Raw genomic sequence first — 122,744 nt, forward strand, 5'->3', positions numbered from 1 at the left:
TGAGTACACCGTCAGCTGACCCAGTACTCCAGTCCTCCCCAAGGCAAGGAAATGGATGCTGACTGCTGCTTCCCTCAAGGGTATAGTAAGGAATTTCAGACCCAGGGCTGGAAATGCAGTCTCTGTCCACCTTTTCTCAGTCTCTTTGTCCCTCACTGACCTGGTCCTAGAAATGTCCTCCCCTGACCCTGAGTCTTCAAACAGTGGAGGTATGACTCAGTGCTGTGAGAGATTTTAAAATCCTTGTCCCTGGTGGGAGGGTTCCTGTCTGCTGATTCTGTGACTTTCCCACACAGAGACCAAAAGAAGGGGAGGGGAGAGGGCTGGCTGGTTTGGGACAGAAGACACTGACCTGATATTTCTTCTCTTTCTTCAATTCAGCAGCTGCAGGGTACTTCTCCAGTCTATAACCTCCTCTAGAGTTTCAAACAAATCAGAATTGTCCTATTTCTCATAAAGTCTCTGGAGAGGAGTTTTCAATAGTTGTTTACAATACCAAGTTGATGACATCACTCATCACTTGCTTTTAATTTAAGAAAAAAATAGGCTAATGTACTTTCCACTACCATGAATCCCTATTCTTTTATTGCATATGGGCCAGGGATTCAGTTCTGATCTATGTCATACTCTATTTGAAGAGGTAAAGTTCATGATGCTATAAATTAGAAGCCAATCAGTTGTTCAGAGAAGGAAAGGTGTTCCTGATGTGAAAAACAGAAAGAGATCTTTTCAGAGATGCTTTTAAAAATGGCACTGAATGATGTAATTAACCATGTTTTTATAGACTATATATTGTTATGGGATTCTTGAGTCCCTTATGCCTCAGCTTAAACCAGGGGAAACCCCTACATTTCTGTTCAATAAAAACAAAACATTCTATTGGGGAAGCCAATAAGATGCTAATCTCTTCAAGTCTGCTTTCACCCTAGTGTTCAGAGTACTGAGTGAAATCCAGCAATATAATCATTCATTATTCAACAATGGTTACCAAATACTTGACAGACATTTTTTGCATCCTAAACATTGTGGTAAGTACTCTCTGTTCCATGGGGAACAAAACAGACATGGCCCTTTCCCTCATGGAGTTTTAGTCTAGTGAGGGAGGTGGCAGGGAAGGAGGCAGGTGGAATCATGAAAAGATGTAAATGAACATGTAACTACAGATTGTGTTATATTTATGACAGACATACAGACAAGTGAGATAAACAAACAAAACAAACAAATTGCTCTCGGGGGAATCCATCAGAGGAAATTAGGTGTGCCTTCCTGAAAGAAATTACTTTTTCTTTAAGAGGCGAGTCATTGAAGGGAGTGGGGAGGCCATGATCTAGGAAAAGAAACAGTGTTTTTAAAAAACACTCCATGCATTAAAGGAATTGGAGGACGTGCTGTTGCAGAGAGAGTTTATGTAGGGGGAAGAGCAAACTGTGAGCTTTCAGAAGGCTGAAGATTCTAGATCATATCATAGAGTTTGTTTAATATTCTAAGAAACATGAGAAACCAGGAAGGAATTTTCTTACCTCCTGATGTTCTATCCATTGTGAAAGGGGTGTATTGAAGACTCCAATAATTAGTTTAGAGGGGTTTGTTTCTCTCTTTCTTTTTGCCAATGTTTGCCCCATGTGCTTTGGGCCGCAGCAATCCAGTGTAGAGATTTTAAGTGCGGATTCTGGGGCCCCACTCTGAAAGAGATTATTACAATGCTTTGGAACAGGCCACATACCTTTGTTTTAGTAGGTCCTCTAGGCTGTTATGCTTTAAGTGGAAATGGATTACACATGGAAAATATGAACTAAACTATGATCAAGATTTTTACAGGCACCCTCTAACTTAACTTGTCAATTCTTAAGATATTACTGAGAAGCAGGTAAAAATATCATCACATTTTTATGGACATTAGGTAATTTGCCCAAAGTTGTTTATCTAGTTAGTGAGGGTATGGGTTTTGCCTAATTGTTCTGATAGGTGTGTCCATATGGATACACAGAGATTTGTACAAACACTCACAGGAACATCAGGACACATATAAATGAACCACTTACATGGGCATGGGAAGGGTTAATAGAAACTACTTCTTCCCTTGAGGGTGAAGAGACAGGCCCTCAGGGACCCCCAGGGCTCTAACTACCCACCTCTTGCTCACCTTGAGCAAAGACCTGAAAATATAAATGGGGACACAGAATCACCCTCTCTGACAGTCCCTTCCTTTCCCCTCCTTTCTTTGGTTGGTGTGTCTGTCCCTTTTACAAATGTGCTGTTTGTCAATCAACACGATCTGACTTCCTTCCCTTTAGATGTATCCTGAATTGTAGGTAAGTACCATCAGGTGTAGTGTAGGTGAGTTTTATTAGGAAGAGGATTTGGAGAGAAACAGGTACTGATTGGAAAGATTAGTACCTCATTTCCTAGTTGCAGTGGCCTAGGCAGAATAACTTCCTTTCTTGAGCAACTGCATTTTCTTTGATGAAGTCATGGTCTCCAGTACTTGGGTATATGCTCCTTTGAATGGACACCAAAAGAACAGAAGAGATGGACAGTTACACAACTGGGTCAAGAATGACCAGGGCTAGTGTTTAACAGTAGGAATAAATAGGTGTATATGTATATATGCCCAGCGGTGCTTTTGTTTGTTTTCATTCATCTATGCCTGCCTGTGTGTTCTCTTCTTCACCGTGTCATCTCACTACTAATGATTATAGTGATGATATAAAATATAATCTAATAACAAGAAGTAGCAGTTATTACATCTTGCTATGTTCCAGGCACTGCACTAAAGATTAATTTTGGTTTTCTCTTATTTTGTACTAATAACAGCTATAAGAACCTTGGGGTAATGTGCCCTTTTCATCAATGAAGAAGCTGAGGGTCCGATAGGTCAAGAATTTGTCCGGGTTTTCACAGCCAGTACATCGTGGAGCTAGAATTAAGGTGCCTGTATTTCTGGCTCCAGAGGAGGCCCTCTGCATTCATAAATTATTCTTTCACTCCATGGATAACCTGTGTGTGTCTGAATGTGTGTATATGTGTATATCTGCCATAATACTTCATCACATCCCATAAAATTAACACTAATTCCTTCATATCTTCTATTGCTAAGTTAATCTTTAAATCTCCCCAGTTATTTTGTAATTCTCTTCTATACTTGTTTTTTTGTAAACAAAATCCAATCAAGAACCATATTTCATTTGGTTTTGTGTTCTTTTTGGTTTATTTTAATCTAGAAAGGTATTTCCTTTCCTGACACTCTCCTATATTTTAATGTCTTTTTAGAACGATCAGACTGAGTGTCTTGTAGTTTGTCCCACATTGTGGATTTGTTGATTGCAGAAGGACAGAGCTGGGAGTGAACTGTCTGCATGCATGCCAAAGTGTGTGGTTGTGAATGCTTTTGGATAATGTATAAACATCTGTTTTGCATGGAAATATAAATCCCAGAGAAGGACTCCCCCCTTCACTGCATGTATGAATAAAGGATCTCCTCATACAAGCCTGGAAGTTGTGACTTAAAACATATTTTAAAGGAAACTGACACCATGTATTGTTGAGTGTGACTAGCACAGGAAGGGGCTTTCAGATGAAGGCTGAGCAGCCTAAGCAGGTCTCTAAGCCTGGGCTCCTCACTGGAGAAGAGAATTGTGGTGACGGTGCCTGGGCTGGAGAAGACGAACATCTAGCAGATGTGGAGGCTGGTCTACAAAAAGCTGTCTGAACTGTTGACTGTGTCCCCAGAACCTCAAAGATGTGATCTATGAAGACATTCTAGAGGAGGGCTTCTGTCAGTAGAAGAAAATTGCTTTTAATTATAGATATGGGAAGATTGCAAAAGAAAAATATCTTGTTTTTTTCATATGTCACATGGAAGAAAGAGGAGAAACTCAGCCTTTGTCTTAAAGATAGAAGGCATTTTGAGCTGGATTCTTACCTACGAAAGAAGTAAATAGGGGTTAGGTGCATGTTTGAAGATGATTGCTGGCCTTGTAAAGTTAAGAATCTGAAGGATATAGCTATCAACGCCTCATCTTAGAATGAAGCTAGGACTTCCTTTCCTTACTGTATGGCTATATGTAGAGTAAAAATAACTTTCTGTGTATGCACCATAAGGAATTACTAGAAAATAGATTATAGGAACTATTATTTAAAGGAGAAAATTCCAAGTAAGGTTATGGGAATTTACACAGCATGTGACACTTCCCGAATCCATCATGAAATCTTTTATATCCTCCTTGTGTTCTTTGCCTACTGCGCATGCCGTGTCTATATGTGTGTTTATGCATGTATGCATGTGCTGTGTGCATGTGAGGGAGTAAAATCAGTGTGGTGAGTTTAGTTTCATGTAAGATTATATTTAGGTAAAATATCTGAGCATAAAATGTACAAGAGAATGGAAGCATGAATCAGAATATGTCTAATTTGTAATTGTTAAATTTGTTGGTATTTGAGAGAGATATGTATCTTGGAATACAATGGCTTTCTAGGATATTTGTTCAGGAAAACTAAGGTATTTTGGACAGAAATATTGACCAGTAATGGTACTAAATCAAAGGTGTTAGGATGTTACAAACCTCTAATATAGGCTGCGGGAAGTTGTCTCCTTGAAAGAAGGACACATGATGCTCAGCTATTGAAGACTTTTGTAATTTGTGTTTGAGTTAAAAGTGGTACCAAAAGTAGTATAGGAATTCAGTAAGGGTTTGTTGAATGGAATTCAATTTTGGGTGGTAAAAGGAGCATTGAGCTCACAACTATAAAGCCACAGTCATCTAGTAGCCTTGAAAGGAAGGAGTAGTTGCCCTGGGTCAGAGATGCATATTCCACAACAGCAGAGTAAGCCAGTCTTCAAGAATGATGATCATAAAGGCACACAAATTATAATCAATCAACCCATGCAAAAACATGTCCAGTAATCCGTTACGTTGTATCAGGGGAGACTGTAATGGAAAGGTAATTGTAGACAGTCTGGAAGGCTTCCTGACGTTTCAGTGAAGACCAGGGGGTTGGTCAGAAGAGAGAAGAGGTTCTCTTTATGTAGAGTAACCATTCATCATGATCCTGCTTTACATCTGTTGCCTGCTGTCATTATTCATCTCAATTTTTTTTCACTCTCAGATGTATCCTGCTTTAATTAATTGTATCATAACCCTGTTTTAGGTGTCAATAATGTTGAGTGGTTGGAATTAAGTCTCTCATCACATGACCCTAACTACCTTTTATCACTCTCTGTCCTCAGGGCCTGGACCTTGTGCCTTCCCTGTTTGCAATGATCATTTTCAACCTGAGCAGTTACAACTCAGGTTCTTTCATTCTGGTGGGGATCCCAGGCTTGGAGCAGTTCCATATGTGGATTGGGATTCCCTTCTGTGCCATCTACATTGTGGCTCTTGTGGGAAACTGCATCCTTCTCTACCTCATTGCAGTGGAGCACAGCCTGCACGAACCCATGTTCTTCTTTCTCTCCATGCTGGCCATGACTGATCTCATCTTGTCCACAGCCGGGATGCCAAAAGCACTCAGTATCTTTTGGCTTGGGGCTCGAGAAATCTCCTTTGCTGGGTGTCTTACACAAATGTTCTTTCTCCATTTCACTTTTGTTCTGGACTCAGCCATCATGATGTCCATGGCATTTGATCGCTATGTGGCAATCTGTTCTCCCTTGAGATATACAACCATCTTGACCCCCAAGACCATCATCAAGATTATTGTGGCCATCTCCTTCCGAAGCTTTTGCATCATCCTCCCAGATGTATTCCTGGTGACTCGCCTGCCTTTCTGCAGGACACACATCATCCCCCACACATACTGTGAGCATATAGGTGTTGCCAGACTGGCCTGTGCCGATATCTCCATCAACATCTGGTATGGCTTTTGTGTTCCTGTTATGACAGTCCTCTCAGATGTCATTCTGATTGTCATTTCCTATATCATCATCCTTTGTGCTGTCTTTCGTCTCTCCTCTCGAGAGGCCCGCCAGAAAGCCCTTGGCACCTGTGGCTCCCATGTCTGTGTCATCCTCATGTTCTATATCCCAGGATTTTTCACCATCCTTGCCCATAGGTTTGGACACAATGTCTCCCACAGTTTCCATATTATTTTTGCTGACATTTGCATTGTTATCCCACCTGCACTCAACCCCATTGTCTATGGAGTAAAGACCAAGCAGATTAGGGATAAGGTCATATATTTGTTTTCTATGAAGAATCCAGGTTGATATTCCACTGGGCTATGGAAAGAGTAGATTGAGTTCATAGTGTTATAAATGTTGCAAAAAAAATAAAATGCTATTTAAAGCAAGAATTGCCTATAGCTACTATTTTGTCCAAGGAAATTGGTATATTCTATATGAGATGGTTTTACCGATAAAAATAAAATCCTTCATAACTTCTTCACTTGTGGAATATTCAATTGTACTCGATATAATACAGAAAAAGGAAGTGAAAGCAGAGAGCCAAATTATTCTAAATGGAAAAAAGGAATGGGAGAATTATTACTAAGCGGTGAGAAAACATTTTTGAGTTGAGACTGAGAGCTGCTGAAAAGAGAGGCTAAAAATAAACAGATTGGCGAGAATGTTCTCATTTGGGGGTCAATGGAAAATTAAGGCATTAATCATAATTTTCAATTCAAAGTATTGCCCATTTTATGCTTCACTGTAATATCCTTTAATGTCTCAACTCTATACAAATTGTCAATGCAATTCTGCTCTAATCCATGAATTCTAAGAGAATTAGGATGAGAGAAGTAGGATATTGGATATTGATCTATGCCAGGTTTGGTGGCAGCAAGCTGGGAAAGGAGAACAGCTGCTAGACTCCAGGTTGCATTAGGGAGGTAAACTACGGAGTTAATATCCAGGACATCATCACCCCTGAAAATAGTTGGAGATCTGGGAAAAGAGCTGGACTTCCCACAGTTCATAGTTGAGAGTCCAAGCCAGTTCCTTTGTATAGTAAGGTAAAAAAATTTAACCCCATTGATTGGAGCACATGGGGAACTCTTGTGTATAGACTATATTTACTTGATTGTAAGAGGGAATCCATTAGTAGACACATTTTGGCAGTTGGGGTAGGGGTTGAGGAGGGGTATACTACAATAAAATAACACATCCATTTTAAGATGTATCCAAATTTCAAAAGCATTAAAGTTGAGAAAATACAATATGTTGTGAATAATGAAGGATCCTCAAGCAAAATCAAAAAACCCTATGAATTTTTTAGTTAATCTAGTCCAGCTGGGTTTTAACCCTAAGCTAAGGAGGCAGTCTTTCAGAATTTGCTTTGAGTTACATCTCACAGTGTGTGTGTTCCTTGATGTTTTCTCTATAACACAGCAGATCAATATCTAGTTTATATATCAAGTGTCCAAGGAAGGTTTTATTTGAAAAATAATATTCTGACAGTAAATATGTTTTTGAAAATCATCCATTTACTGGGAAACTATATATTTATTATCTGTTATATTCCAAATATCTTTTTAAACATTCATGATATCAGATTGTTTTCTAGGAGTTTATGTTCTAGGGATAGTGACTAATAAGAAAGCAGAAAACAAATAAAGTAATTACCTCAAAATAGTGGTACAACTGTTGAAAAATAAAGCTGAATGATGTGATGGGTCACAAGCTGGTGAGGAACATAATGGCACAAAGGCCAAAAAATGGAAATATCCTAGGGCTTGAATCAGTTGGACACAAATTGAAGACTGAAAATAGGGCAGTGTAATTAGAGCAAACTAAGTAAAGTAGGCTCAGAGAAATAAGGGAGATAGGGGAGGAATGTTAGATTCTATGAATCTCATCTTATCCAAATCTCCTTTTTTTTTCTTTATCTTCATTTTATTGAGATATATTCACATACCATGCAGTCATACAAAACAAATCGTACATTTGATTGTTCACAGTACCATTACATAGTTGTACATTCATCACCTAAATCAATCCCTGACACCTTCATTAGCACACACACAAAAATAATAAGAATAATAATTAAAGTGAAAAAGAGCAATTGAAGTAAAAAAGAACACTGGGTACCTTTGTATGTTTGTTTGTTTGTTTCCTTCCCCTATTTTTCTACTCATCCATCCATAAACTAGACAAAGTGGAGTGTGGTCCTTATGGTTTTCCCAATCCCATTGTCACCCCTCATAAGCTACATTTTTATGCAATTGTCTTCGAGATTCATGGGTTCTGGGTTGTAATTTGATAGTTTCAGGTATCCACCAGCTACCCCAATTTTTTTTTTTTTTTTTTTGTCTTTTATTTTTTTTTTATCATCATTTTATTGAGATATATTCACATACCACGCAGTCATACAAAACAAATTGTACTTTCGATTGTTTACAGTACCATTACATAGTTGTACATTCATCACCTAAATCAATCCCTGACACCTTCATTAGCACACACACCAAAATAACAAGAATAATAATTAGAGTGAAAAAGAGCAATTGAAGTAAAAAAGAACACTGGGTACCTTTGTCTGTTTGTTTCCTTCCCCTACTTTTCTACACATCCGTCCATAAACTAGACAAAGTGGAGTTTGGTCCTTATGGCTTTCCCAATCCCACTGTCACCCCTCATAAGCTACATTTTTATACAACTGTCTTCGAGATTCATGGGTTCTGGGTTGTAGTTTAATAGTTTCAGGTATCCACCACCAGCTACCCCAATTCTTTAGAACCTAAAAAAGGTTGTCTAAATTGTGCGTAAGAGTGCCCACCAGAGTGACCTCTCGGCTCCTTTTGGAATCTCTCTGCTACTGAAGCTTATTTCATTTCCTTTCACATCCCCCTTTTGGTCAAGAAGATGTTCTCCGTCCCACGATGCCAGGTCTACATTCCTCCCCGGGAGTCATATTCCACGTTGCCAGGGAGATTCACTCCCCTGGGTGTCTGATCCCACATAGCGGGGAGGGCAGTGATTTCACCTTTCAAGTTGCCTTAGCTAGAGAGAGAGGGCCACATCTGAGCAACAAAGAGGCATTCGGGAGGAGGCTCTTAGGCACAATTATAGGGAGGCCTAGCCTCTCCTTTGCAGCAACCGTCTTCCCAAGGGTACAACCTACAGTAGAGGACTCAACCCATCAAACCACCAGTTCCCTATGTCTGTGGTCATGTTAGCAACCATTGAGGTGGGGTAGGCCAATACCCCTGCATTCTCCACAGGCTCCTCAAGGGGGCACTACATATTTTTTTCCTTGTTTTTTCCTTTTTTTTTTTTTAACCTTTCCTTCCTTTTTAAATCAACTGCATGGAAAAAAAAAATTAAAAAAAAAAAAAAAAAAAAAAGAAAAACATACAATAAAAGAACATTTCAAAGAGACCGTAACAAGGGAGTAAGTAAAAGACAACTAACCTACGACAACTGCTTTACTTCCAAACTGTTCCTACTTTACCCCGAGAAAGTTACATAATATAGCAACATTTCTGTGAACTTGCTCCTACTATATCCATCAGAAATTAACAGACCATAGTCATTCCTGGGCATCCCCAGAACGTTAAACAGCATATCTGTTCTTCTTGGATTACTGTTCCCCCTTCCTTAATTGTTCTCTATTGCTAGTTCCCCTACATTCGACATTATAAACCATTCGTTTTACATTTTTCAAAGTTCACATTAGTGGTAGCATATAATATTTCTCTTTCTGTGCCTGGCTTATTTTGCTCAGTATTATGTCTTCAAGGTTCATCCATGTTGTCATATGTTTCACGAGGTCGTTCCTTCTTACTGCCGTGTAGTATTCCATCGTGTGTATATGCCACATTTTATTTATCCACTCAACTGTTGAAGGACATTTGGGTTGTTTCCATCTCTTGGCAATTGTGAATAATGCTGCTATGAATATTGGCGTGCAGATATCTGTTTGTGTCACTGCTTTCCGATCTTCCGGGTATATACTGAGAAGTGCAATCGCTGGATCAAATGGTAACTCTATTTCTAGTTTTCTAAGGAACTGCCAGACTGACTTCCAGAGTGGCTGAACCATTATACAGTCCCACCAACAATGAATAAGAGTAACAATTTCTCCACATTCCCTCCAGCATTTGTAGTTTCCTGTTTATTTAATGGCAGCCATTCTAATCGGTGTGAGATGGTATCTCATTGTGGTCTTAATTTGTATCTCTCTAATAGCTAGTGAAGCTGAACATTTTTTCATGTGTTTCTTGGCCATTTGTATTTCCTCTTCAGAGAACTGTCTTTTCATACCTTTTGCCCATTTTATAATTGGGCTGTCTGTACTATTGTCATTGAGTTGTAAGATTTCTTTATATATGCAAGATATCAGTCTTTTGTCAGATACATGGTTTCCAAAAATTTTTTCCCATTGAGTTGGCTGCCTCTTTACCTTTTTGAGAAATTCCTTTGAGGTGCAGAAACTTCTAAGCTTGAGGAGTTCCCATTCATCTATTTTTTCTTTTGTTGCTTGTGCTTTGGGTGTAAAGTCTAGGAAGTGGCCGCCTAATACAAGGTCTTGAAGATGTTTTCCTACATTATCTTCTAGGAGTTTTATGGTACTTTCTTTTATATTGAGATCTTTGGTCCATTTTGGGTTAATTTTTGTGTAGGGGGTGAGGTAGGGGTCCTCTTTCATTCTTTTGGATATGGATATCCAACTCTCCCAGCCCCATTTGTTGAAAAGACCATTATAACTCAGTTCAGTGACTTTGGGGGCCTTATCAAAGATCAGTCGGCCATAGATCTGAGGGTCTATCTCTGAATTCTCAATTCGATTCCATTGATCTATATGTCTATCTTTGTGCCAGTACCATGCTGTTTTGGCAACTGTGGCTTTATAATAAGCTTCAAAGTCAGGGAGTGTAAGTCCTCCCACTTCGTTTTTCTTTTTTAGAGTGTCTTTAGCAATTCGAGGCATCTTCCCTTTCCAAATAAATTTGATAATTAGCTTTTCCAAGTCTGCAAAGTAGGTTGTTGGAATTTTGATTGGGATTGCATTGAATCTGTAGATGAGTTTGGGTAGAATTGACATCTTAATGACATTTAGCCTTCCTATCCATGAACATGGAATATTTTTCCATCTTTTAAGGTCCCCTTCTATTTCTTTTAGTAGAGTTATGTAGTTTTCCTTATATAGGTCTTTTACATCTTTGGTTAAGTTTACTCCTAGGTACTTGATTTTTTTAGTTGCTATTGAAAATGGTATCTTTTTCTTGAGTGTCTCTTCAGTTTGTTCATTTCTAGCATATAGAAACATTACTGACTTATGTGCATTAATCTTGTATCCCGCTACTTTGCTAAATTTGTTGATTAGCTCTAGTAGCCGTATCGTCGATTTGTCAGGGTTTTCTAGATATAAGATCATATCATCTGCAAACAATGACAGTTTTACTTCTTCTTTTCCAATTTGGATGCCTTTTATTTCTTTGTCTTGCCGGATTGCCCTGGCTAGCACTTCCAGCACAATGTTGAATAACAGTGAGTGGTGACAGCGGGCATCCTTGTCTTGTTCCTGATCTTAGAGGGAAGGCTTTCAGTCTCTCACCGTTGAGTACTATGCTGGCTGTGGGTTTTTCATATATGCTCTTTATCATGTTGAGGAAGTTTCCTTCAATTCCTACCTTTTGAAGTGTTTTTATCAAAAACGGATGTTGGATTTTGTCAAATGCTTTTTCCGCATCTATTGAGATGATCAATTGATTTTTCCCTTTTGACTTGTTAATGTGTTGTAATACATTGATTGATTTTCTTATGTTGAAGCATCCTTGCATGCCTGGAATGAACCCCACTTGGTCATGGTGTATGATTTTTTTAATGTGTCTTTGGATTCGATTTGCAAGTATTTTGTTGACGATTTTTGCATCTATATTCATTAGGGAGATTGGCCGGTAGTTTTCCTTTTTTGTAGCATCTTTGCCTGGTTTTGGTATTAGATTGATGTTAGCTTCATAAAATAAGTTCGGTAGTGTTCCATTTTCTTCAATGTTTTGAAAGAGTTTGAGTAAGATTGGTGTCAGTTCTTTCTGGAAAGTTTGGTAGAATTCCCCTGTGAAGCCATCTGGCCCTGGGCATTTATTTGTGGGAAGATTTTTGATGACTGATTGGATCTCTTTGCTTGTGATGGGTTGGTTGAGGTCTTCTATTTCTTCTCTGGTCAGTCTAGGTTGTTCATATGTTTCCAGGAAATTGTCCATTTCTTCTACATTATCCAGTTTGTTGCCATACAGTTGTTCGTAGTATCCTCTTATAATTTTTTTAATTTCTTCAGGATCTGCAGTTATGTCACCTTTTTCATTCATTATTTTGTTTATATGGGTCTTCTCTCTTTTTGATTTTGTCAGTCTAGCTAGGGGCTTGTCAATCTTGTTGATCTTCTCAAAGAACCAACTTTTGGTGATATTTATCCTCTCTATTGTTTTTTTGTTCTCTATGTCATTTATTTCTGCTTTAATCCTTGTTATCTCTTTTCTTCTACTTGGTTTAGGATTGGTTTGCTGTTCATTTTCTAGCTTCTTCAGTTGATCCATTAGTTCTTTGATTTTGGCTCTTTCTTCCTTTTTAATATATGAATTTAGTGCTATAAATTTCCCCCTCAGCACTGCTTTTGCTGCATCCCACAGGTTTTTGTATGTTGTGTTCTCATTTTCATTCATCTCTATATATTTAGCAATTTCTCTTGCTATTTCTTTGTTAACCCACTGATTGTTTAGGAGTGTGTTGTTTAACCTCCAGGTATTTGTGAATTTTCTAAATCTCTGATGGTTATTGACTTCTAATTGTATTCCATTGTGGTCAGAGAATGTGCTTTGAATAATTTCAATCTTTTTAAATTTATTGAGGCTTGTTTTATGTCCCAGCATATGATCTATTCTGGAGAAAGTTCCGTGAGCACTAGAAAAGTATGTGTATCCTGGTGATTTGGGATGTAATGTCCTATATATGTCTGTTAAATCTAATTCATTTATCAGATTGTTTAGGTTTTCAGTTTCGTTATTGGTCTTCTGTCTGGTTGATCTATCTATAGGAGAGAGTGATGTATTGAAGTCTCCCACAATTATTGTGGAAACATCAATTGCTTCCTTTACTTTTGACAGTGTTTCTCTCATGTATTTTGTGGCACCTTGATTGGGGGCATAGACATTTACGATTGTTATTTCTTCTTGTTGAATTACCCCTTTTATTAGTATGTAGTGGCCTTCTTTGTCTCTCAAAACATCCCTGCATTTAAAGTCTATTTTATCTGAGATTAATATTGGTACACCTGCTTTCTTTTGGCTGTAGCTTGCATGAAATATTTTTTTCCATCCTTTCACTTTCAGTTTCTTTGTGTCCCTGTGTCTAAGATGAGTCTCTTGTTTGCAACATATTGATGGTTCATTTTTTTTGATCCATTCTGTGAATCTATATCTTTTAATTGGAGAGTTTAATCCATTTACATTCAACGTTATAACCGTGAAGGCATTTCTTGAATCGGCCATCTTATCCTTTGGTTTATGTTTGTCATATTTTTCCCCTCTGTCTATTAATATCCTTTATTGTACCCATACCGAATCTCTTTAGTACTGAACCTTTCTCCAAGTCTCTCTGTCCTTTCTTTGTTTGTCTGTCTGTAGGGCTCCCTTTAGTATCTCCAGTAGGGCAGGTCTCTTGTTAGCAAATTCTCTCAGCATTTGTTTGTCTGTGAAAAATTTAAGCTCTCCCTCAAATTTGAAGGAGAGGTTTGCTGGATAAAGTATTCTTGGTTGGAAATTTTTCTCCCTCAGAATTTTAAATATATCGTGCCACTGCCTTCTCGCCTCCATGTTGGCTGCTGAGTAGTCACTACTTAGTCTTATGCTGTTTCCTTTGTATGTGGTGAATTGCTTTTCTCTTGCTGCTTTCAGAACTTGCTCCTTCTCTTCTGTGTTTGACAGTGTAATCAGAATATGTCTCGGAGTGGGTTTACTTGGATTTATTCTATTTGGAGTTCGCTGAGCATTTATGATTTGTGTATTTATGTTGTTTAGAAGATTTGGGAAGTTTTCCCCAACAATTTCTTTGAATACTCTTCCTGGACCTTTACCCTTTTCTTCCCCTTCTGGAACACCAATGAGTCGTATATTCAGACGTTTCATATTATCTATCATATCCCTGAGGTCCATTTCGATTTTTTCAATTTTTTTCCCCATTCTATCTTTTATGCTTTCATTTTCCATTCTGTCATCTTCCAGGTCACTGATTCGTTGTTCAGCTTCCTCTAGTCTTGTACTATGAGTGTCCAGAATCTTTTTAATTTGGTCAACAGTTTCTTTAATTTCCATAAGATCATCCAGTTTTTTATTTAGTCTTGCAATGTCTTCTTTATGCTCTTCTAGGGTCTTCTTGATATCCTTTGTATCCCGTACTATGGTCTCATTGTTCATCTTTAGTTCTTTGAGTAGCTGCTCTAGGTGCTGTGTCTCTTCTGGTCTTTTGATTTGGGTGCTTGGGTTTTGGTTATCCATATCGTCTGGTTTTTTCATATGCTTTAGAATTTTCTGTTGTTTTTGGCCTCTTGGCATTTGCTGAACTTGATAGGGTTCTTTGAGGATTTGTAGACCAATTGAAGTCCTTATCTCTAATTTATCAGATCTACAGCTTCGTGGAGTACACTTTCTCTAACTAACCAGCAGGTGGCGTCCACGAGCCACCTGTTCTCCACAAGCCAGGTCTCCCCTGCTTAGCCTTTTTGGTGAGTGGGGGAGTGAGTCTTGTGGGGTCCAAGTTGTGTACCAAGCTTGCGTGTGTAGTTGGTGTTGCCTGCCCTGTATATGGGGCGTGTTTCTGGGCAGTCAGAGAGTGGGGGTGGCTCTAACAATCATATCTCCCTGGTGATCCTAGAGTTTTAAAGCTGCTGCAATCGTCTAATCCTTCAGTTCAGTCCTGCCACAGTTTGTCTCTGCCACTGACCCACAAGTCCTTGGTATTGGCGTATGGCTCCTGAGACTTGCAAGTGGGCCCCTCTTCCAGGCTGTGCACCCCGGGTCCTCTGTTGAGGGATGACTGTGCTATGTCACAGGTGAGTGCCATCCCCCCAGGGCAGTTCTGGGCTGCTGGGCTGTGTAGGGAGGCTCCCAGTCTGCTGAAATGATGGCTGAATGGGGCTTTGTTAATTCACACTGCTCCACCTTCCCAACTCTGGGACAATCAGCTGAGGTTGCAGGGAAGGCTATCGTCCACCCCCAGTTTTGTGGTGTGTGCCTGTTATTTGAAGCGCTTCCGTCACACTGGGTTGTCTGGGGCAGCTCTGGACTATGGGGCTGTTGATGGGCAGGAGTGTTTCCTGTCCACCAGGATAATGGCTGTGAGCGGACACCCCCCTTTTCTTGGGAAGTTGTGGTGTTTAGTGAATTTTCTCAGCCACTGGATTATTGCCTTTTGTCTCAGAGCCCTCTTAGTTCTGCTCTTGTCTTGACCTGCCCAAATTGCAAGTCTTTGAAGCTTTCTGTATTGGGCTTCTTAGAGTAATTGTTTTAGAAAAAGAAAAAAGGATTTAAAAAAAGGGCCCTCCTCAGAGATCTAATGGGTTATTGAAATGCTAAGAGACAAAGCAATTAGGGCCATTAAGGAAAGGTCCACAGGGCAGAGAGATCAGCTTTTCTTTGGGATTTGCGTATGAGCCTCAGGGCCTGAGCTCTGCTCTTCCCCTTTCTATGTTCACCAGAACTCCAAAAATCCTCCGCTTTTATTTTGGAGTTTTTTGTGTTGTTCTTTTCTATGCCTGTCTCCTCTCTGCTGGGCTGGCTGCTCTCAGATTCTCTGGTGTCTGGTCTCAGTCTATCTATGGTTGGAGTTTGGATCAGTAGAATGAGTTTCTGATAAGGGCTGCCACTGCAGTTCTCCCTTCTCCTTCCCGGAGCTGACAGTCCCTCCTCCCACGGGACTGAGCCTGGCAGGGAGGGGTGCGGGTCCCCTGGCCACAAAAACTTACAGATTTCGCTTATCTCAGCAGTTCGATGTTTTCATGAGTGTTGTATGAAGTATGCCCAAAGTCAGATTGCTCTGTGGTGTCCAGTCCACGCAGTTCCTGGCTTTCTACCTACTTTCCTGGAGGAGTAACTAAAACATACAGCTCACCAGTCCGCCATCTTGCCCCGCCTCCCAGTTAGATGGGTTTTGATTCAAATTCCATCTCTTGCTTTTACCATTGTGTGTCCTGGAGTGAGTCTGTTTTCTCTCAAAACTGTGTTCCTTGATCCATCATATGGGAATGCTCACAAACCCACAAGTCTTTTAGGAAATCCATGGACCAATGTGGAAGGATCTGAAATGTAGCTTTTTAAAAATTTTTTCTTTTAAAAAATTTGCTTACCATGTAATTAGCCACTTTCTCATACTTTTTGGGGCCATAATCTTCTTGGAGTTCCAGCACATTATGGAGAAGAAAAGATACGGATATACAGTACTGAAGTCCTGAAAATTAAAATACAGGACATTAGCCTATAATGACATCAAAAGCCTAGATCAAAGCAGAATAATTTGACAAAAAAATACCACAGATTAAAACTCTTTCTTTGCTACCTTTCACGGTCTGCCCCAAGTAAAGAAAACCCATCTCTGCCCCAATTCCATTACCAGAAGAATCTACATCTGATAACAGGCATGATTAATAAAGAAGGGAAAATAGAATTAGCACATCTAAGTGTTGCAACCATTTGCTAAGGCAGCAGTAAACACAGTGGTGACGGAGGCATCACTTTCCAAATGAGTGGCTCCTGGGCCTTAGCTGAATGAGGTAGAAAGGGGCAAGGAAGGATATTCCTGTAAGTGGGAGCAACATATGTGTGAGGGTAATGCTTGAGAAACTAAAATGTGTATTTGAAACTCCAAAATATTGCTTAGTCTGAAATTTAGGGTGGACTTTGGGGGGAGGATGAGCAGCAAGAGATGGAAATGAAGTGAAAGGCCTGAAATTGGTGGATATTTTATGATGTGTTAATAGACATTTATTTAATCCTAAAGGCTTTAAAAAAATCTTGGAAGAAATGACATCATCATATTCATAGTTTAGAAAATCATTGTGGCTTCAGAGTAAAGGATGGATTTGCAGGATGAAATTGAAATTTGTCAACTAACAGAGGCCTGATAGCAGAAGTGACTAAGAATACACTATTGTGACTGAAGGGTGAAGATGTTTTGAAGGACTGGCATGTGTCTGTGTAAGGAGATATGCAAGAAAGTCCCAAAGTTTGATCAGTGTTCCTTATTTTTGGTATCCATGCTCCTCTCCATGTCTTTTCTGGCTTGATCAGAAAGAAGAATCTGTTGTATCCTCTCCCATCTACCTTTTGCATTCTTATAATAAAATAAATATTGTAAATACTAAAAAATGATTGAATATTTATAGCATAGACAAAACAACTCATAAAGTCCCTTAAACACATATAGACAAACACATTTTTCTTTGTAGATTGCTGAAACAGCAGTTGAGAGTGCACTTGCCATTTCACAAGTCCCCAGGGATGCTGCTTCCTCAGGATACAGCCCATCCTGGATGACCTGAGTGCCCCAGGGACTCAGCCCATCCAAACTTTTGACATAAGAACCTCAGGAGCTGGACCCTTGAGAATGCCTCCCGGTGCCACCCACAGCTCACTCACTGGGTTTATTTCTGTGCCCTCTCAGGGGCCCACGAGCCCTGAGGCCTCTCCCTATGTGCCCAGGAAGAGGAATAATGGGACTGGCTGCTGGAGGATGTTGCTTTTGTCCAGCCCTTGGTCCCCATCAGGGGACAAGGGTTTGGTGAGTGTCTGCTGTTGGGCAAGGCAGACAGGGTTGGGAAGCAGAAAAGCCAAAGGCAGAGCTCAGAGCCAGATCTGGGGGGAAGTTAATACGCAGGGTGTGATCCTATGGACATGAGAACAAGGAGAGGCTAAGAGCATCCAGGATGGGGCTAAGTCCAGTTTTCTCCATCTATTAGTTTCTGCTGGCCTTGGGACCAGACTTTTAAATAATCTTAGGTTGAAATAAGAATGGATGAATGGGGCAAAAGGGACCAAGTAGGGCAGGAGCTGTGTTGAAGATGCTGATCAGCAGCCCAAACCAAATAATCCTTGAGCTTGGCTCCAGATGGATGGACTCTGGCTCTGAGGTTTTGATGTCTGGTCTGGCAACTTCCTGTCATTGTGTGGGTGTCTACCAGGTGTGTGTCTTTTCATGTGTTTGTAATAATAATGATATTGCATAAAAGTTGCTATTTCTTCGAGAGCTTAGCATTTTCCAGGCACTGAGCTAAGGACTTTATCTGACTTTTCTCATGTAATCTGAAAAAAAAAAATTATGAGGAAATGGGTATCTTAAGAGCGCAACTAATTTGTTTGATATAACACAAAAAGAAGCACAGCTCAAATATGCACATCCAGGACACCTAAGTCTTAAATTAGAGTTCTTAAGCAATTAGTTTGTTTTAAAGTGTCTCTGTGTGAACTCAGTCTCTAAATCCACAGGGGTCTGGGCATACATGTAAATGTGTTAATTTTTGTTTTTATTCAGCCGTTCACTGATTCTTTCAGTTACTCATTCATTAACCTGCATTTTCCTGGAACAGATTGCAAACAGAAGGGAGTTTAGCCTGGAGGTGATCTGGGGAGGGATGCGGCTAAAGATTTAGAGAAGTTCCACTTCAAACAAGAGTTTGGGTTCCACGCTAAGGATTTAAAGATTATTATTTATTTCATAAAATTGATTAATTGTTTTACAGAAGTTGAACTAGAATAATGAGATAAAACTATGAATAGGAAAATGTTTTTAACCTCAAGAAGGATAGAAATTAGCCAAATGAATGCAATGAACCATGTTAATTACAGCAATGGGTTATGTGTTTGTGATTCTGGGATGTAGCCAGGAAGGACACTTGAATCTTAGAGGTTAACAAAAATATGTTGGGAGGATTTTCACCTAAGTTAAGATAAAGGAAAAGACAAAAGAAAACATCCCTAAAAATGATTTATCCCACTGGTTAAAACTTCTTGAGAATAAAGAAAATGATAATTGTGATCATATTTTTAACTTTAATGTAAATTCCTTTAGTATTCTCCTTATTTGGCATGTTATTGACTGCCAGTTTGTGTAGGTTTGTTTTGCTTTGCTTAGGCCATAATTGGTACTTAATGATTTTCAATGTATTTTCAGGGTTTATTGACACAATGAGACTATTCTTTGCCTTGCCTCATTAATGATACTAAATACCAGAAATATTTTTTGGCCAATTTTAAGTGACATCATTGTGCAGATCTTATGCAAAACATAAAAAGGATTGATATGATCTTTGCCTTTTTAGAGATTACATTGTAGCAGGGAAAGTGCCTTTTTGACAAATACTTTCAAGTATAATCAATTTCAGAAAAGGGGGAATAATATTAGGAAATAAAATTTTCTAAGATCAAGTGATCAGGAAGACCACTAAGCAAAGTAATGTTTACCTCCACAGGCTTATCGAGACTTGAATGATAAGTAGAAGCTCACTTTGTTAGGAGAAAGAGGAGGGATGGGAATAATTGTCTTCAATAAAGGGAGAAGTATGTTCATAATCTCATAGTCAGGAAACTTTGGCACCAAAGGAACATGTGTTACTTTACCTGTGTTTAGAATATTGCATATTGTCTTTATAGGAAATCATTTATCTAAACAAACATTGTTTAGAGAAGCAAAGTTCTCAAAACATGGCAAAGTCACCATGAATTGAGCCCTTCAGAACACCTTGCAGTGTGATGGCCGCAGCGAACTCAGTTTCCTTCACCGCATTGGTTTTCACTGTCTCTGGCTTCATTTCTGTTTATCTTCAGAGAAAAGAGACGACTCTTCGTTGATGTAAGTTTAACATGAGCAGGAAATTATTAGACACTACAGACAGAACTCAGGAAATAAAATGATAGAGAAGTTAACCATGATCATGGAAATTACTTTTAACATGTACACTTTTAGAATGGGCAGTTTTTTTTTTTTTTTCTTTCAGCCAACTTCTTGGACTTTATCAGGAAGGCAGAAGAAGTATCAAGACCAGATTTTTGAAATATTTTTAGCTGTGTTAAGGCTTTTTACTTTCTTTCAAAAAAGATTGGATCAATATAATTGATTTTGTGTGGGGGCTTTAAAGAGAGGTAGGCATAAATGATGAACTAACTTCAAGTTCCTGTTTGGAGTCATTGAGTGGATGACCCTGATATTCTCTGAAATGCTCGATACAGTAGGGGGCAGCAAGTTTGTGTGGACATATTATGAGTTTTAAATTTGATTTTTCAAAAATTCATTTTGAGGTGCCTATGTGATATCCAGAAAAGTTATATCCTTGGATATGTGTGTCTTGACAGATCTGGATGAAAGAATTGGGAGGTATCCATGTGTAGCTATTGGCTTGAATCATAGGAATTGATGATAAAGATCAGGGAAGAGGTAGAGTGAATAAAAGGGGTTTCAGGCACAGCCCTGAGGAATGCCAGGCTTTAAGAGACATGGACTAGGAGAAGTGGGCAAAGGATGAAATGAGATGCCGGTGATACCACATTAAGAATAGAGAATGTTTAAAAAATGAGGGGGTGATCAACAGTGTCAAATGTTTTTGACAAGTCAAGGACTAAAAGGTGGGACATGGATGTCATTGGTGACTTTAATGAAAGCTGCTTCAGTGGAGTGGTGGGAAGAGAATTAGAGAAACATGGGTTAAAGGATAAATGGAAGATGAGGAATAAAAATAAGAAGGGTAGGCTGCATATTTAGCTATGAATGAAAAACTGTAATAATTTCTTCATCACTCAGGGAAACAGTTGAACACATTTACATTGCCTAAATGCTGATGGAGCAAAGTTTTAACAAGGCTAGTTCGAAGACATTGAAGAGAAAGAGAGTGAAATATAAAGACACCTGAGAAGGCGGGAGAATTGAATATATCATATGGGTTTGTTTTTGTTCCCAGATATGAAAGGCACATTTTTCCAATTATAACAAGAAAAAGGGTAAAGAACAGGTATAGAGATACGTAAGTTTGCAGTGTGATGTCTTAGTATTATATAAGTTCACATCAAATGGTTTCTAATTTTTCTGTGAAGTAAGATGAAAGGTTGAGGAAGAAGGATTTACAATGAGAGATAAATGTGGTTTGAAGAAAGTAGAAAAAGTTAGAACTTGGAGGGAGATTGAGCTGTTCAAGATCATGTTATTGAAACATTGGGCAGTCTTGAAGGCAAGGTGAAGGTTGACAATCATGAATTTATGGAAACACCAACATCCTCAGTTAAGAAGTTTTTTCCATTTTTTTTTCTGTCATGACTTAGAATATTAACTAGGTTGATTAATCCAGGGATTGTGTTTAATCTAATATGCAGATAGTATGGGCATTTTGCCATACACCTTATAGACCTGATACAGATTTTGGTTATGTACATGGAAATCTAGGAAAATACTCCTTGGATTTGATCCCCAGGAATACCATTTCCTGGTTCTGTGACCTTTGGCAAGTTACTTAACTTCTCTGCCTCAATTCCTATATCTTTACAATGTGGATAATACTATCTATCTTATGGAGTTGTTCAGAGAATAACAATGGTTATCATAATGTAAAGAGCTTTAGATTTGTAATGTATGTAGAAGGTTTTCATTAAAACATTAACTCTTATTATAGAGAGGATAGAGTTATTTGCTTTTAGGTTGATCAAGTTATTAGAATATATAAATTCTATTATTGGTACACTAGAGGTAATCTTTGGATTTATGAAAAATACAATTGTGGCAATTTCTCTATCTTAAGCAGGATTTCCTCAGGAAATCCAAAGTGTGGGCTAGTGGATCAGCCCCTCATCCTTCCAATGTGGTTCTCCATGGTGAGTGATCAAACACCAGTGTCTCCGCATTCTGGTCTGCAAGTTCCAGGACTCTAGAGTGTCAGGGATATGAAGTCAGAGATTGCAATAGGGGTAAGGTTAGGGTGGTGCTGAACAAACTGCAGTTACATTGATACATCATTGTTTCCACCCTTTTCTGTACACTCTGCTCTTTCTGCATTCATGGAATCCAGTAATTTGTTGAGGCAGCCACCAGGTGTGGGACAACAGTATAAAAGAGAATTAGCTGTGGAATCTTAAGATCTTGCCTGGACACTTACTAAAGGTGAGAATTTATATAAGATTACCTCTGAAAGCTTCAGTTTCTGCTAAAATGAAAAAGAGGATAAAAATACATGCCTCCTAAAATTGTTTGAGATAAGGCAATACATTTTCAGAAGCTGACCCTTCGTAGTACTCTCTAATTGTCAATTACCTCCTAATTTTTCCAATTTTATCCCACTTTTCTTAGGTTCAACCTCTATATGTGTGTTGATTAGTTTGCCCTACACTCACATATATACAGCAACAAATGGCATTGACTTGGGAAGACCTCAGTCATTAAAATGGGAATAACATTTTATATATTTTGGGAAAGATTCCATAGTGACTTGGTGATTAGTACTGGAGTATCAGGTCTAGTAAAGCTTTCTTGAAGACACAGGCATTGCTAATAATAGCAATGAGAGCTTCTTTCCTGGGAGAAAAAAGGGAAGAACCTTCCCTGCAAAGGGGGTATTGGGGTTGAGGGGTTGGAAGAAGAATTACAATACGCTTTTCTGATGTTCATTATATACAATGTGCTTTTAGGACCAAGCAGCTATTATACCAGGACTCAATGGCCATCTGTAACCTGAGCAGCTACTACACAGGGCCCTTCACCCTTCTGGGCATCCCTGGATTAGAGCAGTATCACGCCTGGATCAGCATCCCCTTCTGCTTTATCTATCTCGTGGCCATTGTGGGCAACAGTATCCTTCTCTACCTCATTACCGTGGAGCGCACTCTTCATACACCCATGTTTTTTTCCTTTCCATGCTGGCCACTACTGACCTCATATTGTCTACCATATGTGTCCCCAAAACCCTTAGCATCTTCTGGCTTGGTCCCCAGGAAATCAGTTTCCCTGGGTGTCTTACTCAGTTATTCTTCCTGCACTACAGCTTTGTCCTGGACTCGGCTATACTGATGGCCATGGCTTTCGACGGCTATGTGGCCATCTGCTCCCCCTTAAGGTATAGCACTATACTGACCCCCAGGAACATGTTCAAAATTGCTGTGGGAATCTGTTTCCGAAGTTTCTGTGTTTTTGTGCCATGTGTTTTCCTTGTGACTCGTCTCCCATTCTGCAGGACACATCTTATCCCCCACACATATTGTGAGCACATAGGAGTTGCCCAGCTTGCGTGTGCTGATATCTCCATCAATATCTGGTATGGTTTTTGTGTTCCCATCATGACAGTCATTGTAGATGTGATCTTAATTGCTGTCTCCTACATTCTCATCCTCCATGCTGTCTTTCACCTCCCCTCTCGAGAAGCCCGCCAGAAGGCTCTTGGCACCTGTGGTTCCCATGTCTGTGTTATCCTCATGTTCTATATCCCAGCATTCTTCTCCATTCTTGCGCATCGCTTTGGGCATAATGTCCCACGCACCTTTCACATTGTGTTTGCGAACCTCTATGTAGTTATACCACCTGCGCTTAACTCTATTGTCTATGGAGTCAAGACTAAACAAATCCGGGACAAAGTCATTCTTCTGTTCTTTCCCAAGGGGGCCCGGTGACAGAGGCCTGAGATTTGGTGTTTGTGGACAAGCTCCTAGTATATGTTAGGCCAGAGACTGAACCTGTACCCAGAGACTGAACCTGTACCCAGTGGCCCTAGAATAGGGGAGAACAAAATTTCCTAATTCAGCAGAAATGTGGTTTTGTTCTGTTTGTAATTTTATGCAGACATCTATGCAGCCATACCAGTTATAAGAAAGTAAATTCAGAGCTTACAATATACAAATGCTTTTAATTCTAGAAGCTAAATATTTTGCAATTCTTCATGATTGCTTTAAGGCCATTACAAGAGTTTCAATAAAAACAATGAAAAAAATCAACATTTTATTTCAAAATAAAGTTATCTCTAAGGAAACTAATTCTTTTGTAAAATTATACATCATACTCATTTGTTTATGTATCAGAGTAACTCATGTAATCACTGCCATGATTACACTGTGAGGCTCTGGCCATTTAGTTTGTTTTTTTCCCATCGATTTCTAGGCGACAAAGTATGGGATCTGGCTTATACTAGTGCATAAACATTTACAAAATAAAGGAATGGGGTATAATCATGCATGTATTCAATTAAGAGTTCAGGTGCTTATTTTGGACAAAGAAAGAAATCAATGGAGAAACACAAAACTCATTTTTTACTCCCTCTTGAGAAAGCCAAATTAGATGTGATTGGTAGAAGTCCCCTACAAATTCAAAAAAAGAAGTAAGGCTAAGTTCCTTTGGCCAGTGAGAAGATGGGAAAGGATATGCAGACTAAGAACTATATTTAAGATTCAACCAAGTAAAGCACTCATGGTCCCAAATTTTTCCTTCATGTACATCTCAATAAAGATTAAGTCCTATGCTAAAAATCTTTCCATTGGCATGTGTCACAATAATTTGAAATCCAATATGTCCAACTTGGATAGAGTGAATCATTCTCTCATTCAAACAGTGAATAACTAGTTTTAGGTATTTTCCAGGTGTCAATGTTATTTGCTATCTAATTTCACCTCATATCTAATATGTCCTCAAAGCCTATTGCTTCTTGTTAAAGAGCCTCTTGGATTTACAAATCCAGTGTACTCCACTCCTCATGTCTCACCACATTAGTCCAAACACCCATTTCTTTCCACTTCAGTCAAAATATCAGAGTTCTACATGGTCTCTCTACCTCTAGTCTGCTCTCCCACCCCATGCACATGTCCCTACATTTATATTTCTACAGTAACTCTTCATATATAATGTTCATAGGAAAGATATGTCCTTGGACACAGAGGCTCAAGGCTGAATCTTTATGCCTCTTTCTGAGCGACAGTAGGCAGATAATAAATTTCCAAAATTATTTAATGTATTTTCCATATCATAAATGAAAATACTATAAGCAAGAGACAAAGTAGAGAGAAAGGTAAATCGGGGTGATTTTTTTTAGTTCAAATTAAGACACGAAAAAGGCTTATTTCTTCACCTACCATGAATCCCTGTTCTTTTATTACATGTGGGTCGGGAATTAGGTTCCGACCTTTGTAGCAGTCTACTTGAAGAGGTAAGCAACATCCAGTTCACGATGCCTGTGAATTAGAAGCCAGTCAATTGTTCAGAGAAGGAAAAGTATTCCTGATACAAAGAACAGAAAGAGAAATTTTCAGAGAGTGCTTAGAAAAATGAGGCTGAATGATGTAATTAACCGCTTTGTTACAGAGTATAGAGTGTCATGGGACCCTTCCATACCTTTTGCCTCAGTATAAACCAGGGGATCCCCTTAAACTTCCATTAAATAAAAGTTAAAATTTCTGTGGGGTGAGCCAATAAGATGCTAATCTCTCCAAGTCTGCTGTCACCCAAGTGTTCAGAGTACAGGGTGGGCTGCAGGCAATCTTCATTCATTCATTTTCAATGCTGGTTACCAACCACTCCACAAACATTTTCAAACACTGTGTTAAGTACTCTCTGTTCCACATGGAACAAAATAGACATGGCTCTTTTCCTCATGGAGTTTTTATTCTAGTGACGGAGACAGGCAGGGAAGGAGGCAGGTGGAATCATGAAAAGATGTGAATGAACATGTAACTGCAGATTGTGTTATGTTTGTGACAGACATACAGAGAAGTGCAATAAACAAACAGAACAAACTAACTGCTCTCGGGAGAGTCCATCAGGGTAATATAACTTTAAATTAGTTATGCCTCCCTGAAAGAAATTACTATTTCTCTAAGAGACATGTCAGTCAAGGTTGTAGGGAGGGCGTGATCTAGGTGAAGAAACAGCATTTTTGAAAAAGGCTCAGTGCATTAGAGGAATTGGAAGACAGTGCTGTCATAGGGGAAGTTTAAGGAGAGGGAACAGCAAAAAGCGACCTTTCAGAAGGCTGAAGAATCCAGATCATTTCAAGGAGTTTGTTTAATATTCTAAGATCAATGGGAAGCTGTGAAGGAATTTTCTTCCATCTAGATGTTCTATCCATTGTGAAAGTGGTGTGTTGAAGACTCCAACTGTATCTGTTGAGGTGTTTGTTTCTTCCTTTCGTTTTGCCAATGTTTGCCTCATGTACTTTGGGGCATAACAATCCCATGTGGAGATTGAAATGCAAATTTTGGGGATCCACTCTGAAATAAAGTAGTATTATGCCTTGGGGCATGCATATCATCTTTGTTTTTATAGGCATCCTGGGTTGTTGTGATTTATGTAGAAATGGATTACATATGGAAAATCATGATGTACACTATGATCAGGATTTTCACATGCACCGTACTATTTAATTTGCCAATTCTTATGATATTCTTGACAAGCAGGTACAAATATTATCAACTTTTCATGGATATTAGGTAACTTGCCAAAAGTCCATCATCTGGTATATTAGTCAGGGTCTCTAATAAAACAGAACTGACAGGAGATATCCATAAATATTATGAGGTTTTATAAATTTTTCTTATGCAATTGTGGAGATGCGTAAATCCAAATTCCATAGCAAGGCTGCAAGCTGGGAACTCCCATGAAAGTTTTCAGGAATTCCCCAGGAGGAGCTGGCCTGCTGAAATAGAGATGAAAATTCTCCATTCTGCCTGCAGAAGTCATCACTTCTCCTTTTAAAGCATTCAACTGATTGAATAAAATGTCTCTTATTGCTGAAAGTAGTCTCTCAGTTGATTGTAGTTGTAAGCAGATATAGATATAGTGGTAGTTTAAAGCTATATGTACTCCAGAAAAGAGCATGCTGTTTTCATCCATTCCTGTATTGTGTAGACCTTTTGTAGGTGGGAAATTTTGATTAGGGTTTTTCAGTTGAGGCCTGCCCCAGAGTGGATGTTAATCCTTGTACTGGAGTCCTTTATTAGTGGATAAAAGAGAGAGAACAGCTCATAGGGAAAAGCCCCAGAGAAGTGAAACAAAGATCACAGAAAACAGAGAAGCAGCCACTGAAGCCAGAAGCAAAAGGAATGAAATCTGGGATAAAAGAACCAACAGATACTGGCCATGTGGCTTCCCATGTGCCAGAGGTGTCCCAGATGCCAAAGCCTGTTTCCAGAGTCCAGGTATCATCCTGTTGATGCCTCGTGTTGGACATTTTCATGGCCTAAGAAGTATGAACTCTAAGTCAATAAATCCCCATTGTAAAAGCCAATGCATTTTGGTATATTGCATTCTGGCAGGTTTACCAAACCAAAACTTCTGGTAAGTGAGGACATGAATTTTGCGTGATTGTTCTGATAGGTGTATACATATGGCTACACAAAGATTTTATGAACACTTTCAGGAACATCAGTTTACATGTATCAGTTAATGCACAGGCACGGGAAAGGTTAATAGAAACTACCTCCACTTCTTCCCTTGAGGGTGAGAAGAGAGCCCCTCAGGGTCCCCCAGGGTGCTAACTTCCCACCTTTTCCTCAGTTTGAGCAGAATCCTGAAAATATAAATCAGAACTTAGTGTCAACTGATCAGTCCCATCCTTTCCTCTCCATTCATTTCTTTGGTTGGTGTGTCTGCCACTTTTACTGATGTGCTGTGTCTCTGTCAGCACAATCTTCCTTTTTTTCCTTTGGACATATCTTCAACTGTAGGTGAGTACTGGCTGCTTAAAGGAGTTTCATTAGGAAGAGGATTTGGAGAGAAATAGGGAGTGAATGAGAAGATCAGTACCCATCATTTACTTACCATGGACTTGGCACTATAACTTCCTTTCTTGAGCAACTGCCATTTATATGATGAAGACATGGTCTCCAGTACTTGGCTTCAAGCTCCTTTGTATGGACTGCAAAAGAATAGAAGAGATTGGCAGTTATACCACTGGGTCAAGAATGACCATGGCTAGTGTTTTATAGTTAACATTTTTGACCTGCATGTGACAATGCACATAACCCTAACCTCTGTGGTAGAATAAATGGGTATATATGTATATATGCCCAGGGGTGCTTTTCTTAGTTTTCATTCATCTAAAACTGCCTGTATGTTCTGTCCTTCCCATGTGGTCTGACGGCTAATGAATATAGTGATGATGTAAAATATAATCTAATAACATGCAGTAGTACTTATTCCATCTTGCTATGTGCCAGGCACTGCCCTAAAGATTAATTTTGGGTGTGTCTTATTTTGTCCTTGTAACAGCTATAAGAACCAGCAGTAATATGCCCTTTTCATCAACGAAGAACCTGAGGGTCTGATTCATCAAATATCTTGCCCAGGTTTTCACACCCAGTACATCGCGGACCTAGAATTAAAGTGCCTGCATTTCTGGCTCCAAAGGGCCCTCTGCACTAATAAATTATTCTTGTACTCCAAGGACACCTGTGTTTGTCTGAATGTGTATACAGGTGCACATCTGCCATTAGGCTTCATCGTGTCCACAAATCATCAGTAATTCCTTCATATCTTCTATTGCAAAGTATATATTTAAATCTCCCCATTTATTTAGTAATTATATTCTATACGTGGTTTTCTAAACAAAATCCAATCAAGGACCACATTGCATTTGATTTTGAGTTGTCTTAGGTTTATTTTAATCTATAAAGGTATTTCTTTTCCTGCCTCCTCCTCTGTTTTAAGGGCTTATTGAAAATAGGAGTGTGTCTTGTAGTTTGTTACATGTTGTGGATCGGTTGATTGTAGGGTGACAGTGTTGGGAGTGAACTTCCTGCACGCATGCCAAAGTGTGTCAATGCTTTTGGTGATGTATGAACATCTGCTTTGCATGGAAATATAAATCCCAGAGAAGAAGCCCCCCTGCACTGTATGTATGAATAAAAATGATCACCTCAGCCAAGCTGGGAAGCTGTGATTTAAAACCTATTTTTAAGGAAGCTGACACCATGTATTGTTGAGTGTGTGACTAGTGCAGGGAGGGGGTTTCAGATGAAGGCTGAACAGCCTAAGCAGGTCTCTAATGCTGGGCTCCTCACTGGAGAAGAGAACTGTGCTGAAGTGGAGAACACAAATACTTAGCAGATGTGGAGGTTGGTCTATGACAAGCTGTATGAAAAGTGGACTGTGTCCCCAGAACCTCAAACAGGTGAACTATGAAGACACTCTAGAGAAGGCTTCCTGTTTCTAGTAGAAAAGTGCTTTTACTTAAAGATAAGGGAAGAGACCAAGAGAAAAAAGTAATATCCTGTATCTCATATGCCACATGGAGGAAAGAGGAGAAACTCAGCCTTTGTCTCAAAGATGGAAGGTATTGTGACCTGGATTCTTACCAAAGAAAGAAGCAAAAAGGTGGTTTGGGGGAAGTTTGAAGATGATTGCTGGTCTTGAGAAGTCAAGAATCTGAAGGATATAGCTATTAACACATCATTTAGGACTGGAAGTAGGAGTTCCTGGTTTTGCTGTATCGCTATATGTAGAGAAAAAATAGCTCTCTGTATGCACTGTAAGGGATTAGTAGAAAATAGATTATAGGATTTAGTATTTAAAGGAGAAAATCTCCAAGTAAAATTTGGGAATTTACAAAACGTGACACTTCTAGAATACAGTCATGAAAACTTTTATGTCCTCCTTGTGTTCTCTGTCTTTTGTGCATGCCCTGTGTGGTTGTGTGTGTGTGTGGGGGGGGGGGGGAGAACACAGTGTGGTTTGTTTACTTTTGTGTAAGATTATGTGTGGGTAAAATATATGAGTGCAAAATATATTAAAGATTGTAAGCATGAATCAGGGTATCTCTAAATTGTAATTATTAAATTTGTAAGTATTTGAGAGTATGCTTCTTGAGGTAGAGTGGAAATCGATGATAATATGTGTTCATAAAAGCAACCTTCTTTTGGATAGAAATCTTGACCAATAATGATACTAAATTAAAGGTGTTAGGCTAATATATACTGGTAATCTATGGCATGGAAAATTGCTTCTTTGGAATAACAAGAACACATGACCCTCAGCTACCAAGAACTTTTCTAATTTTTGTTTGAATTACAAGTCATACCAACATAGTATAGCAAATCAGTTAGTATTTTTTAAGGAAATACAATTTTGCATGTTAATAAAGAAATGATGAGCTCATAACTCTAAAGCCTTAGACATTTAGTAGCCTTGAAAGGAAAGAGTAGTTGCTGTGGGTCAGAGATGCATATTCCACACTAACAGAGTAAGCCCATCTTAAAGAATGATGATCATAAAGGCACATAAATTATAATCAATCAACCCATGCAGAAGTACATCCTGTAATCAGTTACCTTGTGTCAGGGGAGACTGTAATGGAAAGGGTAATTGTAGACAGTCTGGAAGGCTTCCTGATGTTTCAGTGAAGAGCAGGGGGGTTGGTCAGAAGAGAGAAGAGGTTCTCTTTATGTAGAGTGACCATTCGTCGTGATGTGCCTGGACCAATCCTGGTTTACATCTGTTGCCTGCTGTCATTATTCATCTCAACTTTTTTTCACACTCAGATGTATCTTACTTTAAGTAATTTTATCATAACCCAGTTTTAGGTGTCAATAATGTTGAGTGGTTGGAAATGAGTCTGTCATCACATGATTTTAACTACCTTTTATCATTCTCTGTCCTCAGGGCCTGGACTTTGTGCCTTCCCAGTTTGCAATGATCATTTTCAACCTGAGCGGTTACAACTCAGGTCCTTTCCTCCTGGTGGGGATCCCAGGCTTGGAGCAGTTCCATGTATGGATTGGGATTCCCTTCTGTGCCATCTACCTTGTGGCTCTTGTGGGAAACTGCATCCTTCTCTACTGCATTGCAGTGGAGCGCAGCCTGCGTGAAACCCATGTTCTTCTTTCTCTCCATGCTGGCCATGACTGACCTCATCTTGTCCACAGCCGGTGTGCCAAAAACACTTAGTATCTTTTGGCTTGGAGCTCGAGAAATCACTTTTTCAGGGTGCCTTACACAAATGTTCTTCATCCATTACAGTTTTGTTCTGGATTCAGCCATCCTGATGTCCATGGCATTTGATCACTATGTGGCAATCTGTTCTCCCTTGAGATATACAACCATCTTGACCCCCAAAACCATCATCAGGATTAATGGGGCCATTTCTTTCCAAAGCTTCTGCATCATCCTGCCAGATGTATTCATGCTGACACATCTGCCTTTCTGCAGGACACACATCTTTCCCCACACATAGTGTGAGCTCATAGATGTTGCCTGTCTTGCCTGTGCTGATATCTCCATCAACATCTGGTATGGCTTTTGTGTTCCCTTTATGACAGTCATCTCTGATGTCATTCTCATTGCCATTTCCTACACCTTCATCCTTTGTGCTGTCTTTCATCTCCCCTCTCAAGAGGCCCACCAGAAAGCCCTTGGCACCTGTGGCTCCCATGTCTGTGTCATCCTCATTGCCTATCCCCCAGGATTCTTCTCCATTCTTGCTCACTGTTTTGGGCACAATGTCCCACTTGCCTTTCACACTGGGTTTGCCAACCTCTATGTAGTCATCCCACTTGTGCTCAACCCTATTGTCTATGGAGTAAAGACCAAACACATTTGGGACAAAGTCATTTTTTTGCTCTTTCACAAGGGACCAGTCACAGAAACCTGAGGTCTGGTGTTTGGGGGCTAGTGCCTAGTGTATGTTAGGTCAAAGACTGAACCTGCACACAGTGGCCACTGAGAAGGGGTGAACAAAAAATTCTTTATTGAGCAGAACTGTGTGGTTCTGCTTTCTTCGTCATTTTAGGCTGACATCTACTCAGTCATTGCAGGTTTAGGAAAGTAAACCAGAGCCTAGGAAATAGTAAATATTTTACTACTAGAAGCTGAAATATTTTCTAATTCTTCATGACTGCTTTAAGGCTATTAGAAAATTTTAATGAAAACAATGAAATAATCAACATATCTTTTACAATAAAAACTTGCCTGTAAGGAATATGATTATTATTTTTTTAATATTTATATCATGGTAGTTTGTTTATACATCACAATGTCAGAGAATCACTACCTTGATAACTCTGTGATGCTCTGACATTTAGTTTTGTGGTTCCTCTCCAATTCTGGGAGGATAAAATATAGGATCTGGCTTATGCTAGGTGCATAAAAATGTTTATAAAACAATTGAGAGGGATATAATCATTAATATATTCAACGAAGAGTCCAGGTGTTTATTTTGGACAAAGGAAGAAACAATGAAGAAACCCAAAACTCATTTTTCACTCATTCCCAAGAGTGGTGGAAGTTCCCTACAAGTTAAAAAAAAGAAGGAAGCCTAAATTCCTTTGTTAAATGAGAAGATGGAAAACGATATGCAGAATAAGAAATGTATTTGAGATTCAACCAATTAAAGCATTTGTGGTTCCAAATCATTTCTTCATGTTCATCTCACTAGAGATGAAGTCCTATGCTAAAAATCTTTCCAGTTGTGTCACAATAATTCTAAAACCAACATGCCCAACTTGGTTAGAGGGATTCATTCACTCATTCGAACAGTGAATAACTAGTTTTAGGTATTTGCTGTGTGTCAGTCATAGCTGATATTTAATTTTGCCTTGTAGCTAATATGTCCTCAAAGTCTATTAATTCTTCCTAAAGAGCCTCTTGGATTCATAAATCCCATGTACTCCACTCCTCTTATCTCACCACATTTGTCCAAACACCCATTTCTTTCCACTTGAATCAAATACCAGTTCTACATGGCCTCTCTACCTCTAGTCTGCTCTCCCACCCCATGCACATATCCCTATATTTATATTTTCACAGTAACTTTTCATATATAAAGTTCATAGGAAAGATATGTCATAACCAATTTCCAAAATTAATTTAAGTATTTGAAAGCCATAATTAAAAACATTAGAAGCATAAGTAACAGAGAAAGCAGAGAAAAAGGAAAACAGTGATAATGATATGTTTTTTTTTTTTTTTTTACAGTCCTTTTGTTCTTTATTTCCTTGATTTGAGGGGGCATTTCTTAGAGTTATCACAGTTATGATGGCCTTTCATGTAATTTCAGTTTTGAGCATTATGTTTTTTTTTTCTAAATTTTTATTGAAATATATTCACATACCATACAATCATCCATGGTGTACATTCAACCGTTCACAGTATCATGATAGAGTTGTGCATTCATCATTGCAATCAATTTTTGTACATTTTCCTTCCTCCAAAAAGAATGAAAATAAGAATAAAAATAAAAGTAAAAAAGTACAACTAAAGCATTCCATCCCTCCCATCCCACCATATTTTTCATTTAGATTATGTCCCCATTTTTCTACTAATGTGTCCATACAAGGATAAAGGGATGGTGAGCCACAAGGTTTTAACAATCACACAGGCACAGCATGTAATCAAGTAGGCTATGCAATCATCTTCAAGAATCAAGACTACTGGGTTGCAATTCAAAAGTTTCAGATATTTTCTTCTAGCTATTCCAATACACTAAATATTAAAAAAGGATATCTATATAGAGCATAAAAGTAATCTCCAGAATGACCTCTTGACTCCATTTGAAATCTCTCAGCCACTGAAACTTTATTTTGTTTCATTTCACTTTCTCCTTTTGGTCAAGAAGGTTTTCTCAATCCTATGATCCTTGGGAGTCATGACCCATGTTGTCAGGGAGATTTACATGCCTCGGAGTCATGTCCCATGTAGAAGGGAGGGCAGTGAGTTCACCTGCTGAGAGGGCTTCGAGAGAGAGAAAGGCCACATCTGAGTAACAAGGATGTTCTCTGGGGGAGACTTGTAGACACAGTTATAAGTAGGCTTAGCCTCTCCTTTGCAGTTACAAGCTTCATAAGGGCAAAACCCAAGATTGAGGGCTTAGCCTACTAAATTGTTAGTCCTCAATGTTTGTGAGAATATAGTAATAACCCAAGTGGGGAAGTCCAACATTTCCACATTTTTTCCCAGTTCCTCAGGGGCTCCCTGCAAATATCTTTTTATTCTCTGCCCAAATTACTTTGGACATATGTATTGGGATTTCACCCTAACCTGTACAAACCTACCAGATCTCACTTCCTATTCAACATTCCACATAATTATGGTGTTTGAATAAACTAACTGTAAAAATTAACTTATTTAGTGAGCTGCAGAAAATATAGATCCTGCACCAAATTAGCATCTCTTCCCTTGGTCTCACACAGAAGTTGAAGTTTTGAAAACACAGTCAATATTGTCCTTTACCCTTTGGCCTAATTTGCCTTAGTCATAAGCAAATCCACTTCAGTCATGTATTTAATTGAAGTCTGAAATCTTTTTCAGCTTTTTAAACAGTTGCTGTATGAAGTAATACTGACATTCATAGCTGCCGATCTCCAGCTCTGAGTTCCAGATGTCACACAGATACCCAAAGTTCCAGAGACTGACCAGGTTATACAACAAAAAGCTCAGCATCTCAGATTTTGGAGATAACCAGATAATGATATGTTGTTTGTTTGCTTTTTTTCCATCCCTTACTCCACATATTCTCCAGCATTTTATCCCTTCGTTTATTTTTTAAACAGTTTTACTCACATACCATACATTGCCTACTAATTGAACAATCAAAGGTTCCTGGTCTAATCACATAGTTATGCATTTACCACCACTATCTATATGGAGACATTCCCTCAAAGAAAAAGGGAGAGGAGAAAAAAGTTAAAAAAAAAAAAAATTAAAGAAAGAAAATGCAACCAAAATGCAAAAAAAAAAAAAAATAATAATAATAAAATACAATCAAATGGTCAGAAAACAACACCAATGCCAAGAATTTCATACACCTCCCTTATACTCCCCTATTATAGACATTTAGCTTTGGTATATTGCCTCTGTTACAATTAATGGAAGCATTTTACTATGTTACTCTTAACTATAGACTCTAGTTTGCCTTGATCATATTTTTTCTCAAATGCCATCCCATTTTCAACACCTCACAAAGTTGACATTCATTTGTTCTTCCTCATGTAAAAACATTCTTATATTTGTGCATTTAATCACAATTGTTGACCACTCTAGGTTTCACTAGGTTGTACCATTCCAGTATACATTTTCTGTCTTTCCTCCTGCTGTCCTACATGCCCCTAACCTTCCTCTTTCAACCACAGTCATAGTCATTTTTGTTCAGTGTACTTACAATATTGTGCTACCATCACCTGTTATTGTGACATCCATTTCTGGATCTATAAAATCAATCCTGTTGAACATTCTGTACTCCCTCAGCATCAAGTGCATGAATGTCTACCCTCTTTTTATGTCCTGGTGTCTTCACTTCTAAACTCTTCTCCAATCTACTCTTTCCTGACTTTTCCTATCTGTCTGCAGCACTCCCTTTAGTATTTCTTACAAAGGGGGTCCCTGTTTAGGAACTCTCTCATTATCTGTTTATCTGTAAATATTTTAAACTCTCTGTTATGTTTGAAAGACAGTTTTGCCAGATATAGGATTCTCATTTGGCAGTTTTTCTCTTTCATTATTTTGAATATACCATACCACTGCCTTCTTACATCCATGGTTTCTACTGAGAAATCTGCACTTAATCTTATTGAGCTTCCCTTATATGTGATGGATTGCTTTTCTCTTCCTGCTTTCAGAATTCTCTCTTGTCTTTGACACTTGACAATCTGTTAAGCAAGTGTATTGGAGTGGTCTGTTTCAGTCAATTCTATTTGGGGTACACTGTGCTTCCTGAACCTGTAATGTTATTTCTTTCATAAGAGTTGGAAAATTTTCATTGAATACTTCCTCTATTATTTTTAATTCCTCTTTTCCTTTCTCTTCTCCATCTGGGACACTTATAATACATATATTCATTTGCTTAATGTTGTCCTTCAGTTCCCTGAGCCCCTGCTCATATTTTTCTATTGTTGTCCCTATCTGTTCTTCTGTGTGTAGGATTTCAGATGCTTTGTCCTCTAGTTCAGAAATCCTTTCTTCTGCCTCTCCAAGTCTGCTGTTGTATGTCTCCATTGTGTTTTTTATCTCTTCTATTGTGACTTTCATTCCCATAAGTTCTGCCTTTTGTTTTTTCAAGCTTGCAAATTCTTCCTTTTGATCACCCAGTGTCTTTTTTATATCCTTCATCTCGTCACATTTTCTTTCAACTCGTTGACTTGATATAGAAGATTTGTTTGAACACCTTTAATTAGTTGTTTCACCTCTTGAACCTCAGTTGAAGTGTTAGTTTGTTCCTTTGACTTGGCCATATCTTTGTGTTTCCTAGTGTGGTTCATGATGTTTTGCTGTCTAGGCATCTGATTTTCTTAATTAGTTTATTCTGGAGGTTGTTTTCTCTCTTTTACCTCAGGTTTTCTTGTTGGTTTTCTTTGATCTCTTTATTTCTTTGTTTCTCTCACTGGCTAGTTGTCAGAATGTCTCTGTCCCCTTGTTCTCTCCCAATATCAGGCACCCACCATGGCCTGCCAGAAGGGTGGGAAATACACACTGAGCTCCCCAGCAAGTTCATTGTATATGGTAATATATTACTGATGACTTCCAGTTGTGCACTGTTTCCTTTGCATTTTCCAGACAGTCCAGCAGATGATGATTTTTTGTAACTTAGTATACCTCAGAGCCTGCTTTGCCTCCAAGTACTGTGTGAATACAGGTGACTTGGAACCATGGTATTACTATGCATTCATTTTGCCAACCACAATCTGGCTCCATGTGGTGCTACATCTGTGGCTGTGTACGTCCCCATGTGACCCAGTAAAACAGCCTTACCAAAGACAAGCAAACAGCTGCCAGCTGCTGCTTCCCTCATGAGTAGTGGAAGGGCTTTCAGACCCAGGGATGGAATTGCAGTCTCTGTCCACTTTTTCTCAGTCTCTTTGTCCCTCGCTGACCTGGGCCTTGAAGTATTCTCCTCTGTCCCCCCTGTCTTAAAACAGTGCAGATATTTTTCACTGGTGTTAGAGATGTTAAAATCTGTGTCTCTGGTGGGAGGGTTCCTGTCTGCTGATTCAGTACCTTTCTAACAGGGAGACTCAGTGAGGGAGAGGGGAGAGGAATGGCTGGTCTGGGACAGAAGACTCTGATCTGATATTTCTCCTCCTTCTTCAATTCAGAAGCTGCAAGACCCTTCTCCAGTCTATATCCTCCTCTAGAGTTTCAAACAAATCATAATTGTCCTATTTCTCTTTAAGTTTCTGGAGAGAAGTTTTCAAGTTTCCATGTTGATTACATCACTTATCACTTGCTTTTAATTTAGACAAAAAATGGGCTAATGTGCCCTCCACTATCATGAATCCCTATTCTCTTATTACAAATGGGCCAGGGATTCAGTTCTGACCTGTGTCACACTCTATTTGAAGAGTTAAGCAACATCATTTACACAGTACACAATGCCTATAAATTAGAAGCCAATCAGTTGTTCAGAAAAAGAAAGGTACTCCTGATATGAAGAATAGGAAGAGATATTTTCAGAGAGTGCTTTTAAAAATGACACTGAGTGATGTAATTAACCACATTTTTATAAAACATATATTGTTACGGGATTCTTGAGTCCCTTATGCCTCAGCTTAAACCAGGGGAACCCCCTACATTTCTGTTCAATAAAAGCCAAACATTCTGTTGGGGAAGCCAATAAGACGCAAACCTCTTCAAGTCTGCTTTCACCCTAGTGTTCAGAGTACTGAGTGAAATCCAGCAATATAATCATTCATTATTCAACAATGGTTACCAAATACTTGACAGACATTTTTGCATCCTAAACATTGTGGTAAGTACTCTCTGTTCCATGGGGAACAAAACAGACATGGCCCTTTCCCTCATGGAGTTTTAGTCTAGTGAGGGAGGTGGCAGGGAAGGAGGCAGGTGGAATCATGAAAAGATGTAAATGAACATTCACTGCAGATTGTGTTATGTTTATGACAGACATACAGACAAGTGAGATAAACAAACAAAACAAACAAATTATTCTCAGGGGAATCCATCAGAGGAAAACAGTTTTAAATTAGGTGTACCTCCCTGAAAGAAATTATTTTTTCTCTAAGAGACAAGTCTTTGAAGGGAGTGGGGAGGCCATGATCTAGGAAAAGAAACAGTGTTTTTAAAAAACGCTCCATGCATTAAAGGAATTGGAAGACGTGCTATTGCAGAGAGAGTTTATGTAGGGGGAAGAGCAAACCGTGAGCTTTCAGAAGGCTGAAGATTCCAGATCATATCATGGAGTTTGTTTAATATTCTAAGAACCATGAGAAACCAGGAAGGAATTTTCTTACCTCCTGATGTTCTATCCATTGTTAAAGTGGTGTGCTGAAGACTTCAATAATTCTTTTAGAGGTGTTTGTTTCTCTCTTTCATTTTGCCAGTGTTTGCCCCATGTCCTTTGGGCCGCAGCAATCCAGTGTGGAGATTTTCAGTGCGGATTCTGGGGCCCCACTCTGAAAGACAGTAATAAAATACTTTGGAACAGGCCACATAACTTTGTTTCAGTAGGTCCTCTAGGTTGCTATGCTATAAGTGGAAATGGATTACACATGGAAAAATGAACTACACTGTGATCAGGATTTTTACAGGCACCCTCCAACTTAACTTGTCAATTCTTAAGATAGTACTGAGAAGCAGGTGAAAATATTATGACATTTTTATGGACATTAGGTAATTTGCCCGAAGTCGTTTATCTAGTTAGTGAGGATATGGGTTTTGCCTAATTGTTCTGATAGGTGTGCCCATATGGATACACAGAGATTTGTACAAACACTCACAGGAACATCAGGACACATATAAATGAACCACTTACACAGGCATGGGAAGGGTTAATAGAAACTACTTCTTCCCTTGAGGGTGAGGAGGCAGGCCCTCAGGGACCCCCAGGGCTCTAACTACCAACCTCTTGCTCAGCTTGAGCAAAGACCTGAAAATATAAATGGGGACACAGAATCACCCTCTCTGTCAGTCCCTTCCTTTCCCCTCCTTTCTTTGGTTGGTGTGTCTGTCCCTTTTACAAATGTGCTGTTTGTCAATCAACACAATCTGACTTCTTTCTCTTTAGATGTGTCCTGAATTGTAGGTGAGTACCATCAGGTGTAGTGCAGGTGAGTTTCATTAGGAAGAGGATTTGGAGAGAAACAGGGACTGAATGGAAAGATTAGCATCTCATTTTCTCGTTGCAATGGCCTGGGCAGTATAGCTTCCTTTCTTGAGCAACTGCTTTTTATTTGATGAAGTCATGGTCTCCAGTACTTGGGTATATACTCCCTTGAATGGACATCAAAAGAATAGAAGAGATGGACAGTTACACCACGGGGTCAAGAATGACCAGGGCTAGTGTTTAACAGTAGGAATAAATAGGTGTATATGTATATATGCCCGGGGTGCTTTTGTTTGTTTTCATTCATCTATTCCTGTCTGTATTTTCTCTTCTTCACCATGTCATCTCACTGCTAATGATTATAGTGATGATATAAAATATAATTTAATAACAATTAGTAGCACTTATTACATCTTCCTATGTGCCAGGCACTGCACTAAAGATTAATTTTGGGTTTGCTCATTTTGTCCTAATAACAGCTGTAAGAACCTTGGGGTAATGTGCCCTTTTCATCAGAGAAGAACCTGAGGGTCCAATAGGTCAAGAATCTTGCCCAAGTTTTCACAGCCAGTACATCTTGGAGCTAGAATTAAGGTGCTCCAGAGAAGTCCGTCTGCATTAATAAGTTATTCTTTCACTCCATGGACACCTGTGTATTTCTGAATGTGTGTATATGTGTATATCTGCCATAATACTTCACCACATCCAATAAAATCAACACTAATTTCTTCATAGCTTCTACTGCTAAGTTCATCTTTAAATCTCCCCAGTTATTTTGTAATTCTCTTCTATACTTGTTTTACTGTTAACAAAATCCAATCAAGGACCACATTGTATTTGGTTTTGTGTTCTTTTTGGTTTATTTTAATCTAGAAAGGTATTTCCTTTCCTGACCCTCTCCTATTTTTTAATGTCTTTTTAGAAAGATCAAACTGAGTGTCTTGTAATTTGTCCCACATTGTGGATTTGTTGATTGCAGAAGGACAGAACTGGGAGTGAACTGTCTGCATGCATGCCAAAGTGTGTGGTTGTGAATGTTTTTAGATGATGTATAAACATCTGTTTTGCCTGGAAATATAAATCCCAGAGAAGAACTCTCCCCTTCACTGCATGTATGAATAAAGGATCTCCTCAGACAAGGTTGGAATCTGTGACTTAAAACATATTTTAAAGGAAACTGACACCATGTACTGTTGAGTGTGACTAGCACAGGAAGGGGCTTTCAGATGATGGCTGAGCAGCCTAAGCAGGTCTCTAAGCCTGGGCTCCTCACTGGAGAAGAGAACTGTGGTGACGGTGTCTGGGCTGGAGAAGACAAACATCTAGCAGATGTGGAGGCTGGTCTACAAAAAGCTGTCTGAACTGTTGACTGTGTCCCCAGAACCTCAAAGATGTGATCTATGAAGACATTCTAGAGGAGGCCTTCTGTTACTAGAAGAAAATTGCTTTTACTTATAGATATGGGAAGATTGCAAAAGAAAAATATCTTGTTTTTTTCATATGTCACATGGAAGAAAGAGGAGAAACTCAGCCTTTGACTCAAAGATGGCAGGCATTGTGAGCTGGATTCTTACCTAAGAAAGAAGTAAATGGGGGTTAGGTGGATGTTTGAAGATGATTGCTGGCCTTGTCAAGTTAAGAATCTGAAAGATACAGTTATCAACACCTCATCTTAGAATGATCCTAGGACTTCCTTTCCTTACTGTATGGCTATATGTAGAGTAAAACAGCTTTCTGTGTATGCACCATAAGGAATTACTAGAAAATAGATTATAGGACCTATTTTCTAAAGGAGAAAATCCTAAGTAAGGTTATGGGAATTTACATAGCATGTGACACTTCCAGAATCCAGTCATGAAATCTTTTATATTCTCCTTGTGTTCTCTGTCTACTGCGCATGCCATGTCTATATGTGTGTTTATGCATGTATGCATGTGCTGTGTGCATGTGAGAGAGTAAAATGAGTGTGGTGGGTTTAGTTTCATGTAAGATTATGTTTAGGTAAAGTATCTGAGCACAAAATGTACTAGAGAATGGAAGCATGAATCAGGATATGACTAATTTGTAATTGTTAAATATGTTGGTGTTTGAGAAAGTATGTATCTTGGAATACAATGGCTCCCTAGGATAATATTTGTTCATAAAAACTAAGGTATTTTGGACAGAAATATTGACCAAAAATGGTACTAAATCTATTGGTACCAAAAATAGTATAGGAATTCAGTAAGGGTTTGTTGAATGCAATTCAATTTTGGGTGGTAAAAGGAGCATTGAGCTCACAACAATAAAGCCACAGTCATCTAGTAGCCTTGAAAGGAAGGAGCAGTTGCCCTGGATCAGAGATGCATATTCCACAATAGCAGAGTAAGCCAGTCTTAAAGAATGGTGATCATAAAGGCAAATAAATTATAATCAGTCAACCCATGCAGAAGTATGTCCTGTAATCAGTTACCTTGTGTCAGGGGAGACTGTAATGGAAAGGGTGATTGTAGACAGTCTGGAAGGCTTCCTGATGTTTCAGTGAAGAGCAGGGGGGTTGGTCAGAAGAGAGAAGAGGTTCTCTTTATGTAGAGTGACCATTCATCGTGATGTGCCTGGACCAATTCTGGTTTACATCTGTTGTCTGCTGTCATTATTCATCTCAACTTTTTTCACTCTCAAATATACCCTGCTTTAACTAATTATATGGAAACCCTGATTTAGGTGTCAATAATGTTGAGTGGTTGGAATTGGGTCTGTCATCAAATGACCCTAACTACTTTATCACTCTCTTTCTTCAGGGCCTGGACCTTGTGTCTTCTCTGTTTGTGATGATCATTTTCAATCTGAGCAGATACAACTCAGGTCCTTTCATTCTGGTGGGGATCCCAGGCTTGGAGCAGTTTCATGTGTGGATTGGGATTCCCTTCTGTGCCATCTACATTGTGGCTCTTGTGGGAAACTTCATCCTTCTCTACCTCATTGCAGTGGAGCGCAGCCTGCATGAACCCATGTTCTTCTTTCTCTCCATGCTGGCCATGACTGACCTCATCCTGTCCACAGCCGGTGTGCCAAAAACACTCAGTATGTTTTGGCTTGGAGATCGAGAAATCACCTTTGCAGGGTGCCTTACACAAATGTTCTTTCTCCATTTCACTTTTGTTCTGGATTCAGCCATCCTGATGTCCATGGCATTTGATCGCTATGTGGCAATCTGTTCTCCCTTGAGATATACTAGCATCTTGACCCCCAAGACCATCATCAAGATTGTTGTGGCCATCTCCTTCCGAAGCTTCTGCATCATCTTGCCAGTTGTATTCCTGCTGACACGCCTGCCTTTCTGCAGGACACATATCATCCCCCACACATACTGTGAGCATATAGATGTTGCCCGACTTGCCTGTGCTGATATCTCCATCAACATCTGGTATGGCTTTTGTGTTCCCATTATGATAGTCCTCTCAGATGTCATTCTCATTGCCATTTCCTATATCTTCATCCTTTGTGCTGTCTTTCGTCTCCCCTCTCGCGAGGCTAGCCAGAAAGCCCTTGGCACCTGTGGCTCCCATGTCTGTGTCATCCTCATGTTCTATATCCCAGCATTTTTCACCATCCTTGCCCACAGGTTTGGACACAATGTCTCCCGCAGTTTCCATATTATGTTTGCTGACATTTGCTTTGTTATACCACCTGCGCTCAACCCCATTGTCTATGGAGTAAAGACCAAACAGATTAGGGATAAGGTCATATATTTGTTTTCTATGAAGGATCCACGTTGATTTTCCACTGGGCAATGGAAAGAGTAGATTGAGTTCATAGTGTTTATAAATGTAGCAAAGAAAATCAAATGCTATTTAAAGCAAGAATTGCCTGTAGCTACTGTTTTGTACAAGGAAATTGGTATAATCTGTATGAGGTGGTTTTGTCAATAAAAATAAAATCCTTCATAACTTCTGCACTTGTGGAATGTGCAATTGCACTGGATATAATCTGGAAGAAGGAGGTGAAAGCAGAGAGCCAAATTTTTCTAAATGGAAAAAAGGAATGGGAGAATTGTAGCTAAGTGGTAAGAAAACATTTTTGAGTTGAGACAGAGAGATACTGAAAAGAGAGGCTAAAAATAAACAGATCGGTGAGAAACTTCTCATTTGGGGGTTAGGAGATGGAAAATTAAGGCATTAATCATAATTTTCAATTTAAAGTATTGCCGATTTTATGCTTCACTGTAATTTCCTTTAATGTCTCAACTCTACAAAAATTTTCAATACAGTTCTGCTCTAATCCATGAATTCTAATGGTAGTACATAAATGGGTATAAGGGAAGTAGGATATTGGATATTGATCTATGCCAGGGTTCTTGGCAGCAGAACTGGGAGAGGAGAACAGCTGCTAGGCTCCAGGTTGCATTAGGGAGGTAAACTACAGAGTTAGTGTCCAGTAGATTATAAACCCTGAAAATAGTTGGAGATCTGGGAAAAGAGCTGGACTTCCCACAGTTCATAGGTGAGGGTCCAAGCTGGTTCCTTTGGATAGTAAAGTAAAAAAATTAACCCCATTGATTGGAGCACATGGGGAACACTTGTCTACAGAGTATATTTACTTGATTGTAAAAGAGAATCCATTACTAGACACATTTTGGCAGTGGTGATTACAGTTAAGTTGGGGAACACTACAATAAAATATCACATCGATTTTAAGATGTATCCAAATTTCACAAGCTTAAAGTTGATAAAATACAATATGTTGTGAATAATGAAGGATCCTAGAGTAGCAAGAGATGGAAATGAAATGAAGTGCCTGAAATTTGTGGATCTTTTATGTCATGTTAATGGACATTTATTTGACCCTAAAGGCTTTAAAAAAGGCTTAGCAGAAATGACATCATCATATTCATAGTTTAGAAAATCACTATGGCTTCAGAGGAAAGGATAGATTTGCAGAGTGAAATTGAAATTTTTCGACTAACAGAGGCCTGATAGCAGAAGTGACAAGGGATGCACTATTGTGACTGAAGTGGGAAGATGTTTTGAAGGACTGGCATGTGTGTGTGTAAGGAGATACGCATGAAAGTCCCAAAGTTTGATCAGTGTTCCTTATTTTTGGTATTCATGCTTCTCTTCACTTCTTTTCTGGCTTGATCAGAAAGAAGAATCTGTTGTATCCCTCTTCCATCCAACTTTTGCATTCTTATAATAAAGTAAATATCATAAATACTAAAAAATGATTGAATATTTGTAGCATAGACAAAACAACTCACAAAGTCCCTTAAACACATATAGACAAACACGTTTTTCTTTGTATATTGTTGAAACAGCAGTTGAGAGTGCACTTGCCTTTCACAAGTACCCAGGGATGCTGCTCCCTCAGGATACAGCCCATCCTGGATGACCAGAGTGCCCCAGGGACTCAGTCCATCCAAACTTTTGACATCAGAACCTCAGGTGCTGGACCCTTGAGAATGCCTCCCGGTGCCGCCGCCCACAGCTCACTCACTGGGTTTATGTCTGTGCCCTCTCAGGGGCCCACGAATCCTGAGGTCTCTCCTTATGTGCCCAGGAAGAGGAATGAGGGGACTGGCTGCTGAAGTGTGTTGCTCTTGTCCAGCCCTTGGTCCCCATCAAGGGACAGGAGTTTGGTGAGTGTCTGCTGTCGGGCAAGGTGGATGGGGATGTGAAGCAGAAAAGTCAAAGGCAGAGCTCAGAGCCAGATCTGGGGGGCGTCTAATACGTAGGGTGTGTGCCTGTGGACATGAGAACAGGGAGAGGCTAAGAGCAGCCAGGATGGGTCTAAGTCCAGTTTTCTCCATCTTTTAGTTTCTGCTGGCCTTGGGACCAGACTTTTAAATAGTCTTAGGTTGAAATAAGAATGGATAAGTGGGGCAAAAGGGACCAAGGAGGGCACGAGGTGTATTGAGGATGCCAATCAGCAGCCCAAACCAGATGATCCCTGAGCTTGTCTTCAGATGAATGCACTCTGGCTCTGCAGTTTTGGCATGTGGTCTTGCAACTTTCTGTCATTTTGTGGGTGTCTACCACGTGTGTGTCTTTTCATGTGTTTGTAATAATAATGATATTACATAAAAGTTACTATTTTTTTTTTTTTGAGAGTCTAGTATTTTCCAGGCACTGAGCTGAGGACTTTAACTGACTTTTCTCATGTAATCTGAAAAAAAAAAAAAAAATTATGAGGAAGTGGGCATCTTAAGAGCTCAACTAATTTATTTGATGTAATACGAGTAGGAAGCACAGCTCAAATATGCACATCCAGGACACCTAAGTCTTAAATTAGAGTTCTTAAGCAATTAGTTTGTTTTAAAGTATCTCTGTGTGAACTCAGTCTCTAAATCCACAGGGGTCTGGGCATACATGTAAATGTGTTAAGTTTTGTTTTTATTCATTCATTCACTGATTCTTTCAGTCACTCATTCATTAACCTGCATTTTCCTGGAACAGATTACAAACAGAAGGGAGTTTAGCCTGGAGGTGATCTGGGGAGTGATGCGGCTGAAGAGTTAGAGAAGTCCCACTTCAAACGGGAGCTTGGGTTCCATGCTAAGGATTTAAAGATTATTTATTTGATAAAATTGATTAATTGTTTTACAGACATTGAACTAGAATCATGAGATGAAACTATGAATAGGAAAAAGTCTTTACCCTCCAGAAGGATAGAAAATAGCCAAATAAATGCACAAACCCTGTTAATTACAACCATAGGATGTAAGTGTGTGGTTCTGGGGATATAGTCAGGAAAGTTACTTGCATCTTGGAGGTTAAGAAAAATATGTTGGAAGGATTTTCATCTAAGTTGAGATGAAAGGAAAAGACAAAAGAAAACATCTCTAAAAATGACTTATCCCACTGGTTAAAACTTCCTGAGAATTGTTTAAAAATGATAATTGTGATCATATTTTTATCTTTAATGTAAACACCTTTAGCATTCTCCTGATTTGGCATGTTATTGGCTGCTGGTTTGTATAGGTCTGTTAGGCTTTATTTAGGCCGTAATCAATATTTAATGATTTTGAATTTTTTTGTAGTTTATTGACCCAATGGGAATGTTATCTTTGTCTTGCACGTTATTGATAAACAATATGAGAAATATTTTTGAGCACTTTTAAGTGACATCATTGTGCAGACATTATGCAAAACATAAAAAGAATTGATATGATCTTTGCCTTTTCAGAGATTACATTGTAGCAGGGAAAATGTGTATTTAACAAGTTCTTGCAAGCATAATCAATTTCAGAAAAGAGGAAATAAAATTTGGAAATAAAATTTTCTAAGATCAAGTGATCAGGAAGACCATTGCCTGTAAAGTAATGTTTAACTGGATGAAAACTGGCTTATTGAGACTTAAATAATAAGTAGAAGTTTTCTTTATTAGGAGAAAGCATAGGGATGGGAATAATTGTCTTAAATAAAGGGAGAAGCATGTGCATAGTCTCATAGTCAGGAAACTTTGGCACCAAAGGAACATGTGTTACTTTACCTGTATTTAGAATGCTGCAAATTATCTTTATAGAAAATCATTTATCTATATCAAATGTTGTTTAGAGAAGCGTAGTTCTCAATACATGGCAAAGTCACCGAGAATAGCACTTCAGAACACCTTGTGTATGATAGCCGCAGTGACCTCAGTTTCCTTCCCGGCACTGGTTTTCATTGACTCTGGCTTCATTTCTGTTTATCTTCAGAGAAAAGAGATTAACTTCAGTTGATATAAGTTTAACATGAGGAGGAAATAATTAGACACTACAGACAGAACTCAGGAAATGAAATGATAGAGGAATTTACCATGATCATGAAAATTACTTTTAACATGTACACTTTTAGAATGGGCAGGTTTTTTTTTTTCCTTTTGGCAAACATTCTTGGAGTTTGTCAGGAAGGCAGAAGAGGTATCAACATCAGATTGTCAAAATCTTGTTAGCTGTCTTAAGGGTTTTACTTTCTTTCAAAAAAGGATTGGATGAAAATAATTGATTTTTTGTGGGGGCTTTAAAGAGAGGTAGGCATAAATGATGAATTAATTCCATGTTTCTTTTTGGAGTCATTGAGTGGATGATCCTGATATTCTCTGAAATGTTGGCTACAGTAAGGGGCAGCAAGTTTGCATGGACATATTATGAGTTTTAATATTGAGTTTTGAAAAATTCATTTTGAGGTGCCTATGTGATATCCAGAAAAGTTATATCCTTGGATATGTGTGTCTTGACACATCTGGATGAAAGAATTGGGAGGTATCCATGTATAGCTATTGGTTTGAATCATAGTAATTGATGATAAAGCTCAGGGAAGAGGTGGAGTGAATAAAAGGGGGTTCAGGCACAGCCTTGAGGAATGCCAGGCTTTAAGAGACATGGACTAGGAGAAGTGGGCAAAGGATGAGATGAGATGCCAGTGCGATACCACATTAAGAACAGAGAATGTTTAAAAAATGAGAGGGTGATCAATAGAGTCAAATGCTTCTGACAAGTCAAGCAAGTCCAGGACTAAAAGGTGGGACATGGATGTCATTGGAGACTTTAGTGAAAGCTGCTTCAGTGGAGTTGTGGGAACAAAATTAGATTATTCAATGGTCAAAAGATATGCGGAAGATGAGAAATGAAGATAAGAATTGTAAACTACATATTCAGCTACAAATGAAAAAATATAATAATTTCTTTATTTTTTCTGGGAAACAGTAGAACACATTTAAATTGCCTAAATGCTGATGGAGCAAGTTTTTTTTTTTTCTTTTTTTATTATTATTTTTCTTTTCTTTTCTTTTCTTTTTTTTTCATTTTTATTGAGATTGTTCAGATACCATACAATTATCCAAAGATCCAAAGTATACAATCACTTGCCCCTGGGTACCCTCATACAGCTATGCATCCATCACCACACTTAATTTTTGTTCAATTTTTAGAAACTTTTCATTACTCCAGACAAGAAATAAAGTGAAAGATGAAAAAAGAAAAGAAGTAAAGGAAACTCAAATCCTCCCCTATCCCTAGCCAACCCCCCTCAATTGTTGACTCGTAGTATTGGTGTAGTACATTTGTTACTGTTTATGAAAAAACGTTGAAATACTACTAACTGTAGTATATAGTTTGTAATAGGTATATAGTTCTTCCCTATATGCCCCTCTATTATTAACTTCTAATTGTATTGTCATACATTTGTTCTGGTTCATGGAAGCGATTTCTAGTATTTGTACAGTTGATCATGGACATTGCCCACCATAGGATTCAGTTTCATACATTCCCATCTTTTGACCTCCAACTTTCCTTCTGGTGACATATATGACTCTGAGCTTCCCCTTTCCACCTCATTCACACACCATTCGGCACTGTTAGTTATTCTCACATCTTGCTACCCACACCTCTGTTCATTTCCAAACATTTAAGTTCACCCTATTTGAACATTCTGCTCATACTAAGCAACCGCTCCCCATTCTTAAGCCTCTTCCTGTATCTTGGTACCTTATATTTCATGTCTATGAGTTTACATATTATAATTAGTTCCTATCAGTGAGACCCTGCAATAATTGTCCTTATGTGTCTGGCTTATTTCACTCAGTATATTGCCCTCAAGGTTTTGTCATCAACCCATTTTTTTTTTTTTAATATGGTTTTGTTCACTCACCATACATTCCATCCTAAGTAAATAATCAATGGTTCTCTGTATGGTCATATATTTATGTGTTCACCACCTTCACCACTATCTATATAAGGGCATCTACATTTCTTCCACAAGGCAGGAGGGAGAGTCAAAGAAGGTAGAGAGACAAAAGAAAAAGGAAAAAAATGACAGCTAGGAAGCAGCAAAAGGAAAAATAACCTTAAATCAAAGTATAGTAAAGAATCAGACAATACCATCAATGTCAACTGTCTAACATGCCTCCCCTACCCCCTCCTCTTATCTACTTTTACCTTGGTATATCACCTTTGTTACATTCAAGGAAGCATAATACAATGATTCTATTAGTTACAGTCTCTAGTTTATGTTGATTTCATCCCTCCCCCAATGCATCCCCATTTTTAACACCTTGCAAGGTTGATGTTTGCTTGTTCTCCCCTGTAGAAGAACATATTTGTACATTTTATCACAATTGTTGAATACTCTAGATTTCACCAAGTTACACAGTCCCAGTCATTATCTTTCCTCCTTTCTTCTGGTGTCTCACATGCTCCCAACCTTCCTCTCTCAACCGTACTCATAGTTATCTTTGTTCTGTGTACTTACATTGTTGTGCTACCAGCTCCCAAAATTGTGTTCCAAACCACACACTCCTGTCTTCTATCACTCTGTAGTGTTCCCTTTAGTATTTCCTGTAGGGCAGGTGTCTTGTTCACAAAGTCTCTCATTGTCTGTTTGTCAGAAAATATTTTGAGCTCTCCGTCATATTTGAAGGACAGCTTTGCTGGATATAGGATTCTTGGTTGGTGGTTTTTCTCTTTCAGTATCTTAAATATATCACACCACTTCCTTCTTGCCTCCATGGTTTCTGCTGAGAGTTCTGCACACAGTCTTTTTAAGCTTCCTTTGTATGTAATGGATCGCTTTTCTCTTGCTGCTTTCAGGATTCTCTCTTTGTCTTTGACATTTGATAATCTGATTATTAAGTGTCTTGGTGTAGGCCTATTCAGATGTCTTCTGTTTGGAGTACGCTGCGCTTCTTGGATCTGTAATTTTCTGTCTTTCATAAGAGATGGGAAATTTTCATTAATTATTTCCTCTATTGTTGCTTCTGCCCCTTTTCCCTTCTCTTCTCCTTCTGGGACACCATTATTGTACTTTGTTTCATCCTTGAGTTCCCAGAGACGTTCCTCATATATTTTCATTCTTTTCTCCATCTGCTCCTTTGCGTGTAGGCTTTCAGGTATTTTGTTCTCCAGTTCCTGAGTGTTTTCTTCTGCCTCTTGAGGTCTGTTGTTGTATGTTTCCATTGTGTCTTTCATCTCTTGTGTTGTGCCTTTCATTTCCATAGATTCTACTAGTTGTTTTTTTAAACTTTCGATTTCTGCCTTATATATGCCCAGTGTTTTCTTTACAGCCTCTATCTCTTTTGCAATATATTCTCTAAACTTTTTGAATTGATTCAGCATTAGTTGTTTAAATTTCTGTATCTCAGTTGAAGTGTGCATTTGTTCCTCTGACTGGGCCATAACTTTGTTTTTCTTAGTGTAGGTTGTAATTTTCTGTTGTCTAGGCATGGTTTCCTTGGTTATCCAAATCAGGTTTTCCCCTACCAGAACAGGCTCAGGTCCCAGAGGGAAGAAATATTCAGTATCTGGTTTCCCTATGGGTGTGTCTTAGAAAATTGCTCCATCTTGTGATGCCTCAGGTCACTGTGCTTTTCTACCCAGCAGGCGATGCCTGTTAGCCTATAATTCTTGACTGGTGTGAGGAGGTGTGGCCATGTTCCCCCAGGCTCTGGGGTCTGGTTCTGAATGGAAAGGGCTCCACCCCTTTCCTCCTAGAGAAGACAGACCCCCCAGGTGGAGGTCATTAGCATTTCAATGGTCTCACTCTCTGCTTGTGCTGTCTCTACCCTTCCCCGAGTCACAGCCCTGGAAACTTAAAATGACTGGGGCTTTCTCCACTGAGCCGAAAAATAAACAGATAGTCCCCTTCAGACCCAGTCAAGGCGACCCTCCGGCTCTCCCAGGTCAGTTGTCACCCAAAGCCTCTGTCTGTTTTTTGGGGATGCGTACCTGTAGTGAGCAGTTCACACTCGCTACTTAAAACCCGAGTTGGAGCTCAGCTGAGCTATATTTGCTTGCTGGGAGAGAGCTTCTCTCTGGCACCACAAGGCTTTGCAGCTCGCACTGTGGGGGAGGGGGTATCACAACTTGGATCCACAGGTTTTACTTACAGATTTTATGCTGTGTTCTTGGGCATTTCTCCCAATTCATGTTGGTGTATGATGAGTGAATGGTGTCGTTTGTCCCCGCACAGTTATTCTGGATTATTTACTAGTTGTTTCTGGTTTTTTGTAGTTGTTCCAGGGGGACTACTTAGCTTCCTCTCCTCTCTATGCTGCCATCTTGCCCAAGCCTCTGGAGCAAGTTTTAACAAGTCTAGGTTGAAGACAAAAAAGAGAAAGAGAGTGAGTTATAAACATACCTGACAAGGTAGGAGAATTGGAAGATACAGTATGTGTGTGTTTTTGTCCCCAGATATGAAGGAATATTTTCCCAATTATAAAAAGAAAAAAGACTAAAGGTTAGATATTGTGTTATTAGGTTTGCAGTGTGATGACTTAATCTTATATAAGCTCATGTCTAATGATTTATAAATTTTTTGTCAAGTAAGATGAAAGATTGAGGATGAAAGGTTTGGAGTAAGAGATAAATATGGTTTGAAGAAAGAAATTGTTAAACTCAGAGAGAGATTGAGCAGAACAAGATCATGTTATTGGATCATTGGGCACTGTTGAAGGCAAGGTGAAGGTCGACAATCATGAATTTATGGAAATGCCAACATTCCCAGTTAAGAAGTTTCTTTCCATTTTTTCTGTCTGGACCTAGAGTATTAACTAGGTTTATTAATCCAGGGATTGTGTTTTAACTGTCACATGTGATAGAAGTTCAGTGTATCAAGGACAGTCAAAATATTGGCAAGAAAGTGGTCAAAACCAGACTCATAGAAATTTTCTTGTGGACAGAGATGGATGGAAGACATCTAGACACTGAATGATTGTGAGAAAGCCAATGCCCCAGAGGGCTCAAGGTGTTGAAGAACAAGACAGTATCAACTGTACTATGAGATTAAAAAATACAAAGTGGAATATCTAAATCTAAGATTTATATGGTAGACCAATTTGGGGTAAGAGTGTTTGCAAGGTATGACCCTGAAGTTAGGAGGTTGAGAGCCATTAAAAAATTATGGCCATCTGGGATAAGGTTATGCTACTTTGAAGACAAAGTTTTATGTAGATGAGTTACCAGAATTTTAATCTTGTTGCAGTTAGTGACTAGAAATTTATCTTCAAATAATCAAGGGAATTACAAGGAGGTTGGTGGAATTTAGAATTAAACAAAATAAAAGAAGTGAATATATGGATAGACTGTTGTGAAGGAACATTACTTATTTTTAATAACAGGGTGATTCATAGAAGTGCCTGGATATAGTAAGATTTGCATCTTCATTAGTTTTCTTTAAATAGTTCAAAACACCTGTTACTCCATTTATTCTTTTTAAATAGAATTCTACTTTTTCTCATTTTCAATTTTAGGCTTGCTTCCATTTGATTGAAATTTGTCCAAGTACACTTGTCTATCCTTGTTTTGACATTTCTGGGAGAGAACTACCTTATGAGAGCAACATGTAACTGGATTTTGTTTTAAAGGACTTTAAAATAGCTTGATTTTGATTTTTTAAAAGGGGAGTTTAAACACTTCACATTTGTAATCATAACTAATGTCCTTGGTTTTATGCTGTTATCTTATGCTTTCAGTATTCTGTGTTTTCTTTATTATTTCTTAATTGTATATCTTTTGTTATACAGTCAGTATGGGTGTTTTACCATACACCTTATAGACTTGATACAGAATTTTGGTTATGTATATGGGAATCTAGGAAAATAATCCTTGGGTTTGATTCTCAAGTGTTCTAGTCTGCTAATGCTGCCGGAATGCAAAACACCAGAAATGGACTGGCTTTTATAAAGGGGGTTTATTTGGTTACACAGTTACAGTCTTAAGGCCATAAAGTGTCCAAGGTAACACATCAGCAATCGGGTACCTTCACTGGAGGATGGACAATGGTGTCCAGGAAGCCTCTGTTAGCTGGGAAGGCATGTGGCTGGCGTCTGCTCCATAGTTCTGTTGTCAAAATGGCTTTCTCCCAGGACGTTCCTCTCCAGGCCACAGTTCCTCAAAAATGTCACTCTTCATTGCCCTTTGGGCGTTTTTCCTGTCTCAGCTTCTCAGGAGCAAAAGTCAGCTTTCAATGGCTGTCTTCAAACTGTCCCATCATCTGCAGCTTCTCTCTCAGTTCCTGTGCATTCTTCAAAGTGTCCCTCTTTGCTGTAGCTCCTCTTCAAAATGTCACTCACAGCTGCACTGAGTTCCTTCTGTTATGTCAGCTCATTTATATGGCTCCACTGATCAACTTAGACCCACCCTGAATGGGCAGAGCAACACCTCCATGGAAATTATCCAATCAGTCATCACCCACAGCTGTGTGAGGTACATTCCGAAGAAACACTCAAAGGATTACAATCTAATCAACATTGATAATGTCTGCCCACACAAGATTACATCAAAGATAATGGCATTTAGGGGGACATAATAAATTCAAACTGGCACATCAAGTATACCATTTCCTAGCTGTGTGTGCAAGTTACTTCTTTTCCTCAGTTTCCATAGCTTTAAAATGTGGATAATACTGCCTATCTCATGGGGTTGTTCAGAGGATTACAGTAGTTATTTTAATGTAAAGAGCTTTAGATTTGCAATGTTTTTGGAAGGTTCTCATTAAAACATTAACTCTTTTTATAGAGAGGATAGAGTTTATTTGCTTTTACCTTGATCCAGTTATTGGAATATATAAATTCTATGTTCACTAGAGGCCATCTCTGTATTTATCAGAAACACAATTGAGGCAATTTTCTCTATCCTTAAGCAGGATTTCCTCATGAAATCCAAAGTGTGGGCTGGAGGCTCAGCCCCTTATCCTTCTCATGTGGTTCTCCATGGTGGGTCATCAAACACCAATATCTCAGCATTCTGGTCTGCAACTTCCAGGACTCTATAGAGTCATGGATATGAGGTCAGTGATTGCAATAGGGGTAAGGTTAGGGTGGTGCTGAACAAACCACAGTTACAGTGGTTTATCATTGTTTCCACCCTTTTCTGTACACTCTGCTCTTTCTCAATTCATGGCATCTTGTGGTGCTGAGGCAGCCACCGGGTGTGGGACAGCAGTGTAAAAGAGAATTAGCTGTGGAATCTGAAGATCATGACTGGACACATACTAAAGGTGAGATTTTATATAAGATTACCTCTGAAAGCTTCAGTTTCTGCTAAAAGGAAAGAGAGGATAAAAATACATGTCTCCTAAAATTGTTTGAGATAAGACAATACATTTTCAGAAGCTGGCCATTCATAGTCTCTATAATTGTTAATTACTTCCTTATTTTCCCAATTTTGTCCCACTTTTCTTATGTTCTGTCTCTACATGTGATTAGATTAGTTTTCTCTACACTCACATCTATTCAGCAACAAACTGCTTTGACTTGAGGAGAACTCAGTCTTAAAATGGGAACAACATTTTATACAGTTTTGGAAAGATTCCATAGTGACTTTGTGATTAGTACCAGGAGCATGAGGTCTGTAAAGCTTTCCTAAAGGCCCAGGCATTGCTAATACTAGCAGTAAGAGGTTATTTCCTGGTAGCTAGGAGAGGGAAGAACCTTCCCTGCAAAGGGGGTGGGGGGGTGGAGGGGTTGGAAGAAGAATTACAATTCAATTTTCTGATGTTCATTATACACAATTTGCTTTTAGGACCAAGCAGCTATCCAACCAGGGCTCAATGGACATCTGTAACCTGAGCAGCTACCACACAGGGCCCTTCACCCTTTTGGGCATCCCTGGATTAGAGCAGTATCACACCTGGATCAGCATCCCCTTCTGCTTTATCTATCTCGTGGCCATTGTGGGCAACAGTATCCTTCTCTACCTCATTACAATGGAGCACAGTCTTCATACACCCACGTTCTTTTCCCTTTCCATGCTGGCAACTACTGACCTCATATTGTCTACCATATGTGTCCCCAAAATGCTTAGCATCTTCTGGCTTGGTCCCCAGGAAATCAGTTTCCCTGGGTGTCTTACTCAGTTATTCTTCCTGCACTACAGCTTTGTCCTGGACTCAGCTATACTGATGGCCATGGCTTTCAACCGCTATGTGGCCATCTGCTCCCCCTTAAGATATACCACAATACTGACGCCACGAACAATGTCAAAATTGCTGTGGGAATCTGTTTCCACATTTTCTGTGTTTTTATCCCATGTTTTCCTTGTGACCCATCTACCATTCTTCAGGACACATCTTATCCCCCACACATACTGTGAGCACATAGGGGTTGCCCTCCTGTTTTCTCCATCAACATCTGGTATTTTTTGTGTTCCCATCATGACAATCACTGTAGATGAAATCTTAATTGCTGTCTCCTACATTCTCATCCTCCATGCTGTTTTTCACCTCCCCTCGCGAGAGGCCCGCCAGAAGGCCCTTGGCACCTGTGGTTCCCATGTCTGTGTCCTCATGTTCTACATCCCAGCATTCTTCTCCATCCCTGTGCATTGCTTTGGGCATAATGTACCACGTACCTTTCACATGGTGTTTGCCCATCTCTATGTAGTTATCCCACCTGCGCTTAACCCTATCATCTACGGAGTAAAGACTAAACAGATCCGGGACAAAGTCATTATTCTGTTCTTTCCCAAGAACATTTTCCTAAAAAAAAATGAGGCTGAATGATGTAATTAACCACTTTTGTTACAGAGTATAGAGTGTCATGGGACCCGTCCTTCCCTTTCGTTCTAGAATAAACCAGGGGTTTATTCCATTAAATAAAAGTTAAAATTTCTGTGGGGTGAGACAATAAGATGCTAATCTCTTCAAGTCTGCATTCACCCAAGTTCTCAGAGTACAGGGTGGGCTGCAGGCAATCTTCATTCATTCATTACTCAACAATGGTTACCAACTACTCCACAAACATTTTCTGCATCTCAGACACTGTGTTAAGTACTCTGTTTCATGTGGAACAAAACAGGCATGGCTCGTTTCCTCATGGAGTTTTTAGACTAGTGAGGGAGGCAGGCAGGGAAAGAGGCAGGTGGAATCATGAAAAGATATAAATGAACATGTAACTACAGATTGTGTTATGTTTATGACAGACAGATGTACAGAGAAGTGAAATAAACAACCAGGATAAAAAAATTGCTCTTGAGGAGAGCCCATCAGAGGAAAACAGCTTTAAATTAGGTGTACTTCCATGAAAGAAATTACTGTTTCTCTAAGAGACGAGTCATTCAAGGGAGTGGAGAGTCTGTGATTATGGGTAAAGAAACATTGTTTTATAAAACGCTCTATGCATTAAAGGAGCTGGAGGACAGTGTTGTGGCAGGGTGAGTTTATGTAGAGGAAACAGCAAAATGTGAGCTTTCAGAAGGTGGAAGACTCCAGATCGTATCATGGAATTGTTTAATATTCTATGATCAATAAGAAGCTGTGAAGGAATTTTCTTCCATCTAAATGTTCTATCTATTGTGAAAGTGATATATTATAGATCCAACTATATCTGTTGTGGTGTTTATTTCTCCCTTTGGTTTTGCCAATGTTTGCCCCATGTACTTTGGGGCATAACAATCCTATGTAGAGATTGTAAATGCAGATTCTGAAATAAAATATTATAATGCCTTGGAGCATGCATAGCATCTTTGTTTTTACAGGTTACTCTGGGTTGTTATGATTTAGGTGGAAATGGATTACACATGGAAAATCATGACATACACTATGATCAGGAGTTTTACATGCACCGACCTACTCAGTTTCCCAATTCTTATTATTGTCTGGAGAACCAGGTACAAATATTATCACCTTTTTATGGAAATTAGGTAACTTGCCAAAATTCCATCATCTGTTCTCTAGGGAAACAGAACTGACAGGAGATATCCATAAATATTATGAGATTTTATAAATTTGTCTCATGCACCTGTGGAGATGCATAAGTCCACATTCCATAGGGAAGGCTGCAAGCTGGAAACTCCCATCAACATTTCTGAGGAATTCCCCAGGAGGAGCTGGCCTGCTGAAATAGGGATGAAAATTCTCCATTCTGACTCCTGAAGTCATCACTTTTCCTTTTATAGCACTCAGCTGATTGAATGAAATGTCTCTCATTGGTGAAGGAAATCTTCTCAGTTGATTGTATATGTAATCAGCTATAGATATTGTGGTAGTTTAAAGCTATATGTACCCCAGAAAAGAGCATGCTGTTTTTATCCATTCCTGTGGGCATAGAACTATAGTAGGCAGGAACTTTTGATTAGATTTTTTCAGTTGGGGCCTCCCCCAGGGTGGATGTTAATCCTCTTACTGGAGTCCTTTATAAGAGGATAAAAGAAACACTGAAGCTCACAGAGAAAAGCCCCAGAGAAGCTAAAAGAGGACCCACAGAAAACAGAGAGGAAGTCACTGAAGCCAGAAGCAAAAGCAATGGAATCTGGGCTAATAGAACCATCTGAGATGTCCCAGATGCCAGCAGCTTGTCTCCAGAGTCCAGGTGTCGTTGTGTTGATGCTTTTATTGGGCATTTTCATAGCCTAAGTATTATAAACTGTAAGTCAATAAATCCCCATTGTAAAAGACAGCACATTCTCTCTATATTGTATTCTGGCAGCTTTACCAAACATCTGGTAAATGAGGGTATGAGTTTTGCTTAATTGTTCTGATACGTGTGCATATATGGCTACACAAAGATTTGTAGGAACACTCACAGGAACATCAGTTCACATGTAAATGTATAAGCACACAGTTATGGGAAGGGTTAAGAGAAACTACTTCATCTTATTCCCTAGAGGGCCAGAAGAGAGTCCCTCAGGGTCCCCCAGGCCCCTAACTACCCAACTTTTCCTCACCAACCTATCAGCCCCTTCCTTTTCCCCTCCAGTCATTTCTATTGTTGGTGTGTTTGCCCCTTTTACAGATGTGCTGTGTCTTTGTCAGCACAATCTTCCTTCTTTTCCTTTGGAAATATCGACAAGCGTAGGTGAGTAGTGGCTGCTTAAAAGAGTTCTGATTCCAAATGGAGTCGAGAGGTCATTCTAGTGGGCATTGTTAGGCACTATATAGATCAACCTTTTTAGGTTTTCATTCATTGAAATAGCTAAAAGTAAATATCTGAAACTATCAAACTGCAACCCAGTAGCCTTGACTCTTGTAGACGATTGTATAGCAATGTAGTTTATAAGGGGTGACAGTGTGATTGTGAAAGCCTTGTGGATCACACTCCCTTTATCCAGTGTATGGATGGATGGGTAGAAAAATGGGAACAAAAACTAAATAAAAAATAATGTGGTGGGGGAGATTTGGGTGTTCTTTTTTATTTTTATTTTTATTCTTATTTTTACTTTTTCTAGTACAAGGAAATGTTCAAAAAATAGTTTTGGGTGATGAATGCACAACTAATGATAATACTGTGAACAAATGATTGTACACTTTGGATGATTGTATGGAATGTGAATATATCTCAATAAAATTGGATTTAAAAAAAGAGTTTGTTTAGGACTAAGACTTGGAGAGGAAAAGGGAGTGAATGGGAAGATCGATACCCATCATTCATTGGCCATGAGCATTGGCACTATGACTTCCTTTCTTGAGCAACTCCCATTGATATGATGACATCATGGTCTCCAGTACTTGAATATATGATCCCTTGAAAAGACACCAAAAGAATAGAAGAGATTGGTAGTTATACCACTGGGTCAAGAATGACCATGGCTAATGTTTTACAGTTAACATTTTTGACTGGCATGTGACAAGGCACATAACCCTAACCTCAGTATTAGAATAAATGGGTTTATATGTGTATATACCCAGGGTGCTTTTGTTAATTTTCATTCATCTAAAACTGCCTGAATGTTCTCTCCTTCACTGTGTGTTCTGACTGCTAATGACTATAATGATGATATAAAATATAATCTAATAACAAGCATAGAACTTACTCCACCTTGCCATGTGCCAGGCCCTGCACTAAGGAGTAATTTTGCCCTAAGAACAGCTGTAAGAACCATTGGTAATATGCCTTTTTCAGCAAATGAAGAACCTACAGGTCAGATAGGTCAAGTATGCTGCCCAAGTTTTCACAGCCAGTACATCATGGAGCTAGAATTAATGTGCCTATGTTTCTGGCTCCAAAGGAGGCCCTCTGCACTAATAAATCAATCTTGCACTCCATGGAAACCTGTGTGTGTCTGAATGTGTGTATATGTGTACATCTGCTATAATAATTCACTGCATCCAATAAAATCAACACTAATTGCTTCGTATCTTCTATTGCTATGTTCATGTTTAAATATCCCTAGTGATTTATTTATTATCTTCTATACCTGTTGTTTTGTAAACAAAATCCAATCAAGGACCACATTGTATTTATTTTGAGTTCTCCTAGACTTATTTAATATAGAACGGTATTTCCTTTTCTGCCTGTCTCTTCCTTTTTAATGACTTATTGAAAAGACCAGACTTAGTGTCTTGTAGTTTGTCTCACACTGAGGATTTGTTGATTGCAGAGTGAAATTCTTGCATGCATGTCAAAGTGTGTGTTTGTGAATGCTTTTGGGTGAATGCATGAACATCTGTTGTGTTTTAGTGCATGGAAATATAAATCCCAGAAAAGAACTCCACCCTCCACTGTATGTACGAATAAGAGATCATCTCAGCCAAGATGGGAAGGTGTGATTTAAAATGTTTTTTTAAATAAGCTGACACCGTGTATTGTTGAGTTTGTGACTAGCACAGGGAAGGGGTTTCAGATGAAGGCTGAACAGCCTAAGCAGGTCTCTAATGCTGGGTTCCTCACTGGCGAAGAGAATTGTGGTGAGGGTGTCTGAGCTGGAGAACACAAATATTTAGCAGATGTGGAGGCTGGAATATGACAAGCTGTCTGAACTGTGGTCTGTGTCCCCAGAAACTCAAACAAGTGAAGTATGAAGATACTCTAGAGCAGGGTTTCTGTTACTAGAACAAAAGTGCTTTTACTTATACATAAGGCAAGAGTCCAAGAGAAATAAATAATATCCTGTATCTCATATGCCACATGGAGGAAAGAGAAGCTCAGCCTTTGTCTCAAAGATGGAAGGTATTGTGAGCTAGATTCTTACCTGAGAAAGAAGTAAAAAGGTGGTTAGGGAGAAGTTTGATATGATTGCTGGCCTTGTCAAGTCAAGAATCTGAAGGATATAGTTATGAACACATCAATTAGGACTGAAACAAGGAGCTCCTGGATTTGCTGTATGGCTACACATAGAGAAAAGATAGCTTTCTATGTATGCACTGTGAGGGATTACTAGAAAATAGATAATAGGACCTAGCATTTAAAGGAGAAAATCCCTAAGTAAGGTTCCAGGAATTTACACAGCATGTGACAATTCCAGAATCCATCCATGAAATCTTTTATGTCCTCGTGTGTTCTGTCTTCTGTGCATGTCCTGTGTGTGTGTGCATGTGTCTTTGTGTGTATGTGGGAATGGGAAAACGGTGTGGTTCATGTACTTTGTGTAAGATTATGTGTGGGTAAAACATATGAGCACAAAATGTATTAAAGATTGTAAGCATGAATCATGGTATCACTAAAGTGTAATAATTAAATTTTTAGGTACCTGAGAGTAGGCTTTTTGGGGTAGAGTGGAAATCTATGATAATATGTGCTCATAAAACCAACTTGTTTTGGACAGAAATCTTGACCAATAATGTTACCCAATAAAAGGTATTACACTATTAGAAACCTATAATCTATGGCACGGGAAATTGTTTCTTTGGAACAACAAGGACACATGATCCTCAGCTATCGAGGACTTTTCTAATATTTGTTTGAATTACAAGTGGTAACAACATAGTATAGCAATTCAGTTAGTGTTTTTTTGAAGAAAATTCAATTTTGGCTGGTAATAAAGAAGCATTGAGCTCATAACTCTAAAACCACAGTCATCTAGTGGCCTTAAAATGAAGGAGTAGTTGCCCTGGATCACAGGTGCACATTTTACTATAACAGAGTAAGCAAATCTTAAAGAATGATGGTCATAAAGGTATGTAAATCATAATCAATATACCCATTGAAAAGTATGTCTTGTAATCAGTTACCTTGTGTCAGGGGAGACTGTAGTGGAAAGGGTGATTGTAGACAGTCTGGAAGGCATCCTGAAGTTTCAGTGAAGACCAGGGTGTTGGTCAGAAGAGAGAAGAGGTTCTCTTTATGTAGAGTGACCATTCATCGTGATGTGCCTGGACCATCCTGGTTTACATCTGTTGCCTGCTGTCATTATTCATCTCAACTTTTTTTCACTCTCAGATGTACCCTGCTTTAATTAATTTTATCATAAACTTGTTTTAGGTGTCACTAATGTTGAGCAGTTGGAATTGAGTCTGTCATCAAATGACACTACCTTTTATCACTCTCTGTCCTCAGGGCCTGGACCTTGTGCCTTCCCAGTTTGCAATGCTCATTTTCAACCAGAGCAGTTACAACTCAGGTCCTTTCATTTTGGTGGGGATCCCAGGCTTGGAGCAGTTCCATATGTGGATTGGGATTCCTTTCTGTGCCATCTACATTGTGGCTCTTGCGGGAAACTGGATCCTTCTCTACCTCATTTCAGTGGAGCGCAGTCTGCATGAACCCATGTTCTTCTTTCTCTCCATGCTGGCCATGACTGACCTCATCCTGTCCACAGCCAGTGTGCCGAAAACTCTCAGCATCTTTTGGCTTAGGGATTGAGAAATTGCTTTTGCATGGTGACTTACACAAACATTCTTCATCCATTACAGTTTTGTTCTGGATTCAGCCATACTGGTGTCCGTGGCATTTGATTGCTATTTGGCAATCTGTTCTCCCTTGAGATATACAACCATCTTGACCCCCAAGGCTATCATCAAGATTGTTGTGGCCATCTCCTTCCGAAGCTTCTGCATTATCCTGCCAGTTGTATTTCCGCTGACACGGCTGCCTTTCTGCAGGACACACATCATCCCCCACACATACTGTGAGCGCATAGTTGTTGCCCGTCTTGCCTGTTCTGATATCTCCATCAACATCTGGTTTGGCTTTTGTGTTTCCACTATGACAGTCACCTTTGATGTCATTCTCATTGCCATTTCCTACACCTTCTTCATTTGTTCTGTCTTTCACCTACCCTCTTGAGAGGCCCGCCAGAAAGTCCTTGGCACCTGTGGTTCCCATGTCTGTGTCATCCTCATGACCTATATCCCGGGATTCTTCTCCATTGTTACACACTGTTTTGGGCATAATGTCCCACTTGTCTTTCACATTGTGTTTGCCAACCTCTTTGTAGTCATCCCACCTGCGCTCAACCCCGTTGTCTATGGAGTGAAGACCAAACACATTCGAGACAAAGTCATATTCCTGCTCTTTCCCAAGGGGCCCCATGACAGATGCCTGAGATCTGGTGTTTGGGAACACGTTCCTAGTGTATGTTAGACCAAAGACTGAACCTGTACACAGTGACCATAGAGAAGAAGTGAACCAAAAATTCCTAATTGAACAAAAGTGTGGTTTTGCTTTCTTTGTCATTTTAGGCAGACATCTACTCAGTCATTCCAGTTATAGGAGAGTAAATCAAGAGCCTGGGAAATAGTAACACTTTACTACTAGAAGCTGAAATAGTTTGCAATTCTTCATGATTGCTTTAAGGCTATTATGAATGCTTTAATGAAAACAATGTAACAGTCAACATCTCTTTTATAATACAAAGTTGTCTCTAAAGAATATGATTCTTTTTTTCATATATATATATATATATATATCATTGTAGTTTATTTATACATTGGAATATGTTAGGGAATCACTACCATGATAATTCTGTGATGCTCTGACATTTAGTTTGGTTGTTCCACTCCATTTCCGGGAGCATAACATATAGGATCTGGCTTATACTAGGTACATAAAAATGTTTATACAATAAATGAATGAGATATAATTATGAATATATTCAATTAAGGGTTCAGGTGTTTATTTTGGACAAACAAAGAAACAATGAAGACACCCAAAACTCATTTTTTTCTCACTCCTAAGAAAGCCAAATTAGATGTGAGTAGTGGACGTCTCCTACAAGTTAAAAAAAAAGAAGGAAGGTTAAAGTTATTTGTCCAATGAAAAGATGGAAAAAGATATGCAGACTAAGAATTGTTTTTGAGATTCAACCAATTAAAGCACTCCTGGTCCCAATCTTTTCTTCATGTTCATTTCAATAGGGATGAAGTTCTATGCTTTCCATTTGTGTCACATTAATTTTAAATCCTATATGTCTAACTTGGTTACAGTGAATCATTCACTCATTCAAACAGTGAATAACTAGTTTTAGGTATTTGCCACATGTGAATGATAGTCGCTATCTAATTTTGCCTCATATCTAATATGTCCTCAAAGCCTATTGCTTCTTCCTAAAGAGCCTCTTGGATTCACAAGTCCCATGTAGTCCACCCCTCATGTCTCACCACATTAGTCCAAGCACCCATTTCTTTCCACTTGAATCAAAATACCAGAGTTCTACATGGTCTCTCTACCTCTAGTCTGCTCTCCCACCCCATGCACATGTCCCTAGATTTTTATTTCTACAGTAACTCTTTGTATATAATGTTCATAGGAAAGATATGTCCTTGGACGTGGGGGCTCAAGATTGCATCTATATTCTGTCTTTTTCTGGCTGACAGTAGGCACATAACCAATTTCCAAAATTATTTAAAGTAATTTGAATACCATAAATAAAAATACTAGAAATATAAGTAATAGAGAAAGTAGAGAATAAGGAAAACATTGATCACAATTTTTTTTTCTATACTCCTACTGTTCTATATTTCCTTGATTTGAGGAGGATGTCTTAAAGTTACCGCAGCTATGATGGCCTTTCATATAATTCCAGTTTTGAGTATTATGTTTTTTTTAAATTAAGTTTTATTCAGATATATTCACATACCCTACAGTCATCCATGGTGACAATCAACTGTTCACAGTACCACAATATAGTTGAGCATTCATCATCACAATCGGTTTTTAAACATTTTCCTTACTCAAAAAACAATGAAAATAAAAGTAAAAAAGCGCACCCAAACCATTCCATCCCTCCCATCCCACCCTATTTTTCATTTCATTTTTGTCTGCTTTTTTCTACTCCTCTGTCTATACACTGAATAAATGGAACATGAGCCACAAGGTTTCCACAATCATAGTCACACCATGTAAGCTACATAGTTATACAGTCATCTTCAATAATCAAGCCTCCTAGTTTGTTGTTCAACAGTCTCAGGTATTTCTTTCTAACATTCCAATACACTAAAAACTAAAAAGGGATATCTATATAGCACATAAGAATAACCTCCAGAATGACCTCTCGACTCCATTTGAAACACTTCAGCTACTGAAACTTTATGTTTCATTTCTCTTCCTCCTCTTGGTCAAGATGTTCTCAATCCCACAATGTCAGGTCCAGGCTCATCCCAGTGTCATTTCCCCTGTTGCCAGGGAGATTTACACCCCTGGGAGTGATGCCCCATGTAGGGGATAGGGCAGTGAGTTCACCTGACGAGTGAGCCTAGAGAGAAAATGGACACATCTGAGCAACAAAAAATGTTCTCTGGTGGAGACTTGTAAGCACAATTATAAGTAGGCTTATGCTCTCCTTTGCAGTAACAACCTTCAAAAGAGCAAGACCCAAGATCATGGGCTCGGCCTACTATGTTGTTAGTCCTCAATGTTAATGAGGGTATCAGTAATAACTCAGGTGGGGAAGTTCAACATTTCTGCATTTTTCCCAGTTCCTCAGGTTGTCCCTGCAAATATGTTTTTATTCTCTGCCCAAATTACTTTGGGATGTATTGGGATTTCACCCTTACCTATACAAACCAACCAGATCTCACTTCCTATTCAAAGTAATATGTAATTATGGTGCTTGAATAAACTAACTGTGCAAGTTAAATTATTTACTGTGCTATAGAAAGTATAGATCCTGTACCACATAAGCATCTCTTCTCTTGGTCTCACACAGAAGTGGAATATTGTCCTTTACCCTTTGGCCTGATTTGCCTTAGTCCTAACCAGTCCTGCTTCATTCATATCTCTAATTGAAGTCTGAAATTTTTTCAACTTTTGAAACAGTTGCTTATGAGGTAATGCTGACATTCACAGCTGCTGAATTCCAGCTCTGAGTCTCAGGTGTCACACAGGTACCCAACGTTCCAAAGAACCACCAGGTTATACACAAAGGTCTCAGCATCTCCGAATTTGGAGATAACAAGATAAAGATATATATGTATATTTTACCATTTTACTTCCCTACCAATGTTGATTAAGTACATCCCTTTATCCATATTTTCTCCAGCACTCATATGCCTCCATTTATTTTTAAACAGTTGTATTCACAAACCATACATTCCTTCCTAAGTGAAAAATCAAAGGTTCCCAGTCTAATCACATAGTTATGCATTCACCACCATTATATGATGATGTTTCCATTTCTTCCACAAACAAAGAGGGAGAGGAGAAAAAATAAAAGTAAAAGAAAGAAAATGCAACTAAAATGCAAAAAATAAAAACATAAAATAAAAATAAAATACAATAAAAAGGTCAGACGACACCATCAATGCCAAGAACTCCATACCCTTCCCTATGTCCCCCTCTTACAGACATTCAGCTTTGGTATATTGCCTCTGTTACAATTAATGGAAGCATTTTACATTGTTACTCTTAACTATAGACTCTAGTTTGCCTTGATTGTATTTTTTCTCAAATACCATCCCATTTTCAACACCTCAAAAAGTTGACATTCATTAGTTTTCCCTTATGTAAAAACATTCTTATATTTGTGCATTTAATCACAATCATTGACCACTCTAGGTTTCACTAAGTTATGGTGTCCTACATGCCCCTAACCTTCCTCTTTCAACCATACTCACAGTCATCTTTGTTCAGTGTACTTACATTATTGTGCTACCATCACCCAGTATTGTGCCATCCATTTCTGGATCTATACAATCAATCCTGTTGAACATTCTGTACTCCTTCAGCATCAAATGCCTGACCTTTACCCTCTTTCCATCTCCTGGTGTCTTCATTTCTAAACTGTTCTCCAAAGCCTTTCTCCCATCATTTCCTATGTGCCTAAAGCTCTCCCTTTGGTATTTCTTGCAGAAGAGGTCTCCTGTTCATGAACTCTCTCAGTGTCTGTTTATTTGTAAATATTTTACATTTTACATCATTTTTAAAGGACAGTTTTGCTAGATATAGAATACTTGATGGCAGTTTTTCTCTTTCAGTATCTTGAATATATCATACCACTGCCTCTCACCTCTGTGGTTTCCACTGAAAAATTCACACTTAGTCTTATTAAGCTTCCCTTGTATGTGATGGGTTGCTGTTCCCTTTCTGTTTTCAGAATTCTCTCTTTGTCTTTGACATTTGGCAATCTGATTAGTATGTGTTTTGGAGTAGGTCTATTTGGATCAATTTTGTTTGTGGTATGCTCTGCTTCTTGAACCTGTAATTTTATTTATTTTGTAAGAGTTGGTAAATTTTCATTGATTCCTTCCTCTATTATTCTTTCTGCCCCCTTTCCTTTCTCTTCTACTTCTGGGACACCCATTACATGTATATTCATGGGCTTCATGTTATCCTTAGTTCTCTGAGCCCCTGCTCATATTGTTCCATTGTTTTTCCTATCTCTTCTTTTTTGTGTAGGATTTCAGATGCTCTCTTCTCTAGTTCAGAAATCCTTTATTCTGCCTTTCCAAGTCTGCTGTTGTATGTCTCCATTGTGTTTTTCATCTCTTATATTGTGCCTTTCATACCCATAAGTTCTGCCATTTAGTTTCTCAATCTTACAAATTCTTCCTCATAAACACCCAGTGTCTTCTTTATATCCTTCATTTCTTTGGTCACATTTTCTTTCCACTTGTTGATTTAATTTAGATTTGTTTGAATATCTTTAATTAGTCATTTCACCTTTTGTATCTCAGTTTAGATGTTAGTTTTTTTCCTTTGCCTGGGCCATATTTTCGTGTTTCCTGGTGTGGCTCATGATTTTTTGCTGTCTAGGCATCTGATTTTCTTTATTAGTTTATTCTGCAGCTTGTTTTCTCTCTTTTGCCTTGAGTTTCCTTTGATCTCTTTATTTCTTTGTTTCTCTGAATGGCCAGTTGTCAGATTGGCTCTGCCCTCCATCTACCCCCAACATCAGGCACCCACCATGTCCTGCCACAGGGATGGGAAGTATGCACTGGGCACCCCAGCAAGTTCACAGTGTGAGGTAATAGAGATCTGCTGGCTTCCAGTTGTGCTCTGTCTCCCTTGCACTTTCTGGATGGTCCAGCATATGGTGCTGTTCAGTAACTTAATATTCCAAGAGGCTGTTTGCCTCCAAGTGCAGGGTGCACACAGGTGAGTTGTAACTGCGGATTTCCTATGCCCTCACTTTGCCGACCACAATCTGGCTCGAAGAGGGGCGACACCTGTGGCTATGTTCTCCCTCAGTTGACCCAGTACTCCATCCATCCCCAAGGCAAGTAAACAGCCACTGGCCGCTGCTTCCCTCAAGGGTGGGGGAAGGGCTTTCAGACCCAAGTCTGGAAAGACTCTCTGTCCACATATTCTCATTCTCTTTGTCCCTCACTTACTTGGTCCTTAAAATATTCTCCTCTGTCCCCTGAGTCTTCAAACAGTGGGGGTATGACTCATTGCTCTGAGAGATTTTAAATCTGTGTCCCTGGTGGGAGGGTTCCTGTCTGCTAATTCTATGCCTTTCCCACATGGAGACTGAGTAAGGGAGAGGCAAGAGGACTGGCTGACCTGGGATGGAAGATTCCTATTTGATATTTCTTCTTTTTCTTCAATTCAGCATCTACAGGGCCCTTCTCCAGTCTATATCCACCTCCAGATTTTCAAACAATTCAGAATTGTCCTCGTTATCACTGAGGAGTTTTCAGCAGCTGTTTACATTACCATGTTGATGACATCACTCATGATATGTTTTTAAATTAAGATAAGAAATAGGCTAATGTGCCTTCCACCTACCATGAATCCCTGTTCTTTTATTACATATGGGCTAGGGATTCAGTTCTGACCTGTGAAGCAGTCTATTTGAAGAAGTAAGCAACACCATTTACACAGTTCATGATGCCTAAAAATTAGAATCCAGTCAGTTGTTCAGAGAAGGAAATGCATTCCTTCTATGAAGAACAGAAAGAGATATTTTCAGAGAGTGCTTAGAAAAATGATGCTGAATGATGTAATTAATCACAGTTTTACAGAATTTATATTGCCATGGAATTCTTGAGCCCTTTATGCCTCAGCTTAAACCAGGGGAACCCCCTGAATTTCCATTCAATGAATTCAATAAAAATTAACTTTCTGTTGGAAAAACCAGTAAGATGCTAATCTCTCAAAGTCTGCTTTCACCCAAGTGTTCAGAGTACTGGGCTGACTCCAGAAATCTTTAATCATTCATTATTCAACAATATTTACCAAATACTTGACAAACATTTTTAAATCCTAAACATTGTGTTAAGTACTCTGTTCCACATGGAACAAAATAGACATGGCTTTCTTCCTTACATAGTTTTTAGTCTAGTGAGGGAGGCAGGCAGGAAAGGAGGCAGGTGGAATCATGAAAAGATGTAAATGAACATATAACTACAGCTTGTGTTATGTTTGTGACAGATGCACAGTCAAGTAAAATAAACACAAAACAAATTGCTCTCGGGGAGAGCCCATCAGCGGAAAACAGCTTTAAATTCGGTGTGCCTCCATGAAAGAAATTACCTTTTCTCTTAGAGATGAGTCATTCAAGGGAGTGGGGAGGCCATGGTTTAAGTAAAGAAACTGATTTTTAAAAAGGCTCAGTGCAGTAAAGGAACTGGAAGACAGTGATGTTGCAGGGGAAGTTTATGGAGAGGGAACAGCGAAAAGTGAGCTTTCAGAAGGCTGAAGAATCCAGATCATTTCATGGAGTTTGTTTAATATTCTAAGAACAGTGAGAAACCCAGGAAAAGATTTCACACATACTGATGGTTTATCCATTGTGAAAGCAGTGTATTGAAGACCCCAATTATTAGTTTAGAGGTGTTTGTTTCTCCTTTGGTTTTGCCAATATTTGCCCCATGTACTTTGGGGCACAACAATCCAGTGTGGAGACTGTAAATGCAGATTCTGAAGCCCCACTCTGATAGAGAATATTGTAATGCTTTGGAACATGCCATATCATCTTTATTTCAGTTGCCACACTGGGTTGTTATTGTTTAGGTGGAAATGGATAACACATGGAAAACATGACCAGGATTTTTACAGTCATCAACCCAATTAATTTGTCAATCCTTAAGAGAGTCTTGAGAAGCAAGTACAAATATTACCACCTTTTCACGGACAGTAGGTAACTTGCTGAAAATCACTGATATAGTAAGTGAGGATATGAGTTTTGCCTAATTGTTCTGATAGGTTTTCACAGATGGATACACAGAGATTTGTACAGACACTCACAGGAACATCAGTAAACAAATAAATGAACCACTTAATGCACAGTCATGGGAAGGGTTATTAAAAGCTACTTCATCTTCTGCCCTTGAGGGTGAGAAGAAAGGCCCTCAGGGCCCCATGGGGTGCTGACTACCCACCTCTTCCTTACCTTGAGCAAAGTCCTGAAAATATAAATGGGGACACAGAATCAACCTCCCTGTCAGTCCCTTCCTTTCTCCTCTACTCATTTCTTTGGTTGTTGTGTCTGCCCCTTTTACAGATGTGCTTTTTCTCTACCAACAAAATCTGTCTTCTTTCCTTTGGAGCTATCCCCAAGTTTAGGTGAGCATCGACTGCTTAAAAGAGTTTCATTAGGAAGAGGACTTGGAGAGAAATAGGGACTGAATGTGAAGATCTGTACCTCATTTTCTAGCAGCCATGGCCTGGGCACTACAGCTTCCTTTCTTCAGAAACTTCCATTTATATGATGAAGTCATGTTCTCAGTACTTGGGTTTATGCTCCCTTGAGCAGACACCAAAAGCATAGAAGAGATTGGTAGTTATACCACTGGGTTAAGAATGACCACGGCTAGTGTTTTACAGTTAACATTTTTGACGGGCATGTGACAAGGCACATAACCCTAACCTCAGTGTTGGAATAAATGGATGTATATGTGTGTATGCCCAGGGATGCCTTTGTTAGTTTTCATTCATCTCTATTCCTGCCTGCATGTTCTCCTCTTCACCATGTGGTCTGACTGCTAATGATTATAGTTATGATATAAAATGTAATATAATGACAAGCAGTAGAACTTATTCTGTCTTGCTATGTGCCAGGCACTGCACTAAGGATTAATTCTGGGTGTGTCTTATTTTGTCATAATAACAGCTATAAGAACCTTGGGGTAATATGCCCTTTTCATCAATGAAGAAACTGAGGGTCAGATTAGTCAGGTATCTTGCCCAAGTTTTCACAGCCAGTACATCATGGAGCTGGAAATAAGTGCCTGTTTTCTGGCTCCAAAGGGGCCCTTCTGCACTAATAAATCATTCTTGCACTCCATGGACACCTGTGTGTGCATCTGAATGTGTGCATATGTGTACATCTGCCATAATACTTCATCACATCCAATAAAGCACGCTGATTCCCTCATATCTTTTACTGCTAAGTTCATATTTAAATCTCCCATTATTTATTAATTATCTTCTAAACCTGATTCTTTTTTGTAAACAAAATCCAATCAAGGACCACTTTGCATTTGGTTTTGTGTTCTCTTAGGTTTATTTTAATCTAGAAAGGTATTTCCTTTTCTGCCCCTTTCTTCTTTTTTTTTCATTTAATTTTATTGAGATTGTTCTCATACCATACAATAATCCAATGATCCAAAGTGCACAATCAATTGCCCATGATACCATCATACTGCAGTGCATCCATCACCGCAATTAATTTTTTTTTAATTTTTAGAACATTTTCATTACTCCAGAAAAGAAGTAAAGACAAAAAAAGAAAACTCAAATCCTCCCATACCCCTAAACATTCCCCCTCCATTATTGACTCATAGTATTGGTATAGTACGTTAGTTACTGTTGATGAAAGAATGTTAAATACTACTAACTGTAGTACATAGTTTGCAATAGGTATATTTTTCCCTATATTCCCCTCTATTATTAACTTCTAGTTATTGTGTCACACATTTGTTCTAGTTCATGAAAGAGATTTCTAATATTTGTACAGTTGACCAAGGGCATTGTCCACCATAAGATTCATTGTTTTATACATTCCCATATTTTAACATTCAACTTTCCTTCGGGTAACATATGTTATTCTAAGCTTCCTCTTTCCACCACATTTACACACCATTAAGTACAGTTACTTATTCTCACAATGACATGCTAACATCCCCTCTGTCCATTTCCGAATTTACATAACATGTGACACTTCCAGAATCCATTCATGAAACCTTGAAGTCCTCATTGTGTTCTCTGTTTTCTATGCATGCCCTATGTTGTGTGTGTGCATATGTCTATATATGTGTGTGGAAATGAGAAAATGGTGCGCTTCATATACTTTTGTGTAAGATTATGTGTGAATAAAATGTATGAGTGCAAAATGTATTAAAGACTTTAAGCATGAATCAGGGTATCATTAAATTGTAATTATTATATTGGTAAATATCTGAGAGTATGCTTCTTGGGGTAGAGTAGGATTATGATAATATGTATTCATAAAAAACAAACATCTTTTGGACAGATATCCTGACCAATAATGTTACTAAATCAAAGGTGTGAAGATATTCTGAACCTGTAATCTATGGCACAGGAAATTGTTTGTTTGGAATAACAAGGACACATGATCCTCAGCTATCGAGGACTTTTATAATTTTTGTTTGAATTACAAGTGATACCAACATAGTAGAGCAATTCAGTTACTGTCTTTTGAAGAAAATTCAGTTTTGGCTGGTAATAAAGAAGCATTGAGCTCATAACACTAAAGCCACAGTGATCTAGTAGCCCTTAAAGGAAGGAGTAGGTACCCTGTGTCAGAGATGCATATTCCACTATAAAAGAGGAAGCCAATCTTCAAGAATAATAATCATTAGGGCATATAAATTATAATCAATCAAGCCATGCAAAAATAGGTGCTGTAATTAGTTAATTTGTGTCAGGGGAGAATATGTAATGAAAAGGGTGATTTTAGGCAGTCTGGAAGGCGTCCTGAAGTTACAATGAAGACCAAGGGGGTTTGTCAGAAAAGAGATTTCTTTTAGGTAAAATGACCATTCATTGAGATGTGCCTGTACCAATCTTGGTTTACATCTGTTGCCTGCTGTCATTATTCATCTCAAACTTCTTTCACTCTTAAATATATCCTGCTTTAACTAATTATGTGGTAACCCTGTTTTAGGTGTCAATAATTTTTTTTTATGCTTTTTTTTTCAATTAAATTCAGTTTTATTGAAATACATTCACACACCATACAATCATCCATGATATAAAATCCACTGTCCACAGTATGATAACATAGTTATGCGTTCATCACCACAATCTATCTCTGAACATTTTCCTTACATCAGAAAGAACCAGAACAAGAATAAAAAATAAAAGTGAAAAAAGAACACCCAAATCATCCCCCCATCCCATCCCATTTGTCCTTTAGTTTTTATCTCCATTCCTCCACTCATCCATACACTAGATAAAGGGGGTGTGATCCACAAGGTCTTCACAATCACACTGTCATAGGTGTCAATAATTTTGAGTGATTGGAAATGAGTCTGTCATCAAATGACCCTAACTATCTTCACTCTCTGTCCTCAGGGCCTGGACTTTGTGCTTTCCCAGTTTGCAATGATCATTTTCAACCTGAGCAGTTACAACTCAGGTCCTTTCCTTCTGGTGGGGATCCCAGGCTTGGAGCAGTTCCATGTGTGGATTGGGATTCCCTTCTGTGGCATCTGCATTGTGGCTCTTGTGGGAAACTGCATCCTTCTCTCCCTCATTGCAGTGGAGCACAGCCTGCATGAGCCCATGTTCTTCTTTCTCTCCATGCTGGCCATGACTGACCTCATCTTGTCCACAGCCAGTGTGCCAAAAACTCTCAGTATCTTTTGGCTTGAGGATCAAGAAATCACCTTTGCTGGGTGCCTTACACAAATGTTCTTTCTCCATTTCACTTTTGTTCTGGATTCAGCCATCCTGATCTCCATGTCATCTGATTGCTATGTGGCAATCTGTTCTCCCTTGAGATATACAACCATCTTGACCCCCAAGATGATCATCAAGATTGTTGTGTTCCATCTCCTTCCTAAGCTTCTGCATCATCCTCCCAGATGTATTACTGGTGACTCACCTGCCTTTCTGCAGGACACACATCATCCCCCACACATACTGTGAGCACATAGGTGTTGCCCATCTTGCCTGTGCTGATATTCTCCATCAACATCTGGTATGGCTTTTGTGTTCTCATTATGACAGTCATCTCAGATATCATTCTCATTGCCATTTCCTATATCTTCATCATTTGTGCTGTCTTTCACCTACCCTCTCGGGAGGCCCGCCAGAAAGCTCTTGGCATCTGTGGTTCCCATGTCTGTGTCATCCTCATGGCCTATATCCCAGGATTCTTCTCTGTTCTTGCACACCGTTTTGGGCATAATGTCCCACTTGCCTTTTACATTGTGTTTGCCAACCTGCATGTAGTCATCCCGCCTGCCCTCAACCCTATTGTCTATGGAGTAGTTTCGGGACAAAGTCATTCTTCTGCTCTTTCCCATGGGGTCCAGTGACAGAGGCCTGAGGTCTGGTGTTTGGGGACAAACTCCTAGTACATGTTAGGTCAAAGACTGAACCTCTACACAGGGACCACAGAGGAGTGGTGAACAAAAAATTCCTTATTGAGAAGAACTTGGTTTTGCTTTCTTTGTCATTTTAGGCTGACATCTACTCATTCATTCCAGTAAAAGGAGAGTAAATCCAGTACCCAGGAAATAGGAAATCTTTTGCTTCTAGAAGCTAAAATATTTTGCAATTCTTCGTGCTTTCTTTAAGGTTGTTATGAAAGTTTTAAGAAAACAATGAAATAGTCAACATCTCTTTTTTAATACAAAGTTGTCTCTGAGGAATATGATTTTTTTCTAATATATTTATCATGGTAGTTTGTTTATACATCACAATATTTTAGGGAATCACTATTATGATAACTCTGTTGTGCTCTGATGTTTATTTTGCTTGCTCCTCTCCATTTCTGGGACCATAAAGTAATAGGATCTGGCTTATACTAGGTGCATAAAAATGTTTTTAAAATAAATGAATGGGACTCAATCATGAATATATTCAATTAAGGGTTTAGGTGTTTATTTTGGACAAAGGAGGAAAGCAATTTAGAAACCCTAAACTCATATTTCACTCAATCTTTAGAAAACAAGATTAGATGTGAGAGGCAGAGGTCACCTCCAAGTCAAAAAAAGATGTAAGACTAAATTCCTTTGTTCAATGAGAAGATGAAAAGGAATACACAGGCTAAGAATTTAACCCATTAAAGAACTCATGGTCCTCAATCTTTTCTCCCTGCTCATCTCAATAGAGATGAAGTCCTATGCTAAAAACCTTTCCATTTGTGTCTGATAATTTTAAATCCAGCATGCCCAACTTGATTAGAGTGAATCTTGCACTCATTCATACAGTGATAACTAGTTGTAGGTATTTGCCAGGTGTCAATGATAGTTGCTATCTAATTTTGCCTCATGTCTAATATGTCCTCAAAGCCTATTGCTTCTTCCTAAAGAGCCTCTTGGATTCACAAATCCAGTGTACTCCACTCCTCATGTCTCACCACATTAGTCCAAACACCCATTTCTTTCCACTTGAATCAAAATACCAGAGTTCTACATGGTCTCTCTACCTCTAGTCTGTTCTCCCACCCCATGCACATGTCCCTAGATTGATATTTCTACAGTAACTCTTCATATATAATTTTCATAGGGGAGATATGTCCTTGGACACAAAGGCTCAATTTAAATCCATATTCTGTCTCTTTCTAAGTGGCAGCAGGCACATAATCAATTTCCAAAATTATTCAAAGTAATTTGAATACCGTAAATAAAAATATTAGAATTAAAATGATAGCGAAAGTAGAGAAAAAGGAATACAGTGATAAAGATATATATATATATATATATATATATATATATATATAGCAATCTTGTTCTTTATTTCTTTGATTTGAGGGGGATTTCTTAAAGTTAGCACAGATATGAAGGTCTTTCATGTAATTCAAGTTTGAGCATTATGTTTTTTTTAAATTCTATTTTATTGACATATTTTCACGTGCTATACAATCATCCACCATGTACAATCAACTGTTCACAGTGCCATCATATAGTTGTGCATTCATCACTGCAATCAATTTTTAAACATTTTCCTTACTCGAAAAAGAATGAAAACAAGATTAAAAATAAAATAAAAAAGCACACCCAAAGCATTCCATGACTCCAATCCCAACCTATTTTTCATTTATTTATTGTCCTCATTTTTCTACTTCTCTGTCCATACACTGAATAAAGGGAGTGTGATCCACTAGGTTTTCACAATTGCACAATCACACCATGTGATTGTTATACACAGTTATACAATCATCTCCAATAATCAGGGCTCCTGGATTGCAGTTCAACAGTCTCAGGTATTTCCTTCTAGTTATTTTAATACACTAAAAACTAAAAAGGGATATCTACATAGCACATAAAAATGCCCTTCAGTGTGCCCTCTTGACTCCATTTGAAATCTCTCAGACACTGAAACTTTGTTTTGTTTCAGTTTGCTTCCCCCTTTTAGTAAAGAAGATTGTCTCCATCCCACAATGTAGGGCCTGAGCTCATCCTAGGAGTCATGTCCCATGTTGCCAGGGAGACTTCTGCCCCAGGGAGTCATGTCCCACATATGGCAGAGGGTAGTGTGTTCACATGTCAAGTGGGCTTAGAGAGATAGAGGCCACATCTGAGCAACAAAATATGTTATCTGAGTGAGACTCTTAAGAACAATTGTAAGTAGGCTTAAGCTCTCCTTTGCAGCAATGAGCTCCATTAGAGGAAGCCCCAAGATCTAGGGTTCAGCCTACTAATTTGTTATTCCTCAATGTTTATGAGGGTATCAGTAATAACCCAGTATTTCCACATTTTTCCTCAGTCCCTCAGGGTGTCCTTGCAAATATATTTTTATTCTCAGCCCAAATTACTTTAATATGTTGGAAATTCACACTAACCTGTACACAGTACCAAATCTCAGTTCCTATTCAAAGTTCCATGTAACTATGGTGTTTGAATAAACTAACAGTACAAAATAAATTATTTACTGTGATTCAGTAAATATAGATCCTGCACCAAATAAACATCTTTTCCCTTGGTCTCACACAGAAGTTGAATATTTTCTTTACCCATTGGCCTGATTTTCCTTAGTCCTAACCAGATCTGCTTCATTCATATCTCTAATTGAAGTCTGAACTCTTTTTCAGCATTTTGAACAGTTGCTGTAGAGGTAATACTGTTTGTTATTCATAGTTGCCAAGCTCTAGCTCTGAGTTTCAGGTGTCATACACCCAAAGTTCCAGAGACTGACCAGGTTATACATAAAGAACTCAGCGTCTCAGAATTTGCAGATAACTGGTTAGTTATACACACACACACACACACACACACACACACACACACACACACACACACACACATATTACCATTTTACTTCTCCACCACTGGTAATTGGGTACATACCATTATCCACATTTTCTTCAGAACTTGTGTCCCTCTGTTTATTTTTCAACAGTTTTATTCATACATCATGCATTCCCTCCTAAGTGACCAATCAAAATTTCCCAGTCTAATCACATAGTTATGCATTCATCATCACTATCTATATGAGGACATTTCCATTTCTTCCACAAAGAAGAGCGAGAGAAGAAAAAAGAAAAAAAAATAAAGAAAAAAAAAAGACAACTAAAGAGCAACAAAAGAAAAAATTAAATTAAATTAAAATACAATTAAAAGGTCAGACAACACCACCAAGGTCAAGAATTCCATAACACTCCCTTATATCCCCCACTTATAGACATTTAGCTTTGATGTATTGCCTGTGTTGCAATTAATGGAAGCACATTACAATGTTACTCTTAACTATAGACTCTAGTTTGCATTGATTGTAGTTTCTCCCCAATACTATCCCATTTTCAATACCTCACAAAGTTGACATTCATTTGTTCTTATCATGTAAAAACAAACTTATATTTGCACATTTAATCAGTCATTGACCACTCTAGGTTTCACTAAGTTATAACATCCCAGTATTTATCTTCTGTCTTTCTTTCTGGTGTCCTACATGCCCCTAATCTTCCTCTTTAAACCATACTCACAGTCATCTTTTTTCAGTGTACTTACAATATTGTGCTACCATAAACCAGTATTGTGCCATCCATTTCTGGATCTATACAATCAATCCGACTGAACATTCTGTACTCCTTCAGCATCAAATGCCTGATCTTAGCCTCTTTCTATCTCTTGGTGTCTTCGTTTCTAAACTCTTCTCCAAACCTCTTTCTCTTGTCATTTCCTATCTATCTGCAGCACTCCCTTTAGTATTTCTTGTAGAGGAGGTCTCCCCTTCACAAACTCAGTGTCTGTTTATCTGTAAATATTTTAAACTTTCCCTCATTTTTGAAAGACAGTTTTGCTGGATATAGGATTCTCAGTTGGCAATTTTTCTCTTTCAGTATCTTGAATATATCATACCACCACCTTTTTGCCTCCATGGTTTCTACTGAAAAATCTGCACTTAATCTTATTGAGCTTCCCTTGTATGTGAAGGATTGCTTTTCTTTTACTGCTTTCAGAATTCCCTCTTTTTCTGTGACATTTGGCAATCTGATTAGTATGTGTCTTGAAGGTCTTTTTGGATCAATTCTGTTTGGGGTATGCTGTGCTTCTTGGACCTGTAATTTTATTTCTTTCATAAAAGTTGGTAATTTTTCATTGATTATTTCCTCCATTATTCTTTCTGCCCCTTTTCCATTTTCTTCTCCTTCTGGAATATCCATAACATGTATATTCAGGTGTTTTATGTTGTCCTTCAGTTTCCCAAGCCCATGCTAATGTTTTTCAGTTGTTTTCCCTATCTGTTCTTTTGTGTGTAGGATTTCAGATGCTTTGTCCTCTAGTTCAGAAATCATTTCTTCTACCTTTCTGAGTCTGCTATTGTATGTCTCCTTTGTTTTTGTTTTTTTTTCATCTTTTCTATTGTGTCATTCATTCCCATAAGTTCTGCCATTTGTTTTTTTAAGCTTATAAACTCTTCCTCATGAGCACTCAGTGTCTTTTTTATATCCTTCATCACTTTTGTCACATTTTCTTTCAACTGGTTGATTTGATTTAGAAGATTTGTTTGAATGGTTTTAATTAGTTGCTTTACCTCTTCTATCTCAGTTGAGGTGTTAGTTTGTTCCTTTGGGCCATATCTTCATGTTTCCTGGTGTGGCTCATGATTTTTTGCTATCTGCGCTTCTGATTTTCTTGATTAGTTTATTCTGTAGTTGTTTTCTCTCTTTTGGATTTTCTTGTTGGCTTTCTTTGATTTATTTATTTATTTATTTATTTATTTATTTATTTCTCTTTCTTCCTTCCTTCCTTCCTTCCTTCCTTCCTTCCTTCCTTTCTTTCTACCTGAGCAGTTGTCAGATAGGATCTCCCCCCAGTCTTCCCCCAACATCTGACCCCTGCCATAGCATGCCATAGGGATAGGAAGTACACACTGTGTACCACAGCAAGTTCACCGTGTGTGTTAATATACATCTGTTAGCTTCCAGCTGTGCTCTGTTTCCCTTGCACATTCTGGACTGTCAAGCAGATGGCATTGTTCAGTTACATAATCATCCTCAGAGACTGCTTTGCCTCCAAGCACAGGGTGTATAAAGGTGAGTTGAAACTGAAGGATTCCTATGCCCTCACTTTGCTGGCCACAGACTGGCTCAAAGTGGGGCTATACCTGTGGCTGAGTACATCATGAACTGAACCGGTACTCTAGCCATCCCCAAGGCAAGGAAATGACTGCTGGCTGCTGCTTCCCTCAAGGGTGGGGGAAAGGCTTTCAGACCCAAGGCTGGAAACAGTCTCTGTCCACTTTTTCTCAGTCTCTTTGTCCCTCTCTGACCCGGGCCTTGAAATGTCTTCCCCTGACCCTGAGTCTTCAAACAGTGGGTTTATGTCTCAATGCTGTGAGAGATTTTAAATCTGTGTCCCTAGTGGGAGAGTTCTATCTCCTGATTCTGTGTCTTTCCCACATGGAGACTTAGTGAGGGGGAGGATAGAGGACATGCTCTGGGATAGAATATTCCTAACTGATATTTCTTCTGCTTCTTCAGTTTGGCATCTGCAGGGCCCTTCTGCAGTCTATATCCTCCTACAGATTTTCGCACAATTCAGAATTGATCTTTTTTTCATTGAGCCTCTGGAGAGGAGTTTTCAGTAGTTGTTTACACCACCATGTTGATGACAGCATTCATGACATGCTTCTAAATTAAGACAAGAATTAGGCTAGTATACCTTCTATCTACCATGAATCCCTGTTCTTTTACTACATATGGGCCAGGGATTCAGTTCTAACCTGTGCAGCAGTCTATTTGAAGAGGTAAGCAACACCATTTACACAGTTCATGATGCCTATAAATTAGAAGTCAGTCAGTTGTTCAGAAAAGGAAAAATATTCCTGATATGAAGAACAGAAAGAGATATTTTCAGAGGGTGCTTAGAAAAATGATGCTCAATGACTTAATTAACCACATTTTTACAGAATATATACTTTCATGGTATTCTTTAGTCCCTTATGCCTTGGCTAAAACCAAGGGAACCCCCTAAACTTCCATTCAATAAAACCTAAACATTCAAGTCTGCTTCCACCCAAGTGTTCAGAATACTGGGTGGACTCCAGCAATCTTTAATCATTCACTCTTCAACAATGTTTACCAAATAATTAACACACATTTTTACATCCTGGACATTATGCTAAGTACTCCCTGTTCCACAGGGAACAAAACAGACATGGCCCTTTTTCTCATGGAGTTTTTAGTCTATAGAGGGAGGCAGGCAGGGAAGGAGGCAGGTGGAATCATGAAGATGTAAATGAACATGTAACTACAGATTGTGTCATGTTTGTGACAGGCATACAGGCAAGTGACAAACTAGCAAAACAAACATATTGTTCTCAGGGAGAACACATCAGAGGAAAAAATCTTTAAATTAGGTGTTCCTCCCTGAAACAAATTACTTTTTCTCTAAGAGACGAGCCATTCAAGGGAGTGGGGAGGCAATGATTTAAGTAAAGAAACAGTGTTTTAAAAAATGGCTCAGTGCATTAAAGGAACTGGAGGACAGTGTTGTTGCATGGTGAGTTTATGTAGAGGGAAGAGCAGAAGGTGAGCTTCCAGAAGGCTGAATAATCCAGATCATTTCATGGAGTTTGTTTAATATTATAAGAACAGTGAGAAACCAGGAAGGAATTTCACACATCCTGATGGTCTATCCATTGTGAAAGTGGTGTATTGAAGATCCCAATTATTAGTTTAGAAGTGTTTGTTTCTCCCTTTGGTTTTGCCAATGTTTGCCCCATGTACTTTAAGTCACAACAATCCTGTGTGGTGATTGTAAATGCAGATTCTGAAGCCCCACTCTGATAGAGAATATTATAATGCTTTTGGAACATGCCACATCATCTTTATTTTAGTAGGCACTCTGGGTTGTTATGCTTTAGGTAGAAATGGATTACACATGGAAAATATGAACTACATTATGATTAGGATTTTACAGGCACAATCCTACTTAATTTGTCAATTCTTAAGATACTCTTGAGACACAGGAACAAATATTATCACCTTTTTTGGACATTAGGTAACTTGCCCAAAGTCATTTATCTAGTAAGTGAGGATATGAGTTTTGCCTAATTGTCAAATACAGGAACATAAGGACACATATAAATGAACCACTATAACACACATGCATGGGTAGTGTTATTAGAAACTACTTCATCTTCTTCCCTTGAGGGTGATAAGAGTCCTTCAGGGACCCTCAGGGCCCTAAATATCAAACTCTTCCTCACCTTCAGTAAAGACCTGAAAATACAAATGGGGACACAGAATCAACCTCTCTATCAGTCCCTTCCTTACCTCTCCGCTCATTTCTTTGGTTGTTGTGTCTTCCCCTTTTACAGATGTGCTTTTTCTAAATCAATACAATCTGCCTTCTTTCCCTTTGGACGTATCCCGAAGTGTAGGTGAGTACCATTAGGTGTAGTGTAGGTGAGTTTCATTAGGAAGAGGATTTGGAGAGAAACATGGACTGAATGCGAAGATCAGTACCTCATTTTCTAGTGGCCATGGCCTGGGCACTATAACTTCCTTTCTTGAGCAACTCCCATTTGTATGATGAAGTCATGGTCCTCAGTACTCGTGTATATGCTCCCTTGAATGGACGACAACAGTATAGAAGAGATTGACAGTTACACCACTGGGTCAAGAATGACCACTGCTAGTGATTCACAGTTGACATCTTTGGCTGGTACATGACAAAGCACATAACCCTAACCTCAGTGTTGGCATAAATGGATGTATATGTGTGTATGCCCAGGGGTGTTTCTGTTAGTTTTCATTCATCTAAAACTGCCTGTATGTTTCCTTCTTCACCATGTCGTCTGAATGCTAATGGTTATAGTGATGATGTAAAATATAATCTCATAACATGCAGTAGTACTTATTCCATCTTGCTGTGTGCCAGGCACTGCACTAATGATTAATTTTGGGTGTGTCTTATTTTTACCTAATAACATTTGTAAGAACTGGGGGGTAATATGACTTTTTCATCAATGAAGAACTTGAGGGTCAGATAGGTCAAATATCTTGCCTAAATTTTCACAGCCAGTACATTGTGGAGCCTGTATTTCTGGCTCCAAAGGAGGCCTCTGCAGTAATAAATTATTCTTGCCCTCCTTGGATGCCTGTGTGTGTCTGAATGTGTGCAAATGTTTACATCTGCCATAATACTTCATCGCATCCAATAAAAACACTAATTCTTTCATAGCTTCTATTGCAAGTTCATATTTAAATCTCCCCAGTATTTTTTAGTTATCTCCTGTACCTGTTTTTTTGAAAACAAAATCCAATCAAGGACTGCATTGCATTTGGTTTTGGGTTCTCTTAGATTTATTTTAACCAAGAAACTTATTTCTTTCCTGCCTCCTCTTTTTTATAAATTATTGAAAAGACCAGACAGAGTGCCTTGTAGTTTGTCCCACATTGTGGATTTGTTGACCATAGAAGGATAGATCTGGGAGTGAACTTTCTTCATGCAGGCCATAGTGTGTCAGTGCTTTTGGTGATATATGAACATCTGTTGTGTTTAAGTGCATGGAAATACAAATCCCAGTGAAGAACTAATCCCTCCTCTCAATGTATGAATAAAAGATCACCTCAGCAAATTCGGGATGCTGTGACTGAAAACATTATTTTAAGGAAGCTGATACCATATATTATTGACTGTGTGACTAGCACAGGGAGGGGTTTTCAATGAAGGCTGAACAGCCTAAGCAGCTCTCTAATGTTGGGCTCCTCACTGGAGAAGAGAATTGTGGTGAAGCTTTCTGAGCTGGAGAACACAAATATTTAGCAGATGTTTAGGGTGCTCTGCAAAAAGCTATCTGAACTGTGGACTGTGTCCTCAGAACCTTGAACATGTGAACTATGAAGACACTCTGTAGGAGTGTTTCTGTTACTAGAAGAACAGTGCTTTTACTTATAGATACAGGAAGATTTCCAAAGAAAAATATCCTGTTTCTCATATTCTACATGGAGGAAAGAAGAGAAACTCAGCCTTCTTTTCAAAGATAGAAGGTATTGTGAGCTGGTTTCTTACCTGAGAAAGAAGTAAAATGGGATTGGGGGAAGTTTGAAGATGATCACTGGCCTTATCAAGTTAAGAATCTGAAGGATATAGGTATTGCGCATCTCATCTTAGAATCGATACTAGGACTTTCTGGCCTTAGTGTTTGGGTGTATGTAGGTAAAAGTAGCGTTCTGTGTATTCAGAGTAAGGGATTACTCAAAACTAGGCTATTTAAAAGAGATAAACATGATTTGGGGAATATAGAAAGTATGTGACACCTCCACAATCCAGTCATGAAATCTTTTCTATCCTCCTTGTGTTCTCTGTCTACTGTGGATGCCACGTGTATATGTGTTTGTGGTTGTGTACATGTCTGTGTGCTTGTGAGAGACAAAAAGGAGTGTTGTGAGTTTAGTTTCATGTAAGATTATGTGTGGGCAAAATATATGAGCATGTAATGTACTAGAGAATGAAAACATGAATCAGGGCATGTCTAAGCTGTAGCTGTTAAATTTGCAGGTATTTGAGAGAGTATGTATCTGAGATACAATGGTTTTCTAGAATGATATGTGTTCTTAAAAAACAAACTTTGACAGAAATTTTGACTAATAATGGTACTAAATCAAAGGTGTTAGGGTATTACAAACCTCTAATGTAGGCTGCTGGAAATTGTCTCTTTGGAACAACAAGGACACATGATCCTCAGCTATCAAGGACTTTTCTAATTTGTGTTTGAGTTACAAGTTGTACCAAAAATAGTATAGGAATTGAGTAAGGTTTTGTTGAACATACTTCAGTTTTGGGTGGTGATAAAGGAGCACTGAGTTCACAACTCAAAAGCCACAGTCATAGTAGCTTTGAAAGTTCAGAGATGCATATCCCACTGTAGCAGAGTAAGCCAGTCTTAAAGAATGATGATCACAAAGGTATATAAATTATAATCAAGCAACCCATGCAAAAGTATGTCCTGTAATCAGCTAACTTGTATCAGAGGAGAGTGTGTAATGAAAAGGGTAATTGTAGGCAGTCTGGAAGGCTTCTTGAAGTTTCAGTGAAGACCAGGGGGTTCGTCAGAAGAGAGAAGATATTCTGTTTAGGTAGAATGACCATTCATCCTGATGTGTCTGGACCAATCCAGGTTTGTGTATGTTGCCTGATGTCAATATTCATCTCAAACTTCTTTCACTCTCGGATGTATTCTGCTTTAACTAATTTTTTCATAACCCTGTTTTAGGTGTCAATAATGTTGAGCGATGGGAAATGACCCAAACTACCTTTTATCACTCTTTGTCCTCAGAGCCTGGACCTTGTGCTTTCCCAGTTTGCAATGATCATTTTCAATCTGAGCAGTTACAACTCAGGTCCTTTCCTCCTGGTGGGGATCCCAGGCTTGGAGCAGTTCCATGTGTGGATTGGGATTCCCTTCTGTGCTATCTACATTGTGGCTCTTGTGGGAAACTGCATCCTTCTCTACCTCATTGCAGTGGAGCGCAGCCTGCATGAACCCATGTTCTTCTTTCTCTTCATGCTGGCCATGGCTGACCTCATCTTGTCCACAGCCGGTGTGCCGAAAACACTCAGTATCTTTTGGCTTGAGGATCGAGAAATCACCTTTGCTGGGTGCCTTACACAAATGTTCTTTCACCATTCCACTTTTGCTCTGGATTCAGCCATCCTGATGTCCATGGCATTTGATCGCTATGTGGCAATCTGTTCTCCCTTGAGATATACAACCATCTTGACTCCTAAAACCATCATCAAGATTATTGTGGCCATCTCCTTCCGAAGCTTCTGCATCATCTTGCCGGTTGTATTCCTGCTGACTCGCCTGCCTTTCTGCAGGACACACATCATCCCCCACACATACTGTGAGCACATTTGTGTTGCCAGACTAGCCTGTGCTGATATCTCTATCAACATCTGGTATGGCTTTTGTGTTCCCATTATGACAGTCATCTCAGATGTCATTCTCATTGCCATTTCCTATATCTTCATCCTTTGTGCTGTCTTTCGTCTCCCCTCTCGAGAGGCCCGCCAGAAAGCCCTTGGCACCTGTGGTTCCCATATCTGTGTCATCCTCATGTTCTATATCCCAGCCTTGTTCTCTATCCTTGCCCATCGTTTTGGACACAATGTTTCCCGCAGTTTCCATATTATGTTTGCTAGCCTTTACGTTGTTATCCCACCTGCCCTCAACCCCATTGTCTACGGAGTAAAGACCAAGCAGATCAGGGATAAGTTCATACTTTTGTTTTCTTTGAAAAATCCAGGTTGATGGTCCACCGGGTAATGGTAAGAGTAGAGTGCAGTCATAGTGTTTATAGATGTAGCAAAAAATCAAATGCTATTTAAAGCAAGAATGGCCTGTAGCTACTGTTTTGTAGCAGGGAATATGTATAATCTGTATGAGATGTTGTTTCGATAAAAATAAAACCCATCATGATGTCTTCACTTGTGGAATAAGCAATTGCACTGGATATAATCTGGAAGAAGGAGGTGAAAGCAGAGAGCCAAATTATTCTAAATGGAATAAAGAAATAGGAGAATTGTAGCTGGGAGGTTAGAAAAAAATTTTAAGTTGAGACAGAGAGAAACTAAAGAAGAGAGACTAAAAATACACAGATCTGTGAGAAAGTTGTCCTTTGGGGTTTACGAGATGGAAAAATAACATATTAATCATAATTTTCAATTCAAAGTAGTGCCTATTTTATGCTTCACTGTAATTTCCTTAAATTTCTCAACTCCACAAATTTTGCATTACAAATCTCCTCTAAACAATGGATTCTAATGGTAGTGCAGAAATGGGTATGAGAGAACTAGGATATTGAATATTGCTCTATGCCAGGGTTGTTGGCAGCAGAGCTAGGAGGGGAGAATAGCTGCTGGGCTCCAGATTGCATTAGGGAGGTAAACTACAGAGTTAGTGTCCAGGAGATCATAACCCCTGGAAATAAATGTAGATCTGAGAAAAGAGCTGGACTTTCCACAGCTCATTAGTGTGGCCTCAAGCCAGTTCGTTTGGATAATAAAGTAAAAAATTTAACCTCATTGATTGGAGGACACAGGGATTTCTTCCTTACAGTCTATATTTACTTGATTGTAAGAGAGAGTCCATTACTAGACACATTTTGGCAGTGGAGGTGGAGGTTGAGGAGGGGAGCACTACAGTAAAATAACCCAACCACTTAAAGATGCATCCAAATTTCATATGCATTAAAATTGAGAAAATACAATATGTTGTGAATAAAGAAGGATCCTAGAGACACAATTTAAAGATATTTTTAATTTTTCAGTTAATCTAGTCCACTTGGATTTTAACCCTAATCTAAGGAGCCAGGCTATCAAAGTTGCTTGAGGTACATCTCATAGCATGTGTGTTCATTGATGTTTTCTCTATAACACAGCAGATCAACATCTAGTTTATGTATTAAGTGTCCAAGGAAGATTTTATTTGAAAAATAATGGTCTGACAATAAATATGTTTTTAAAAATCATCCATTTCCATGGAAACTATTTATTTAGTATATGCTATATTCAAAATATCTTTTTAAATATTCATGATGTCAGATTGCTTTCTAGGAGTTATGTTCTAGGGATAGTGACCAATAAAAAATAAGAAAACAAGATAATTACCTCAAAATAGTCATAAAACAGTGGAAAAAATAAAAGTAAATGATATGATGGGTAACAACCTGGCAAGGAAGTTAATGGCACAAGGGTTAGAAAATGAAAATATCATGAGGCAATAATTTCCATGCAATAACATCCTCAAATCAGCTATTTTTTTTTTTTTTTTTTTTTTATTCCCTTCACCCCTTACAGCCACCCTGGAAAGTAAAGTATGGTCATAACCTTATTTTGGTATTAACAAAACTAGGGTTCAGAGCCGTCTCACCAGAACTGAGACCTTGTCACCTCAGTTATGCACAGGATGCAAAGGTAACTCCAAGTTTCTGGAAAGCCTGATAATTCAGCATTTCACCCATCTGTTTATTCAATAACCTATAAGTGCCTTCTGTTTGCCAATCACTATCCTAGGGGATGGAGATACAGCAGTGAAAAAAACAAAGTCCTTGGATTGCATTCCAGATAGAGAATAAATGAATCAATAAATATATGCAGTTGATTCTCACTCTTTAGAGTAGTTATGTTTTATAAAGTCACCATGAACACTGAATTACTGAATTATCTAATACTGAGCCACTGCTCCTGGGGGAAATGCAGGGTTAAAAGTTGCTGTGAGCCTCTGGTCACAACATTTTTGTTAACTGATCAATACACAACTTTGTTTTACGTGTGCTTCTGTTTAAAGACCCCTTATTTAATACATATTATTGATTCATTAACACTGAACTCAAGGCCAACTGCACTATCACTCATTCCTGAAGGAAGCTTATCTAACACATGTATTTTCTCTGTAAGGTACATCACAGGCTTGCTCTTTGGAACACTAAACAGCACTTCAGCACTGTGCTTGGGGACTATGTTAAACACCAACATAAAGAATAAAAATGTGAAAAACATGGCACTACATATATCATAGAAAGAATGCCTATCTACGACATGAAAGCTGAAACAGGAGATAGAGCATTGCCTTGTTTGACCTCTCTTGGCAACATGCACACGTGTCTGTGAATGACAGAAAGTACGCACATACTGATTTGGGGGTCACTAATAAGTTTTAGTGAGTAGGTGACTTTGCAAATACGGAATCCATGAATAATGAAATAGACTGTATAATACATCAGGTGTTGACAAAGTAGGATATGAGAGGGTGGCAGGGGTTGGGTTGTGTCTCAGTTTCCTAGGACTGTCATAACAAATTGCCACAAACTTGATTGCTTAAAACAACAGAAATTGATTTCCTCACAGTTCGGGAGGCCAGAAGTCCAAAATCATCATGTCAGCAGGGCTGTGCTTTCTCGAGAGGCCCCAGGGGAGAAGGCTTTCCTTGGCTTGTGGCTGAAACTCTCTCAGCTCTGTCTTTACATGGCCTGCCCCCTTTGTTTGCATGTCTCATGTCTCCTTCTGCCTTTCTTTCATGAGGACTCCTGTCCTTAGATTTAGGGCCTACCCCAAAAATGCAGGATGATCTCCTCATCTGAAGCTTCATAAGTTAATTATATGTGCAGAGACACTTTTTCCAAGTGAGGTACTGGGCTGGTTTGCAGTGGTTACGTACCCCAGACAGGGCCATGTTCTTTTTTTTTTTTTTTCTTTTTTAATCTTCATTTTATTGAGATATATTCACATACCACGCAGTCATACAAAACAAATCGTACTTTCGATTGTTTACAGTACCATTACATAGTGGTACATTCATCACCCAAATCAATCCCTGACACCTTCATTAGCACACACACAAAAATAACAAGAATAATAATTAGAGTGAAAAAGAGCAATTGAAGTAAAAAAGAACACTGGGTACCTTTGTCTGTTTGTTTGTTTCTTTCCTTCCCCTATTTTTCTACTCATCCATCCATAAACTAGACAAAGAGGAGTGTGGTCCTTATGGCTTTCCCAATCCCATTGTCACCCCTCATAAGCTACATTTTTATACAACTGTCTTCGAGATTCATGGGTTCTGGGTTGTAGTTTGATAGTTTCAGGTATCCACCACCAGCTACCCCAATTCTTTAGAACCTAAAAAGGGTTGTCTAAAGTGTGCATAAGAGTGCCCACCAGAGTGACCTCTCGGCTCCTTTTGGAATCTCTCTGCCACTGAAGCTTATTTCATTTCCTTTCACATCCCCCTTTTGGTCAAGAAGATGTTCTCCGTCCCACGATGCCAGGTCTACATTCCTCCCCGGGAGTCATATTCCACATTGCCAGGGAGATTCACTCCCCTGGGTGTCTGATCCCACGTAGGGGAGAGGGCAGTGATTTCACCTTTCAAGTTGGCTTAGCTAGAGAGACAGGGCCACATCTGAGCAACAAAGAGGCATTCGGGAGGAGGCTCTTAGGCACAACCATAGGGAGGCCTAGCCTCTCCTTTGCAGCAACCGTCTTCCCAAGGGTAAAACCTATGGTAGAGGGCTCAACCCATCAAACCACCAGTCCCCTATGTCTGTGGTCATGTTAGCAACCATCGAGGTGGGGTAGGCCAATACCCCTGCATTCTCCACAGGCTCCTCAAGGGGGCACTACATCTTTTTTTCCTGTTTTTGTTTTTTTTTTTTAACTTTCCCTTCTTTTTTAAATCAACTGTATGAAAAAAAAGTTAAAAAGAAAACAAACATACAATAAAAGAACATTTCAAAGAGACCATAACAAGGGAGTAAGAAAAAGACAACTAACCTAAGATAACTGCTTAACTTCCAACATGTTCCTACTTTACCTCAAGAAAGTTACCTAATATAGCAACATTTCTATTCATGATATCAGATTGCTTTCTAGGAGTTATGTTCTAGGGATAGTGACCAATAAAAAAACAAGAAAACAAAATAATTACTTCAAAATAGTGATACAACTGTGGAAAAAATAAAGCTGAATGATATGATGGGTAATAACCTGGCAAGGAAGGTAATGGCACAAGGGCTAGAAAATGAAAATATCATGGAGCAATAATTTCCATGCAATAACATCCTCAAATCAGCTATTATATCAAAGAAACGGCATGCAAACTGGGAGTAGAGATATGAAGTGGGTCTACATGCTGTTTACAAGAAGCTAATAGCTTAGCAGGAGGAAAAAATCATATACAGATAATTTACACAGATTAATTCAACCTTACATATCATAATGATTGAGGTAAGGTCCTTGGGAAGCACAAAGGAAGCATATCTAACTGTCCTTGAGAGTCAAAGAAAGCCTCTAGAGTGCATTTCTCATATGTCTTGAAGAACCCAAATAATTTTAGCCACAAACATAAGGGGAATGGGACCTCCCAGGCAGAAAGGATTGCCTGAGCTTACAGTCATCAGTGTGTTCAAAGATGAGTAAGTCTAGGTTGATGGAATAATCAGCCAAATTGATGATGATATTGCTCAGAGTAGTGGTAGTTTGGGTGGTGAAGAATATGGGAGCCTATATGTCAATGTCTTCAGAGAATGGAGCAATTGATTGGAATATTAGTAGATGAAGCTACTAAGCTGTCTCATAGCTTGATGCTATTGTTGCATGATAATTTTGATAACTAATCACAAATCTCTTTCTACCCGTCTTCCAAACCCATTTAGAGAAAGATACTGGAGTTACATAGATGGATATCAAAATATGTGCTTTATTTCTGGTAGTGCTGAGTTCAAGAACATGATGTGTCTGCATAGACAGACTGGCTTCTTACTACTTTATTTCCACATGTAAACTTTGGAGGACACACCCAATGATGAGTGGTGGATGAGTGGGATCCACAGAACAACCACAGTAGCTCCCTGTCTGCAGAGGTGACCATTGTATCACAACCCTCAAAAATGTAGATATACATAGAGAAAGTCATTTAGATCATGTCTTCCTGAAGAATCTATGATGAAGAACCAGATTTTTTTAAAAAAAATTCATCTAAATTTGGATTGATACTTCAAAAAAATACAGGAAAAATAAAATAAAGTATAATCAGATGTAGAAATGCAAGTCTCATTTCTGTTATTATATGAAAAAACACAGAATGTCTTTGGTTTCTGAATCAATTATATCTCTGCAAAGAACACATTCTAGTTTCAGCCCTTCACAGTTATGTCTGCTAAATGGAATTCCGGATATGAGGAATCATACTTCTGGGTTAAGAGTATGCAAAGTCTTTAATGATCATTTTTCCAAAATCATTTCCCATATCATCAGTTGGTATACTGCTACTGTTGCCTTAAGAAAAAAAATGTCATGAAAATTTTCTTTGCTATAGATTCATCCAATATCTTGGGTGGATAGTCAAGTGAAGCTTAGCATTATAAATAACACAAATTTTACTTTCCTAATTCAGCTAGTGATATTAAACTTATAAATGAAGAATATCGTATTGACATTAAAATAATTGCAAAACTAACATCTTGTAAAATAAATGTTCTCAGATCTTTGTATATTTTTAGATCACATTTGGGAAGGTGCACTTAAAATCTCATATGCTGATGTCACCAAAGAGGGTATACAGATGGCAAACAAACATATAAAAAGATGCTCAAACATCACCTGTCATTAGGGAATTGCAAATTAAAACAACAATGAGGTACCACTTTACACCTATTGGGATGGGTAAATTTCAAAACCCTGACAACACTAAATGCTGCTGAGGATGTGGAGACACAGGCACTCCCCCTCACTTTAGGAGGGAATGAAAATGGTACAGTCACTTTGGAAGACAATCTGGTAGTTTCTTACAAAATGAAACACAGGCTGAACATATGATCCTGAAATCATCATCCTAGGTATTTATCCAAATAAGTTGAAAATTTATCCAAATATGTTGAAATCAAAACCTGCACCAGAGTATTTATAGCAGCTATCTTCATAATTGCTAAAAATGGGAATTAACCAAACTGTCCTTTAATAAGTGAGTCAATAAACAAAATGTGGCACATCGTACAAGGGACCATTATTCTTTGATATAAAGAAATGAGCTATCAATTCATGAAAAGATAGGGAAGAATCCTAAATGTATTTTTTTTTCATTTTTATTGAGATTGTTCAGATACCATACAATTATCCAAAGATCCAAAGTGTAGAATCACTTGCCCCTGGGTACCCTCATACAGTTGTGCATCCATCACACATAATTTTTGTTCAATTTTTAGAAACTTTTCATTACTCCAGACAAGAAATAAAGTGAAAGATGAAAAAAGAAAAAAAGAAAAGGAAACTCTAATCCTCCCCCATCCCTAACCAACCCCCCTCAATTGTTGACTCGTAGTATTGATACAGTACATTTGTTACTGTTTATGACAAAATGTTGAAATACTACTAACTGTAGTATACAGTTTGTAATAGGTATATAGTTCTTCCCTATATGCCCCTCTATTATTAACTTCTAATTGTATTGTCATACATTTGTTCTGGTTCATGGAAGTGATTTCTAGTATTTGTACAGTTGATCATGGGCATTGCCCACCGTAGAACTCAGTTTTATACATTCCCATCTTTTGACCTCCAACTTTCCTTCTGGTGACATATATGTCTGTGAGCTTCCCCTTTCCACCTCATTCACACACCATTCGGCGCTGTTAGTTATTCTCACATCTTGCTATCAACACCCCTGTTCATTTCCAAACATTTAAGTTCATCCTAATTGAACATTTTGCTCATACTAAGCAACCACTCCCCATTCTTAAGCCTCGTCCTATATCTTGGTACCTTATATTTCATGTCTATGAGTTTACATATTATAATTAGTTCCTATCAGTGAGCCCCTGCAATAATTGTCCTAATATGTCTGCCTTATTTCACTCAGTATATTGCCCTCGAGGTTTTGTCATCAACCCATTTTTTTTTTAATATGGTTTTCTTCACTCACCATACATTCCATCCCAAGTAAATAATGGATGGTTTTCTGCATGGTCATACATTTATGTGTTCACCATCTTCACCACTATATATATAAGAGTATCTACATTTCTTCCACAAGGCAGGAGGGAGAGTCAAAGAAGGTAGAGAGGTTAAAGAAAGAGGAAAAAAAAAAATGACAGCTAGGAAGCAGCAAAAGGAAAAATAACCTTAAATCAAAGTATAGTAAAGAATCAGACAATACCACCAATGTCAAGTGTCTAACATGCCTCCCCTATCCCCACCTTTTATCTGCATTCACCTTGGTATATCACCTTTGTTACATTAAAGGAAGCATAATACAATGATTCTATTAGTTACAGTCTCTAGTTTATGCTGATTGCATCCCTCCCCTAATGCCTCCCCATCTTTAACACCTTGCAAGGTTGACATTTGCTTGTTCTCCCTCGTAAAAGAACATATTTGTACATTTTATCACAATTGTTGAATACTCTAGATTTCACCAAGTTACACAGTCCCAGTTGTTATCTTTTCTCCTTTCTTGTGGTGTCTCACATCCTCCCCAACTTCCTCTCTATACTGTATTCATAGTTACCTTTGTTCAGTGTACTTACATTGTTGTGCTACCATCTTCCAAAATTGTGTTCCAAACCACACACTCCTGTCTTCTATCACCCTGTAGTGTTCCCTTTAGTATTTGCTGTAGGACAGGTGTCTTGTTCACAAAGTCTCTCATTGTCTGTTTGTCAGAAAATATTTTGAGCTCTCCCTCATATTTGCAGGACAGCTTTGCTGGATATAGGATTACTGGTTGGTGGTTTTTCTCTTTCAGTATCTTAAATATATCACACCACTTCCTTCTTGCCTCCATGGTTTCTGCTGAGCGATCTGCACATAGTCTTATTAAGCTTCTTTTGTATGTAATGGATTGCTTTTCTCTTGCTGCTTTCAGGATTCTCTCTTTGTCTTTAGCATTTGATAATCTGATTATTAAGTGTCTTGGCGTAGGCCTATTCATATCTCTTCTGTTTGGAGTACGCTGCGCTTCTTGGATCTGTAATTTTATGTCTTTCATAAGAGATGGGAAATTTTCATTAATTATTTCCTCTATTATTGCTTCTGTCCCCTTTCCCTTCTCTTCTCCTTCTGGGACACCAATGATACTTACATTATTGTACTTTGTTTCATCCTTGAGTTCCCAGAGACGTTGCTCATATTTTTTTCATTCTTTTCTCCATCTGCTCCTTTGCTTGTAGGCTTTCAGGTGTTTTGTTCTCCAGTTCCTGAGTGTTTTCTTCTGCCTCTTAAGATCTGCTGTTCTATGTTTCCATTGTGTCTTTCATCTCTTGTGTTGTGCCTTTCATTTCCATAGATTCTACTAGTTGTTTTTTTGAACTTTTGATTTCTGCCGTATACATGCCAGTGCTTCCTTTACAGCCTCTATCTCTTTTGCAGTATCTTCTCTAAACTTTTTGAATTGATTTAGCATTAGTTGTTTAAATTCCTGTATCTCAGTTGAAGTGTACGTTTGTTCCTTTGACTGGGCCATAACTTTGTTTTTCTTAGTGTAGGTTGTAATTTTCTATTGTCTAGGCATGGTTTCCTTGGTTATCCAAATCAGGTTTTCCCAGACCAGAACAGGCTCAGGTCCCAGAGGGAAGAAATATTCAGTATCTGGTTTCCCTGTGGGTGTGTCTTAGAAAATTGCTCCACCCTGTGATGCCTCAGGTCATTGTGCTTTTCTGCCCAGCAGGTGATGCCTGTTAGCCTATAATTCTTGACTGGTGTGAGAAGGTATGGCCGTGCTCCCCCAGGCTCTGGGGTCTGGTTCTGAATGGAAAGGGCCCCACCCCTTTCCTCCTAGAGAAGACAGACCCCTCAGGTGGAGGTCATTAGCATTTCAATGGTCTTACTCTCTGCTTGTGCTGTCTCCACCCTTCCCGGAGTCACAGCCCTGGAAACTGAAGATGACTGGGGTTTTCTCCACTGAGACGAAAAAGAAACAGATAGTCCCCTTCAGAACCAGTCCAAGGCGACCCTCCGGCTCTCCCAGGTCAGTCGTCACCCAAAGCCTCTGTCTGTTTTATGGGGATGTGTACCTGTAGTTAGCAGTTCACACTCGCTACTTAAAACCCCAGTTGGAGCTCAGCTGAGCTATATTCGCTTGCTGGGAGAGAGCTTCTCTCTGGGACCACGAAGCTTTGCAGCTCGGGCTATGGGGGAGGGGGTCTCACAACTTGTTTCCACAGGTTTTACTTACAGATTTTATGCTGTGTTCTCGGGCATTCCTCCCAATTCAGGTTGGTGTATGATGAATGGATGGTCTCGTTTTTCCCCCTGCAGTTATTCTGGATTATTTAGTAGTTGTTTCTGTTTTTTTGTAGTTGTTCCAGGGGGACTACTTAGCTTCCACTCCTCTCTATGCTGCCATCTTGCCTGAGTCCCCCTCCTAAATGTATTTTGCTAAGTGAAAGAGGCCAGACTGAAATAGCTATATACTGCCTTATTGCAACTATTTGACATTCTGCAAAAGACAAAACTATAGAGACAGTAGAATGATCAGTGACTGCTGGAGGTTCAGGGGGAGAGGGACTGATAGTTTTAAGGCAGAGAAACTATTCTACATGGTACTGTAATGGTGGATACAAGACATTATGAATTTGTTAAAACCATAGAACTGCACAACACAAAGAGTGAACTTTTATGTAAGCTATGGACCTTAATTAATAATAATGCATGAATATTGGATCATCAGTTGTACATTCATTCATCAGTTGTAACAAATGTACCACATTAATGTAAGATGTTAATAACAGAAGAAACTGTATTCTGAGGCCAGAGGGAGCATATGAGAACTCTGTAGACTTTCTGTACCATTTTTTCTGCACATCTAAAACTGCTCTGAAAATAAAGTTTTAAACATGAAGAAATATCTTTGAGTAAATACCCTGGAAAAAATATCATGCAGTTAATACACTAGGTATGTAGCTCTCACCCTATGTGTCTCAACAAAGCAACTTTGAAATTCCCGAACTGGTTACCCTAGTGTCTTCAACGATAGAAATCCACAAATGATGCTCTTGGATAAAGCTGCAATGTTAAATTGCTACAAGTGTTCATAAACACTCTTAATTTCTGCACGTAACAGTTCCTGAACCCCATCAGTCCCTGGCTGGTAGCACCTTGCAGACTGTCGTTGGTTTTCCATCCACATTTTGAGCAGCACTCCTCTTGACCAGAGTTGGAGGGCAGGCCTGGGACTTCCTGCAGAGCCAGGAGCAGGGCAGAGGCCTGAACTCTGCTGGAGGGCATGTTTGGGAACAGATGGAAGTGAGCCCAACTGTGTGTGTTGAGACCCTATCCCCAACTCAGGAACCCAACAAATCCCTTCTTACCAACTGCATGGACCACTTCTCATGTGGGGAGGAGTGAGTGAAGGAGAATTAGGAAGTGCTTTCCCCAAAACTTCCCCTTCCGGGGTGGAATGGAAGAGTAAAGAGTGATTAATAGGAAGTACCTATTTCAAAGAAGGGAAATTTTTTTTTCCAAACCTCAAAGATTGATGGTTTGGAAGCACCAAAGGGGAGGAAGAAATGGGGGAACACATTCTAATATGGTGGAACAGGGATATAGGAAAAAGAACAGCTTCTGATAAAAGGCTTTAAAAGAAAAGATGTGTTTCAGGGAGAGCCGTTGACATCATGAGATTTAGTCTATGGACCACGTCACAGTTACTGTTCCCACATGCTCTGGGTTATAATGCACACACTCACACACATAGAGCACGAGGCGTAGCCTCAGCATGGAAGGTGTTATGTAACTATTCTGAAATATCGAAGCACATGACCACAATAGTACAGATATTTTTGTTTGTGTGTTTGTTTGTTTGGTAAATTTTTAATATGTACTATAACAGAGCGAATGTATTCAAACTAGGGAACTAGAGATGAAAAACAAAAGGAACTGTCCCTGTAAATGATAGGGAGTATATTTTTTGAGGGTGTGGAGATGATGTGAACTTACTGTTTCCATATATGTCTGTAATCACATGTGTGTTTAGCAGGTATCAGAGTATGTTCTCAAACTGAGTCTTTCTAAGTCACTCCAATTGTGTAATGTATTAATTTTCCTGAGTTCCTCCTATTACAAAGCAGCCTTCTAGATAGCTAAGCATGTTATTCTGATCTTCATAAGCATCGTTTGGAAAGATGTGTTAATCCTTATTGTACAGAGAAAAAAACTACTATTAGAGGAGTTAGGAAACTGGCTCAAGGGCACACTGTAATGGAGTCTTATTCCAACTCAGTTTTGCCTGAGGGAAAAGTCTAGACTGTTTCCAACAAGCTACTGTGATTCTTTGCAGGGCTCGGGGGTAGAAACAGTGCTAAACAATGATGACTGTCTATTTATAGGTACCCACTGTCCCTGTCCTTTGAGTAGAGTGAAGCACAGCCCCATCTGGCTTTGCTATGTCTCCTTCTGGTGGTTTTGGGACCTTAGCGCCATCAAAGGCCTGGCTACTCAGTCTCTCTCTCTCCCCGTCTTGAGCATGCCAGGAAGCTAAGCTTGGAGCCCAGGAAAGTCAGCAGAGGTGACCCCAGCCCTCTGCTAACCCTCTTTCACAGTTCATAGCTGAGAGTAGTAGGTTCTAAATCCCTTGGATCCTAAGGACTTAGGGTTCATTGCTCCCTGAGTGGCTCACCAGAAAGCCACAACCTCCCTCACCCCTCCCTCTGTCCCCCAGGCTCACCACAGGAGCATCTTCGGAGTCTCCTAGGTCCTGGGAGCACTGAGTGCAGAATGGACAAAGTGGAGCATCAGGGAATGGAGCAGGACTGGGTGCCTAGAGGCTGGATGTCCATTCCTTATCCTTAATTCCACCTCCACAGCAGAGGTGAGAGACCCCTGACCCATTAGCAGCAGGAGCTTCTCAGCCAGGATGAGTCAATCACAGACAGGGTTCGGGGTTCTGAGAAGGTCCCCTGCATTGTCCTGTATTTATTCCATATTGTACCAAATGCAGAAGATCCCTCTAAAAGTGCGAGTCCTCAAGGAGATGCCCCAGGAACCCTCTATGTCCTGATGTAAATGACTTGCTCAGACTCTCTTAAGAGAAAAACTGTCATGAAGGGTCAGTAGGGCTCGTAAGTTGGAGAAGCGGGGCTGAAGCAGCGTCATTCCCTGTCTCCATCTCCCCATCCCATGTTCAGAATGTTGTAAATGGTGGTTTTAGCCAGGAGTAGTGATTAAAAGAGAAATGCCACCAAATATTCCACTTCACTTAAAATGTCTTATACTCAGCCTCCTTCCCTTGACTCTATTGGCAAAGGAAGTTCATTCTTTGATCTAATTGTGCTCTTTCTGTCTGCCTTTCAGCCACTTTTATTAGAAATGCAGGACCATTATGCTTTCAAATATGCTTTCCTCAGTTCACAACTCATCCTTTTTCTTTTTTTTTTTTTTAAGAAGGTCCTATCTTAAGGCTATTGATTAGTCTATGAAACTGAGAACTAAGTATGCAGTGAAAAGGAACTCAAAAGAAATGATGTTTAAAGAGTAATATATGTGATAATGATAATGAAAAGAATGTCATTTAGCATGGTGGCATTTATTATGTTTCAGGCATTGTTATAGCCTATGTAATTGCTCTACATATGTTATTTTATTTAATCCTTACATTACTGCCATCAAATAGGCACATTTATTATTATCACCCATTTAGAGGTGAGGAAATTGTGGCACAGAGAAATATACTAGCTCATCCAAATTCACACAACTAAACATGAACAGAAATAGGATTTGAACCTGGGTAATGTTTTAAGAGTCCATGCTGGATCCTAACTACCATGTTTGTGCTCATTTAGATTTCTTATGCCCCCCAAACACCATTATCTTTGATGTAATCCTGTGTGGGCAGAAGTATTAGTGTTGATTAGATTGTAATACTTTGAGTGTTTCCATGGAGGTGTGGCCCTGCCCATTGAGCATGGGCCTTCATTAGTCCACTGGAGCACTATATAAGCTCAGACAGAAGGAGTGAGCTTGCTACAGCCAAGAGGGACACTTTGAAGTACACACGGGAGCTGAGAGAGTAGCTGCAGATGACAGACAGTTTGTAGATGGCCGTTGAAAGCAGACTCTTGCTCTGGAGAAGCTAAGAGAGTAAAAACACCCCAAGAGCAACTAAGAGTGATATTTCTGAGGAACTGAAGCCTAGAGAGGAACATCCTGGGAGAAAGCCATTTTGAAACCGGAACTCTGGAGCAGACACCAGCCACGTGCCTTCCCAGCTAACAGAGGTTTTCCAGACACCACTGGCCATCCTCCAGTGAAGGTACCCAATTGTTGATGACTTACGCTGGACACTTTATGGACGTAAGACTGTAACTTTGTAACCAAATAAACTTCCTTTATAAAAGCCATTCTATTTCTGGTGTTTTGCAAAAGGCAGCATTAGCAAACTAGAACAAATTTTGGTACCAGAGAAGTAGGGTGCTAGTGCTGCTGTGTTTGCAAATACTAAACACGTTTAAATGGCTAAGGCGAAGATTCTGGAAGAATTGTGAGGAGCTTGATAGAAAAGGCTTTGAAGAGAGTGTTGAGGAAATATGAACTCTAAAGATACTTCTGATGAGGCACTGAGCAGAAATGATGAATGTGTCATTGCCAAATGGAAGAATGGCAAACCTTGTTTTAAAGTGGCAGACAATTTGGCAAAATTGAGTCCTGGTGTCAGATGAAAGGAAGAATTTGAGAGCGACAAGCTGAGATACTTGGCTGATGAGATTTCAAAACTAAAATTTGTGGATATAGCATGGCTTCACCTTGCAGCTTATAGTAAAATGTGAGTGAAGAGAGATAAACTTAGGACTGAACTCTTGGGTTCAAAGAAACTAGAAGCTAATGGCTTGGAAAATTCTGGGCTTCCAGGGGGTGGAACCCCAGAAGCTACAGTCCAACGTGAGGATTTAACCAAATGTGGAGCCCTACCACAATTCCAGTACAAGCCAAAATTGGAGATGGAGTTATCCAGAAGCATTTGTGGAAAGCCCTATTGTCTGATGGCTTTGACCCCTGTGTGCTTCATGCAAAGCCAATAGAATTTTTGTGAGATCTTTATAGATGGAACCACTGCCAGTCTGGACTGGAGAAGACAGACATTTCTTCAAAGACAGAGCCATGGAGGTTGAGGTCTGGATTCAAGAGTTCTCGTGCTAGGAGAGGGAGTGGCCCACACGCATGGAAAGGGTGAGTTTGCCCCAAAGGTCAGGGGTGGGCCTTCCGTCTCGTTGTTCAGGAAAGGTGTTGCCACCTCAGGCCTCAAAGGGGGTGGAGTATATTACCAGGGGAATATCTTATCTAACTTGTTGAATTGATTAGTTAGTTGTTTAAATTCCTGTATCTCAGTTGAAGTGTACGTTTGTTCCTTTGACTGGGCATAACTTTGTTTTTCTTAGTGTAGGTTGTAATTTTCTATTGTCTAGGCATGGTTTCCTTGGTTATCCAAATCAGGTTTTCCCAGACCAGAACAGGCTCAGGTCCCAGAGGGAAGAAATATTCAGTATCTGGTTTCCCTGTGGGTGTGTCTTAGAAAATTGCTCCACCCTGTGATGCCTCAGGTCATTGTGCTTTTCTGCCAGCAGGTGATGCCTGTTAGCCTATAATTCTTGACTGGTGTGAGAAGGTATGGCCGTGCTCCCCCAGGCTCTGGGGTCTGGTTCTGAATGGAAAGGGCCCCACCCCTTTCCTCCTAGAGAAGACAGACCCCTCAGGTGGAGGTCATTAGCATTTCAATGGTCTTACTCTCTGCTTGTGCTGTCTCCACCCTTCCCGGAGTCACAGCCCTGGAAACTGAAGATGACTGGGGTTTTCTCCACTGAGACGAAAAGAAACAGATAGTCCCCTTCAGAACCAGTCCAAGGCGACCCTCCGGCTCTCCCAGGTCATTCGTCACCCAAAGCCTCTGTCTGTTTATGGGGATGTGTACCTGTAGTTAGCAGTTCACACTCGCTACTTAAAAACCCCAGTTGGAGCTCAGCTGAGCTATATTCGCTTGCTGGGAGAGAGCTTCTCTCTGGGACCACGAAGCTTTGCAGCTCGGGCTATGGGGGGAGGGGGTCTCACAACTTGTTTCCACAGGTTTTACTTACAGATTTTATGCTGTGTTTCTCGGGCATTCCTCCCAATTCAGGTTGGTTGTATGATGAATGGATGGTCTCGTTTTTCCCCCTGCAGTTATTCTTGGATTATTTAGTAGTTGTTTCTGTTTTTTGTAGTTGTTCCAGGGGGACTACTTAGCTTCCACTCCTCTCTATGCTGCCATCTTGCCTGAGTCCCCCCTCCTAAATGTATTTTGCTAAGTGAAAGAGGCCAGACTGAAATAGCTATATACTGCCTTATTGCAACTATTTGACATTCTGCAAAAGACAAAACTATAGAGACAGTAGAATGATCAGTGACTGCTGGAGGTTCAGGGGGAGAGGGACTGATAGTTTTAAGGCAGAGAAACTATTCTACATGGTACTGTAATGGTGGATACAAGACATTATGAATTTGTTAAAACCATAGAACTGCACAACACAAAGAGTGAACTTTTATGTAAGCTATGGACCTTAATTAATAATAATGCATGAATATTGGATCATCAGTTGTACATTCATTCATCAGTTGTAACAAATGTACCACATTAATGTAAGATGTTAATAACAGAAGAAACTGTATTCTGAGGCCAGAGGGGAGCATATGAGAACTCTGTAGACTTTCTGTACCATTTTTTCTGCACATCTAAAACTGCTCTGAAAATAAAGTTTTAAAACATGAAGAAATATCTTTGAGTAAATACCCTGGAAAAAATATCATGCAGTTAATACACTAGGTATGTAGCTCTCACCCTATGTGTCTCAACAAAGCAACTTTGAAATTCCCGAACTGGTTACCCTAGTGTCTTCAACGATAGAAATCCACAAATGATGCTCTTGGATAAAGCTGCAATGTTAAATTGCTACAAGTGTTCATAAACACTCTTAATTTCTGCACGTAACAGTTCCTGAACCCCATCAGTCCCTGGCTGGTAGCACCTTGCAGACTGTCGTTGGTTTTCCATCCACATTTTGAGCAGCACTCCTCTTGACCAGAGTTGGAGGGCAGGCCTGGGACTTCCTGCAGAGCCAGGAGCAGGGCAGAGGCCTGAACTCTGCTGGAGGGCATGTTTGGGAACAGATGGAAGTGAGCCCAAACTGTGTGTGTTGAGACCCTATCCCCAACTCAGGAACCCAACAAATCCCTTCTTACCAACTGCATGGACCACTTCTCATGTGGGGAGGAGTGAGTGAAGGAGAATTAGGAAGTGCTTTCCCCAAAACTTCCCCTTCCGGGGTGGAATGGAAGAGTAAAGAGTGATTAATAGGAAGTACCTATTTCAAAGAAGGGAAATTTTTTTTCCAAACCTCAAAGATTGATGGTTTGGAAGCACCAAAGGGGAGGAAGAAATGGGGAACACATTCTAATATGGTGGAACAGGGATATAGGAAAAAGAACAGCTTCTGATAAAAGGCTTTAAAAGAAAAGATGTGTTTCAGGGAGAGCCGTTGACATCATGAGATTTAGTCTATGGACCACGTCACAGTTACTGTTCCCACATGCTCTGGGTTATAATGCACACACTCACACACATAGAGCACGAGGCGTAGCCTCAGCATGGAAGGTGTTATGTAACTATTCTGAAATATCGAAGCACATGACCACAATAGTACAGATATTTTTGTTTGTGTGTTTGTTTGTTTGGTAAATTTTTAATATGTACTATAACAGAGCGAATGTATTCAAACTAGGGAACTAGAGATGAAAAACAAAAAGGAACTGTCCCTGTAAATGATAGGGAGTATATTTTTTGAGGGTGTGGAGATGATGTGAACTTACTGTTTCCATATATGTCTGTAATCACATGTGTGTTTAGCAGGTATCAGAGTATGTTCTCAAACTGAGTCTTTCTAAGTCACTCCAATTGTGTAATGTATTAATTTTCCTGAGTTCCTCCTATTACAAAGCAGCCTTCTAGATAGCTAAGCATGTTATTCTGATCTTCATAAGCATCGTTTGGAAAGATGTGTTAATCCTTATTGTACAGAGAAAAAAACTACTATTAGAGGAGTTAGGAAACTGGCTCAAGGGCACACTGTAATGGAGTCTTATTCCAACTCAGTTTTGCCTGAGGGAAAAGTCTAGACTGTTTCCAACAAGCTACTGTGATTCTTTGCAGGGCTCGGGGGTAGAAACAGTGCTAAACAATGATGACTGTCTATTTATAGGTACCCACTGTCCCTGTCCTTTGAGTAGAGTGAAGCACAGCCCATCTGGCTTTGCTATGTCTCCTTCTGGTGGTTTTGGGACCTTAGCGCCATCAAAGGCCTGGCTACTCAGTCTCTCTCTCTCCCCGTCTGAGCATGCCAGGAAGCTAAGCTTGGAGCCCAGGAAAGTCAGCAGAGGTGACCCCAGCCCTCTGCTAACCCTCTTTCACAGTTCATAGCTGAGAGTAGTAGGTTCTAAATCCCTTGGATCCTAAGGACTTAGGGTTCATTGCTCCCTGAGTGGCTCACCAGAAAGCCACAACCTCCCTCACCCCCTCCCTCTGTCCCCCAGGCTCACCACAGGAGCATCTTCGGAGTCTCCTAGGTCCTGGGAGCACTGAGTGCAGAATGGACAAAGTGGAGCATCAGGGAATGGAGCAGGACTGGGTGCCTAGAGGCTGGATGTCCATTCCTTATCCTTAATTCCACCTCCACAGCAGAGGTGAGAGACCCCTGACCCATTAGCAGCAGGAGCTTCTCAGCCAGGATGAGTCAATCACAGACAGGGTTCGGGGTTCTGAGAAGGTCCCCTGCATTGTCCTGTATTTATTCCATATTGTACCAAATGCAGAAGATCCCTCTAAAAGTGCGAGTCCTCAAGGAGATGCCCCAGGAACCCTCTATGTCCTGATGTAAATGACTTGCTCAGACTCTCTTAAGAGAAAAACTGTCATGAAGGGTCAGTAGGGCTCGTAAGTTGGAGAAGGCGGGGCTGAAGCAAGCGTCATTCCCTGTCTCCATCTCCCCATCCCATGTTCAGAATGTTGTAAATGGTGGGTTTTAGCCAGGAGTAGTGATTAAAAGAGAAATGCCACCAAATATTCCACTTCACTTAAAATGTCTTATACTCAGCCTCCTTCCCTTGACTCTATTGGCAAAGGAAGTTCATTCTTTGATCTAATTGTGCTCTTTCTGTCTGCCTTTCAGCCACTTTTATTAGAATGCAGGACATTATGCTTTCAAATATGCTTTCCTCAGTTCACAACTCATCCTTTTTCTTTTTTTTTTTTTAAGAAGGTCCTATCTTAAGGCTATTGATTAGTCTATGAAACTGAGAACTAAGTATGCAGTGAAAAGGAACTCAAAAGAAATGATGTTTAAAGAGTAATATATGTGATAATGATAATGAAAAGAATGTCATTTAGCATGGTGGCATTTATTATGTTTCAGGCATTGTTATAGCCTATGTAATTGCTCTACATATGTTATTTTATTTAATCCTTACATTACTGCCATCAAATAGGCACATTTATTATTATCACCCATTTAGAGGTGAGGAAATTGTGGCACAGAGAAATATACTAGCTCATCCAAATTCACACAACTAAACATGAACAGAAATAGGATTTGAACCTGGGTAATGTTTTAAGAGTCCATGCTGGATCCTAACTACCATGTTTGTGCTCATTTAGATTTCTTATGCCCCCCAAAACACCATTATCTTTGATGTAATCCTGTGTGGGCAGAAGTATTAGTGTTGATTAGATTGTAATACTTTGAGTGTTTCCATGGAGGTGTGGCCCTGCCCATTGAGCATGGGCCTTCATTAGTCCACTGGAGCACTATATAAGCTCAGACAGAAGGAGTGAGCTTGCTACAGCCAAGAGGGACACTTTGAAGTACACACGGGAGCTGAGAGAGTAGCTGCAGATGACAGACAGTTTGTAGATGGCCGTTGAAAGCAGACTCTTGCTCTGGAGAAGCTAAGAGAGTAAAAACACCCCAAGAGCAACTAAGAGTGATATTTCTGAGGAACTGAAGCCTAGAGAGGAACATCCTGGGAGAAAGCCATTTTGAAACCGGAACTCTGGAGCAGACACCAGCCACGTGCCTTCCCAGCTAACAGAGGTTTTCCAGACACCACTGGCCATCCTCCAGTGAAGGTACCCAATTGTTGATGACTTACGCTGGACACTTTATGGACGTAAGACTGTAACTTTGTAACCAAATAAACTTCCTTTATAAAAGCCATTCTATTTCTGGTGTTTTGCAAAAAGGCAGCATTAGCAAACTAGAACAAATTTTGGTACCAGAGAAGTAGGGTGCTAGTGCTGCTGTGTTTGCAAATACTAAACACGTTTAAATGGCTAAGGCGAAGATTCTGGAAGAATTGTGAGGAGCTTGATAGAAAAGGCTTTGAAGAGAGTGTTTGAGGAAATATGAACTCTAAAGATACTTCTGATGAGGCACTGAGCAGAAATGATGAATGTGTCATTGCCAAATGGAAGAATGGCAAACCTTGTTTTAAAGTGGCAGACAATTTGGCAAAATTGAGTCCTGGTGTCAGATGAAAGGAAGAATTTGAGAGCGACAAGCTGAGATACTTGGCTGATGAGATTTCAAAACTAAAATTTGTGGATATAGCATGGCTTCACCTTGCAGCTTATAGTAAAATGTGAGTGAAGAGAGATAAACTTAGGACTGAACTCTTGGGTTCAAAGAAACTAGAAGCTAATGGCTTGGAAAATTCTGGGCTTCCAGGGGGTGGAACCCCAGAAGCTACAGTCCAACGTGAGGATTTAACCAAATGTGGAGCCCTACCACAATTCCAGTACAAGCCAAAATTGGAGATGGAGTTATCCAGAAAGCATTTGTGGAAAGCCCTATTGTCTGATGGCTTTGACCCCTGTGTGCTTCATGCAAAGCCAATAGAATTTTTGTGAGATCTTTATAGATGGAACCACTGCCAGTCTGGACTGGAGAAGACAGACATTTCTTCAAAGACAGAGCCATGGAGGTTGAGGTCTGGATTCAAGAGTTCTCGTGCTAGGAGAGGGAGTGGCCCACACGCATGGAAAGGGTGAGTTTGCCCCAAAGGTCAGGGGTGGGCCTTCCGTCTCGTTGTTCAGGAAAGGTGTTGCCACCTCAGGCCTCAAAGGGGGTGGAGTATATTACCAGGGGACTGGGGAGAGCCTGGAGGCCACCCCACTTTTCTGAAGGGGTTAAGCATATGCCCCAGAGATGGAAGAGAATCCGGGTGCTGCCCCAATGTTTGAGGCTGGTGGGGCCAAGAAGGTGGTCTCCCCAATGTGTGGATATGTTGGAGCACTCACCGCAGCATTTGGAAAGGAAAGGTCTGCGGCAAAGGCCCTTAGGAAGGGTTAGATTCTTGTTCTCTCAAGCCCCAAGTATACAACATCATTCTATTAATGACTCTCAGACTTTGAAATCTAATGGAGTTTGCCCTGCAGGTTTTAGGAACTGTTGTGATCTTGTTAACCCTGTTTTCCTTTCAGTTTCTCCTTATGGCAATGGGAATGTTTATCCTGTGACTGTCCCTCCTTTCTATATTGGAAACACGTAACTTGTTCTAAGTTTTACAGATCCAAAGCTAAAGGAGAATTATGTCTTAGGACCAACCACACCTGTAATTGATTTTGATGGGATCTTGTACGTAACTATTGTTACTGAAATGATTCAAGTTTTTGTGATATTCTGATGAGATGAATGTATTTTGTATATGGAAAGATCATGTCATTTTGGGGTCCAGGGGGTGGAATGTGCTGGTTTGGACATATTATGTCCCTGAAAACACCATTAATTTTGATGCAGTCTTGTGTGGTCAGGAAACCTATTGGCGTTGATTGAGTTGGAGATTTTTGACTGGATGCTTCTGTGGAGATGTGCTCATTCAACTGTGGGTGAGATCTTTCATTGCATAATTTCCATGGAGGTGTGGCTCATGCCCATTCAGCATAGGCCTTGATTGGTTTACTGGAACACTACATAAGCTCAGACAGAAGGAGCCAAGAGGGACACTTTGAAGAATTCACAGGAGCTGAGAGAGGAGCTGCAGATGAGAGACAGTTTGAAGATGACCATTGAAGGCAGACTTTTGCTCTGGAGAAGCTAAAAGAGGAAAAGCACTGCAAAAGCAATTAAGCATGACATTTTTGAGAAACTGCAGCCTAGAGAGGAATGTCCTGGGAAAAAGCCATTTTGAAACCAGAACTCTGGAACAGACACCAGCCACATGCTTTCCCAGCTAACAGAAGTTTTCTGGACACCACTAGCCATCCTCCAGTGAAGGTACCTGATTGTTGATGACTTACCTTTGACACTTTATGGCCTTAAGACTGTAACTTTGTAACCAAATAAACCACCTTTATAAAAACTGATCCATTTCTCAGATTTTGCAAAAAGGCACCATTAGCAAACTAGAACAGTGTTGTAATGGGCATCAACAGATACAAGAAGAATTTACCATTATGTATGTTTCCCTCCCATCACTGCATCCTGAGAAGGAAAACAATCTGGGTGAAGAACACATATCCTGATTCCACCTCAGTTCCAAGTGGTTAATGGATTTATCCCAAATCATACAGAAAACTGGAAACTGAACACAGGCTCTCTCAGTTGTCTGATCTATTTTTCCACACCTTCTGTTTTTACCCTGGCAGGTGAAAGATGAGAAGGGTACAGCTAAGTTCTGCAGAAAAAGTATAAAGAGCACAGGCTGATGCTGGAGTGTAGGAGGGCTTCACCTGCTTCTTTCTCCTCCCCTTCACTTAGCCTTTGGGAGGAGATGAAAGGAACAGAAGTGTGGCTGTGGACATGAGGACATGGGTGGGTAGGGGGTATCTCAGGAACTATACCAAGAGGAGGCATGCTGGTAGGGCCTGTACCCTGAATACAGGACTTTTTTACAGTACCCCTGCATGTGTATAGGCTGTGCTTGTCCAGTAATTTGGGGAGATATGTTCCAGGGCCCTGAGTGAGCTGTTTTCTTCCTCTGTGGTAAAGGCTGGCCTTCCCTGTGGTTAACTGGGCCCTCGCAGGATGTTTCCAGGATCCAGAGGAGATGGAAGGGCCCCTATTAAGAGTGGAGCTGGACCTGACCCTGTGACTCAGAAAGCCTCATCCTTAAGGAGGAAGCTCTGTTTTGTAAGTCAACAAGACTTTCATGTGTTTCAAGACTACTTGGTTTATTACCTGTGTGTACTTTGCAGGATATGGGGTGTGGAAGTATGAGAGAAGACAAAGAGGACAGTACGGGAGAGAGAACTGGGGCAGACAAAGATCTTTGAAAGAGAATGGAAGGCTTAATCCAGAGACCCTTTTCTTAACTACTGCGCCAGATTCCTCAGTCACCAGGACCAAGTTAGGATAGCAGATTCTATCTTCAATGAAGTACAAAGATATAACTCCGGTCCTTATGTTGGCATGTTACATGCTCCCTCCAGGCTTTTCTTTCTGCATTTAAACCTAGGTAAGTGAAGTCCACACCCACACACCCCCTCCTCTGTATTAACCTGACCTCTAGCTGCACTGTCCTTATGATGTGTGAACCTCGTCCTTCCTACTCTAGCCTTACCTGATGCCCTGCCATGTCCTAGGTGGGCATCAGAACTTTCCCAACTCTTCTGCCCAGAATAAGTTCTGCAGAAGCCAGAAATGAGTTCTGTATAAAAGTCTTCACATGGAAAGACAAGCCACAAATCTGCATTAGATGATGGATGTCCATCCTGGGCAAAGAAGAATTACATTCCATGAACCAGGTACCTAGAACTGGGCCCGTGGACTAGAGCTGGAGGGATCTATGTCAGAGGCCATGGGCAGCTGGGATAACTTAATGCTCAGACTGAGAGGGATATAGTGTTTGGGAGAGCAGGTAAGAGCTAATAGTGTGGCTTCTACAACGGAAGGATTGTCTCATTACCTGTCAGTGAATAGAGTGGAAAGAAGCCGTTCAAGATTTCCTGCCTCCACATTTTCTTACTCCTTCTCTGGAGGGAGCACAGAGGCTGCAATGATGCTGGGGGGATTAGGCTTAGATACCACAAATGACTTCGTCTGATTGCATAGCACAAAAGGAGACAGGTGATCAGGAAAATCCTACCCCTGTGTCTCCATGTGCCTGAGCCGAGAGGGAAACTTCATGGACAGTGAGGACTATCAGAAAAACATGGTCTTCTGTTACATGGGTTTTGATTCAAATTCCAGCTCTTCCATTTACCACTGTGGGAACTGGAGTGAGTCTGTTAACCTCTCAGAACTGTGTTCCTTGATCCATCATATGGAAATGCTAGCAAACCCACAAGACTGTTAGGGAATCCATGGGCCAATGTGGAAAGATCTGAATTGTATTTTTTTTCCTTTTACAAAAAATGCTTACTCTGTAAGTGACCTCTCTCACACTCTTTGGGGCCACAATCTTCCTGGAGTTCCAGCATATTTTGGAAAAGAAAAAACACAGAGATACGGTACTGAATTCCCGAAAATTAAGATACAGTAGATGAGGCTATAAAGACATCAAAATTCCAGATCAAAGCAGAATAATTTGAGAATAAAAATACCACCAATTAAAACTCTTTCTTTGCTACATTTTCATGGTCTACCCCAAGTAAAGAAAACCCATTCCCACCCCAATTCCGGTATCAGAAAAATCTACACCTGATGACAAGTGTGATTAATAGAGAATGGAAAATAGAATTAGCACATCTAACTTTTGCAATCACTTGCTATGGCAGGGGTAAACAGAGGTGTGATTGGGGCATCACTTTCCAGTTGAGTGGATGCTGGGTCTCAGCTGAGTGAGGTAGTAAAGGGTAGGAAGGATATTCCTGTAAGCGCAAACAACATATGTAAAACGGTAATGCTTGAGAAAATAAAATGTGCATTTGGCACTCCAAAACATGGCTTAGTCTGGAATTTAGTGTGAACTTTGGAGGGGAGGATGAGTAGCAAGAGATGGAAATGAAGTGAAGGGCCTGAAATTGGTGGATCTTTTATGTCATGTTAATGGATGTTTATTTAATCCTAAAGGCTTTAAAAAAATCTCAGCAGAAATGAGATCATATTCACAGTTTAGAAAATCATTATGGCTTCAGAGGAGAGGATGGATTTGCAGAGTAAAATTGAAATTTGTTAACTGACAGAGGCCCGATAGCAGAACTGACAAGGTTTGCACAATGGCCACTGAAGGGGAAGATGTTTTGAAGGACTGGCACGTGTGTGTGTAAGGAGGTTTACATGAAAGTGCAAAAGTTTGATCAGTGTTCCTTATTTGTGGTATCCATGGTCCTCTCAAAGTCTTTTCTGGCTTGATTAGAAAGAAGAACCTGTACCCTTCTGCCATCCACCTTTTGCATTCTTATAAGAAAATAAATATCATAAATGCTAAAAAAAGATTAAATATTTATAACATAAACAAAATAACTCACAAAGTCCCTTAAACACATATAGACAAACACATATTTTTGTAGATTGTTGAAATAGCAGTTGAGAGTACACTTGAGGATTCTGGTTTGCTAAAGTTGTTGTCTCGAAAAACATCAGAAATGAATTGACTTTTATAAAGGGGGTTTATTACAAAATTTTGTTATAAAATTCCAGTCTTAAGGCCATAAAATATCCAAGGTAAGGCATCAACAGTAGGTTACCTTCACTGGAGAAAGGCCATTGGCATCTGGAAAACCTCTGTTAGCTGGCAAGGCACGTGGCTGGCATCTGTTTGCTCCCAGGTTGCATTTCAAAATGGTGTTCTCCAAAATGTCAGTGTTAGCTTTCAGCGGCCATCTTCCATATCTCTCTAAACTGCAGCCAACATCAGGGGTCCACAACTCCCAGCATCTCTGAGCTAAGCCAGTTAGCTTCTGGGTTTGTGCCCAGCATTTTTAAAGGACTCCACTGATTAAATCAAGACCCACACGGAATGGATGGGGCCACACCTCTGTGGAAATAATCCAATCAGAGTTATTGCCTACAGTTGCGTGGGTCACATGTCCATGGAAACAACCCAGTCCAAAGGTTCCAACCCAATCAAGATTAAATACGTTTGTCCCCACAAGTTTGTATTAAAGAACATGGTGTTTGGGGGGACATAATACATTCAAATCAACAGACATGCCATTTCAGAAGTCCCCAAAGATGCTTCTCCCTCAGGATACACCCCGTCCTGGATAACCTGAGTGCCCCAGGGACTCAGCCCATCCCAACTTTTGACATCAGAACCTCAGGAGCTGGACCCTTGAGAATGCCTCCCAGTGCAGCCCACAGCTCACTCACTGGGTTTATGTCTGGGCCCTTTCATGGGACCATGAACCCTGAGGTCTCTCCCTATGTGCCCAGGAAGAGGAATACAAGGAGTGGCTGCTTGAGGGTGTTGCTCTTGTCCAGCCCTTGGTCCCCATCAAGGGACTGGGGTTGGTGAGTGTCTGCTGTTGGGCAAGGCAGACAGGTTGGGAAGCAGAAAAGCCAAAGGCAGAGCTCAGAGCCAGATCCAGAGGAGGCTAACCTGCAGGGTCGAAAGAGGGTCTGAGAACAAAGAGAGACTAAGAGCAGCCAGGATGGGGCTAAGTCCAGTTTTCTCCATCTATTAGTTACTGCTGGCCTTGGGACCAGACTTTTAAATAGTCTTGAGTTGAAATAAGAATGGATGAATAGGGCAAAAGGGACCAAGTAGGGCAGGAGCTATGTTGAGGATGCTGATCAGCAGCCCAAACCAAATAAACCTTGAGTTTGGCTCCAGGTGAATGGATGCTGGCTCTGAGGTTTTGGTGTCTGGTCTTGCAACTTCCTGTCATTTTGTGGGTATCTACCAGGTGTGTGTCTTTTCATGTGTTTGTAATAATAATGATATTACATAAAAGTTGCTATTTTTTTGTTGAGAGTGTAGCATTTTCCAGGCACTGAGCTAAGGACTTTATCTCACTCTTCTCATGTAATCAGAAAAAAAAAAAATTATGAGGAAATGGGCATCTTAAGAGCTCAACTAATCTGTTTGATATAATGCAAGTAAGAAGCAGAGGTCAGATATGCACATCCAGGACTCCTAAGTCTTAAATTAATGTTATTAAGCAATTAGCTTGTTTTAAAGTGTCTCTGTGTGGACTCAGTCTCTAAATTCACAGTTGCCTGGGCATACATGTAAATGTGCTATATTTTGTTTTTATTCACCCATTCACTAATTCTTTCAGTCACTCATTCATTAACCTGCATTTTGATGGAACAGATTGCAAACTGAAGGGAGTTTAACCTAGAGGTGAGTTGGGGAGGGATGTGGCTAAAGAGTTAGAGAGTAAGAGCTTGTGCGCTATGGTAAGGATCTAAAGATTATTATTTATTTGATAAAACTGATGAATTGTTTTACAGAAATTGAACTAGAATCATGAGATGAAGCTATGACTATGAAAATGCCTTTACTCTCAAGAAGGATAGAAATGAGCCAAATAAATGCAACAAACCATGTTAATTACAACCATGTGATTTAAGTATGTGGTTCTGGGGATGTAGCCAAGAAGGATACTTGAGTCTTGAAGGTTTTCTTAAAAAAATATGTTGGAAGAATTTTCATCTAAATTGATATGAAAGGAAAAGACAATAGAAAGCACCCCTGGAAATGACATACCCCACTGGTTAAAACTTCTTGAGAATTGTTAATAAAAATACTTGTGATTGTATTTTTATCTTTAATGTAAACCCCTTTAGCATTCTCCTGAGTTGGCATGCTATTGGCTGTTCATTTGTGTAGGTTTGTTTTGTTGACTTAGATAGTAATCGATAGTGAAAGTTTATTGAGACAATGAGAATGTTACCTTTTCCTTGACTCATTAACGATACTGAATACCAGAAACATTTTTTGAGCAATTTTAAGTGACATCATTGTGCAGACATTATGCAAAACATAAAGAGAATTGATATAATCTTTGGCTTTTCAGAGATTACATTGTAGCAGAGAAAATGCATGTTTAACAACTACTTTCAAATCTAATTAATTTCAGAAAAGAAGAAATAAAATTAGGAAATAAAATTTTCTAAGATCAAGTGATCAAGAAGTTCATTCCCAGCAAATTAATGTTTAGCTGGATGAATAAGTAGAATTTCACTTTGTTGGGAGAAAGAGTAGGGATGGGAATAATTGTCTTAAATAAAGGGAGAAGTATGTGCATAGTCTCATAGTCAGGAAACTTTGGCACCAAAGGGGCATGTGTTACTTTACCTGTATTTCCCATTTTGCATATTAACTTTATAGAAAATCATTTATCCACAACAAACATTGTTCAGAGAAGCGTAGTTCTCAATACATGACAAAATCACCATGAATAGCACTTCAGAACACCTTGCGTATGATAGCGGCAGTGACCTCAATTTCCTTCACTGCATTGGTTGTCACTGTCTCTGAATTCATTTGTGTTTATCTTCAGAAAAAAGAGATGAATCTCAGTTGATAAAGAAGGAAATAATTAGATACTGTAGGCAGAACTCAGGAAATGAAATGATAGAGGAATTTACCATGATCCTGGAAATTACATTTAACAGGTACACTTTGAGAATGGGCAGTTTTTTGTTTTGTTTTTTTTTCTTTTGGAAAACATTCCTGGAGTTTGTCAGGAAGGCAGAAGGGGTATCAAGACCAGATTGTTGAAATCTTGTTAGCTGTGTTAAGGATTTTACTTTCTTTCAAAAAAGGATTGGATCAAAATAATTGATTTTGTGTGGGGGCTTTAAAGAGAGGTAGGCATAAATGTTGAATTAATTCCAAGTTCCTGTTTGGAGTCATTGAGTGGAAAACCCTGATATTCTCTGAAATGCTGGATACAGTAGGGGGCAGCAAGTCTGTGTGGACATATGAGCTTTAATTTTGATCTTTGAAAAATTCATTTTGGGGTGCCTATGTGATATCCAGAAAAGTTATATCCTTGGATATGTGTGTCTTGACAGATCTGGATGAAAGAATTGGGAGGTAACCATGTATAGCTATTGGTCTGAATCATAGGAATTGATGATAAAAGCTCAGGGAAGAGGTGGAGTGAATAAAAGAGAGTTCAGGCACAGCCTTGAGGAATATCAGGCTTTAAGAGACACAGAATAGGAGAAGTGGGCAAAGGATGAAATGAGATGCCAGTGTGATACCACATTAAGAACAGAGAATGTTTAAAAAATGAGGGGGTGATCAATAGTGTCAAATACTTCTGACAAGTCAAGCAAGTCCAGGACTAAAAAGTGGGACATTGATGTCATTTGTAACTTTAGTGAAAGCTGCTTCAATGAAGTGGTGGGGACAGGAATTAGATTAACAAGGGTCAAAGGATAAATGGAAGATGAGAAATGAAGATAAGAAGAGTAGACTACATATTTAGCTATGAATGAAAAAATGTAGTAATTTCTTCATTCTTCTGGGAAACAGTTGAAAACATTTAAATTGCTTAAATGCTGATGGAGCGAAGTTTTAACAAGGCTAGGTTGAAGACAAAGAAGAAAAAGAGAGCAAATTATATAGATACCTGACAAATGGGGGAACTGGAATATATACTATGGGTTTGTTTTTGTTCCCAGATATGAAAGGGAAATTTTCCCAATAACAACAACAAAAAACGGGTGAGGAATAGGTATACAGATATATGTTTGCAGTGTGATGGCTCAGCCTTATAAGTTCACATCAAATGATTTCTAATTTGTCTGTGAAGTAAGATGAAAGGTTGAGGAGAAAGGATTTGGAGTGAGGGATAAATGGGGTTTGAAGAAAGTAGAAAATGTTAGAACTTAGAGAGAGATTGAGCTGAATAAGATCATGTTTTGAAACACTGGGGAGTGTTGAAGTCAAGGTGAAGGTTGACAATCATGAATTTTTGGAAACACCAACATTCCCAGTTAAGAAGTTTCTTTCCATATTTTCTGTCTTGACCTAGAGTATTAACTAGGTTGACCTGTGTTTTACCTAACAGGTATGATGGAAGACCAGTGGATCAAGGACAGGCAAAATATTGGAAAGAGAGTGGTCAAAACAGAGAATCATAGAAATTTAACCTGGACAGAGAAGGATGGAAAACACACGGGCACTGATTAGATGCTTGTGAGAAAGCCAATGCCCTGAAGGTCTCAAGGTTGTTGAAGAATAAGTTGATAATAACTGAACCACGAGATTAAACAAATACAAAATGGAATGTCTAAAAATCTATGATTTATGTGGTAGACCAATTTTGGATAAGAGTATTTGCAAGGTGTGACCCTGGCATTGGGAGGCTGAGTGTCAGTAAGAAAACAAAGCCATTTGGGATAAGGTTATGCTCCTTGGAGGACAAAATTTTATGTAGATGAGTTACTAGAATTTTAGTCTTGTTACAGTTAGTGGCTAGAAACATATCTTCAAAGAATCAAGAGAATTACAAGGAGGTTGGTGGAATTTAGAATTAAAGGAAATGAAAGAAGTATATATATATGAATATACTGTTTTGGAGGGACAGTATTTATTTTTAATAACAGGGTGATTCAAAGAAGTGTCTGCATGTGGTATGATTTGCATCTTCATTAGGAATTTTCTTTAAATAGTTCTTTAAATAGTTCAAAACACCTGTTCCTCCATTTAATACTTTTTAAGTGGAATTTTACTTTTTCTCATTTTCAATTTTAGGCTTGCTTCCATTTGGTTAAATTTGTCTAAGTACACTTGTCTATCCATTTCTGGGTCAGCTTTTTTAGAATTACCTTATGTGAGCAACATGTAATTGGATTTTAGTTTAAGGGGTTTGAAAATAGTTTGATTTTGATTTTTTGCAGAGGGCGTTCAAACTGTCCACATTTACAATCATAAATAATGTCCTTGTTTTTATGCTGTCAACCTATTTTATGCTTTCAGTATTCTGTATTTTATTATTTCTTAATTGTGTATCTTTTTTTATGCAGTAGTATGGGCATTTTACCATACACCTTGTAGGCTTGATACAGATTTTGGTTATGTACATGGGAATCTAGGAAAATACTTCTTGGATCTGATTCCCAGGTATATCATTCCCTAGTTGTGTGATCTTTGGCAAGTTAGGTAACTTCTTTGCCTCAGTTTCTTTAAATTAGATAATGCTACCTAACTTATGGGGTTGTTCCGAGGATTACAGAAGTTATTTTAGTGTAAAGTGTTTTTAATTGGTAACTTATGTAGAAGGTTCTCATAAAAACATGTACTCCTATTATAAAGACAATAGGGTTTATTTTCTTTTAGCTTGATCCAGTTATTAGAATATATAAATTCTATTATTAGTCCATTAGAAGGAATCTGTGGATTTATCAAAAATACAATTGAGGCAATTTTCTCCATCCTTAAGCAGAATTTCTTCATGAAATCCAAAGTGTGGACTGGAGGCTGAGCCCCTTATCTTTTTCATGTGGTTCCCCATGGCGGGGCATCAAACACCAATGTCTCAGCATTCTGGTCTGCAAGTTCCAAGACTAGAGTGTCAGGGATATGAGGTAAGTGATTGCAATAGGGGTAAGGTTAGGGTGGTGCTGAATAAACCACAGTTACACTCATATATCGTTTTTTCCACCCTTTTCTGTATGTGCTGCTCTCTCAGTTTCCCTGGGTGCCTTACTCAGTTGTTCTTCCTGCACTACAGCTTTGTCCTGGACTCGGCTATACTGACGGCCATGGCATTCGACCACTCTGTGGCCATCTGCTCCCCCTTAAGTTATACCACTATACTGACCCTAGGAACATTGTCAAAATTGCTGTGGGAATCTGTTTCCGAAGTTTCTGTGTTTTTGTCCCATGTGTTTTCCTTGTGACTCGCCTACCATTCTGCAGGACACACTTATCCCCCACACATCTTATGAGCACATAGGAGTTGCCTGGTTCACGTGTGCTGATATCTCCATCAATATCTGGTATGGTTTTTGTGTTCCCATCATGAGAGTCATTGTAGATGTGATGTTAATTGCGATCTCCTACATGCTCATCCTCTGTGCTTTCACCTCCCCTCTTGAGAAGCCCGCCAGAAGGCTCTTGGCACATGTGGTTCCCATGTCTTTGTCATCCTCATGATTCTATACCCCAGCATTCTTCTCCTTCCTTGCACATTGTTTTGGGCATAATGTCCCGCGCACCTTTCACATTGTGTTTGCCAACCTCTATGTTGTTATCCCTCCTATGTTCAACCCTTTTGTCTACGGAGTAAAGACCAAACAGATCTGGACAAAGTCATTCTTCTGCTCTTTCAGGGCCCAGTGACAGAGGCCTGAGATCTGGTGTTTGGGGACAAGTTCCTAGTGTATGTTAAGCCGGAGACTGAACCTGCACCCAGTGGCCCTAGATAAGTGGTGAACAAAAACATTCCCAATTCAGCAGAACTGTGGTTTTGCTTTCTTTGTCATTTTAGGCAGACATCTATGCAGCCATTCCAGTTGTAAGAAAGTAAATTCAGAGCTTACAGGATAGTAAATGTTTTATTTTAAATCTAGGAGCTAAACATTTTGCAATTCTTCATGATTGCTTTAAGGCCATTACAAAAGTTTCGATGAAAACATGGAAAAAATCAGCATTTTTTTCAATAGAAAGTTGTTTCTAAGGAATCTAATTATTTTATAAAATTATACATCCTGTTTGTTTATGTATCAGAGTAAGTTAGGGAATTACTGTCATGATTACGCTGTGAGGCTCTGGACATTTAGCTTGGATTTTTCTGTCCATTTCTGGGAGATAAAGTATAGAATCTGGCTTATACCAGTGCATAAACAACATTTATAAAATAAATGAATGGGATATAATCATGCATGTATTCAATTAAGAGTTCTTTGGACAAAGAAAGAAAGCAATGAAGAAACCGGAAACTCGTTTCTCACTCAATTCTGAGAAATCCAAATTAACTGTGAGTGGCGGAAGTCCCCTACAAGTTAGAACAAAGAAGGCAGGCTAAATTCCTTCGTCCAATGAGAAGATGGAAATGGATATACAGACTAAGAAGGGTATTTAAGATTCAACCAATTAAAGAACTTGTGGTCCCAAATCTTTTCTTCCTGTACATCTCAATAGAGATGAAGTCCTCTGCTAAACATCTTGCCATTTGCATATGTCATGATAATTTTACATCCAATATGCCCAACTTGGTTAGGGTGAATCATTCACTCATTCAAACAGTGAACAACTAGTTTTAGGTATTTGCCAGGTGTCAATAATAGTTGCTGTGCCAGTTTGGATGTATTATGTCCCCCAAAATGCTATGTTCTTTAATGCAATATTGGGGGGCAGACATGTTAGTGCTGATTGGGTTGGAATCCTTTGATTGAGTGTTTCCATGGAGATGTGACTCAATCAACTGTGGGCCAGAACTTTGATTAGATAATTTTCATGGAGATGTGAACAATCCAACTCTACCCAACTGTGGGTAATACCTTTGATTAGATTATTTCCATGGAGTTGTGGCCCTGGTGATTCATGGAGGGTCTTAATTAAATCACTAGAAGAAAGAGCCACACAGGCCCAGTCTCTTGGAGCAGTTTAGAGAGAAATTTGAAGACGGCTGTTGAAAGCTGATGCTGACATTTTGTAGAACGCCATTTTGAAATGCAACCTGGGAGCAAGCAGATGGAGCCATGTGCCTTCCCAACTAACAGAGGTTTTCTGGATGCCAATGGCCTTTCTCCAGTGAAGGTACCCGATTGCTGATGCCTTACCATGGACACTTCATGGCCTTAGGGTGATAGCTTTGTAACCAAATAAACCAGTCTATAAAAGCCAATCCTTTTCTGGTATTTTGCAAGATGGCAACATTAGCAAACTGGAACAGTTGTGATGTAATTTTGCCTTGTATATAATATGTCATCAAAGCCTATTGCTTCTTCCTAAAGAGCCTCTTGGATTTACAAATTCCGTGTACTCCATTCCTCATGTCTCACCACATTAGTCCAAACACCCATTTTTTTCTACTTCAATCAAAATTCCAGAGTTCTACATGGTCTCTCTTCATCTAATCTGCTTTCCCACACCATGCCCATATCCCTAGATTTATATTTCTACAGTATCTCTTCATATATAATGCTCATAGGAGAAATATATCTTTGGACACAGAGGATCAAGGCTGAATCTATATTTTACCTGTTTTTGAGTGATAGCAGGCACATAATCTGATTCCCAAAATTAATTAATGTATTTTTTATATCATAAATGAAAATAGTGTTAAGTAATAAAGAAAGTAGAGAAAAAAGAAAATTGGGATAATGTTTTTTTTTTTTTTAATTAAAATTAAGACAACAAAAAGGCTTATTTCTTCACCTACCATGAATTTCTGTTCTTTTATTATACGTGGGCCAGGAATTAGGTTCCGAACTTTGTAGCAGTCTACTTAAGATGTAAGCAACATCATTTACACAGTTCATGTTGCCTATAAATTAGAAGCCAAGCAGTTTTTCAGAGAAGGAAAGGTATTCCTGCCATGAAGAACAGAAAGAGATATTTTCAGAGAATGCTAAGAAAAATGAAGCTGAATGATGTAATTAACCACTTTGTTACAGAGTATAGAGTGTCATGGGACCCTTCCTTCCCTTTTGCCTCAGTATAAACCAGGGGATCCCCCTAAACTTCCACTAAATAAAAGTAAAATTTCTGTGGGGTGAGACAATAAGATGCTAGTCTCTTCAAGTCTGCTGTCACCCACATGTTCAGAGTACAGGGTGGGCTGCAGGCAATCTTCATTCATTCATTACTCAGCGATGGTTACCAACTACTCCACAAGCATTTTCTACATCTCAAACACTGTGTTAAGTACTCCCTGTTTCACATGGAACAAGACAAAAATGGCTCTTTTCCTCATGGAGTTTTTATTCTAGTGAGGGAGACAGGCAGGAAGGAGTGGAATGATGAAAAGATGTAAATGAACATGTAACTGCAGATTGTGTTTGTTTATGACAGACATACAGACAACTGAAATAAACAAACAGAACAAACAAATTGCTCTGAGGGAAAAACCCATCAGAGGACAGCAGCTTTACATTTGGTGTGCCTCCCTGAAAGAAATTACTTTTTCTCTAAGAGAGGAGTCATTCAAGGGAGTGGGGAGGCCATGATTTAATAAAGAAACAGTGTTTAAAAAACGGCTCTGTGCATTAAAGGAGCTAGAGGACAGAGCTGTTGCAGGGTGAGTTTATGTAGAGGAAATAGCAAAAGGTGAGCTTTCAGAAGGCTGAAGAATCCAGATCATTTCATGGAGTTTGTTTAATATTCTAAGATCAATAGGAAGCTGTGAAGGAATTTTCTTCCATCTAGATATTCTATCCACTGTGAAAGTGGTGTATTGCAGACCCCAATAATTAGAGGTGTTTGTTTCTCCCTTTGGTTATGTTCGATGTTTGCCCCATATACTTGGGGCATAACAATCCTGTGTGGAGATTGTAAATACAGATTCTGGGGCCCCACTCTGAAAGATAGTATTATGATGCCTTGGAGCATGCACATTATCTTTGTGTTTATAGGTACTCACTCTGTGTTGTTATGATTTAGGTAGAAATGGATAACACAATGAAAAACATGAACAACACTATATCAGGAATTTCACCTGTAGCAGCCTACTGAATTTGCCAATTCTTATGATAATCTTGAGAAGCAGGTACATAATGTCCTTTTTACGGACATTACATAACTTGCCAAAAGTCCATCATCTTGTATATTCAACAGGGTCTCTAATCAAACAGAACTGACAGGAGATATCCATAAATATTATGAGATTTTATAAATTTGTCTCATGCAACTGTGGAATTGCATGAGTTCAAATTCCATAGGGCAGGCTGCAAGCTGGGAACTCCCATGAACATTTTTGAGGAATCCCCGGGATGAGCTGGCCTGCTGAAATAGGGATGAACATTCTCCATTCTGACTCCTGAAGTCATCACTTCTTTTACAGCATTCAACAGATTGAATGAAATGTCTTCAATTGCTGAAGGAAATCTTCTCAGTTGATTGTAGACGCAATCAGGAATTGATATTGTGGTAGTTTAAAGCTATATGTACCCCGGAAAAGAGCATGTTATTTTCTTCCATTCCTGTGGCTGTAGACCTATTGTAGGTGGAACTTTTGATTAGGTTATTTCAGTTGAGGCCTGCCCCAGGGTGGGTGTTAATCCTTTTACTGGAGTCCTTTATAAGAGGATAAAAGAGACAGAGAATCTCAGAGAGAAAAGTCCCAGAGAAGCTAAAAGAGGACCCACAGAAAACAGAGAGGAAGCCACTGAAGCCAGAAGCAAAAGGAATGAAATCTGAGATAAAAGAACCAACAGATGCTGGCCATGTGGCTTCCATGTGACAGAGGTGTCCCAAATGCTGGCAGCCTGTCTCTAGAGTACAAGTAACATCCTGTTGATACCTTGCATTGGACATTTTCATGGTCTAAGAACTGTGAAGTGTAAGTTAATAACCCCCCATTGTAAAGGCCAACACATTCTTGGTATTTTGCCTTGTGGCAGGTTTACCAATTCAAAACATGTGGTAGTGAGGACATGAGTTTTGCCTAATTGTTCTGATAAGTATGCATAAATGGCTACACAAAGATTTGTGAGAACAGTCACAGGAACATCAGTTCAGATATAAATGTTATCAGTTAGCACACAGCTATGGGAAGGGTTAATAGGAACTGCTTCATCTTCTTCCCTTGAAGGTGAGAAGAGAGGCCCTCAGGGACCCCTCAGGACCCTAACGACCCACCTCTTCCTCACCTTGAGCAAAGTCCTTAAAATATAAATGGGGACACAGAATCAACCTATTGGTCCCTTACTTTTCCCTCCATTCATTTCTTTCGTTGGTGTATCTTCCCCTTTTACCAATGTGCTGTGTCTCTATCAGCCCAATCCTCCTTCTTTTTCTTTGGACCTGTCATCAAGTGTAGGTGAGTACTGGCTGCTTAAAGAAGTTTCATTAGGAAGAGTATTTGGAGAGAAATAGGGAGTGAATGAGATCAGTATCCATTGTTTATTTGCCATGGACTTGGCACTATAACTTCCTTTCTTGAGCAACTCCCATGTATACGATGAAGTCATGGTCTCCAATACTTGGGTATATACTCCCTTGAATGGACACCAAAAGAATAGAAGAGATTGGTAGTTATACCACTGGGTCAAGAATGGCCATGGCTTGTGCTTACAGTTAATATCTTTGACTAGCATGTGACAAGGCACATAACCCTAAACTCAGAATAAATGGGTGTGTGTGTATATAGGCCCAGGGTGCCTTTGTTAGTTTTCATTCATCTAAAACTGCCTGTATGTTCTCTTTTTCACCATGTGTTCTGACTGCAAATGAATATAGTTATGATATAAAATATAATTTACTAACAAACAGTAGCACTTATTCTATCTTCTGTGTGCCAGACACTGCACTAAGGAGTAATTTTGGGCCTGTCTTATTTTATCTTAAGAACAGCTGTAAGAACCAGGGGAAATATTCCATTTTCATCAGTGAAGGACCTGAGGGTCAGATAGGTCAAGTATCTTGCCCAAGTTTTCACAGCCAGTGCATCATGGAGCTAGAATTATAGTTCCTATATTTCTGGCTCCAAAGGAGGCCCTCTGCATTAATAAATTATTCTTGCACTCCATGGACTCCTGTGTGTGTATCTGAATGTGTGTATATTTGTACAACTGCCCTAATACTTCATCGCATCCAATGAAATCAACACTAATTCCTTCATATTTTTATTGCTAAGTTCATATTTAAATCTCCCAGTTATTTATTAATGATTTTCTATACCTGTTTTTTGTAAACAAAATCCAATGAAGGCCCACATTGCATTTGATTTGAGTTCTCTTAGATTTATTTTCCTATAGAAAGGTATTTCCTCTCCTGATTCCTCATCTTTTTTAATGACTTATTGAAAAGACCAGACTGAGTGTCTTGTATTTTGTCTCATGTTGTGGATTGTTGATTGTAGAAGGACGAGCTGGGAGTGAACTTCCTACATGCATGCCAAAGTGTGTGTTCGTGAATGCTTTGGGGTGTTGCATAAACATGTGTTGTGTTTTAGTGCAGGAAATATAAATCCCAGAGAAGAACATACCCCTCCACTGTATGTCTAAAAAAAGGACTACCTCAGCCAAGCTGGGAAGCTGTGACTTAAAACATATTTTTAAGGAAGCTGACAATGTATATTGTTGAGTGTGTGTCTACCATGGGGGACAGGTTTCAGATGAAGGCTGAATAGCCTAAGCAGGCCTCTAATGCTGGGCTTCTCACTGGAGAAGAGAATTGTGGTGATGGTGTCTGAGCTGGAGAACATAAACACTTAGCAGATGTGGAGGCTGGTCTACAACAAGCCGTCTGAACTGTGGTCTGTGTCTCCAGAACCTTGAACATGTAAACTATTAAGACATTCTAGAGGAGGGATTCTGTTACAAAAAGAAAAAGTGCTTTTACTTATAGATAAGGGAAGAGTCTAAGAGGAAAAAGTAATATTCTGTTTCTCATATACTATATGGAGGAAAGAGGAGAAACTCAGCCTTGGTTTCAAAGATGGAAGGTATTGTGAGCTGGCTTCTTACATAAGAAAGTAGTAAAAAGGGGGTTGGGGGAAGTTTCAACATGATTGCTGGCCTTGACAAGTCAAGTATCTGAAGGAATACACCTATACCAGAGAAGTGGGGTGCTGCTGAGTTTGCAAATACCAAACATGTTGGAACAGCTTTTTAAATGGAGAAAGGGAAGATTCTGGAAGAATTGTGAGGAGTTTGATAGAAAAAGC

General features: G+C 39.3%; 4 protein-coding genes and 5 pseudogenes across 4 annotated transcripts; all 9 read left to right on the plus strand.

The window, feature by feature from the left end:
* The first annotated feature begins 5,245 nt into the window (after nucleotides 1-5,245).
* Nucleotides 5,246-6,205, plus strand: LOC119537049 (olfactory receptor 52H1-like). Its single transcript, XM_037839671.1, has one exon. It carries the CDS (start codon nucleotides 5,258-5,260, stop codon nucleotides 6,203-6,205), a length of 948 nt encoding a protein of 315 aa, XP_037695599.1. The 5' UTR covers nucleotides 5,246-5,257.
* Nucleotides 6,206-22,618: 16,413 nt separating this feature from the next.
* Nucleotides 22,619-23,565, plus strand: LOC119537763 (annotated as a pseudogene).
* A 7,000-nt stretch (nucleotides 23,566-30,565) lies between these two features.
* LOC119537050 lies at nucleotides 30,566-31,523 on the plus strand (annotated as a pseudogene).
* A 10,208-nt stretch (nucleotides 31,524-41,731) lies between these two features.
* LOC119537639 (olfactory receptor 52H1-like) lies at nucleotides 41,732-42,682 on the plus strand. Its single transcript, XM_037840174.1, has one exon. It carries the CDS (start codon nucleotides 41,735-41,737, stop codon nucleotides 42,680-42,682), a length of 948 nt encoding a protein of 315 aa, XP_037696102.1. The 5' UTR covers nucleotides 41,732-41,734.
* An 11,730-nt stretch (nucleotides 42,683-54,412) lies between these two features.
* LOC119537051 (olfactory receptor 52H1-like) lies at nucleotides 54,413-55,375 on the plus strand. The gene has a single exon (XM_037839672.1). It carries the CDS (start codon nucleotides 54,425-54,427, stop codon nucleotides 55,373-55,375), a length of 951 nt encoding a protein of 316 aa, XP_037695600.1. The 5' UTR covers nucleotides 54,413-54,424.
* Nucleotides 55,376-61,103: 5,728 nt separating this feature from the next.
* LOC119537052 lies at nucleotides 61,104-62,111 on the plus strand (annotated as a pseudogene).
* A 10,353-nt stretch (nucleotides 62,112-72,464) lies between these two features.
* On the plus strand, nucleotides 72,465-73,463 carry LOC119537053 (annotated as a pseudogene).
* A 10,173-nt stretch (nucleotides 73,464-83,636) lies between these two features.
* LOC119537055 (olfactory receptor 52H1-like) lies at nucleotides 83,637-96,841 on the plus strand. The gene is made up of 4 exons (XM_037839673.1): nucleotides 83,637-83,672; nucleotides 83,832-84,761; nucleotides 90,564-90,612; nucleotides 96,711-96,841. Exons 1-4 carry the CDS (start codon nucleotides 83,637-83,639, stop codon nucleotides 96,839-96,841), a joined length of 1,146 nt encoding a protein of 381 aa, XP_037695601.1.
* An 18,651-nt stretch (nucleotides 96,842-115,492) lies between these two features.
* On the plus strand, nucleotides 115,493-116,254 carry LOC119537056 (annotated as a pseudogene).
* Nucleotides 116,255-122,744: the final 6,490 nt, after the last annotated feature.

Source organism: Choloepus didactylus, chromosome 6 (assembly GCF_015220235.1).
Source record: "Choloepus didactylus isolate mChoDid1 chromosome 6, mChoDid1.pri, whole genome shotgun sequence".
NCBI lineage: Eukaryota > Metazoa > Chordata > Mammalia > Pilosa > Megalonychidae > Choloepus > Choloepus didactylus.

What these genes read in the sequence shown, in the direction of transcription:
- LOC119537639 (XM_037840174.1), top strand. Translation starts at nt 41,735, where the DNA reads ATGATCATTTTCAATCTGAGCAGATACAACTCAGGTCCTTTCATTCTG.
- LOC119537049 (XM_037839671.1), top strand. Translation starts at nt 5,258, where the DNA reads ATGATCATTTTCAACCTGAGCAGTTACAACTCAGGTTCTTTCATTCTG.
- LOC119537055 (XM_037839673.1), top strand. Translation starts at nt 83,637, where the DNA reads ATGACCATTCATCCTGATGTGTCTGGACCAATCCAG. An exon ending in ATGTGTCTGGACCAATCCAG is followed by an intron (nt 83,673 to 83,831) that starts GTTTGTGTATGT and finishes CTTTGTCCTCAG; the next exon opens with AGCCTGGACCTTGTGCTTTC. An exon ending in TGCTGATGTCACCAAAGAGG is followed by an intron (nt 90,613 to 96,710) that starts GTATACAGATGG and finishes TCTGTCCCCCAG; the next exon opens with GCTCACCACAGGAGCATCTT.
- LOC119537051 (XM_037839672.1), top strand. Translation starts at nt 54,425, where the DNA reads ATGGACATCTGTAACCTGAGCAGCTACCACACAGGGCCCTTCACCCTT.